This window comes from Barbus barbus, assembly GCF_936440315.1.
Source record: "Barbus barbus genome assembly, chromosome: 26".
NCBI lineage: Eukaryota > Metazoa > Chordata > Actinopteri > Cypriniformes > Cyprinidae > Barbus > Barbus barbus.
The window spans coordinates 20,218,026-20,362,204 of NC_136754.1; the positions used below are offsets into that span (position 1 = coordinate 20,218,026).

Sequence of the window (144,179 nt, forward strand, 5' to 3'; positions counted from 1 at the left end):
CCAGCAGGGGGAGCAGGTGGGGCCCCAGGCAGAGCTATGTCTGGGTCAGCCCTCCAAGGATTTGGGTTTGGTGTTGAAGCACTTTGGGCTTCTGCTAACTGGCAAGCTGGAGTGGCTCATTGCAGAGATGGCAAAGGGGTGCTAGACAGAAAAAGAGTGACTTCTAATCTTGGCTTTTCTTCAACCTTTTATAATGGGACTAGACAGGTCCAATCAATTTTAACAATGGTCCAACTTTAAGACAATGGAGGGCCATGCACTTTGCCAGAGACTTACAGAAGAGAAAGTACATGAAGCATAAACGACTACACTGTGCCATCTGCTGGATCTTAGCTGAACTGACTCACCTGTTGAGTTACATCCATTGAAGTTTTAAAACAGACAAACTGTTCTGAACTGAATACAGTTTCTGGTGAGTGCTATATGTTTATATATATATATATATATCACAGATTATATTTATTTATTTTATAGCCTGCATGAAGGTTGAATTGACTCTACATGGTGTGATAGCACATGGACGATAACTGCGACAGAATGTGTGACGATGCGTAGGTAGTGCAGTGCACACACTGGAAAGGTCACTTTATCTATACACTCCAAGTTACAATTATGAAATATTTGTGGTTATATTATATTTTGTGTAAAAAATAGTATTTACAATATTTTGCAAGAAAAAAAAGCCTTGTCATTAATTAATTGCATGAGTCAATGCATCAGTGACAAAAATATTTAAGAAAATATTTTAATATATAGGACTACTCTTTTGAATGTACCTTGTCCTCCTCTCTTGTAATGTTACCCCCATTTTGTAAAATGTATAATTTGTACAAGTTTTTTTTTTTAAATGTACATATAAATATTTAAATATATTTTCATTTCATTTGTTGTGTGGATAGTGTTATCATTTAAACACTGAACTCAACGTATCCTTAACGTATGGACTATACAGCCAGTCCTACTGCAGTGGTTTTAATAGTAGAAGACATGTACACTACTGCTCAAAAGTTTGGGAAGATAGTAAGAAGTAGAAATTAATACTTTCATTCAGCAAGGTCATATTAAATTGATCGAAAGTGGCAGCAAAGACATTTATAATATGACAAAAGATTTATTTTTCAAATAAATACTGTTCTTTTGAACTTTATTTATCGAAGAAAAATGCATCAAATTTTACACAAAAATATTAAGCAACTGTTTTCAGCATATCAGCATATTAGAATGTATTTCACTAAATGACACTAAAGACAGGCTGACAATTCAGCTTTACCTTTACAAGAAAAATTATATTTTAAACTATATTAAGTTGAACATAGTTATTTCAAATTGTAACAATATGTCACAATATTACTGTTTTTTCTGTGTATTTGATCATTTTGTTACTTTATTTTTGAACAAATTTGACCTCACCAATTCACAAGAAGCCACGTATCAGAGAGTCACGGGGAAAATCTCATCATCTGGCATCCCATATCTATAGAGAAAATAAATAAATCTCAGCATTATTTGAATTTTTGCCTGTTTATGATAGGTATCATGCTCTGCTTTTGCTGATTTGGCTGAATGGGAACTTAGCACTCCTGGTCAGGTTAAGATGGTTCAGGAAATGACATCGATTGTGGTTGAACCTAGTTTGTTGTTCTAGATAGGTACTTTATATTATTCCGTGAGATCTCAAATGATGAGCCAGAGAAATTTAAACCGAAGACCCTAATGTGTAAAATTTATGTTTCAAATTCCAGTCTCAGACAGAAAATGAGCTGTAGAGAGAACATCAGGGAGAGCTTGTGATTGATTGTGCAATACAATAGCTGACAGATTGCTAGGAACCTTGAATATGAATATAGACTCTGCTAAAAGACTCCTGATTTCTTTGGTGATTTAAAGAGACCCTTTTAAAATCAGATATTCAAATTTGGGGACAAAAGCACAACTCAATCATTTGGACCATGTATGAGATGAATAGCTATGCAAGTGAAGTATTTACTATGTAAAATGTCTTCATTATATCCAGTCAACATCACTAAGTATTGATTCTATAAGTCCGCACAAAAATAATTCAAACCTGGAGGACTTTGGTTGTATTATGTCATTTCTGTTTTTATGTTTATTTATAAAAAGCAGGGACATTTTTGTCATCCGAACCCTTTGACCTAAAATATTTACTTGAAATCCTGAGATTTTAAATTATTATTTCTATTATTTAACAATACATTGGAGTTGGTTAAAGGTCACATTGACGTTTTTTTTTTTTTTTTTAATCTTTTCATGTTTTATTTTGCTTATTTTTATTTTAAATTATTGTTTTTAATTTGACATTTTTATGATTTCATTAATTATCTTTTCAACTCTACAGTTCTTTCATTAGCCTAACCTGATGTAATGTACTGTTTAATGAACTTGATAATGTTGACAAGAAAGAATAGAATATATTTTCTTTCTCTTTTTTTTATCAATGTTGTAAACAACAATCACATTCAAATCTATGTTAGGTCCAAAGTAATTTAAAAGAAATGATGCATTTCCTAATATATGTAATCCAATAGGTTACATTATTAACTATAAATATTATGAATATTACAAATATTTTGAAGGTTTTATATTCTCTGTTCGCATAGGACAAGCAAACATTAGGTCCATGTAACATCACTTTGTATATCTATGTACTGAACATGTTACTGTGGTGGCGTTTCTGATTAATATCATCTCTGCATCTGTGAGTGTTGTGTTCATGCTGCTTTTCCTTCTGCTCATCTTCTTCTTCTGTCCCACTAACAGCTGGGGCTACATCTCTAAGGCTTTTTTCACAGAATATATAGAGGCATTTACCTCCAACAGCTGAATTAGAGTGTGGAACATAGCTCTTGAAAGCCTGCTTATATGAAGGCAAACCTTTCATTTTTATTAGTTGAAAAGGAACTGATCAAATATGTAGTTTAACAGCAGTCTGCCATCATTTTAGGCTTTTCTAATGTAGACATTCTGCCATCAAATTTTGCAACAAGAGACCAATTTCTTTAATAGTTTAATATTGAATGTCTTGTGAATCTCAGTTGATTCCCACCTGGCATCCAATTATTTAATTCATCTCTATGCAATTTTTTTTTTGGACACTATAAGTGTATTGAAAGAGCCTGTCACTTCCACCTTCCACTTTTACTACTTGCAGAGATTTAAGTTAACACCTTTATTAATTTGTTTATTTCAGGATATTCGGTAAGTTCAAAGGGTTTAAAGTTGAAAAAGGATTCAAAGAGGAACAAATACTGTGCATAAATATTTAAATCATTGTGTACTTGACGCAATGAACGCTTGGTGTCGCTCCAGAGTGAAGCTGGGGAAATAAAACGTTCATGAATATTAATCTTGGAAAAAAGTTGCTTGGTAACCTTCCTGGAGCGTCCAATCACTTAATCTAATTAATATCCATGAGCCAAGTCTTCCACAGCACAGTAGGTGAAGGCTATGGATGTACCACAGAGAAGCATTATTTTGACATTGCTGTCACATATTTGTATTTATTTAGTTTAATTCTTGTCTTGTATAAAGCAGATTGCACTGTTGACAATAAACCCTGCCAACTTTGTGCTATCCATTTTATTCATTAGGAATTTAAATAACTTTCAAACAGCTCTGAAAGTTTAACATGATATACAATGGAAGAAATGAAAACAAATGATCAATAACAAATGACAGTGCAACATTTGGAAATTAATTCGGATATTTGCAGCAACACTTCTTAAATGTATGCTTAAAATGTATAAAACTGAATCAAACAAATGTGTACTTAAATACTCGCAAGATCTGTTTATTTCTTATAGGTTCATTGCCAAATGTCAATGTGAATCCGAGCTCTGAAGACGATACATTGTTGCATTGTAATCACGTCACTAGGACTCGGGTGCCGCCCCGCGGTAATGTTTCCTTAGGATCCACAGTTGTGTCACCCGCCGTGAAACGCCTACCACACAAGGTTACGAAACAGACGCCATCTTGGCTCAAATGAAAGTCGCGAGCGTGAGAATCTCATGCCACTTCAGCGTAGCTTGAGCCAAAATGTCCCACCCATGCTGCAGTTCGTAGTAACCTTCTCCATTAAAGCTTTGGGGGAGGGATATAAGAGAGCTGTCGCACAAACTACTTCTTCCTCCACTTCTGTGGAACACTGGAAAATGGCCTAGCTGTGCCTGGAGATATCCTGTAGATGTTAACGGCATTGTCGCTGGCTTATATGACACGAAGTATGTTGGATTTTCCTGGCTGAATCGTGCGTGATGATGAAGATGATGATGATGATGGGGATTCCACCGGTGAGTAAACGATTAAACTGTTCTTCGCTCATCTGTGGTGTGTTTACTATAGAAGCCTAACGAATGCAGCATTTCACTAACTTACTCCGTACAGGCGAGATTAAAACGGATCATTCGCGAGCTACTATGACTCTTTAATGTGCGTTTTTTTTTTGCTAAAGATGAATTTAGACTCACGCGTTTTATCTCACGTCTTATGTTTTGTGAAGCGTGTAAAAATAGCTGGTGATCAGGTTAGTAAACACATGCAGTGAAGTTAATGACTGGAGCGGGTTATTTGACAGGCTAATGTTAGTTAAGACAACTGCAGAATGAACCCCAGTAAACCGTTAAACATATGACTTTTAATATAGGCTCCTAATACAGTTTGGTTAATATTATAGTATTATAATTAGACGCTTTCCAGTAATTATTGATGAGGTAACCGACATTAACATATCATTAATAACCATATACTGCTTAACACCTCAGGAATTTGTTTGCAAATAACGAATATAACTTATATGAATCAAAATGTCTAATGCTTTCTAACATACAATACCGTTAAAAATGTAAAAGTTTTCTTTTTTTTAAAATAGAGTGGTAACTTTTGTTAGTGATCAACCACAGGTTTCATAGAAAGCTTGTCAGTATTTTGGAAAGCAGTTGGGGATATGGTTTGCAAAGATCAACAATCAAGAAAACGTACGGACATATTAAACTTTGCTTGTATAGAGATTTGACTTTTTGGTAGGTTGGGAGTATATAGTCATCAAGGGTTTGGTACTTGTTTTGTCAGAGTGAATCAACATTTGCAATGCAGAAGTTAAAGTTACTCATTCAGCTTTCTAATGTGACTTACACACTTGTTTGAGATGCTTTAAGGAAGAGAGGAAATGATGCGGTGGAAGCTTCTGAAATCCAGAGACAGGTTGACAGATTTCAGCTTCCTTCAGCAACAGATAGCCCTGTGGCCCTAATGTCTTAAGACATCTGAGCTACTTCTAATGCTTTTTCTTTTAAATATGACACTGACACAGGAGCAAGAGCTAGTTCCTCAGATGCTATTTTCATTCTCTTTCTTTAAGGGTAGTTGAAAGTAAAATCCTGTAATAGAGATGCTTGCTGTGATGTGCAATTTGTGAGAGCCACTATGGCAGCCATGAGCTCTAGTAGTTTTTTTGTTTTGTTTTTTTTGTAGCATTTTTGTATTTTTCCTTAATTTATGCAGCAGTATGTTCTGGATGACCTTTTTGGATTTGGTGAAATGCCACAGCAGGCCATTAAGTTTATACAGGCAGTAGCAAGAAAGTGACCAGAAACCATTCCTGGAGTGCGGAAGCGATCAAACCGAGCTTCCCGCCAACAGTCTTAACGGCACGGTGTGCTGCAGAAAGATGCTTTGCAAAATGAACAATAGCAGGAAGTCTGTACTTGATTAAAAGTGAAACTACATTGAAATATCTCAACATTGCATAATCTACAAAAGATTATCAAGTTCAAACTTATCTAGTCATGTGACATTAATAATATATGGATGCTTGTGAGAATAGTTACTGGGAATTCAGGGAGTGCCGAAAATGATCGTAGGAAACGGTCATACGAATATGGCAATATATGTTTAACCCTGAGAAGCCTTTAGCATTATATTTGAAATGTGAAATTCTAAGACCTCTAAATCATCAACATTGATCAAAACTTTGCTAAAAAAACCTGTTGAAAGCAATCCTCTACATGCCTTCTGGTTTCTTATTGATAGTATTGTAAAAGGCCTTTTTCTAGTATTATTCTTAAAATATCCTCTGATTGTCCATACATGATTTCTAGTTAGAATGTATCAAACAGGATGCAACAGGCTTTTGAGGAAGGCTTTTTTGTCCCCAAAATATAATTGAAATTTGTGGTGTTTTTTCCTCCTTGTGTGAGCTCCATATTCTCACTGTATCATACTGGATGAGCCATACAAGCTTGTTGTATGAAAATGATATAAAACACAAAACATTTAAACGGATAGTTCATCCAAAAATGGAAATTCTGTCATGTTGTTCCAAACCTGTAAGACCATTGTTCATCTTCGGAACTCAAATTAAGGGTGTATTCACACCTGTCTTGTTTGGTTTGATTAAAACGAATTCTGGTTCGTTTCCCCCTTTGGTGCAGATCTTGTGGGCAGGTGTGAACACAGCAATCGCACTCTCGTGCGCACCAAACAACCGAACCGAGACCCAGCTGAAGAAGTGGTCTCAGTTCGGTTCCAAACGAACTCTGGTACGGTCCGTTTAAGGTGTGAATATGAACCGGCCTCGATCTGACCCAATTGACCTATAGGTAAACCCTGCCCCCCTTAGTTACTGTTGCTCCCTCGGACAAACAAACGGAGTAGCGCACTGTCTTACAATGACAGCTGCAGTGTGAAAACCTTGTGCCAACGATGTTTTTGCACAATTTTGGACACAGAAGGCCACCAAATGGGAATGAAATATTCCATGGCGATATGGGATTTATAAAATATTTAAAAATAAATATGATGGGTAACTCGAGGGTTTACAGATCACAATGCAAGCGGGAGAAACCTCATATTACGGTCGGTCATCACGATTGTGGATGACAACATGTATCTCATGTATCTCAGGGTACGATTAAATTAATGTACATTTAACCAGATTAATATGGAGAGGCACTGAAATGTAGACCTTCATTTATGTGTTTTTGACCTACACTGTACAAGACACAAGAACAGTCCGCTATTTAGGTTTGTACGTTAGCATGGACTCACTAACTTTAATGTTAGCTAGTTTTAGCCAGAGATACCTTAAGCACAAGATAACATTAACGTTCTGGTTGAGCAGATTAAATTTGTAATTTAATGGGCCTCATTTATCAATCTAACGTAGAAACGAGTGCAGATCCGTGCACACAAATTAACTTACGACAGAGCTCACGTGTGATTTATGAAACATTCGTATGCCGGCAATCCCATCGTACGAAAGATCGTACATTGATAAATGTGGCGGCTGAAAACAATCGTCATTTGAATATTACGCCCCTAAAAACACCCCGGTTTAGAAGCCTCACCCCTAGAGTTTACGACACGGAGAAACATAACCCGGCCAAAAAGAGGAAGTAATCTAATGAAAGAGAAATTGATCTTATTCCAAAAACACCCTTTAACCTTATAATTGCAAACAATGGCATTCATTTATATGTATATTAAATACCAGTAAATATAACGAAACATTTATAAACATTATGAACACTATATAGATTTAGTTCTCCTTAATCCACAACAAACCCTTTAAATTGAACGGTATTACAAAACAAGAATGAAAAAATTAGTAGCTATAAAATTTTATATTAAACTATGAAGTAAAGCACAAATTAGGCTATAGTGGCATTCATTATAAACAGAATAAAACGTCAAGCTAAAATGAATTTATTAAAGCGAAACTAAACGGCATTGGGCTCACAAGCCGCTCTCATTCTACATCCAAATGTTTCCATTTTTGCCATGTAACATTTGGTTGCTAAACTATTATCGATGATGTAAACCAATATGATATTTTCCAATATCCACGTAAAAATCACCCTTCACATGTGCAATAAATGTTTGTTTCGGCGCTGCACGCTGACTTTACAGTGGACCTTGTAAATTGTGCAGTGTAACTTTTTATGTTTGGTTGACTGCATTTTAGTTTGATTAATGGCTGAAATGCCAAGTTAGTAACGCTGAAATGTTGTGTGTTTGAGGCACCTGCGTGATCACAGAGCAGTTACATTTTTAAATATAAAGATATTAAAAAAACAAATAAAATGCATTAAGAGTGTCACAAAAACGAAAGTTTTTTTTTTTCTTTTGTTAATCTGTTAAAATAAATTTTTCGTGTAGCCCTATTTATTTTATTCCTTTTTATAATTTCTGTTTTTCTCCATTCACAGAAGCGCTGCAGGTGCGTGATACGATGATGTGTGATTCCTCATGGTCTGTTTATGCTGCTATTTGCGCATATAAAGCTAAAGCCCTGAAAGGAGAAAAAAAAAGAAAAGCTTTTTTTGTCGGTTTAGGAAAATAATCTAAATGAACAAAATGCTGTCATTCTATACCATTCTCCGAAATTCTCTATGCTGCACGCAACTCAAAAACTTGCATACACGAGCTCAGACCTGACGTGAGATTTGATAATAGCCACCGCTCATGTCCATATTGATAAATTCAAAGTTTTGCGTAGAAACGACCGTACGCCCAATTTTCGGTCGTACGTTCGTTTCGTAAATGAGGCCCAATGAGCGTATGACAACCAGAAAATGAAAGTTTTTGTCTTCATTTGTATTGGGGTTGAATACTTGGGGACATTTTGCTCTGTTTTGTTTGGATTCAGGAAATGTAATAAAATAAATGATATTGTCTATCCTCTCAGGATACCTGGAGTCAGTATTACAAGTACCCCAGGCACATCCATTTTTTAAGCATAAACCCCATAAAACCGATGCAAGCTTTGGATCTTCCAGGCTGCATCCGAAAACTTAGGCAGCTGATTTGCTGCCTCGCTTCCTTATGAGGCAATGACTTTGCAGGCAGCATTTTTGCACGAAGGCACCTCACGAAACTGATTTTGGACAGGCTTCTGAGGCAGTGTAACAGTTTAATGATCTACAACAAATGTTTTGGTGATAACTAAGCGAGAATTTAGTATTATAGTAACTAAATACTCGCTAGAAATAACATCAAAAGTGCAAAATGTTAATCAAAAATATTTACACACAAACTAACCACCCAATGCAACTTTCAGATGCCATCTTGATTTTTTTTTTTAGCTCAACCGTCACAGAATGGAAGGCACAGGATTGTGGGATATCAAAGGCAGCGAAGGATACATCTATGCTGCCTTCAAAAATTGATCAGATGAAGGGTATCTCATGAGACAGGAAGTGAAGCTAACTTTGGATTCGGACGTGCCTTGATGCCTTCCTGCCTTGGAATGCTGACTCCGAAGGCAACATTTTTTCAGTTTTCGGATGCAACACCAGTGTTTCTCTATGGCACTGAAATCTAAAGATGTCCGAGTTCTGCTCCCCGTGCAACTGATACTCGACTGCCATTGGCTAGTCTGCGTTCGAGGAGAGGGGCTTGTCCGATAGGTCAATTGCAGAAAGCACGCTCAGAAACACACAGCTCATGCATATAGTGCTGTTGTTTGCATTTCAATCGCTTAAATCACTTGTTTTTAAACCGCAATGCTTAAAAACGCGTGCAAAATGAGTTTTCGTGACCATAGCGCCCACAGCAACATGACATGTGCGCACTAAATAGGCTAAAGCTTGCCGCAAAGTCCCAGCAAAAGTTACAATGAATGTGTCTGGGGAAAATAGTAAGGAGATATTTGAATTATTTATTAATAAACTAGTGTGTTCTGAGTTTTCTGATGAAGTTAAAAATCCTGACTCGCCATCTCCTCATTGGACGCTTCTTTAGAAAGAAATGCATCTTTACGGATTATAATGAAAGAGTTGTTGTTTTGGATATTAATTTCGTTTTGTAGTAATTCAAAGCTTTCTATAGAGATATTCATCATGTCTGTAAGGAAAATATTCAACGAAGAGTTTCGGTTCATTTTTGTGAAGCGCTCCTGTGCAAGACCGGGACGGCAAGCGCATCCCATTAGTTTTCTTTATTTTAGAGAAGCACTACATGTCTTGATATTGTGAGTGCACACAAATAAAAATAGACCCTTTACAGTTCCGAATGATGTATTATTCTTACGTTTATGAGCAACAATTACGGAGTTTCCACTGATGTCCTGGAGCAGGCTTCAGCTTCCACTCTCCGCACAAACGATTGGATATGCGGCTAGCGCACATTTATCAAATCAGGGCTCCAGACTCACTCTTCCCGCTAGGGGTGTGCGATATGACGATTTTTGATCGTGGACCATAAAAATGTCTCCATGATCTGCTTTTGAAGAAATATCATAGTATCGTGTTACAGCGCACACTCTATCAATTACAGTTCTGGTGCCGCCATCTCTATGTACTGTACAACACCACATCCATTCAGTGTTAACTTGGTGGTAGAGTTACTCTCACGAGACACTGCACTTATTTGCAATCACAAAAGTACATTATTTGCACGTGTTATTAGCCTTGCCGGTTAAACTTTTGATTCACGCGCTGGTCTGACGTGCGCTTTTTCTGAAGCACGCGCACTAAAACGCCTGTCTAACAGTGCGTGATTACTCAACTAAGTTATCTTTTGAGCTAATACTGTCAAAACGCATAAGGTTTACATACAGACTCAGTTGGTTATGTCTAAAATAAAAGTAAACAGTTGAGAGCGAAACGGATGCGTGCCTGTATATTAGATACGTGCAGGTCTTAAACTTAAAGGGACAGTACTAAACATGCTGCTGACTGTCATTAAAGGTATAGTTCACCCTAAAATTTAATTTGTCATTATTTACTCACTCACGTTGTCCCAAACCTGTATTAATTTCTTTCTAATGCTAAACACAAAAGAAGATTTTTGAAGAATCTTGTTAACCAAACAGTTGTTGTCATTCAGGTTTAAAACTAATTTTGTGTAAATGATGGTATAAATTAGGGATGCACGATATTGGAATTCTGCCGATATTCGATATGCCGATATTTTTCAACTCATTTTGGCCGATATCGATGCCGATACCGATATATTTCCTTTTGTTTGGAAACAACACCAAGTCTCTCCTGTGCAGAAATTATAAGCAAAATATTATTAATTTTGGTTAGTTTTTAACAAGAACTTATTTATTAGAATTAAATAAAAAAACAATAAAGGTTTTTTAACAGTACATTGAAGCTTTGAAAATAAATATAAATCAACTATATCAATCGCTGCATCTTTTCCCCAAGAAAGATGCAGTGTTAACCCTAATATTTTATTTTAAGATTTAACATTTGTAGATGGTCTAAAACAAAAGAGTTGTAAAAATTCTGAAAATCTTTTAGAGCTCATGATTTGTTTAAAAAATAAAACGTTACACATTAATGAATAAATCAGTATATATAAAATTATTTGATTTACAAGTGTCATGTTTGTGAATTTTTTTTTTTCATGTAAGCTATAGCTTCTGACCATTAAATCAAAACATACTTATTTTATTACATCAATTACTGCTTTATTTAATCAGAAACACAGTCTAAATCTTATTTGTGTAGGCTATTTTACTTTTAACTTAATTAGAAGTAGGCCAACAGCGCCCCCTACAGATTAAAACTCCTTACCGAACGGGCATTAGGACCTGGGGGAGGCTGTCACTGCTGCCCCTGCTTGTGCTATAACTGTTTACTCTATCCCACACCGAACACGTCATTCTGTACATGCCTTCACACATTAAATGCAGCGATCCAAAACAGTCAATCTATTCATCATTCAGACAAAACTTTGCTTCACGAATGAGCCACATTGCTGACGTGATCTAATCGCTAGCACACCCTGAGCACATGCGAGTTAACCCCTTCCCCTTATCGGCAAGACATATCGGCATAATTTTGCATATCAGGCCGATGCCGATATTTACATTTAAAGTCATTATCGGCCGATTTCGATATCAGTCCGATAATATCGTGCATCCCTAGTATAAATATAAAACACTATGACAGAATCGACAAACGGATGACATAATTTTTATTCTTTAATGTTAAAACAACAAAACAGAGAAAAAAATAACTCCCTACTCTTGACTGAAAAAATAAGTTACTTTAATAGGAATCAATCTATATAGTGTTTTATTTGTGTTCATTCAATTTCTTTAATGCTCCTGTTAAATATGCCATTTGTACCTGAAAATCAAACTGTTTGTTTTATTTGTACATTATGTGTATTTGTAATGTGTATCTTTGTTCTTATTTTTTAATAACAAAGATAAAATGACAAAGATTTTCATCTTCGTCCACTTTGGCCGAAATATCCACCATTCTTTTTTTATATTTTGTTACCTTGAAAGGATTTGTCTTTATAATAGGGAAACTAGTTTGGCTGTACTGATCAGACAAAATAGTAAAACCAACATGACAAAGAATCGTGATAAAATCGTGAAATCGTGATATAAAAAAAAATAAATAAATCGTGATATGATATTTTTGCCATATCGCCCACCCCTACTTCCCACTGGTCGCTCTTTTGTGACTAACTTTTTCAGTTGGTCGCACGAGCACAATTTGGTCACAATTTTATTTAATACTTTTTTTGCGCTATAATATGGGATTACTGCATGCTGATGAACTTTTATCATAGTTTATAGTTATATGGAAATGAAAGTGGCTAACATTCAATCCGTTCTTTTTCATCCGTAGTATTATTTGTGATTTGAAATGTTATAATTTTGCTATGTTAGAAGTCGGGCTTCGGATGCTTTCACTTTTTAATTCACGATCTCGTTGTCACGTTTTACAAGAAAGTATAATTGTCTGTTTTGCTTGCATACATCTACACACCTTTTACTTTTTAAGACTAAAACAAAAGATGTATTCATTGTTATTCTTACTTAAAAAGCACAACAACAATAAAACGGTACAATGACAAACTAGCTTACAAAATGTAGTCATACAGGCAGAAAAAATATTTGGTCGCAGTCTGGAGCCCTGGTAAGGCTCAGAAACAGCAAGGAGATCGGTCAAATAATCCATGTGACTTCATTGGTTCAACTGTAATTTTACCAAGCTACGAGAATACTTTTTGTGCGCAAAGAAAACAAAAATAACGACTTTATTCAACAATTTTTCTCCTCCGTTTCACCCTATAGCACCATTTTGGAGAGTATCACATACGTAAACAACATATGTACGTGGATACGTTGTTTGCATAAACGGCGTATTCAGTTAAGAGAATGACGGCGCAGCTGACAAGGTGTGAATGCTCTATGAAGGAGCAATTAAATGTTAAATGTCTGGATGTAAAACCGTATTACTCATTCTAAGTTTACAGGTGTAAAACTTAAGTACAGCACCTAAGTTGACACTGACTATGCATGTATTATTCAGAGAATCTACAGAGTAATTAATCTTAATCGGGTATGGTTCCTGGTATTACGAGTCACAGCCAGATTCTCCAAAACCATTTTATGTTTATGATTGCTTTGAAAAACAGTTTAAACAAACTGAGGTGAAGCAAAGTTCGTCTGTAGTTGATTATGTGGTGCAACTTGAACTTCAGCAATTAGCTGTGAGTGTAAAAACAAAGCTCTTTGTATTTTAGCATGGGTGGAGTCACAGTGTGGTTTAATGGAAACTTTCTTGTTTTTAAAGGGTTTGTTGCCAGTCATCTATAGCAACGGTTGTGGATTGTAATTAAAGGGTTTCTTTATACAAGTACAATCCATTCAGTAGGTTGTACACACATTGGGTATTTTACTCCTTGAGTCTTTATGCAAAGAGTTTGGTTGGATGGCTTTAAATTATTGTATGATATTTTCTTATTATTCATGAGCTACTAAATGGCAAAGCAACTTCCAACTGACTAATTACAGGGAAAATCCCAGAAGAGATTGATGTTGATAATGAACTTGATTTTTTTTTTTTGGGTAAAGTGAAAACAGAACCTAACAGTAAACCCAGTAACCCTCTCTGTCCTTGTTCAACTACTTCGTGCAGCAGTAACTTCCATTGCCCCATAGCTGGACTTCTGGTATATTTTTGGAGAGATAATAGGTATTTTTCAGTTGTGGAATTTAGTTATGTCTTAATTCTAAATATGTGATAGTGATGTAAGATCTAGGTTAAACGTTGTCTTTTGTGATCAGAACCTTCTATTGTTCTGCATTTGTTCTGACCTCTTTGGCCATAATTAAGCATTATTTACATGTTCTATATGTTTCTTAAGAAATAAAATGTATTGTGTTCAGTGGGAAAAAAGCTGTTTATTTTTTTGTTTAAAGATTTCTTTTTTTGGCATTTTCGCCTAGGCATGGGACGATAACCGGTTTCAGGTATACCGCGGTTTGGAAAATTCATGGTTTCAAAACCACTAAAATTTCCCGTTATACCGTTTCTGCGGTATGCACAGTTTTTTTACGTGTCGTCAAAGACTGAAAGTGCAGGACTCCCTCAGTTGTGTGCAGCGAAGAGCGAGTCGCATGACCCCTCCTCCTCCGGTTGGTGCGAGCAGTCACCTGTGTGTATGACGATGGCCGAAGGAGATGAATCCCTGGAACTTTTTCCCCCGTCGAAAAAGACGAAGTCTGCCGAATGGGAATTTTTCGGGTAACGTAGACTAATCACAACGATGTTCTGTACAGATGACATTTTAGCACCGATCGCTAACAACCGATGCTTCAAAATCACGACATTTAAAAAACAAACTTTGTCACTGTTTGAGTGTTGTACGGAGAGAGACTGTGCGCGCATGCGTGCATGTGTGTGTTATGCTGCATTCACGTGCTATTGGAATTATCGTATATACGAGTTTCCTAGTCAGAAATTGGACATGAACGGCCTTAGAGAGACCTTATATGGCCAATTTCTGACTAGGAAACTGGTATTTACGATAATTCCAATAGCACGTGAATGCAGCATTCATCCGGGAAAGGTGAACATTCCTGCATCATAACTTGGACTGAAAGATGAATTTGTAGAAAGTGAGCGTGTCTCCAAAAACCTTGTTGAGCTGCAGGTTTAATGACTGCTGCTTTAGTTTTATTTATTTATTTACATTGTTTTGATTATTGAGCTGCATGTTTAGGATCACTTTAAGTGACTGCATTTGTTTTTTTTCATTTATAAGGACTTTTCCTTTTTTTTTTTTTTTTTTTTTTTTTTTACAGAAAATTATTTTCTGATTATTGTTGAGCTGCAGATTTAGGCTCACTTAACTGACTGTACTTAATTAAGAAGAATTAAAAAATTTATTTATTTAGCTTGACATGTTTACTTTTCCAAAATGTTCTATATGTTTCTTAAGAAATGAAATGTATTGTGTTCAGTGGGAAAAAAGTTGTTGTTTTTTACCCAGACATTTAAAAACAACATATTTTAGAGCTGTAATCGCAATACTGTGATACCGGGAAACCGTGATATTTGTTTTATCTAAGGTTATCATACAGTGAGAATTTCATACCGGCCCATGCCTATTTTCGCCTTTTATTACGATAGGACAGATGATAACTGACAGGAAACGAAGTGGGAGAGAGAGAGGGGGGAGGGATCAGGAAAGGTCCTCGAGTCGGGATTCGAACTCGGGACACCCATAGCGCAGTATGTCGCTGCCCACAAGGCTATCGGCACCATAATTAACATTTACATTTATACATCTAGCACACGCTTTTATCCAAAGCGACTTACAATTGGTGAATAGGAAAGAAAGGAAAGAAAAAAAAAATTTTTTTTATTTAAGCATTATTGTATGAGCAAGAATGCTGTTGTTCTAAATAGCAACACACCTATGACTACAACCATGCTGATAGCATTTTTTAATTATTTAAGTGAACAATTCAGTGACTGACTCGTAAAGACAGTCCTTTGTCGCCACCTACTGATATGACAATGTAACCTGAAGAAAGACCTGGAATGCCACTCAAGTTCAAGAACTTAATCTAACGGTTGTATAAGTAGAAGTACCTTGCAGAAATATGCAAGAGTGGTATTTGGGACAAAAGAATGAACCCTCCCACCCACATTCCTTTGCTTGTTTTCCTCAACACAAGACTCCTGATAAGTGTAATGGTGTATTGGTGTAATTTGACACAATAAGAGACTGTTCTGGTCTGCCATGCACAGATGCACACAAACTGACCTGCAACTTGCCACTTTGTCTGCACAGTTTAGCAGTGCCAGCCAGAGTAGGATGCTATTTGTGTTTTTTTCATATATAGAAAGGTGACTTCAGGTTACCAGATTCCATTAGCTGTTGAAGTAAGCTAGATCAAGTGAAAAACAATTGTTGTATTGTTAGTTTAAGGTTTTCATTTACAGTTACTTCCCTCTTTAATACCATTTTCTTGAATAATGTTTTCTGGTCAAAAGTGAGATCAGATGTTATTTTAAGACACCGCAGGAAAAAAATAGAGTATATGCAAATTCAGGAGTCCTATTCCTCCGCCTCACTTAAGTAGTTTGCATGACTGTGTTTCTTATTCCCCTCCTCCCGTGTCATCTTAGCTTTGTGCTGACAGTGTGGCAAAGCGTGCATCTTTAACTAAGCGTAAAATGTGTCTAGTCTGCTACTTACAGAACCCTTTGCTTGGTGGAATATCTCGTCTCTGGTGTAATCCTCGTTCTTATGTGTGACCGGCCTTCACCGTTACCCACTTTGTCAGTGACAGCCTATTGCATTGCAACAGAGTCAGCCACAACTTTGTGCACCTGATTTTGCCCATCTTCAAGACTCAGTGAAGTACTGGAAATGTTCTGATTTTTAAAATAACAGGTTAGCTGGAAGATTTTAGAACACAAGGCATCTATTTAGTGTTAGGCTGAATCAGGCATGACAGGAAGAATTAAACCCAGTAGAGTTTGTATGTCATTAGTGAGGTTTTATCATCCTGTTCTGTTTCAGATTTGGCTGTCCAATGTTAGTGAAACTGGATGAGACAAGGGCTCTGTCAGGGGCCTTTGTGCAGATATACCTGCAATTACTGAAGAGGACCTCTGGGCAGGTGAGAATAATGTTTCTTTTCAACTTAATTAGCTTAATTACAAATCAGATGGTGCAATTTATTAGGACCTGTCATACTTTATATTTGGGATGCAGTGATATTGCAATTATTTTTGATATGACAAGCTGATTATTATTTTATGTCATGACTGATACATGGCTATATACTATAATATGTACTACCGAAAGTTTGTTAAATTATTGGCAGCATTTGGATTCTGTGTTAATGGTTATATTAGTTATAAACTATTCCATGACATGTACACTTAAAGAGGAAAAGGCTCTGTGATAAATCACTTATGATGAATCACTAGTTAGGGCCCGAGCACCAGAAGTGGGTGTGGCAAAATGGCTCAATAGCGCCACCTGTAAAATAAAGTGCGCCTTGAGCTACATTTTACGTACATGTACGAAAATTGCTTCACACCTGTAAAACACCATTACCTACAAAAAAAAGTCTCTTTGTACAAAATCCAAAACCCAACAGGATGTACGTTATTTTGAATTTCCTGTATGATTTTTGTGCAGTTTTTGCTATTTCCAGGCCTCGTACTTTGACAAACTACTACAGGTTTAATTTGATCATCTTCAAATTTGGTGAGGGCTATCATAAGGCCTTTGTGACGTTAAATTGCGAAGATCTTGAGTTTTGGTCAAAGGGTGTGTCCCTGGCGGCCTGACAAATTTTGATGTTTCACCATGAAACAGGAAGTTGCTGTAACACAGGCAAGCAATGTCCGATCTGCCCCAAAGGTCACACGTTTGATAGGAGTTCAGTCCTGAACACATCTTCATATTGCCACCTGCTGGAAACAGGAAGTGTCATGGTTAACACTGTTATGGACTCCTGTGGACTGTTATGGACTCCTAGGAACATATTAAAAAGCGTCAGCAAGTGTTAAATAGGCTGGCAACATGCTAAAACATGCTAGCAACACTTAGCTAAATGTTAAAGCATGTTATTGCAGTGAAACGGGAAGTTGATGTAACTCTTGATCAAACCAGAAGACAATGTTACACCTGCAGCACTCTCCAATAATTTCTCCTTTTCCCACACCCCCCATTTGACTGGAAGAGGTGGAGGTACTGGTCTGCTCATCTCTAATAATTGGAAATTTACTCCTTTACCATCTCTGAGTATCAACAGCTCTTTTGAATCACATTCGGTTACTATTACCTACCCTCTAAAAATCCATTTTGTATTTGTTTATCGTCCTCCAGGATTACTAGGTAACTTTGTGGATGAATTAGATTTATTGCTCTCAACCTTTCCTGAGGATGGTACTCCCTTTGTCTTACTTGGAGACTTCAACATCCACCTAGATAAACCTCAAGCTGCAGACTTCCACACTCTGCTTGCGTCTTTTGATCTCAAGAGAGTGCTAACTACGGCTACTCACAAATCAGGCAACCAACTGGACCTTATTTACACACGACACTGCTCCACTGATCATGTGCTGGTTACTCCACTACACACCTCAGATCACTTCCTCCTCACTCTTAACCTCAACATGATTCCTGACACATCACATACCCCTCCACATGTCACTTTTCGACGTAACTTGCGTTCACTCTCACCCTCCCGGCTATCTGCTATGGTTTCATCTTCACTTCCTCCCCCTAAACCGTTATCCTCTCTTGATGCTAACAGTGCTACTGATACTTTCTGTTCCACTCTGATGTCTTGTTTAAATACTTTCTGCCCCTTATCTTCCAAGCCAACCCGTACCACCCCTTCTGCTCCTTGGCTATCTGATGTTCTCCGCGAACATCGTTCTAAACTCAGGGCCGCAGAAAGGGTATGGCGCAAATCACGAAATCCTTCTGACCTTAATTTATATTGATCACTCCTCTCTGACTTCTCTGCTGTTTCCACTGCTAAAAGGACATACTATCATGACAAAATTAACAATTTGCTCTCGCATGCTCTTTTAACATTTTCCTCCCTCCTTTGTCCTCCTCCTCCTTCATCATCTCTAACAGCTGACGACTTTGCCACATTCTTCATTAATAAAATTACAAACCTCACTGCACAATTTTCCACACCACAATCTATCAAACATATCTTACCAGCAAACATACACTCGTTCACTCATCCTTTCCAGTCATCCTACTACCTGTCCGCTTGATCCTATTCCATCTCACCTCCTTCAAGCCATTTCTCCTGCAGTTGTACCTGCACTCACATCGTTAATACATCCCTTCACACTGGAATTTTTCCCTCAGCATTTAAACAGGCTCATATAACTCCACTTCTTAAAAAACCCACTCTTAACCCAACTCTTTTAGGGAACTATAGACCGGTTTCCCTTCCTTTCATTGCAAAAACACTTGAACGAGTTGTGTTGAACCAAGTCTCTGTCTTTCTCACACAGAACAACCTCCTCCAGTGGTTTGAGTCTTGCCTCTCTGATAGGTCCTTCAAAGTATCTTGGAGAGGTGAGGTATCCAAGTCGGAACATCTAGCTACTGGGGTGCCTCAGGGCTCAGTTCTTGGACCAATTCTCTTTTCTGTCTACATGGCATCACTAGGTTCTGTCATTCAGAAACATGGCTTTTCATATCACTGCTATGCTGATGACACTCAACTCTACCTCTCATTCCATCCTGATGATCCGACGATAGCTGTTCGCATCTCAGCGTGTCTAACAGACATTTCTTGCTGGATGATGGACCATCACCATCACCTTCAACTCAACCTAGCTAAGACAGAACTGCTTGTAGTTTCAGCTAACCCATCGCTTCATCACAATCTCACCTTCCAGTTAGGCTCATCTACCATAACTCCTTCAAAAACAGCCAGAAACCTTGGAGTTGTGATTTGATGATAAGCTAAATTTCTCAGACCACATTGCTAAAACTGCCCGGTCCTGCAGATTTGCATTATACAATATTAAGAAGATCAGGCCATTTCTCTCGGAACATGCAACACAACTCCTTGTTCAGGCTCTTGTTCTGTCCAGACTTGACTATTGCAATGCTCTCTTGGCAGGTCTTCCAGCCAATTCTATTAAACCTCTACAATTAATCCAAAATGCCGCTGCAAGATTAATCTTTAATGAGCCGAAAAGAACGCACGTCACGCCTCTGTTCATCAATTTGCACTGGCTACCAATAGCTGTTCGCATTAAATTCAAGGCATTAATGTTTGCCTACAGAACCACCACTGGCTCTGCACCCCTTTACTTAAATTCATTAATTCAGACTTCTATGCCCTCTAGAAGCTTGTGTTCTTCAAGTGGACGACACATTATTGTACCATCCCAAAAACACACAAAAACACTTTCGTGGACTTTTTCATTAACTGTTCCCATCTGGTGGAATGACCTGCCCAATTCAATCCGAGTAGCCGAATCCTTACCCATCTTCAAGAAACGGCTAAAAACTCATCTGTTCCATCTTTACTTGACCCTCTAACTCTAGCACTCTCTATCCTAATTTTATTTTGTCTGTCTTTTTATAAAAAAAATAATAATAATTATCTGTACTGCGTTAGGCTAACCAAAACTTGTAATAGCACTTGCACGTTGTTGCTCTTGTTGGTTTTGATTGCTTCTTATGTCCTCATTTGTAAGTCGCTTTGGATAAAAGCGTCTGCTGAATGACTAAATAAATAAATAAATAAATAACTCAGGTATGCAGTGTCCAATCTGCCCGAAACCTAACATGTATGATGAGAGTGAATGCCTGAATACATCTACATGCCAAAATTTAGTTAGTCATAGCGCCACCTACTGTCAATAGGAAGTGACATGTGCAATACTGTGATGCACTATTAGCAAATACAGTAAAATATGCCATTGTGTGCTAAAAAAGTTAGAAACCTGTTCAAACATGCTAGCAACACTTAGCTAAGTGTTAAATCATGCTATGAAAACAGGAAGTTGTTGTAACTCATGCATACAATGCCCAATCTGCCTCAAACTTCACACGTTTTATAATAGTCCTGGCCTGAACACATCTAAAGGCCAATATTCAGTTAAATTATAGCGCCGCCTGCTGGCAACAGGAAATGACTTGTTTTAAACTAACTTAAACATGCAATCTGCCCCAAATACCACATGTTTGGTAAGAGTCCTGGCCTGAAGACTTCTACATGCCAATATTATAATCATAGCGCCACCTGTTGGCAGCAGGACATTTGGCACATATAAATTACTTTGACATATTCCTCCTATATTTACCACTTTAAAAGCATATTGCCGGCTGTTCGCTGTTTTCCTATGGCCACCGGGTGACGGTGAGACCGGGTGCGAGGCCCCTTTCATCGCTGGCATTGCTTTAATCGCTTTAATTGTAGTTTTTACATTTGTTAGCACTCTATATTACTGGTGCATGTGGAAAATATTGTATTTATGTGCTCATGAAAAAGGCAACTTCCCTTTCAGGTTCACACAGAACTTGGCAGGGTGGAGTGTCTTTACCCATGGAGAATTACTTTCAGGCTGAGGCCTTTAACTTGGACAAGGTGCTGGATGAGTTTGAACAGAACGAAGGTAAGAGAATGCTTAGAATGAAAAAAAAAGACAGTCTGAGGTGTTCTGAGGGCATACCTATGTAATGTTAGACAGAACAAAAGATACTCTGTCTCAGCACATATCTTCAGATAACCCACATAGTCAGGTAAACTAGAGCATAATGAACTGAACACAGGTGCCGACAGAAGTAGAACAAATGTTTGACGTTGCCGCTTGGGTTGAACTGCACGCAGCATGGCTAGCACAAGCAGGTAGCTGTGCTGGTGGCAGCAGTCTGTAGTGTAAATGGGGTCAGTTGAATTAGCACTTTCCCTCAGGACTGCTGCCTCTCCCTGATTTTCCTGAACACTGTTTAATTGGTGTCACGTAGTCAAGCACATGTAATTTACAAGGTTAAATTGCATGTGCATTTGAGTTATAGAAGGATATTGCAATTAGTGTTATTTTGTTCACAGTTCTGGGTTAAGCAGAGCAACAGCTCCTGGTGCACAACCATATAAATTTGACTGTTTGAAATTTATTGATTGCTTTGTCCTGTATGTCATAAAGAACATTAAAAGCCGCACAGACTTGCCTAACACACAGCCACCCTCTTAGTGTCGCCACTGAACGGTGGAACGAATGTATATCCCCTCTCCAAAACTAATCTTGACAGATTAACGGGGGTGAAAGGAGACTCGAAACCATTAAACCACCCCAGATGAAAGGCGAATAAGCAGGGAGAGCAGTGTGTGTGTGTGTGTGTATGCTTGGATGTATGTAAGAGAAAGGGAATGCATGCCCACATTCCAAAGCATTCATGTCAATTTGACAGATGGGTCCCAAGGCGATGACTAGATTGGCCCACTTCCTTAACATTTTCCGATCTATCCTGGCCTCATTTTTCAATTTATATTGTTTGTTTCAATTTTCTCAAGCTAATGAGCTCTCTTCTCATCCTTTCAGATGAAACGGACACGCCGACTCTCTCAGATGCCAAGTGGACCCAGATTCTCGCCCCGCCATCACACCTCCTTTCCCTGAATCCAGCACTGACCCACTCCGACCTCAGCCCAAGGGACAGCCCTATCAGCTTCAAGCCACTTCTAGATGCCCAGACGTCAGACGGCCCCTCTTTGGCTGAGATCACCAGGTTAGATGAGAAACAGGGGGTGGGGCAGCAGCCGGAGGGCAGGAATGAAGAGCGGCCAGCAGAGGTTCACAGTCCTCCTCTGCCCCAGCCCAACATTGGCAAGCTGGTGAGCACTGATGGGCAGTTGCCAGACTTGCCGTCCTCCAACAGAGTGGTGCTGGAAAACGGTTATCCATCTAGTCCTGATCTTAGTGACCGGACTGACTTCCTTCCAGTCAACGAAGATGAGAAATGTCAAACTGTTACGAATGAGCAAAGTGTTAAGGACACTGGTCCCCGAGAGTTTAAGACGGAGCAGAATGGTACTGACGAGGGAAGTGGTGGTAGTCTTCAAGATTTCACTGTTCTCGAGGAAAAATGTGGGAATGTGCCACCAGTTTTGAATAATGGTGTTAAGATGGAGGTAAGCCATTCTGACAGTGGTTCACCTGTTCCTGAGGTCGGAATGAGGGACTGTAATCTGGTATTTCCAGAAGGAAGTAATCCCCAGAAAGGGGAAGCAGTTTTGCACAAATCCGTGAATGGTGGCGGAGAACTGGATTGTGAGAGGGAGAATCATGAGGGTGCCTTTCAAAATGGTGGACTGGTTGAGAATGAAAGTGCAGGGAAAGACACCTGGGCATCAAATCAGGAAGAGAAAGAGAAAACGATAGAGAGTGACCACGAGGGAATGCACAGAGAGTCTGAATCATCAGGGGCGGAGAAGTCCATGTCCAATGGTCTGGTTGTGGATCATGGTGGAGATGTGCAAAGCCAGTCAGTGATCCCTTCAAAGGAGGACTCTGTGACGGAGGAAAAAGAAATGGAGGAAAGCAAACAAGAGTGTTGTGATTCAGTTCGAGGACTGGAATCTGGCAGAATGGGCAAACTCAACAACAGCCGGCTGCAGCCTGTGAGCGTTCCCTACGGTGGTGCCCGCCCGAAACAGCCTGTCAGTCTGAAGTTGCAGATTCCCCAGCCTTTCTCGAGCCAAGTCCAGAATGAATTTGGCTCCACCGGCAAGAACAAGAACCTGGAGCCACAGAGTAGGACAGGAGGCCTTGAGGCATCTTGTGGAGCAACTGAGTCTGGGGTCATTCGAATGAATGGAGAGCATGGAGAAAGCTCTTCAGGCTTACTCATCCCTTCTGAAAGTCCAGACAATGACCTTCAGGCAGGACAGCAATTGAAGAAACCCTTCAACTCTTTGGGGGAAGTGGCTCCTGTTTGGGTTCCTGACTCCCAAGCACCTATTTGCATGAAGTGCGAGGTCAAGTTCACCTTTACTAAAAGAAGGCATCATTGTCGGGCTTGTGGCAAGGTAAAGCCTATTGTTCATTATTGTGGTGTTTTTTAAGACAAGTTTATTCAGATCCCTTATCCAAGTATTTAACTAACAAGCTGTAACTCGTTTGTGGGAAGGTACATGATTTCTTAATTTGCACAAATTTTTGAGGTGTGATGTTACTTTTCTAAGCAATCAGGCTTAAGATAAGATTTGGCACTTTTACTTGGCTAAGTAACCACTAAAACTACTCAAGCAACATGCTTGAAAACCACCACACTGGCAACAGGCCACAACACCCTTTTGGCGGTGCATAGGTAAGCACCACTTACGTTTTATTCAGAAATTAAAAATCAATTTGATATTTGCTTCTGGCAAGTTGGAAGCTCAAGCAGAATACAAATTTGTCCGATCACCCGTTTCATTCCTTTTATCTGTTGCACCCCTCTTCCATTCTTAATAAGTAAATGTGACAGATCCTCGACAGAAAAGGGTGAAATTTCGGAAAGAGCAGTCAAAATCAAGCTGCTTTGAATCAGCTAGTGGGACGCTGACTTAGAATGAGAAGAAAGTATGGGTAATTGTCGGGCAGCTCCAAACCTGTGAAACTGTCAAAATCCTTCAGGGAGAAATGGTTGTCGATGCAGCACTTAAAATAACTGCAAGACTGCTGGAATAATGCCTTAATTTCCCTTGGTGATAAACTGCTGCATTGTTGATGACATTTTCACAGATATGGGCTGGAAAGAACAACTGGAAAGAATAGAGTGAAAATGAAATGTAGCTGTGGTGGAAAATGGTTTAATCTGACAGAAGTGTGATTGTTCAAGACCATTTCTTCTGTTCTGAGAACTGATTTATGACTGATTCATGTAGCTCTTTTCCAATGTATTGTTATGTCTCATTTTCTGGTGTTTTTTTGTATCAAAGCAAACGCATTTTGTTTGTGCTGTGTGTTTGGCCAGGTGTTCTGTGCTGCCTGTTGTAGTCTGAAAAGCAGGCTGATGTACATGGACAGGAAAGAAGTCAGGGTTTGTGTTACCTGCCACCGTGCACTTATGAATGGTGAGTGATATGAAACTCATAAGAATAGTTATAAATTTCCCTCTATATACTGGGAATTTTTGTGCCTCAGAATTTCCCAGATTGAATCACTTCACAGGAGTTATGTCTTTTTTTTTTATACAGAACTTAACCAGTTAACCTTTGAAATGAGTTTTACTATGTGAATAACCAGAGCCTTTGAACTCTCCATCTTTCTTATTAGCTCAAGCATGGGAGAACATGGGAGGAGGTTGCAACCAGAGCCCAAATCCCAACAACCCAGCTGAGTACTGCTCCACTATTCCCCCTCTGCAGCAAGCCCAGGCATCTGGAGCACTTAGCTCCCCACCCCCAACCGTCATGGTGCCTGTTGGTGTCCTGAAACAGCCAGGGTCTGAAGGTAAAGTCTGTAGGATATTGCCAAAATCGTTTTTCATTTGTGGATTGCTGATTTAGACTTTTCAGCAGTGTTCAAACTGTGTTAAGGCACTTTGAGTCCCCAACCACTAAACTTCATTATAGGTCTGTTTAGTCTGTTCGCCTTAATCATGCACTAACTTCTACTGTTGTCATTCCCTAAAATTCAGTCGTCATTTACTCACCCTCACGTCGATTCAAACCTGTATGAATTTCTTCTGTGCAACATAAAAGAAAATATTTTCAGAAATGTCACAGCATCTTTTGTCTGTACATTGGTACATGATTGCAGAGCAGCAGGTTGACCATTTTTTTTGGTTTGTTCTTATGTGACCGATCCCTAATAACTCTACACTGTACTTTAAACGATAAACAGCATGAAAAGCAGAGTTAGCTATTCATAAGCCTCACTGTGTGTGTGTGTGTGTGTGTGTTACTTCCAGGCTCTGTTCCTCGAGAGCAAAGAAGGGTTTGGTTTGCTGATGGTGTTTTACCCAATGGGGAAGCTACAGACTCTTCTAAAGGGCCGGCGGCAAACCCCAACCCCACACAGCCTGTGGCAGAGTCCCAGTACTCAAACAAATCCTCAGGAGCCAATGCTTCTGAGGTGACAATTTGCTTTATCACATTCAAACTCCGTAAACTCTTTTTGAATCATCTATAATATGGAGTTTTACAGGCATAAGCTTGTTTCTGAACGTGATTGTTATCCTGAGATGGCAGTGTTATGTTGCGGCATACGTTTCTGTCTCCTCCCCTGCCATAGGCGGCCCATGCCACTGGAGCCCTGACCACCAGCCCTGTGGGCAGCTCTCTCAGTCTGATCCCAGAGGACGGACTTCCTCCCATCCTCATCTCCACGGGCGTCAAAGGAGGTACGGGAGGCCACATCACAGGTGCTTGCCCATCCTCACCATTCAGCTGCCTCCACTCCTTTAAATATGAGTATTGGTGATTGTTTGTGCATGTCTGTGTGCATGGATCTGTGTTTCTGCTTATGTCTTCACAACTCATGCTAAGGGAGGACTTTCATTGGGTTGGTTCATCAATCGGGGTTGCACCATGAGAGGAAACAGAATAGATTCATCATGGATCAATTTGTCGATAGTTACAGTATTGATATTGTGTGCCTTGTCCGCAGACTATGCTGTGGAGGAAAGACCTTCTGAGATTGTGCTGATGCAGCAGCTTGAGGAGGGCGGCCCTGATCCTCTGGTGTTTGTCCTCAACGCCAACCTGCTGGCCATGGTCAAACTGGTCAATTGTGAGTAAAACACTCCTTGCTAAGATGTTCTCTAGGGTTTAATGTGCTAATGGCGTGACTTTGTGAAATATTTGTTCATTGAGTGTTTCTTTAACTGTGGGCATGTTTGGCCCTTTAGTTGAAGCTTATAAAGAAAAATAAATCTTAAAACCCAATTTTCAAATTCTTTTTAATTTAATTTGTCCTATAACAATGGATCTTCAATTTTTTTCATTGTTTTTAATGTTTTTGGAATAAAATGCCAAACAGCTACATTTTGCAAAGGTTAATAATAACAGATGGCTATAAATATTTAATTATTTTTCAGTTTTTGCATAATTTGACATTTAAAGCTTGATGACAATAAAATACAGAAATCATTTTAATTAAGAAATACTTCTTCTTATCCACGTTGAAAACACTTCAGGAAAAAGAACAGAATTTATTTTAAATAAAAATCTTTTGAAACATTATGAATCTAATGTTTGCTGTCACTGCTGATCGATTTAATGCATCCATTTTGAACAAGTATTAATTTTGTAAAAAAAAAAAAAAAAAGAAATCTTACTGACCCCAAATTTTGAACGGTAGTGTATATAAACCATTTACACAGAGTGCATATTTATGTACAGGGGGTAAATAAGTATTTGATACACTGCCGATTTTTCAAGTTTTCCCACTTACAAAGAATGGAGAGATGTAATTTTCATCGTAGGTACACCTCAACTGTGAGAGACAGAATATAAAAAAAAAATCTAGAAAATCGCATTGTATGATTTTTAAATAATTAACTTCCATTTTATTGCATGAAATAAGTATTTGATCACCTACCAACCAGCAAGAATTCTGGCTCTCACAGACCTGTTAGTTTGTCTTTTAAGAAGCCCTCCTATCCTCCACTCATTACCTGTGTTCATTGCACCTATTTGAACTCGTTACCTGTATAAAAGACACCTGTTCACACACTCAATCAATCAGACTCCAACCTCTCCACTATGGGCAAGACCAAAGAGCTGTTTAAGGACACTAGGGACAAAATTGTAGACCTGCACAAGGCTGGGATAGGCTACAGGACAATAGGCAAACAGCTTGGTGAGAAGGCAACAACTGTTGGCGCAATTATTAGAAAATGGATGAAATTCAAGATGACTGTCAATGGGGCTCCTTGCAAGATCTCGCCTCGTGGAGTATCAATGATCCTGAGAAAGATGAGGGATCAGCCTAGAACTACATGGGAGGACCTGGTCAATGACCTGAAGAGAGCTGGGACCACAGTCTCAACGATTACCATTAGTAACACACTATGCCGTCATGGATTAAAATCCTGTAGCGCGCACAAGGTCCCCCTGCTCAAGCCAGCACATGTCCAGGCCCGTGTGAAGTTTGCCAAAGACCATCTGGATAATCCAGAGGAGGCATGGGAGAAAGTCATGTGGTCAGATGAGACCAAAATGTAACTTTTTGGTATAAACTCCACTCGCCGTGTTTGGAGGAAGGAGGAGTACAATCCCAAGAACACCATCCCAACCGTGAAGCATGGGGGTAGAAACATCATGCTTTGGGGGTGCTTTTCTGCAAAGGGGACAGGACGACTTCACCGTATTGAGGGGAGGTGGGATAGGGCCATGTATCGCGAGATTTTGGGCAACAACCTCCTTCCCTCAGTAAGAGCATTGAAGATGGGTCGTGGCTGGGTCTTCCAGCGTGACAATGACCCCAAACACACAGCAAGGGCAACTAAGGAGTGGCTCCGTAAGAAGCATTTCAAGGTCCTGGAGTGGCCTAGCCAGTCTCCAGACCTGAACCCAATAGAAAGTCTATGGAGGGAGCTGAAACTCCGTGTTGCCCAGCGACCCAAAACCTGAAAGATCTGGAGAAGACCTGTGTGGAGGAGTGGGCCAAAATCCCTGCTGCAGTGTGTGCAAACCTGGTCAAGAACTACAGGAAACGTCTGACCTCTGTAATTGTAAACAAAGGTTTCTGTACCAAATATTAAGTTCTATTTTTCTATTGTATCAAATACTTATTTCATGCAATAAAATAGAAATTAATTATTCAAAAATCATACAATGTGATTTTCTGGATTTTTTTTTTTATATTCTGTCTCTCACAGTTGAGGTGTACCTACGATGAAAATGACAGATCTCTCCATTCTTTGTAAGTGGGAAAGCTTGAAAAATTGGCAGTGTATCAAATACTTATTTGCCCCACTCTAAATGTGCCCAAAGTTAAAGAAACACCAAATTTATTAGTTAAAATTCTTGCAATTAATTGAATGTAATGCACTTATTGCAGCATTTAGTTGAACATAACTAGTAGCTGTAGTCCTGGCTATTGTCATTCTTTTGTGGAATTGCAGACAATTAGCAACGTGAGCATATCCTTTACTATGCCAAGGAATGTCCTACAATTCCCATGAGTCATAACAGTCTTTTGTGTCATCTTTGTGTGAAGATGTAAATAGGAAGTGCTGGTATATGACAACAAAGGGTATGCATGCCGTGGGCCAGGCAGAGGTTGTAGTGCTTCTTCAGTGCCTCCCTGACGAGAAAACCATTCCCAAGGACGTCTTCAGCCACTTCGTCCAGCTGTACCGGGAGGCTCTCACAGGTAAACTGATACGCCTCTACCAGGGGGCCCGCTCTGGTAAACCGATCCAGACAAAATGAGAGCGAGGCCTACATAGATAAAAATAGACCGTTCTGCCAGGAGGCTCTTAAAGGTAAAATGAGGCTGCTGGCCCCGGTGGCATTGAGGATCCACTTCAGCAGAAATTGTTTTCCAGACACAATCCTCCTCTTGTCACCCAGCCTCTTTTTTAGGTCATTGGGTTCAGCCACAGAACAGTTCCCATGTCGTCTTATTCTGACAGCATTCCCTGTGAGCCTAATGTAGGATTTGTGCCAAAAGTGTGGAGGCCAATTCAGATGTGTTCAGTAAAATGTTTATTTGTCTGGCCAGGTTAAATGGCCATCAGGGTGCATAGTGGCTAATGCTCAGGAACGCTTGTGACTTTTTTTTTTTTTTTTTTGTTCTATTGGAGTGAAACATGAGCTGTTGCCATTTTAGTACTACAGTCTATGACAAGCTCGGTCAACAGTCAACATCCTAAATGAAATTGGACTTCATAAAGCAGCGGTCGCATTTAGCTCTGGTTCAGTAGGAATCCATGCAAATGGGAATTTCTAGATTTCAAAATTAGAATTTTCATTGGATGCAAGTTAGTCACTTGAATTTGACGTGTTGACCTTTTATGCCCACTAGAAATTCCACAGATGTTATTTCACAGATCTTTACATTCTATATAGGCAGCAACTTTTCACTAAATGCCAAAATGATCTAGAAAAATGTTGCAAAGCCAACAAAAATATACACTAATAACCATAAAAATTCTAAAGAAACATTGAAATAGGTAATTGGATGCAACCACCCTACTTGTGAATAAAATAGACCTAATTAACATTTAAGTCTGTCTATCATCTTGGATGTTTTTTATTGTAGATATTATTTGAGATTGTTTTCTATTGATACAGATTATTTGTCTTTTAAGTGATATACAAAGTAGATTTTTAATCCTATTTTATTGCTGCTTTTTGATGCAATAACTAAATACCCATTAGACTACAACAGTTTGGAACATATGCAATTTATTATTAATAACAACAACATTATTATTAGTATTTATGGCACTTATATGTCAGCAAAGTTGCTTAGACATTTAAATAGTTGCAAATTTATTTTCTTTTTATCTCATTTGAAATAACTTAAGCATGACCTTAAGCACAGTGGTAGAGATTGATCTAATCCCACACTTCCTTCTGTGCAGGAAATGTGTTAAGTCACCTGGGCCACTCCTTCTTCACTCAGAGCTTCCTGGGCAGCAAGGAGCATGGCGGTTTCCTCTACATTAGCCCCACCTTCCAGACCCTGCAGGACCTGCCGTTGCCTAACCCACCCTACCTCTTTGGCATCCTGGTGCAGAAGTGGGAGACCCCCTGGGCCAAGGTCTTTCCCATCCGTCTCATGCTCCGCCTAGGGGCGGAATACCGATGTGAGTTTGTGGTTTGATGTTGATTTTGAGGCCTTTGTAATGGTTTAGCTGTGTCGAACATTGGAAGATTTCTTGGTTCACATGGTGAGGTGTGCATTTGCAGAAAATAGAGAATGCAAGGCCTCTTTTTGATGCCTGTAGAAGAGCTTTTTAAGAAGAAACAATGCAGAAAATGTCGTTCTTACACAGTTTTTCTGCACTAATTCGTAAGCACGGCCTCCTGTGGAGATGGAATATATTAACAATGTATTTCCCGCTGAGCTTCTCAACTCATGAATCCTCTGCCATGACATGCAAGTGCACTGTGCACCATGTACATTCTAGTCTCATGTTTATGTGGGTGCATGAAAACTGGTTAGGCACACAGCCTCCCAATTTTTACATTACAGTCATTACAATTTATAATGGGGCCTTTCACTTATGTGGAGTGTGAAGGAGCTTATTGTGAGCTACTCATTTGAATAGCATGACTTGTTTTGGTGGCTTAGCATGTTCTTTTGCACTTGTTGCAGTCTACCCCTGCCCACTATTTAGCGTTCGCTTCAGAAAACCCCTTTTTGGAGAGACTGGTCATACCATTATGAACTTACTGGCAGTGAGTGTTTCACTTCTTCTTCTGCATTTAGTACATGCCTTAACCCATGTAAAGTCATTTATGGGCATCTGACTTTTCTCACATGTCTACAGGATTTCCGTAACTACCAGTACACCTTGCCAGTGGTGAAGGGGCTGGTGGTGGACATGGAAGTGAGGAAGACGTGCATCAAGATACCAAGCAACCGTTACAATGAGGTGAATAAAACTAGCACATGCCACAGAGAAGCTATTTGAATTTCTGTAGCATTAGTGTCAACACATTTCAAATAGAATGCATGTGAAGTGTATTTGAGATTTATATGGAACAGTGAGCATAGCAGATTGATGCCAATGGAACAAGTGAATTGGTCCCATGGAACAAGTGAAGCATTGACAACAGCTTGTGTATGGAGAGAGAATTGTGTCTTTATTACATGCGCGAAAATAAATTATCCGAGAGAAAAAAAAAAGTTTGAGAGAAAAGGTTTTCATACCAATAGCCTGAATATGAGTGCTATTTTTTAATGTTTAATCTTCAGTGATGCTGAACTTGCTAAGCCAGCTGTGTGTCATCATCTTACCCAAACATTGGAGTGTCCGTGCTCAACTAAACTAGCCATAAGGCAGAGGCAGTATCATGCAGGTGAACCGAGCAATGGTGTAATGATTCAGTTCGACTCCCAAGACAAGACGATGCTCACCCGACTGGCCAATAGGAACGTGGCCCCGCCCATGACACAATTCTCACAGTGAAAGCAAAATCTGACAAGAGAGCAAGAAATTGCATCGAGAGGAAAAAAAAACTTTTTTTTTTTTAGAGAAAATGATTTCACACTGATAGCAAAAAATATATATTTGAGAGTTTTTTCAAAGTATTTTGAGAGAGATTTTATTTCTCAGAAATAATGAAAAAAAATTCAAATGTATATTTTTTTATGTTCTATGAGAAAATACTTTCTCTCAAAACTTTTTTTAGTCTCAAATATTATTATTTTTTGCTATTGGTATGAAAACCTTTTCTCTCAAACTTTTTTTTTTCTCTCGGATAATTTATTTTCGCGCATGTAATAAAGACACAATTCTCTCTCCATACTTGTGTCCTTTTCTCACGTTGTTGAAGACTTTTGGTATTTAGCTTGTTTAAAAAGCATTTGACGGAGCAGAACTTGTTGTGGCAGACCTTTGACATAGACTGGATTATTTAAAGCCTTGAGTGTCTTTAGAAGCTGTCATTCACTCATCTAGGACTTATAAACCCTCAAAAACATAATTAAGTGTTAGGATTATGCATAACTTTGGAAAGTCATGACAAGCATTTCTTTCATCTTTCTTCTTTCTCAGCTCATGAAGGCAATGAATAAGTCCAACGAGCATGTGCTGGCAATGGGAGCGTGCTTCAATGAACGGGCAGATTCCCATCTTGTATGTGTTCAGAACGACGATGGGAACTATCAAACGCAGGCCATCAGTATTCATCACCAGCCTCGCAAAGGTGTGCCACCGATACTTGCATTTGCAAATCAAACCTTAAAGCCACACCCAAAGATTTGTACACTGTTGTTCAGATATTTTCAACATTGTATAATTGTGTATGTGACGAATAAAAAATCTTGAATCTTATCAGAGTATAATCAGCAGTGAAATGTAGGTCAGGTCCACTCCATGGACAGTGCAATTATATGGAATACAATTATATGGAATACAAACACAAAGAATATACATAAATATAAAAAATGAAGTAAAGAATAAAATACAAAATAAAATGTGCAAAAAAATAAATGTGCAGGACAGTATACTGTACACTTAATAAATAATAATATATGCAAGAAGAATGTGCAAACAGGTTATACAGGGTATTTACATAGCAGCAACACGAATTGTAGAAAATTATGAATAACCTGCTGCTTATTAGTGATTATTAAATGGAGTCATGTTGATGTTATGAGACATCTGGCCTGAGGGAAGAAGCTCCTCCTAAGTCTCTCAGTTTTTGCCATCAGGCTACGGAAGTGCTTACCAGATGGCAGCAAAATGAAGAGACTGTTACCAGGGTGATTGGAGTCCTTGATGATTTTAATAGCTCTGCTTTTGCAGCGTTTGAGGTAGATGTCCTGCAGAGAGGGGAGAGCAGACCCTGAGATGCGCTCAGCTAAGCACGCAACTCTCTGTAGTGCTTTGCAGTCCTGATTTGAGTTTCCATACCACACTGAGTCAATTGATTAAGAAATGTTTCTTGAGCATCTTGGAATGATTTCTAAAGGAAATCATGTGACACTGAAGACTGGAGTAATGGCTGATGAAAATTTAGCTTTAGCATCACAGGAATGAATTACAGTTTTAAAATATATTAAAATAGTCAACAGTTGTGTAAATTGTGAGAATATTTCACAATCATTCTGTTTTACTGTTTTTGTGATCAAATAAATGGTTAGCATAAGAGACTCAGTTCAAAACAATTACCTGCCTCCAAACTTTTGAATGATAATATATGAATTGTTTTTTTTTTTTTTTTCTGTGTATGTTATTTTTGGACTATCCCTTTAAAGACAAAATTTATCTTCCAGTCTTCTGTTTTATTCTATTGCACTCTAAAGATGTTTCAGCAAAATGCAATTCGGGGTAGTAAATGCCACTTATCCAAAAGTGAATGAGTAATTTGGCATGAGGAAAGTAAGTTTTTGATTGTATTATTTCATTTATCCCTCTTTTAGTGACTGGGTCCTCCTTCTTTGTGTTCAGCGGGGCTTTAAAGTCTTCATCGGGCTACTTGGCTAAGACCAGCATTGTGGAAGGTACAGCAGAAGACATTTGCAGCCTCTTTCTCTGTATGTAGGACATCTGATCCCTCTGGAACAATGACTAAACTGGACATAATCTCTCCGTTAATGTTTTTGACCAAAGTCACAGTCGGGCAGAATTGTACTTTTCTTTTCTTTTTTACCAAGTCATTCTAATTTAAAGTGCTTTCTTCTTACAACTGTAAAATATTCTGCAGATCTGAATATGTGTGGTAGTAATGCTGAATGCTTATGTCTCAGATGGCGTGATGGTGCAGATTACAGCTGAAACGATGGAGGCCTTACGGCAAGCCCTGAGAGAGATGAAAGATTTCAGTATTGCCTGTGGGAAAGCTGATCAGGAGGAGAACCAGGAGCACGTCCATATCCAGTGGGTTGATGATGACCACAATGTCAACAAGGGGTAAGTAGACTGCTAAAACTGACACTTTTACATGATGAGTTCACTGACACCTTTGCCAAAAAAAATTACGTTTTAGAGCATTCGCATCAAAAAATTATCCCGGCTGATTTAATAGTGTGCGCTGCTGAGGTCTTAATCAAATGCACATCATGTACAGCTGTTAGCAGTAAATACAGGCTGCAAACTCCAAAAGATTCATGTAGCTCCCATATTCCCTGTTATTTACTTTTAATGATATTATACTGTATACATACAAAGGTACATTTTAATTTACCAAAATGTAATTATTTACCATATTGTTATTTATGTTTTTGAATGCTGTATATCTTTGGTTCTGTCATGATTCTCTGTTATGCCTGATGAACCATTTGTTGGTTTAGAAAGACGTCATTCTAGCATTGACATGGATAGGCTACAGTGGTTAGAGTCAGGGTGTGTGTGTGTATATGTGTATATACATGCATACATGCATACATACATACATACATACATACATACATACATACATACATACATACATACACACACACACACACTTTTATATATATATATATATATATATGTGTATATATGATATGAAGAGTTCATATGCAAAACCCTCTAATTCCATCAGACTTCTTTTCTTTTAAATTAGCGTTTTTTTTTTTTTCAGGCTCTTATGATACGGTTCAGTATTTTCATTTTAAAGGTAATGATAAGGTAATTAGTTAGTTGGTGAATAAAATAACAAAAATGTCACTTTAGACAATCCATTGGTCTTTAACAAGTTAGATTTTCTTTTGCGTCAAAACCAGCTAAATCCACTTGTGCTTTTTTGGCAAAAACCTCTAAATCCACCTCTTTGGGACGCAACTAGAAACCCTGTCTGAATACAGGCAAAAATCCCCCCAAAATATAAAAATGAAAACCAAAAAAAAAAGATTCACACAGTATAACCACAATGGCACAAAATGGCAGCATATTTATTTTAACAACAATAAACAGATGTTACACAAACAACCCAATATTAAAAATGCATTAAAAATACATCTGGCATAACATCCATATGAGACAGAAGAATGGCATCTTGTTTGACTTTGTCGTTGGTGAAATAGAGCTGTTGTTTGATGTATAATAACTCCCCTTTTGATTCCTTCAAAGTAACGGTACTGCACGAAAAACTGTTATGAATGCATGTTACACTCGCGACCGAGCCATTTCCACTGTATCTACAGTTTTGAGGTAAATAACGTTTTCTTCTGCTATTCAATGTCAGACAGGCTCATCCATTTCATCGTACTCCATCTTTTATGTTAAAAATTTGAATCTGAATCTTTAAACGATCTCCACAGAAAAACCGGCTCCTCACTGTGCCGCTGTTGAAACCGCTCAAAATCATATGATTCGATTCGCGCCTTCTGATTGGTTCTCGGAACATATCTGCTTTTGCTGCCAAAGGGAAGTGGCGTCTAGAGGCTTTTGCCAACAAACCGATATTTCTGTATGGGCTGACGCTGGTATTTAGAGGATTTGAAGCAAAAATATTTGTTGAACGTGTACTATGCGAGTCCGTATCCAGATCAGATGGTGGATCAGCACCCAGAGATGACCTCTACAGCCCTGAACGTCAGCGGAGACCAGGACACCTAGATGAGCACCAGAGACAGATCCCCAGTGAGGACCCCGCCACTTAGACAGCCATCGGGAAAAGACCACTGGAACCAGTTGAGCCCTTACAATCTGACTTTGCTGCAGTTGGCATTGAACTGCTGGTTCGTTTGGCCAGAGGAGAACTGGCCCCCTGACTGAGCCTGGTTTCTCCCAAGGTTTTTTCCTCCATTCTGTCACCGATGGAGTTTTGGATTCCTTGCTTAGTTGGGGACACTTCATTTCCAGCGATATCGTCGACCTGATTGCAAAGACACTATTTAAACTGAACTGAGCTGGATGATGACATCACTGAATTAAATAATGAAATGCCTTTAACTGAAAATCTTTTTTTAATCTTTTCATTTTACATTATTGATGCACTATTTTCCTTTTTTGATATTGTGCAGTTGCTTTGACACAATTTACATTGTTAAAAGCGCTATATAAATAAAGGTGACTTGATTTGACACAGCACGCACAAAGGGGTTGGCGCGTGCTGTAGCCATATCAGATCGTGAAAGAAATGTTCATGTCGTGGTCAGTTAAGGCACGAAGTTTCCAAAAAGGCGATTAAAGCTCCCGTAAAACTGTACATGCATGCGTTGGTTATGCATGTCTCTGAAATGTTTTTTTTTCCTGGAGCAGCCCAGCACGGTCTCCCTCATCTAACACACCCGATTCAACTCGTCAGCTCATTAGTAGGGACTTTAAGACTTGAAATGGGTCAGAAAAGGTAAAGAAAGTTGAGAGAAAATGCAATGCGTGTCAGATTCCCGTCACGTTCAGCAGCGGCAGCTCTTGAAGAAATGGCAGCCAAAACAACCTAATAACCAGCTGCTGTGATGTCTGTTCATCAACGAAAAAAAGAAAAAGGAAATCAATAACTTTTATAGCTTTAGAGATTCATCTGTATTTAGATTAGCATTTAGTGTTTGATAACTATTCAATTGCTGTATATTTCTGCTGAGGGGCACAGCCTTGCTAAATATGACGTTGATTATGTGAATGTTGTGTTCACTTAAATTAGAAGTTATTTTTAAAGTCTAATAAATGTTAAAATTGATAGCTCTTAATTATAATGAAATGTTGAATGGCTATAGTCAATGGTTAAATATTAGGGGGGAATTTTTATAGGGAAATCCGTATTAATTGGTATCAGTGATACTAGACTTCAGTCATAAAAAAGATGCCATTAAACAAATATTAAAGATATAGTGTCTTTGTTGTTTGTACATTAATTTGAAGAGTGGATGCTAAATTATTGCAATATAAAAGTATATTTAAAAATTTGAATGCTAGGTGGGAATTTCAGAAAAAATGTGCGATTTAATTAGTAAATATTCTTAATCTCTCTCTCTCTATCTATATCTATGTATATATAAAATATATTTATGCAACTTCAGGTTTTCCTTTGTCTTTGGAGTGTTACAAGCTGTTCGTGCATTTATTAAATCCATAAAGTCGCAAAGATTAAAGTCTCAAACCGTTTTGATAATATCTGCTCAGGCCAGAGCCCTTGAGTTTGGCATTTTGACAGCCACAGTCTAATAGATTACCCCCTATATTCAATATGAAACAATAATAAAAAAAAAAATGGTGACCATAATCATGCTGAGGATGTGTAGTTTTAAAAGTGTTCAGATTATGTCGACTCGGTGCGATCGCATCTCTGGACCGGAGCCAAAGTCCGGATCAGACTGTGCGCGCTGCTGCGGTTCGTGTGACACAACGTGAAACCAGACCTCATTTACCCCAATCGAAAGCATATTTACACTCTCAATCACTCCCTATCGCCTACATTGTGCACTACGTGCCATTCACTGCACAGAAAATACTAACACTGTAACAAGTGACCGATCTCAGCCACAGCTTCTGCGTCTATTTATAGGGTAGGGGGCGGGCACTTCGGATTCTAGAGCGCATTCGATTGGTCAGAAACTTTGACGAGCAGCTGAAGTGCAGGGTGATGTCATAAAAATCGTTGATCCATTTTGCGGAAGTGAGGGACTAAGTTTTGAATGCTTATATTTTCTAAAAGAATTTTGTCATTGTTTTGGAGTAGACTAGCTTATAGGTAAACTTCAGGCTAACATAATCATACTAAAAAACAAAAAACTTCAATCTTGATTTCATGGGGACTTTAAAGGAGCACTCCACTTTTTTTGGAAATAGGCTCATGCAAATAACAAAGCACACCGCACTTTTTAGAACAATGAGCTTTGTAAAAATCGATGCATTTCAGAAAGGCGGGGCAGAGAGGAGCTACAATAATGTATGATATGTGGGAAATGTATTTTATGAATCTTGTGCAGACATCTGTTGATTTATCGTGACAAACATCATTCTTTTCATAATTCGTGCACTTTTCTTATTTTCAGTGTGATCAGCCCCATTGATGGAAAATCCATGGAGTCCGTCACCAGCGTTAAGATCTTCCATGGCTCGGAGTATAAAGCCAATGGGAAAGTCATCCGTTGGACAGAGGTATTCAACATTGATTCTTTATTCATCTTCATTTAACCTTATGAACTCTTATAATGACATTTAAATCTGTAGGACTTTCTTTCTTCTGTCGAACACAAAAGAAGATATTCAGAAAATTTTTTTTTTTTTTTTTTTTTGTCCATACAGTGAAATTCAGTGGGATCCAGTGTAGATTTGGACTAATATGAAGAACATCTTTGTCTCAAATAATATAATTCTACTTTTTACTCTATATATTAAATATTGTGTCGTTTCTTAGGTATTCTTCCTGCGGAGCGAGGACCAGACCAATGGCCTAAGCGATCCTGCGGACCACAGCCGACTCGCTGAGAATGTGTCAAGGGCTTTCTGCATGGCCCTGTGCCCTCACCTCAAACTTCTCAAAGAGGACGGCATGGCCAAACTGGGCTTGCGGGTGACGTTGGACTCGGATCAGGTGACAATGACAAGCTCCATTTCTCCATTTAAATGTTGCTTTTAGTCTGAAGGAGTCATCTTTCCTTGACTCAAAGCGGAATAGTTAAGAAATTAAAATTTGCTGAAAATGAACTCGTCAGGCTATCTAAGATGTGACTATTCTTCATCAGAACAGATATGGAGAAATGGACCAATTGATCCTCTATGGTGAACGGGTGCCGTCAGAATGAGAGAATTAACAAATGATAAAAAAAAAATCACAATTTTGTGAATTGTGGCATGGAAAGCTACATATAAATAAAAGCTACATTTAATGGATCTATCATTAACACATTAGTAACTTCAAACCATTGTTTCCGGCTAAAAAAACAGAGCCCTCTATCTATAATACTGCTTTCTCCAGTGACAAGGTTGTCTTGTCTGAATCAGAAGAGAAATATGCACACAAGCACTGTTTAGTAATGAAAACAGTTCAAAACTGTGCTAAAGAAATATGTCAGTGGATTTTGGTAAACTATGCCTGTAAGATCAGAATCCTACCGACTTTAAAGAACTTGAGCAGTTAACAAGTTAGCAGGCAGACAACAAAAATGCAGCACTTCATTTGAAGCATTAGTCGACTAATCGTACGTTTATTAATAATCCATTTAAATCATAATAGGCCTAATGAACCTTTAATTGCCTACATTGCCTAATAAGCGCTAATAGTTAAAGCTTATCACGACACACTGGCATATGAATGTGTCAGGGAAAAACAGTAAGGAGGCTGCATTCAAATTTTAATAATTCATTGATAAACTAGTGCTTTTTTGTTTTCGGTTTAAGAGATGAGGTGGGCGACACGGACTCATTATCTCCGCAGTAGTGGGGTTGGCCACCCCACTCACAACTGCAGTTTCTGTCACTTTTTCTCTTGACAAGAAGTAGGGATGCACCGATACCACTTTTTCCAGTACTCACCCGATACCGATACTTTTATTTTTGGTACTTGCCGATACCGAGTACCGATACTGATATTTTCATTGTATTTGTACATTTTTAAAATATTGGGTACAGAAACCATAAGAGTATGTATAATGTTAATTGGTTAACTTCATTTATCAAATAAATAGTCAAACCAAAATTTATTCAGACACCTTTAAAATTTCTCACATTATCACGGTTTATTCGCTATAGTTTAGAAAATGGTAATAAAATATGACAAGAACTCAAAGTAAAACTGTGTCTGAACAAATTCAGCTTGATAATGTCAGATAACTTTGATGGAAAGGTACATAATGGATTATAATCAACCAAAAATGATTCGGACAGCTGTTAGTATGACAATATTTACACAACTATCAATACTCTGTCGGGCCACCCTTAGCCTTAATGACAGCCTGTAGTCTCCTGGGCATGCTGTAAACCAGGTTCATGCAAACTTGAACTTCAGTTTTTTTTTTTTTTTTCCCAGACTTGTTCGGAATAATTTTTTTTCCCAAATTTGTATCAATTTTACTGGTAGTCCACTGTATGAAGAATTTTTGGTTATAATATGTCACAGTTTATTTTGATTTGACTATATCTCCGGTTATTTTCACACTTAATTATGCCCATTAAAATGTATTTTACAAGTTTTTGTTACTTTCACTGTTCATTTTTTTGCTCTATGGTACATCATCTTTAATTTAATAGCATTAGAGCTGCTCCATTGCAGCGGCTCAGTACTGTAATTACGCATTTTGCTGTAATAATGCAGGGAACCACTCGTTATAAATCTAACTGTGATATTTTCAGAAATAAAAGTTGCTTTTTTTCATCTGAAACATGCTGCAGTTTATATTCCAAAGCCACTCATATAATGCATAATCACTCATGAAGCAAGCTCAATCCACTCAGCGTGCTTTGCTTAGCCCATCAGCTCGCGCACATCAGCTATACAGGCGTCAATACTGAATGTTTAACATTAATTTCATTGCATGCATATACTTCATAGACATCCTTAATCTCTAATAACTCCATTCTGCTGTCTGTTGTTCTGTTGTCTGTATTTCTTTGTTTGAATATGGCACTTATCACATGCTGTGTGGTATCGGTGTTTGGTATCGGGGCATTTTAACGAGTACGAGTACAGGAGCTCCGTATCGGGCCCAGTACCAGTATCGGTATCGGTGCATCCCTAACAAGAAGTGCATTTATTCAGTCGCAGAACGTCTTTACAAGCACATCAAACAGGAGACATTTCAGACGCGCGCTCCCCTTCACTTTGCCGCAGGTGCGAGTCAAACGAGCGTGGAATAGGTAGTGTGCTTGCAGCGCGTGCTAAATTACACGGCGTGCGCTGTAGCCGGTATCGTTTCATACCAGAGCGTGAAATAAACTGTGCATGCAATGTTGTGGTCAAGTCTAATAAATGTTAAAATTGATATCTCTGTTATACTGTAATGTTGATTGGCTATAGTCAATAGGTAAATATGGGGGGGGGGCAGTTTTATAGAGAAATCAGTATTGTATCAGTGATACTGGCCTTCAGTCATTAAAAAAAAAAATGCCATAAAACAAATATTAAAAAATATACTGTCTTTATGTTGTTTGTACATTCATTTGAAGATTGAATGTGAAATTATTGCAATATAAAAGTATATTTAAAAACTTTAATGTTAGGTGGGATCAATCGCGATTAATTTCAGAAACGTGAGATTTAATTATTTTTTTAGACGGCACAAAAAAAAAAAAAAAAAAAAAAAAAAAAAAAAAAAAATATATATATATATTTTTTTTTTTTTTTTTTTTTTTTGTCTGTAAGCATACGCAGAGTTTCATGCTCAACTTCAGAGACTGAGACGGCAGAAAGCGCATCCTGTTTGCTTTACAAAGTGCAATGTTTTGTTGTTATTGTAAGTGCACACAAATAAACCTAGTCTTTACAGATTTGTATTAATCTTATTTATTCCATGGTCTGTCTGAATACTCGTTTCTGATTGGCTGGCAGGTGTTGATTTAAATTCGTTTAACTGCACAGGTAGTTCCAGGTCAGTTTAATCACCGTTCCATATTAATGCGCTGCTTTAATTGATGCACACTAACCAACACGCATCACTCGCGCGCGCGCACACACACACACACACACACAGAGAGAGAGAGAGGTCGGAGATCGCAGATTGTGCTGCACACACACAAACTTGTCAACGCTTCCCTGTGATTTTTATTACTAAAATAAAAGATAGATACTAGATCGCTACATTATATTCCCCAGCAACGAGGTGATAAAATCGCTGTTTTTGAAGTAATTGTTTGTAGAGAGAGACGCGCAGGTACACACAACTGTCATCTCTCTTAATCGACAATTAATTGAAATGCATGCTATAATTCATTCAAATAAATGTGGTCTTACAGCACTATTTTTATATTTAAATAATTAATATAATTAAACCATAATTAAAATTATTTCTATATTATATATATATTCAAAAGACTACAAAAGCGATCCCAGTTCTGCATAAACCGTAGTGCAGTGCAGACTAAAAATGTAGCGGGATATTTGTGTCTATGGTTTGCTGGGCAATGCCGTCTTTGATTGGCCATCAAGAGCAGACTGCAGCCAATGGAAATGCTTCTCTATTGCTGCACATGCTGCTCCTCACAGCACAGATCGTGAAAGCAGACTGCAGTTTGTCATTCATTGTAACAAACAAAGTGTAGAAATAATAGATTCAGTTTGCAGTGTAGAGAGCGTCATTCACTAAAATAGTAGTTCGCGATGAACTTAATGATTATAAAGAGTTTGCAAATGTGAAATTTAATTAATACAACAGACTTATACATTATTGATTTTATTCAAAAGTTAATATAAAGCGACTTACATTTTAGGAACACTTGTCTGATCTGTTCAGAACTATTTTGTTGATGAAATAAAGTCACAGCTGAGCCACTGCGCATCTCCAAGCAAACAGCGCTGTTTCAATTACGAATGAATCTTTGTTTTTGAACAAATCTAGTGAGTCGATGATTCTATGATCCATTCATAAAGAGAGTCACTTGCTTCATTCCTTAATGAATCAGCAGTTTGAACGAATCGATTAGATGAATGATTCAGTGACAGACAGTGACTTGCTGCCACCTACTGGGAGTTTCATTTTTAAAGTATAAATTTTAATTGTTTAATGTTTCTGTATTCAATCTCATAACATTGTTTTTCTTAAATGTATTAATGCCACCTCTGAGTCTTGTTAAAAAGTCTGTAAATATTCCACATTTGGGCTCTTCTGTTCCGTGCAAAGATTATTGTTGATGCTGATTTCAGGTCTTCCTGATTGTATCTTATTATTTTAAATTAATTTATTGTTTAATAATTTATTTATTTTTTACAAAAAGTTAATAAATCAAATTTTGGCACAACATATGACATACATATAATAAAGATAAAAATGGCATTACAAAGGTTAAAAAAATACTTTGAGTCAAACATCATCTTATGTTTAAGTTTAATTTCTGTCATTGATCAGAAGGTGTTCCTAATTTCTTTATTTATTTTTTTAAGTAGAAGCACTAGTGCTCCTGAAAAGAAACGTAAGTGTAGAGTTCTTAAGAATGTAATGTTACCTTTTAAAACTAATTGAAAAGGTTTTTGCAAAGTGTAAACTATTAAATATAATCTACAAATCATGCAATACTATACCGCTAAATAAGACGTGTTTTGAGGGCTTAGCTAATCAGGCCAATGAGAGACAATCATTCTAATATTTTATGAAATCATTAGTTCATTTCACTAATCAATGTTTTTTTGTTTGTTTTTTATTAAACACAAAAGGTCATTAATAATAATTATATTATAAGATGCACAAATTCAAACACAACGCATCTTTAATTTGGGCAGAATTGCAGGTGCCTGTCTTAATGTACAAGAAGGTTTAGAGAAAATATGACATAAGTTCTTAATAAATGTTTTCATAGATTATAAATGTTTTTATGATAAAATACATCCGAAAGGTAATCTAAAATTATCGTTTTTAACCCCCCTCCCTCCAAGTTAGAGTCCCCCCAGTAAATATCGGCCATTTCCACCACTGCCTGTATGACCAAAAGTGAGGGAGTATTTTAAGAGCAAGTGAGCGCACCGGCACCTCCATCTGTCCTGCAGTGAGCTACTGTTCAGCTTCCACACTCAGCACAGACACTTCAATAGCGCATATTTCTCTAGGTTCACATTAGATTAAGCGGCCTTATAAAGTTGCTAATACTTACATATTTCTGATGATAAGCCATATTTGAGGTCGATGAATGATAGACGAGCATGTGGATGTCCTACCCGATGTATATTACCACATAGACCAGTTGTTAACGATCTGTGTGACTTCGCCAATGTTGATTTTTATTAATTTATTTATTTTAACTGCGACTAAGTGACTAATAAAATTTTGGTCGACTAATGGTTAGTCCACTATTAGGGGGCAGCCCTAATTATAATAAACAATGTTATCTTAGCTTTGATGTGGATGCTAATGTTGTATCGTTATAGTTATCATTCTTAATATGAATGGAGCTGAAATGTCTTACAGGTGGGCTACCTAGCAGGCAGTAACGGTCAGCCGCTGCTCCCCCAGTACCTGAGCGATCTAGACAGCGCCCTCATCCCAGTGATCCACAGCGGGGCTTGCCAGCTAAGTGAAGGGCCTGTGGTGATGGAGCTCATCTTCTACATCCTGGAGATCATCTCCTAAAACAAGGGAATCCATCTAGTCTCAGACTCATGCCTCCCACCAGCTCGAGTCCCTCTTCGCTCTCTTTCTCTCATTTGCACTTCAAAGAGCCTGAAAGCTGTGCAGGAACAAGTCCTCCATACCACCTATGCACCATCTCCACTGGGACGCCCTCTGCCCAGCCCCGCTGAATGTGGTGCTCTTTCGTTTCTTCTCACTTCTCAACTCCACTGTGGAAACCATAGGCCCTGTTGAGTCAAAAGGGGTGGCGACCCTGAATTCGATCTCTTCAGAACTGTTGTAGCAACACTAAGCTCCTCAAACACAAGAGGGCGCTCTACACGCTCAGTCCTAATGGAGACAACTGACAGAAGGGAAGGTGTGCACCATGAAGTGGTTTCTGGTACACAGTGCTTCAATTAGAAACGAAGAACAAGCTTCAGTCTCGCCTCTAAGCTTTATGAATCACCAGATGCTTTATTTCATGAATATGGACCTCGTTTTGTTTGAAACTGCTCCAAAGCTAAAATGATGTAGCTTCCTCCGAGACTGGCTGCTTGGCATGGTAGCAGAAAGATTGTGGAACAGTATTAAGAACGTCGACGAGTGAGTTACAAATGTCAAGAAAAGACCTCTGTTATAGACTTTATTATTTTTACAAGACAATAAGATCCAACAATAATTTCAAGCGGCCTTCAGGAATTCAACTACGACTTCAAGATCCACATAATGGTAGGTTTTGACATGACTGAAGGTCTCAGTCCAAGAAAGCTTTTATAGTGGATTTGTTTGGACCGGGATAGAGGATGAAATGTTATCGTTTCTCTGGGCCACTGCATTTAGCATCCCATCCCCGTCCCATCTCTTCTCTCAACTTTTTGGTGGCCCATGTTTATGTAATGTTCTGCCATTTGTTTGTATGTATCATATAAAGGATTGTGTAAGGAATGGCAATGCAGTGCACGGGATATTAAGCCATCGTTAGGAAATGGAAGGAGGGAATAAAGAAGAATGGATTTACTAAAACGTTTATTTAAAGATGAATGTTATATTCATGGATGAAGAAAGTTTGGATTTTGGTAGGTGGTTCCAAAGCCCTTAATTCAGCTATCAGTTTAGAGTCCTTAATGCTGTTCGTTTCTCATAGTGCTAAGGTGAGTTTACAGGAGCGAAATTTTGTGGGCAAAAAAGTTAATTGTGTGTTGTCAGTAGTATTCTATGTGTGAAGCACAGCTCACATAGAAAGCACGTTTTGCAAAATTGATGATTGCGTTGATTTATTTAAATGTAGTGACTGGATTTTGCCTGTGAAAATTTGCTGAAGAACTATAGATGTGACTGTACCTTACATGTTTTATGTTCTTTTATAGATATTATTAATATGCTTTAGCAGGGCTTCAGACTACTTCTGGAATAGTTGCTAATGTGACAATACAATACCAATTTGTGGCAATTATTGATAATATTGTCAGGAAAGTGTTTTTGTGTGTCCGCTAATGGTTTCATATGGAGCCCTTTAATGTACATGGGGAAAATGAGATTTATATTTATTTTACGTTTACGTTACATTTAATTACACGGGTTAATGGTTCACCCCATTCATGGGTAAATGATTCTTAAGAAATGATTGATTTTGTCAAATTTGTGAGTTGGCATGTTTAATCAGATTCAGTCATTGAATCATTCAAGAGTGGTTACATAGTTTTGCAAAAATGATCGAACTGCTATGACTTGCTGTGTTTATTGATTGTCATTTTAAAACATTTCATTTTACGAGTCATGTTTGTTAGTCTGGAGCCCTGCTTTAGATTCCTGAATTCAGGTTGATGCATCTTTTACTGATGTGATATCAGATAAAAGAAACCTTGAGATCACTCACTTCATAAACGGTATTATTTTAATCATCTTTTTGCATAGATTTTTCTCTCACATGGAGAAAGTTTATTACTGCTACAGTTAGCCAGCTCATTTTGGAACTCTCACAAAACCGTAAACAACCAATATAAGGAGCTCTTGTAATTCAGGATGTCACTGTTGATCTCATTTTAAGAGGAAAGGGCATTTGCCTTAAACTCATAAGCTGACATGTTCATCATCAAGACATACTTCAAAGGTCTGGATTGTCAATCGCATCTAAACTGATAGAAAGACACCGTGACTGCAGTGTTTTTAACCAGCCCTCTTTTAACTAGCTAACTAGGTGTTATTCAAATGACTTCATCTGAAGTATCTTGACTATGACAATCAAATTATAGTTAATCTTTAGTCAGATAACAGGGTAAAGGTGGGATGATAACGTATTGTCCTGTTTTGCATAATGACAGATATGGTTGGTTTCATCAGATGGCCTACGCTTGATGAATGAGGACAGCAGCTGATATGAAGATCCACAGCAAGTGAACCCCACAGCCCTTTATTAACAGGTCAACAGTTGAGACACAAATCATGTTTCTGGCTTTTGGTGAAGAGCGCCGACAGCTTTGCAAGCAGACTGTTCATGAAAAATAAATGGCATTACATGAAGGCTGCATTGTCTTCCCACTAACACAGCTCAAAACAGCCTTTTGTTACTCCCTGTATCCACCTTTGTCATTGTTTTTCTAGATGTGCAGCATTGTATATCTTGACATTTATATATTTTGTTAACCATAGCCTTTTTCCATGTCATTTATTTTTTTTTTGGCCAGCCCAAACGTGATACAGCATGCATGCTGAAACCAACGAGAACGTGTAGTTCTCAGAAAATCTTTGCATTTCAGAGAACGATCTGCTTGAAAGAACAGTTTTACATACTATTGATTTGCTCTGTGATGAAACACTGTTAAAACCTGACATGGGTGGAATGGGAATAAATTTGCAATGTATGAAAAGCCAAAAAGAAAAGGGAAAATTACAACCTTTCTTTATTGTACACTACAAATGTCAATAAAAGCAGTCTTTATCAAACCTGTTGAATATACGAACTCATTTTTGTACATGAAACTGAGTCTCCATTAAAAGTAAAATGAAATCCATTTCAGTTAATCAAGAAAAGTCAGGAACTGCAGATCTTTGTTTTTCACGTTTAATAACAAAACAGTTTAAATAAACGGTGTAAAATGAAAATAAGTTACATGGCTGACTCTTGAGGGAAATCGAGTAGAAAGAAAAAAAACTGAAACATGCTATATGTAACATGAGACAATTGAGACCCACGTTGTTCAGGAGAAGCCTTGTGGTGGATTTAAAAACCATTTAAGTTAGAATCAACGCTGACAGTACAATTTAAACCAGGACAAAGCTCGATCCGAGACTGGAAAATGTGCCAAATCACATGAGATGGGAACAACTGTAACTGAAATGAATGGACCGAGTAAGAACTAGGCTGATGTATCTAGATTGTATATTGTCCATGCTTAAAGGCCAAATGTAAGTCAATTCTTCACAAGTTGCAATCCAACAGACCACAAAATATAAATGGGGCAAAACTGAGGTATTTTTAGACAAAGTAAAAGGAAGGGCTCACTCAAAAATAAAAAATTGCTGACAATTGCTTATTCCATCCAAGATCATTGGAGAAATTCACCATTACATCAATGGATTCCGTCAGAATGAGAGTCCAAACAGCTAATACAAACATCACAATAATCCACAAGTAATTCACATGACTCCAGTCCATCAATTAAAATCTTGAAAGAAAAAAAATCTTCAAATGTCCATCAAGACATTTTTAACTTCAAACCATTGCTTCCAGCTAAAAAAAAAAGAGTCCTCTATCCATAATATACTGCTTCACCCAGTGAAAAAGTTGCCTTGTCTGAATCAGGAGAGGAATATGCAAGGAACAAGTGAAAATAGTCCAAAACAGACTGGATTTTGATGTGACAGGACAACAGAGGATGGGCATTTTCACTGGAAGAAGCGTTATTATGGGTTATGGTGTCAAAGTTAAAATGACTTATTACAAACATGCAGCTTTTTAATTTTATAAGACTTTAACTGATGGACTGGAGTGGTGTGGATAACCACAATGTTTTTATCAGCTGTTTGAACTCTCATTCTGACGGCACCCATTCACTGCAGAGGATCCGTTGGTAGTAAGTGATGTAATGCTGAATCTGTTCTGATAAAGAAGCAAACCCATCTACATCTTGGATGGCCTGAGGGCGAGTAAATTTTCATTTTTGGGTGCGCTAATCCTTTAAGCTATTTCTGAGGTCACTGTTATGGCAAACATAATCAAAAGGTGTCATCTTATGTGTCTGAACTTAACTGCGCACTAGACCGCAATGTAAACATTGGCTATATGTTGCTAAAGTGCCTACTAGGAGCAACCCTAGTACAGAACAACCGTCAAGTGCAAAAAGAGTGATAAAAGACTTCTCTCATATATTAAGTTTAATATATATACAAAAAGCAGAATACCTCTAAAATATACTTTTGCTAACTTATAAGGTCAACTAAACTGGTACTTCTGAATATGACTATTGCAGCACCTGTTCTTGTCCTGATCGTCAGCAAATGCTGGGAAAGCTTACTAAAGCCCAAATTTACTGGAAAAATTACAAATTTTCAATCATTCCCAAACATGGCACGCACGCTCATTTACCTCCTGAAGCAAACATTAAAAAAAATAAACTATTCAGAACATTTAATGAATAATTCACATCTGGTTTTTGAAATGTCTGACAAAGTGTTTGGGATTCAAGCGCAAACCGTTTTGCATAGCTAATCGTGTATAACTCATTTGCATAGCAGTCATACATTAGTATTTGAGATATGGCAGGAACAGGTTCCTAGTTTGAGGGAGAATAGATTAAGTCATTCATCTTACTGCAGTAGCAGTGATTCCTTTGGCATCAGTGCGTAAGTGCATCCCAGAGCAGTAAAAAAACAAAACAACAAAAAAAACAAGGTTAGCTCTCATTGGCTTCAGCTCCAATGCATTAATGTAACAGTTGGGGTGAGCGTTATTATAAAATCAAGAGGCAATCTATCTCAAAAGGCCCGTTTAAAAGGCATATCAATCTCAAGCAAGTCTGTGCACATTTTCCCGCTCCTCTTATTAATATCTCCTGTATTTTTAATAACCACCCCAACTCTTACATCCTGGTCCAACCTCTTTTACCCTGATAAAGACAAAGCTAACTCCCTCCATCAGTGACTGTCTCTCTGCTGAGCAAGTTCCTCACGATCTCCTTCACGTGGTTCGTACCTGAGGCTAGCAGCACCACTGAGCTTCATCCACTCTGATAAAACCGCTGAGTCCTCAAAACCTGAAAGAAAATCTACTGTAAGGTGAAGTGTAACATGAATGTGAGCATATATCTGTCAGTATAAATGGATCAAACTTTCTTACATTGTGAAGATGAAATCAGTGTCAGTTACAGCAGTACCTAACACAGACAGCAGATGACAGTCAAAACCAAAATATAGCAATCACTCACACACACACACTCACACACACACACACACACACACAGTATTTTCAAAATCATAAAGTATATCATTCACCATAACTAGACATTGCTGCCGAACACTTTTGAAAGACTCACAGAGATAACGTTAAGCTCTCCCTCTCTTTCTCCTCTCATAATTTAGCAGACTAATGCAGTTAATATCAAGGCTCAAGCCTCCGTTATGGTTTTGGAATTAGCAAGGGAGGCGTTGAATGAGATGCAGAAGAAATAATCCTACTCACAATAGCGGTTTAAAATCGGCATGAAATCAAAATGGGCTTTATTTACTTTACTAGCGCACATTGCTAGTCTTGCTGTTAACAGTTAATCCGCTGACATTTTTTTTTGTTTTGGTAATCTTTAATCAAAATCTGAAAATGCTCCTCCCCTCTAAAATGACGGGCCTTCTCTGATGACATCAGTTTGACGGCTTGGGCATGAGTGTGACATCTTTAACCACGCCCCCTCCAACGGTCAGTTAATTTCTGAATGAAACGCCTACTTTACCACATCCAATCAATTCGCAGTAGAAAAAAACAAGCCATGCCCTCTATTTTCCTCATTCAATATTCTGTTTCTCTCGGAAGTACGTCACAATACGGAAGTAAAAACGGTCACAAACTTCCGGTTCATGCGGACTTTAAGTAGAAAAACCGGATGAATGGCTTGAAATATATCATCCGATCAATGTCTTGAGGTGCGGCAACCGTAGGATAAGCAGAATAATTGACTTCGGTCTGTTGAATTATTAGAAATGTCTATTTCCAATTATTCCTTACATATTGTACAGGTGTAGAATGACATTACTACAACCACTACTACTACTGCTACTACTATCAATTATTATTATTGTTTATTTGTCTGTGTTTACTTATAATTTTTTTTTATTATGTGGGTCATTTTCCATTCACACTGTATAGATTTTTGAAAGAGGAATATTATAAAATATTAATATATCAATAATAATAATAATAATAATTATTATTATCATTAAAATAAACTATTATTGTGTTTTTGGTCATTTTCACTGTAGATTTTTGAAACCTAGTCAAGAGGAATATTAACAACAACAACAATAATATAATAATTATATTCTAATAATTATAATTAGAAATCAATAAATTAATTTTTATTATTGTTGTTGTTTTTAGTCCACTTTTTATTTGCACTGTTGGGTTTTTAAACCCAGAAAAAGAATATTATATAATAGTAATTTATAATTTTTTATATTATTATTACTGTTAATAATAATAATAATAATGCATTAAATATCAGAATGTTAATATTTAATAACAATATATTTCTGTCCTATATTCTTCATGCTTCATGGTAAAATGGCCCGATTAAAGTCACAGGCTTCGTTTCACATGAAGAAAGAGCTTCGAGTTTGTTTTTGTAATCTGACAATGGTGTTTTAGTAGCACTTTAAGGTGTCCTTGTTACACGTTACATGTATTTACTATTATAATAACAATAAATTATGCATAATTACATTTAACCCATTTAACCCTAAGCCAAACCCTAACCCTATAGTAAGTACATGCAGTCAATTAATATTACTCAGTACTTAAATATTAATTACACTGTAACAAGGACACCTTCAAATAAAGTGTAACCGTGTTTTTAATATTTGTAATATTTCAATATAAATACATTAAGCAGGTAATCTCTTCATTTGTGTCATTAAATGAAATTTTCTAATGCACCTTTAATATTTACCATCATCTTAATGTTCAAATTTTGAGCGAGTGTGATGCCATTCACTTTTTAATATCAATAGACCAGGAACAAATATGACCATTCAGTCGTGTCTTCATTAGACACAGCCACAGTAACACTAACCTGTGGTTCCTCTAGCACTAGCCATCGTTCTGTGACAGTCTGGTGGTCCTGCGCACCCAGCGGTTCTCTGAGACGCACCCTCACCTCCAGACGACCACCTGTGGCCTTCCGCCCATCCATGAGCTGCATGCAGAAATGAAGCCAATGCATAAACATACATCTCCTACACAAATATAAACATAGTGATGTCTGGCTAACGGGTGTGAATGTCCCATTTTATCTCAAGTTCATGTGTTAAAAACATATATATGTTTGCTTTCACAGCTGATGTTTGCACTCTCGTCTCTGGCTCCTACGCACATACTGTTGAAAAATAGCCCCGCTCACCTCCACTATCTCTCTCACTTCGCTTTCAGTTTCAAGTTTCTCCAGTTTGAGCTGGGCTGTTCCTACCGGCTTGTCGCTTCTCAGGAAGCCACTGTCGCAAAACAAAGAAGTCAGTGTGAAGCTCAGATCCACCTACTCACACTGACCCTGCATGCACCACAACTGCCACAGAGTTCAATCAGGGCAGCACTGGTTGATATTTATCCTGACCTGTGTGTCTGCCTAATACAAATTAATCTTACACAAACTGTGTACTGTTAGGAGACAATGGAGTAAAAGTCCTAAAATGATGATAATTTGGGATCAGTGCTCGTGTCCACAGCAACACTCACCCTTTGTGCAGCACTTCCAGCTTCAGGCCTTTAGACTGTATAAGTCTCCTGAAGCCACGGTGGTTCCGGTTGATGTTCAGTTTGAAGTTCTGGTTATACTCTGCCAAAACACCAAATAAGTCAATCCCTTCAGCAGCAAATATTAACTTTTAATTACACTGCTTTCTTAGCAAGAAGGCATTAAATTGGTCAAAAGTGACATGTTAAAAATATTTTTATTTCAAATATATGCTGTTCTTTTTTACTTTTTATTCTTCAAAGAATCCTGAGAAAATGTATCATGATTTCCACCAAAATATTAAGCAGCACAACTGTTTTCAGCATTGATAATAATAATAAGACATAAGTCTTTCTTGTGCACCAGATCAGAATGATTTAAGAAGCATCATGTGACATCGAAAACTAGAGTAATGACTGCTGAAAAATTGTAATAATTTCTGCTTTCCTCTAGTAATAAAGGCAAGGTCATGGGTTCGATTCCCAGAGAATATATTAACTGATAACATTTATACCTTGAATGCAATGTAAGTGGTTTTGGATTAAAGCGTCTACTAAATGCATAAATGTAAATGTAATAATATTTCACAATATTATTGCTTTTACTTTCGATCAAATAGTCTTCCGAGTCTTCTTTAAAAAAACTAAAATCTTACTGACCCAAAACTTTGGAAGGGTAGTCTACAATTACAAAGTATTTGATAATACAGAAATGAATAGCTGAACATTTTTTACCTGGGTTGTTGGTATTTTTGATGACTGATGTTTTATGTTTCTGAGGTTGATCCTAACATGAACAGAGACAGTAGTAATTAATATCAAATGGATGACTGGGTAAAACGAAGCCTAGGTGACAGAAGAACTTGTACTCACTGTACTGGGGTACGGGAAATCAAACTTGACATAGGCATCCAAGTCATTCGTTGCAACACCTTTCAAAAGAAGCAGAGGGGAGATGTTTAAAAGCAAGATACTTCCCAACAGTGTTGCGTGTTTGTTTCAAGAAGAGTTTGAAACTTACCAGGGGGAGCAGGAAGGTTCATCCCTCTAACAATGACCACAACCATGTCTGTGCTACTGAGCTCTGGGAAAATCCTACAAGAACACGAGTCAAGAAAAAGAAATCATGTTATTCAATGAAATGTCATATATTTTCCCTTGACGGTGGTGTTGAACAGTAGTGAAGTAGGTGCTTCCTGTAGAAGACACTCAGATCAGGACACTGTATTGGGCTTTTCCTTGATGTAAGAACTGCAGTGAAAGTGTCAGACCTGACAGTGCGATATGTTCTCTCCTCAAAGTGATGTTTAGGAGGCTGGAGCCCCCTGTTCTGCGCCAGTTTAAGAATTTCCAGACTCTTCTTACATTGTTCTGCCATGTTCTCAAATCTACAAGAGGGAAAATGGGAATAAATTAAATGGCCAGTGAAATCACTTGAATTTCATTTATTGAAGTGGTGTACAGGTGATGCGATACATACTTGGTTGTTTCTGCGACATCCCCCATGTGCGTGAACTGCTTGGAGTACGTCACACATTTCTGAAGAAGAAAGGAAACATGTCCTACTTACATATTCCACATCCGCTTATAGGTTCTGTCTCAAAACCTAGTGATCTGTCTTTAAGCATTTGGGAGTTTTAATAAGCAAGATAAGCGGTCTTCTTGCCGAAATGTAAAACTGTTGTTACTGCCAGGTCTTGATTATTGAAAATCACCTTATATTTGATGCAAAGCTCTCTCAATTAAATCAAATGAAAAAAAAAAACCTTTTTAACTGTAAAGAGTCAAGAAATTGATTCCAGTGGCTCAGATGGATTCCAAAAACCTGCCATAGTGTTTCTTATTTATAGTCTATGATTTTGATCTGTCGTTGAGTGTGTCTTAAGCTAATGCACAGTACTGTTGTTAGCCCAACTACTCTGTTGGGTTACGTCATGGGAATAAATAAATGGTACTCAACATATCCAGTTAAAGATATGTCACTGCAACATCGCTATATACTCATCTACATTAAAAAAATGGACTATTTCAACCAATACACTGCCCTCCAAAAGTTTGGAAACACCCCTGGCAAAATGTGGTTTTGGACGATATCAGCATAAATCCTTATAATTTTCTGGTGCAAATACATTAAAGTAACTTGACATTATCATTGAAGACCAGCAATAAAACATAATAATGGCAATATATACAAGTCAAAGTCAGACATGCCCCTTTGCCAGCAGTGATGCCTGGTTACTGGTTTAAACTTGGCCCAGCACACCTTAATAGCTTCAACAACTGATTGCGAATTCAAAGTCAATGTTTGAATAAACTGACAGCTCGGATGCCCAGATTATGCAGAGCTGTAATAGCTGCTAATGGTGGATATTTTGATGAATCGAAAATGTAAGTTTTTTCTATGTATAAACTGTTTATGTAATAAAATATATGTTTTCGTAGTTTATTTTGCACTGATAAGGGACAACACAATCACAGATTAAAAAGGATTCATGCCAATATTGTCCAAACCCCCACTTTTCTAGGGCGTTTCCAAACTTTTGGAGGGCAGTGTATATATTTCATGCATGCTAGAGTATCACACTGTTAGCTTACCAACATGTTAACATCAAATTCTTATCTGAATAGCATGTGATTGTCATGAGCATGATCTGTGAATTATTGACTATAAAAACACTTATAGTGAATATAATTTACTATTTTGCCCAATGTTTATTTTACTCTTTATAAAAGGGATAGTTCACCCAAAAATTAAAATTCTGTCATTAATTACTCACCCTCATGTCGTTCCAAACCCATAAGACCTTTGTTCATCTTCAGAACACATATTAAGATATTTTTATGAAATCAGAGAGCTTTCTGACCCTCCATAGACAGCAATGTAACTGAAATGATCCCAGACCCAGAAATATAGCAAGGACATCGATAAAACAGTCCAGGTGGTTCAAATGTAATTTTACGAAGCTGCGAGAATACCGTTTATGTGCCGAGAAAACAAAAATAACAACTTTATTCAACAAAGGCCAAAAACTCACTGTGGAGAGGCAAAGGACTGACCACAGTTAAGGACTTCTATATAGACAGGAAATTTGCCACTTTCGAACACTTGTATAAACTCTTTGATCTTTCCCAGTCACAATTTTTCCGGTATCTACAGGTGCGTCACTTTATAAAACATTCTTTTATTGAGTTTCAGGAGTTACCACAAGATCATGATCTGTATAATTGTTTGGGTCAATCGCCTATGAGCAAACATTTGGTGACTCAGTTTGTTGCCTTGTTTGTCTCTCATTCTGCAGTGTCTTCAGATCATCTTAAAGTAGCATGGGAAAAGGACACTGGAATTAATGTTTCCAAAGAGATTTGGGAGGAGGGCCTGAAACGAATCCATACCTGCTCTATTAATGCACGATTACAACTTATACAGTTTAAAGTGCTGCATAGGTTACATTATACCAAAACTAAACTCAATAAAATTTACCCTTCAGTTTCCCCACTATGTGATAGATGCAGGAGCTCGGATGGGACGCATGCTCATACTTTTTGGTTTTGCCCTGAGATTTCTGAGTTTTGGAAAAATATTTTTCAGTGGTATTCAAATGTTTTTGGAGAAGACATCAGTCCAGATCTTGAATTAGCTTTGTTTGGATGTTCTGACCATACATTAGCATTTACACATTCTCAGCAATTGTCTCTTATGTTTGGTATGGTGGTGGCTAAAAGGGTGATATTGATGGATTGGAAGTCTACTTTACCACCCAGCTTTCATAAATGGCTGGCTGAGATGGTTGCTGCCCTCAAGCTTGAAAGAATCCGCTGTTCTAAGATTGACGCTTATAAAACATTTGATAAAATCTGGGGCCCCTTCCTCTCTTATCTTTTTAAGAGTTGAAATTTTATTTTTAATATAGTACTTCTTTCTATGTTTAATACTCTGTTTAAGTCTGATTAAGTAAGGTTTTAAGGTGTGTGTTTTTACTGTATCTGGTGCATGTTCAGGTATGTGTGTTCTTGTTTGTTTTGTTTGTTTTTACAGTTTGTGGGATTCTGTATTGTTTTGTATTTTCAGAAAAAATGTTAGAAAAGTGGCATAAATAAATAAAAAAAAAAAAAAAAAAAAAACAAAGGCCAAAAAAAGTGCATCCATCCATAATAAAAATAACTACTCTTGGCTCCGGGGGGTTAATAATGGCCTTCTGAAGTGAAGCGATGCATTTGTGTAAAAACAAATTCTTAAAAAAAAATAATAATAATAAAAAATCCATATTTAAACTTTACAGTTTACGCTACGCCTACGTTATACGTTTATGCAGTTTATTAAAGTTTATAAAAAGTTTACGGTTTATAAAGTTTTAAATATGGATATTTTTCTCACACAAATGCATCGATTATTCACCCCCCGCAGCTGTGTGGAGTATCTTTTATAATGAATTGACGTTTTGGGGCTTCACATTCTCAACACCTATTCACTACCATTATAAAGCTTGGAAGAGGAAGAGCCAGAACATTTTGTAATACAACTCTGATTGTATTCATCTGAAAGAAGAAAGTCATATACACCTAGGATGGCTTGAGGGGGAGTAAATCATGGGGTAAATTTAAACTTTTGGGTGAAATATCCCTTTAATGGCAAATTCTGCTGGAATCAAAAATGTAACATGCTCTTCTTTTGAGCAATATCTGTGAAATATTGACTATAAATACAGTGTTACTGATTATAAATTGCCAACCCAATATGTATTTTATGCTTTATGCTAGAGCAGGGGTGCCCAACCCTGTTCCTGGCGATCGACTGTCTAATTAAGGTCTTCAGCATCGCGCGTAAATTAAAGGCAGGTGTGTTTGATTAGTGTTGGAGCTAAACTTTGCAGGACAGTCGATCGCCAGGAACAGGGTTGGGCACCCCTGTGCTAGAGTATCACTCTGTTAGCTAAGCAACATGCTAATATCAAACAATTGCAATCAAAAATGTAGCATGTTATTTTGTGTAGTGTGCACATAGAGTTCCAATTCACTGATGTATGAGATTTCATAGTATGTAGGCACTATATTTTGCACAAATGATTACTTCATTAATTCACCACCTTCTTGTTACCTCGTATTGCTCTTTGAGTAGTTTGGTGAGTTGAGTGTAGACCTCCTCAGCCTTCTCTGAGATCTGAACATCACTGTGATGGACTAGGATGAAGTCCTCATCCTCATCTCCTGGCGGTGAAGGCACCTGAAAAAAGGGGGAGTTATTACTCATTTCATTATGGATTTGTTAAAGAAATTACTTTAAAAAAAAAAACAATCAGTGTTACCTTGCTTATGTCCACCATCTTGCCGCTGCGGACGGCTTCTATCATGGGGTCCAAACCCTTTGCTGCGCGCAGAAGGGTCTTGGCCTGCTCTAGGTCTTTCTTTTGCTTAGCCTGCAGCGCTGCTTTCATGTACTGTTTTTTGCGGCATTCCAGAAACTCCAGCTGCTGCTGAGCTGAGGAGACAATAACCCGTTTAACACAGATTTTTGTGTCCTTTGTACCAACTCAGTTACAAAATATTAAAGCATCCCAATTAATAGGCCATCTTAAAACAACTCTACCAGTGTCAGGCAGACTTCCTCTTTTAGACGTTCTGTCTGGGGAAGGTGAAGGGGTTCTCTTGGGCTTCTGTACTGTTGGCTGTACAGCAAGAGTGGGCTTCTTTTGGTCGCCTACTTTCGGAGCTTTAACCTAGAAAGCAAATAACAAAATAGTGATTTCTTTAAAAGAAAAGGCATATTTAAGAAATGCTACAAACTTCAAGAACTTACCTTCTCCTCTTCATCGTCCTCTTCACCATCATCAGCTTCATTAGATGTTAGTTTATTGGCTGTTTCCAGCGCTGCAGCCAATCCCTGCTCTGGTGAAGAAGCCTTCTGGCCTGGGATTGGAGGAAAGCCTATAGAGAACACTTTCAGTTAAACTCCTCATTTTCTTAGCAGCAATTCAAGCAAATCATTAAAGAAAAAATGAAATAAATTATCATTTAAAAGTTTGGAAGAAATAAATATTTTTATTTAGCAAAGATGTATTAAATTGATAGAAAGTGACATTTATAACTGTTACGGTCTTGATGCCTCTCCAGTACCAGTTTATGTGCATACTTTCATTTTCTTTTCTATATACTTTTGTGTTTATATTGTTTAATTCATGGTTCACTTTCATAAACATATATTTTTGGGCTTATTTAATTTGTATGTTGCCTCTCTTATTTATGTTATGCTGGCTTGAGCCTATTGACTATTTAAAATAATTATGGTTCTTTTAATTTTTATTAATGGAATTCTGGAAAAATTTGTAAAAAAAAATCATGTTTCCACAACAATATTAAGCAGCACAACTATTTTCAACGATAATAAGAAATGTTTCTTAAACACCAAAGTAGCATATTCAAATTTTCTGAAGCTTCATATGACACTGAAGATGGAGTAATGGCTCCTAAAAATTTTACTGTGCCTTTGCAAGAATAAATATGCAACAATATTGCAACCTTATATTGCAACCTTAACTGTTTTTTTTTTTTTTAATCAAACAAATGCAGCCTTGGAAAAGAACATCTAAAAATTTTACTAAACTTTTGAATAGTGGACATGTACACACAAATATATGTACAGGTCTTCTTTTTGACCACAGAAGAACCAACCTGGAGGGGCTGGAAGTTCGTCAAAATTGACAGGTCTGCCTGCTTTATGGGCACGGATGGCAGCTTGGTATTGCTGTGGGTCACACAAAGAACATAATCTGAAATCAACAAGTCTTTGGAAACACCCTGCTATGTGTAAACTGTGCTGTATTATGTTAACATGAACTTAAACGAAGTCCTTCTTCCACAATCAGATAAAATCTAAAAAGGAAACACTGCAAGAGAAACCGAAAGTTTGTGGACACTCAGTGGTGACAATGTGCCATTATTTGAGATTTAGGTCTCATTTTGATAGGTTTACTAACTTTAGCAATGCGGTCATGCATGCGGGCTTTGCGCTCATCTCCGCTGGCCTTAGCTTGTGTGAAGGCCTCTTTGTACTTGGTCATCCTCTGTTCCAGAGCTTCAAGAACAGTCTGGGGCTGACCTGGGCCAGAAACGCTCTCAGCTGGTACAACAACAACAAAACAATTAGACTATTAAAAGAGACACATGCTCAGTCTCTGAAAATATCTGACAAGAACTGGTGTACTAACCAGAAGCTGAACGTGAGGTAACAGCTTTTTGAGGTGCAGGGTGAGTACCTGTAGAGGCTGTGGAAATGAATCAAAGCTACAAGCCTTGAAAATATGCAACAAATATGCAAGGCATCATAGCTACTATAGTATCTTTCTGACCACAGACGATAATTCAGGTCTAACCTTGAGACAGAGGGGGCGGAAGGGAGCTCATGTCCACCGGCTGGCCTTTCTCCAAAGCCTCAATAGCTGCATCAAATCCCTGAGCCAAACAAACAAACAGCATAGAGCTATTCTTTGTCTAATTCCTACGAGTCTTGAATACCTCAAATAACATTTTTGCTGCAAGTGAGTTATTAGAAATCATGGTTTACGGGAACAAGACACTTCATTAAGAGAAATATCCGAACTTGCATGACAACATAGCTGAAGTGGTAGATGCCTTGAATTAAATGCAAAACCAACTGAAACACGAGGTAAAAACAGTAAGGGCTTTGAGATACTACGTCTTTGGCAAGTTTGAGTCAAAATTTCCATATTAGAGCAGAAGGCAAATGGAAAAAGATACATTAGCAGGGTGTGATGCATATATAAATCCTTGCCTGTTAACTGAGCACAGGCAACACAGTCAGAAGTTTGCTTTTGGTTTTAACTGAATTTAACTGAACATTTACAATTAAGAATCTATTCATATATAAACTGTATATAATTTATAGAATTTAATACCTGATAAAAACTGATAAAACATTTATTTTGAAGGCATGAAGATCTGAGAGGGAAACATTATTTATTTTATTTTTTAAATATTGCTATAATACATTAAATATTACTAGATTACCTTAAATGTTACATATTTAAATTACTTAAATATGCCACAGTTTGAAAATGAACAGTACAGAAACAGCAATACATAGCTATATACATTTGATTAGAAACCACATCTTACCTTGCTGGTCTTCATATGCATTTTGGCTTGGTCAGTATCTCCTGCTTGTTTGGCCTTGAGAGCTGCCATCCTGTATTCCTTCTGTCGCTCTAACAGAAAGTCTTTATTGGGCTGTCCTGCTGGTGAGTCTGCTTTAGGAGCTGAGGAAACCACAATGTACCCTTTACAAAAACAGCTCTGTAGAATGTCATACTTCTAGTTAAATTAGAAAGTCATGAACAACTTAAAGCGAAAGGGCCTCAATTTCAACACAGTTTGCTTTTCTACATCCAGCGTTGATGATCCATTGTATAAAAAAAATATATTTTTTTTGTGCAAATTCTGAATTATGACTACAATTATTATGGAAACTGACAAAAAAAAAAAAAAAGATTCCTATGAAATTATATTATCAGTATAAATGTAAGGGTTGTTGGACAACATGGAATAATTTTGCAAATACATACTCCACTCATAAATCAACACAACTGCTGTCAAATATTAATCAGAGAATGGGGATTAAGTCGGTTTTAAAATACTTACCAAAATACTAGCAAAAATGCTTCTATTTTGCATTATTTTCTAATTTAATATACACAAGTTACATTACAAATTCTAAGCATAATTTAAGTGAAAAGAAAACTGAACTTTCTACATGAATTGCTGAAGATTCAACTATTCAAAAGTTTGAGGGATTGCTTTGAGGTACGATTTTCAAAATACTTTTGAAAGAAGTATTTTATGTTAATCAATAATACTGAGAAATATTATTCCAATTTATAATAACTCTACAAGTTTGTGTGAATGAGCTTCGATAGAAGCAAGAAAATCTGATTTGTGCAAAGGAATTCCATGTCAGCCTAGAAACAGTGCTGAATTAAATTCTTCATTGCTTTTATATAACTTTTTCCTATTTTGAATATTTTCCTAAAATGTTTTCATTTTTTGGTTTAAATGAAAATAAATCCTATAAATTCAGACACTAGCTAGGCATTTTCTCTTTCAACCATTAACTTGTCACCCTTGAACTGTGGTATGCTGACACAAAAGCACTTAACTGACCTAAATGCCATTCAGTGCCACTTGCTGCATGTTCCTCTTCTGGAGATGACAGGGAAGCTGGAGACGTTACACCGGAAGACTCGTCTTTAGTGTTTGAAGCTGGATCCATGACAACAGGGGCGGCCTCTGCAGAGACAGGGGAGATCTCAACAGCGCTGTCACACTCCCCGAACTGATCAGGTGAAGCTGCAGGGACAGGGGGCTGACTGGGACCACCAGATGCTCCACATGCAACTGGAGGGGGAATCTCTGTTTCGTCAATCTTCCCTCCTTTCCGTACTGATGCCAGCATAGTCTGCAGTGTCTAAACAAAAATAAGAGAGTATCAATTGTTATAAATTGGCATAAAAAATTATGTATCCAAAGTTTGTTTGTTTGTTTGAGCTATATCTGCTCACCTTGAGGCCTCTCTCATATCTCCGAGCTTTAGAGGTTTCCCCTGCAGCTTTGGCATTGGTAACAGCCATCCTATACAGGCTTATTCTCTCCTCTAATGTGTGCTCGATGCTACCAGGAACTGAAGAAACCTTGGTGTCAGGTGAGAAAAAAATATTTTTGTGACTTCTAATGGGGCAGGATGTTCAGCATGTTGATTAGCTTTAATATTTTTAGCAGCACTATCTTTGTAGCTCTACCTAGCTGTTTTCTCAAAAGTATTTTCTACCAACATATCTTATGTAGGTTTAGCCTAGAGGAACCTACCAATTAGATATTTATGAAAATATGTAATTGTCTACAAGTTTAAATGATTGCTGCTAAAAGTAGTGTCATTTTATTAACACTACCATTCAAAAGTTTTGGAAATGGTACAGTTCTTTTATGTTTTTTTTTTAAATAAGTCTCTTATGCTCACCAATGCTGCATTTGTTTGATCAAAAATAAGCAAAAACAGCAGTTGCAGAAATTACAATTTAAAATAACTGTTTTCTAGTTTAATATATTTTAAAACTTAATTTGTTCCTGTGATGGCAAAGCTGAATTTTCAGTACCCATTGCTCAAGGTTTCAATGTCACATGATCGATCAGAAATCATTCTAAAATGCTGATTTGCTGCCTAAGAAACATTTATTATCAGTTAAAAACTGTTTTACAGGATTCTTTGATAGATCAAAATTAAAAAAGAACAACATTTTTGAAAAAATTAATATTTTGAAACATTACAAATTTGTTTGTCACTTCTAAACAATTTAATGCAGTGTTTAAAAAGAGAATAAAAAAATCTGAAATAATAAAAAAAGAAAAAAATATATATATTTTTGACCTGAAACTATTGAATGGTGATGTATGCAAGTTCAGTCTAGATAACGATAAATAGAGCCAAAATATCTTCACAGAAAGATTCAAATCTAACTTTGATATTACTAATAACACAATTGTACAAAGACAATATGTGTATGCCTTCCCAAATAAACCTTTAGATCATACCTGGCTGGCTGGCGTCAGTTCTGCTGAAGGGGTTTCCGCACTAACAGGGGACGCGGGGGTTGCGGTACCTGAGTCTTCTGTTTCCTCCTCATCAACCACTTCCTGCAGCTCAGCCTAACGAGAATCACAAGCACTATAAACTCACAATACCACATTTAAAAGAGATGTTAAATCACAGGTTTAATTTACCAAGAGCTCTTCATCATCCTCCAGACTGTCATCTTCATCATCATCAATGTCTTTCATGCAAGCCTCCGCCATTTTTGCAATATCCTCCATTGGTAATGGTGCTTGAACATAAAAAATTGAATGAAATTTATTTAGATGTTCACAAAATATTTTCAAGATCATAACTCATCAGACAGAGTACTGATAAGACAGATGATACCCAATGGGTCAAGGTTTGGCTGGTTAGCATAATCAAGTAACACAATTACACCATCTAGCTGCAAAAAACATCTCTCTCTACTGATGGTCATTCAAAATGTGCTATGTACTATGATACACCCCCCCCCCCCCCCAATTCACAAATGTTTGATTGCATTATAGCATAGTACAACATATATAATGTTTATAACATTATATAAACACTATAAATGTTACAATACTGACTGATTTTGGATTTGAATATATTTGATTAAAAATAAAATACTTTAAAATGATTTATTCCTGCGATGGCAAGGCTGAATTTTCAGCCGCCACTATCACTGTCATGATCCTTCAAAAATTATTCTCATAATATGCTCCAAAAAAGTGCACAAGATCAAAGAGGTCAAGTTTTTAAATCATGTACTTCTAAAGTGTTCCTCATCAACCGAGCAACTGCCCCGAAATGAATGGGAATGCTAAGAGAGACAGCTCTCTTCATGTAATACAGACCTTGGCACTAGCACAGCATACATTAAGAGTACATTAAAGAACACATTAGGTGATAGTATTTCAGATCCTACCTTTTAAGTTTGGCTGAAACAGATACGGTCCGCATTTAAAAAAAAAAAAAAGTCGTGACGTATTGTCAAGTATGGTGACCCATACTCGAAATTGGTGCTCTGCGTTTAACCCATCCAAGTGCACACACACAGCAGTGAGTAGTGAACAAATGCGCACACACACACACCGTGAACACACACCCGGAGCAGTGGGCAGCCATGCTGCAGCGCCCGGGGAGCAGTTGGGGGTTCGGTGCCTTGCTCAAGGGCACCTCAGTCGTGGTATTGAGGGTGGAGAGAGCGCTGGACATTCACTCCCCCCACCTACAATCCCTGCCGGCCGGGGACTCGAACCCGCAACCTTTGGATTACGAGTCCGACTCTCTAACCATTAGGCCACAACTTTCCCCAATTTACTATATGAATTTAAAAGATAAGAATAACGATAATCACGATGCCCACCTTTACCAGCCTTTTTCCCCCTGGGAGCCACATTGGGTTTCTTCCCAACAATGGCAGCAAATTCTGCTTCTAAAGCTGGATCATCCAGATCTTGCTCCATGTCCATCATATCATCTGGCTTGAAGTCAAGCAGCAATCCCATCTACAAAGAAACAAGAGCTTACATGTAAAGGTCCCATAGCAGCCTTATCTCTCAGTCACGAGATGGACAGATCATCAGTGGATTCTAACCCAGAGCCCCTGTCCAATACAAACAACAGACATAATCCTTAAAGGGACAGTTCACCCTAATTACTTTAGTAACTTCCTGACAGAATTTTAATTTTAACATGAACGGTACCTTTAAAATGTTTCGCTTACAACATTCACAGCTGACAAAGTCATATGCAAAACATTTCAACACTGACCTGTTTGGCTGCAGCTGCTCCTTGGCCTTTCGGAGCCGCTGCTCGCTTGTTTTTCCGGGCAAACATCCCGTCCAGCTCCCGCTCCTCCACCCTTTAGGACAGACAAACACCTGAATGAACGTGAAGTGTAAATAAGGAATAACCTGATTTGTACTGTTGAAGAGAAACAGGTTTCTGATCGCGGATGAGAGTTTAGCTTTAGAGGAAGTGTATTAAGGCACGTGGGCTCTGCTGACTCACCCGCGGATCCAGAAGAGCACTGTGGAGCAGTTTACTTTCTCTTCCTCGCCAACAGTAAATCCACACCACTTCCTCCTTCCTTCCTGCCGTACGAAAGGCTTCACAAACCTGACAGTTTATGTGATGCAAACACCCTGCGAGGTTTCCAAACAACATTATAACAACCCACTCGTTCAAAACAGAAAACTGTACATGATTGTCAACAGAAAAACTCGTAGTAGAGTTCCATTCGTTGGGCAAGACCTCTGGCATATTAAATGATAACCATCTGACGTTAAATAAAATGTTAATGTATTTACCTCAGTGAATTTTCTAATGAAAACGCAGGTTGAAACAGAGCTGCATGTAACATTGGCTCTGTTTTGCTACTGCAACCAATGCAACAAAAACATCAAAGACAAGCCACGCCCAGCACAACAGTGGCAACCCTTTACAACTTTCAAAATAAAAGTTTTAATCTCCAAATGACAGACCCGTTTTCAAAATAAGAGCATCTCTCACTGAAAATTACATAATTTCTAAACCATATGGATTCAGCCTCGGCCAAGAAACTGTCAGACACCATTCCATGTATTGTCAAAAAAATTATAATAAAATAAAAAGCAATAAAATATGTAGATATCTTCGATATCTTCAGGCCAGACCTTGTGAAATACATAAATACTTATATTTTCCATATGGAAACACACTTTCTTTACAAATCCATACGTGCAATATTAAAGTTAATTGTTTTTAGATTTTACTTATCTTTTTTTTACCTCTCTGCACATTCCTGTGTATAATAACTCTATGTACATTCACTATTTGTATTCCTATGTTCTTATATTTTGTAAATCTGTTATTCACCTGTAATTCTGTCTAGCTGGTGAATTTGTTGTATTTCTGTGAGCACATGAAACTCTTACCAATTCAAATTCCTTGTATATGCGAATCCAATCAACAAGTCAACTAGAATGCATCATTCAGAAACATTATCCTGTCATATCAACGTTTTTACTTGAAATATATAAAATATATAAGCAACAGACAAATGAGTAACAAATCAGTCAACATACACAGAAACGAGCCTAACAAAGGACTCTTAATATGTAATACTGTCAGGAAGTGCTCTGTGATTCGATTCACCAATCAGTGCGCAGCATTCTGCCCTGCTGCCTTGGTAACAGCGAAAACTTTATTTTTTTTAAATTCACCAATCACGACAGGCGTTTCAGACATTTAAACTCTGGCTATTATCTGTTAGCTATCTTCACCTGCTGTGCTCAGACGATAGTTGACTCTGCTTCGAAGAACGGATTTGTCGGATCTGCGGTAAATTAGTTATTTACAACTGCAGTAATCCACGGTTGCGTTTCGTGTTCTGTTCACAAATATAGTTAACGTTTGTACATTTTTATGTTTAAAGGTTATGGAAGGTATACATAATGTCTATTAACTTTACATCAAACGGCACTTCATCATGCTTCACGTGCTCTATGTGTCCAAACTCTGTAACCTTGCTGTTATCTTTGTTGTTTCTCCCACAGAGTGGTCGCAGCTGCTGTAATAATGTCCCATTTTGGGTTTGAGAATGACATCCACAACGTCCTCCGTCTGGACATGCCCATCACAAACGCCCCGATGGCGAGATGGCAAAGGAAAGCCAGTACATCCAGCTCCTCCAACACAAACTCCCTCTCACCCAACAAGAGTGTCAACAGATCCGTGAGCCTTTCCAAAACCCCCAGCAAAACACCAGGTAAGAGCCACAAGTGTCCAGCTCCTGCTTGCTGTAGAGTTGGAGTGTCTTCAGTGTTACATAATCGATGTCTCCAAACAGGAAAGAACGGCAAGACCCAGAACACCCCCTCTAAGGCAGGAGGAGATAGATTCATCCCAACAAGGAATAACAAACAGTTAGATGTAGCAAGTTTTCTTATTTCCAAAGAAAACGAGCCAGTGGAAGAAACCGCATCCTCTACAGCAGTAAGATACAAAAAAATCAATAAAATTGTAGTATTTTTTTTTTTCTTTTTCTTTTAAAAGAATAACTTTTCAAAACTTGTTTTTTATAATAAATAGAAGTATTAAGATTAACTTGAATATAATGCTGGTATAAGAATAAAGAATTTAATTCATAATGCAATACATCTTTTTATTATTGTTATCAATTCATATGTTGGCCTCTAGATGTTTTCTGACTTTATAAATCGATGTTCTGCCAGCCAAATCAAAAAGCTTGGTCTGTGACACTAAATGGATATGACATTGAGGAAGCAAAGGTCTTGCATTTAGGAGGAAAACCGCTGAATGCCCCTGAAGGTATAGTTTGTTTTTTAATTAAATTCAATAATTTTTTGGCTTATTGATTAACCAGTTTGATTTTGTATGGTAAAGTCCTTCCACAAATGGGTCTCTTCTATCTATTCTCGCAGGTTATCAGAATAATTTAAAGGTTCTCTACAGCCAGGTGCCCACACCGGTCTCTATTAAGAAGAGTCGGTACATCTCATCGGTTCCAGAGCGGATTCTAGATGCCCCTGATATCAAAAATGACTTCTGTGAGCTGTGAATAATTTTTCATAAAAGCCACCGTCTGATTTGAAGATTTATGAGACTAACTTGTCAATTTCTGTTCAGATTTGAACCTGATGGATTGGGGAAAGCAGAACTTGTTGGCAGTTGGCCTTGCAAACCATGTATATTTGTGGGATGCTGATGCAGGGGACATCGTTTTATTGAAGAAAATGGAGGATGATAGCGAGTATATCTGCTCTGTCTCTTGGAGCAAAGATGGCAATTTCTTGGCCATTGGGACAAGTGATTGTAAAGTTGAGGTAATTGGTTACTTTTTCTTAGGCTGTGGTTCAATATTGTACACTGGTTCTCACTCCTTTTGACACAAAAGATTCCCATTTTCCAAGACAATATTCAAAGCCATTGCAAACTATTTCTGGTACTTATGTAATTACAGATATTAAGATAAGCAAGATTTTTTAGAGTTTAAAGATCTCTTTAAATTGCCATTTTCTTGCAGTTATGGGATATTCAGTACCAAAAGCGTCTCCGCAGCATGGATGGCCATTCGGCAAGGGTTAGTTGCTTGTGTTGGAACGATCATGTTTTATCTAGGTAAGTCCAGCACCTCCTTGTGCTCTGCAGATTATATGCATTTGAGTCTTTTAATAACCTTTGTTTGTTCTCCTTAGTGGCTCCAGGTCTGGTTTGATTCATCAGCATGATGTCCGGGTAGCAGACCACCACATCTTCACCTTTGGAGGACACACTCAGGAAGTCTGTGGCCTTACCTGGTCCCCAGATGGGAAATATTTAGCTAGTGGTGGTAATGACAACATGGTGAACATTTGGCCAATGACCACCGGTTCGGAGTATCAAGCCATCCATGCTCTTAATGAACACCAGGGAGCGGTGAAGGTGATTTGAATTTCGCAAGAGAATAAATAAAAAAAAAAAAATTGTATTCTACTATTGGTCTTCCATTTGAGGTTTTAGTTAAACTTTTTGTCCTTTTTTTGCACCTTAAGGCTTTGGCATGGTGCCCTTGGCAGCCTAACATCCTTGCGTCGGGAGGGGGCACCAGTGACCGTCACATTCGCATCTGGAATGCAAACAGTGGCTCTTGTATCAGTGCCTTAGACACTTGTTCACAGGTAGGCTCACTCACTGTCTGCTTGCATGTCATAGTACATATAACATCAGTAATTTGACAAATTGTTTCTTTACAGGTATCATCTCTTGTTTTTGCACCAAATTACAAAGAGTTGGTGTCTGGTCACGGTTTTGCTCATGACAAGGTTATCATCTGGAAATACCCCTCGCTCAGTAAAGTTGCAGAGCTTGAAGGCAAGTTTGAAATTATATTTCATGAAGTAATTTTGTGTGGTCACCCTTCCTTCAGCTGAATATTACAACTACAATAAATTGAGAGATAATATTAATTCCTCTCCTTTTTCCAATCATCATCTGTTTTAGGACACGAAGACAGGGTCCTAAACTTGGCGCTCAGTCCAGATGGTTCAACTGTGGCTTCTGTTGCCGCAGACGAAACCATTCGACTTTGGAAGAGTTTTGAGAAGGATGCTGTCAAGAAACCCAAGCCTACTAGCAGCATCATTCAGCAACATATTCGATAATTATGAAATGGTATTTTTAATGCATCTAGCAAAGAGGGAGTTGTATAAGATTTGAAGATCCAAAGCAGTTTCTCAGTTGTTCATTAGAACCTCCCATTGGTTTTATTGTTTGGCTTTCAAAGGGCTGGGCAATTCCATTCCCAAACACTGGCTGTTACGTGCCATCAGTTAGGCACTCCCTTATTCTTGTGTTTTCAGAGGTACAATGGGTATTTAAAAATTTGACCATGGCTGGTAAATTGGATTCCCAGACCACAACCTCTGAAAGCTAAACCCATAAACTTTTGTTTTTATTGTTGTTATTATTCAAGTTCTTGCATATTTAACTTTAAAAGTGATCATTAAATTATGTGCAGAAATGTACATTTTTCAAATAAAGTTTTGTAAGGAAGCATTTGCTTCCCTTTTGACATGTTTCTTGTACTTTCCTTATAGCTGCTCTAATGCTGTGTTTAATCTTGTAATATTTTCAACGTGTTTTGTAAGTGGAATTGTGTATTGCCATGTTGGCAGAATGTTTGACTAAAAACCACTGAAATCCTCTAGGTGTCATGTTTTGACAAACATACTCCTATATGGAAGAGATGAGCTTTGAGACATGATTGCTTTGCCTGAACATGCATTCCAGCTCTGAAAAATTTGGTGATTTCCATTTCAGAAGGTATTTTCGAAATGGACGAAAGAAAGCTTGGAGACATAGTGTTATTGTGAATACATTGATATGAGAACTAAGCAGAAAAATGGCTAGAGATCAGTGATTTATAATAAAAATTAAACATCCAAGCATTAAAGACATTGCATGGAAAAAAGATTCACACTAGGTGGACCAGGTTTGATAATACATATGAGGCTGCTCCCATTTTAAGCAGTCTAAATGCTGTAACTTCTGGATTGCCTCATATCAAGGGAAAGCATTCAAAGTTCTTTCAAGACTTACTGGATATTAGCATGTTTAACAGTGTATGGAGAAGTGCCAATAATTTAATGTAAACGATGTTTCATTTCAGTTTTGAATAAAAATCCACTTCACAACAGCATAAAGCAAAAAATTGTTTATTATAAAAAGCGTTTAATAAGTTAGAAACAAACTAAAAAAAAAAAAAAAATGGACAACTCATACATTTCCAATAAACTGAGAAAATATTTATTTACAGTCAAGTGTGAGTTAGATTTGTGAAAACTGTACAGTGTGCAAACAACTGGGAGACTCGAAAAAAGCCAAGATCAAGTGGATTAAACCACAGACATGAAGTCAGGTATCAGAGTGATGTCAACGACTTTAGTGGACGAATTCTCTTCATGCATAGTGCTCCCCAGCCTCCAACATCCATAAATACTAAGAAAGGGGGACCCACCGCCAGATCCATTGTGCCGTTTCATCTCCCATGCAATCATAAAAAAACGTAAATTTGACAAATAATCTAACAACAATGTCTGATATTTTTGATTGGCCCATTTAGACCTCCTTCACTTTCCCATTGTGGGCAAATCCATTAGTGTGGTGCACAGTGCCATTTTCCAAGTGTTTGCCATTGGCCACTACCACAGGCTCAATCACAGTCGTGATGCCGTTCTGTTTGGGTTTGTCTTCTGTGGAAACAGGGAGTCGCTTTCCCTTTATGTAGGCCTGGATCCAGAAGTTGGAGAAGAGGATGAAGAAAAAGGTGCCGTAGAACAAGATGAGATGAATGAAGATGGGAACTTGGTATTCACACTTTTCCATAAAGTAATACTGAGAGATATGGCCAGTCACCATCACAAACTGAATCTGCGGAAAATACAATAGAAAAGAAATTATTAAAAATGTTATGCAGTATTTTTTAAGACAGAAAAATTGAATAGACTAAATAGAATGTAATGACAATTGCACTAAATTGGAAGAAAGTATAAATGATCATTTTACTTGATCTCAATTGTACCAATGTACCATTTAGATGAATCACTGATACAAATACAGTTTATATTAAACACAAAAATTTACCCAAAAATGAAAATTTGCTGAAAATGTACTCATCCTCAGGCCATCCAATATGTAGGTGAGTTTGTTTCTTCATCACAACAGATTTGGAAAAATGTAGCATTATATCACTTGCTCGCCAATGGATTCACAATAATTCCCAGGCAATCCACATGACTCCAGTTAGCGAATAAACGTTTTGTGAAGCAATAAGCTGCATGTGTGTAATACACAAATACATCATTTAAACAATCTAACTTTAAACTGTTGCTTCTGGCTATTATTTAAAATCACGCATCATCCAACCATTTTGACCTCTCGCATCAAAACCCATTGACACATTTGTTTAGAAATGTTTCGGACAGTTTTCACTTTAAATGATGCTTGATCTGTTTATATTTCTCTCTTGATTCAGACAAGATGACTTTTTCACTAGAGAAAGGAATATGGATATGAGCAGTCATATTTTAGGCAAAAGCAAATAGTTAATGGATTCGTTTATGACAAACACAGCTTTTTGCTTCATATGATGTTAATGATGGACTGGAGTCATGTGGATTACTTGTGAATTATTGTGATTGTTTAATCAGCTGTTTGAACTCCCATTCTGACGGCACCCATTCACTCCAGAAGATCCATTGGTGAGCAAATGATGTAATGCTAAATTTCTCCAAATGAGTCCGTTTTTCAGCAACTTTTCATTATTGGGTGAAATATTCCTTTAATTACAAAAGTTTTAGTTAACACTAACCAGTTGGATTGCAGTCATGTACTTTTTCCACCACAGATACTTCTGGAAGCGTGGCCCTGCAGCAGCCAGACCGTAGTAGGTGTACATGATGACATGGACACATGCGTTCACCATAGCATGAAAAGAACCCATGCCACCCGCTGTTATTTTAACATGAAAATAAATAGAGTGAATGAAACTGGACATCTTTACACTATTAAACACATTAACCTAGAAATATTTTATAGAAACAAATAAATCATCTAATTTCACAGGTTTCTAAAATCAGACTTTTTTTATTTTGTTTTTATATGATATACAGTTTTACTACTGTTTGGGTCACCACTTCATGGCCAATATACAATCAGGGTCTTGAAGCAAAACCAGTTAATAACTACTGAAACCAGTAGTTAATAAACTCACCAGGAGTAAGAGTGATGCCCCACCACCAGGTCCAGGGTAAGACAGAATGATGAATGATATGCAGGAACGTCACCTGACTGTGCTTTTTTCTCAACACAAAAAATGCCTGGATCACAGACGCAGTTCCTGTTAGCTCATGAAACAAATGTACCGTACTGTATATTGTGCCTATGCACTTGAAAAATGTACATTTTCCTATTCCTATACAGCAATGCAACACAAATTTCGAGCACTGATAATCATAGCATGAATACTAACAAGACAAGAATAAGAATAACATTATCCTTACCGTATCTAGGAGTTCAATATATTTGGAAAAATAGAACAACCAGGCTGCCCGAACCATCTGAGGATACAATGAGAAACACGATTCGTTACAAAAAAAACTACATTTTTCAAAAGTTCAGGGGCGGTAAGATTTTTTGCATGTCTCTGAAATGTCTTTTATGCTCACTAAAGCTGCATTTACCAGTAATACTGTGAAATAATCTTATAATTTAAAATATAATTTTTCTATTTTAATGTATTTTAAAATGTAATTTATTTCTGTGATAGCAAAGCTGATTTTCAGCATCATTACTCCAGTCTGCCATGTCACATGATTCTTCAGAAAACATTCTAATGTGTGACCCTGGACGACAAAACTAGTCATAAGTAGCACGGGTATATTTGTAGCAACAGCCAACATTACATTGTATGCGTCAAAATTATCGATTTTTCTTTTATGCCAAAAATCATTAAGATATTAAGGAAAGATCCATGAAGATATTTTGCAAATTTCCTACCGTATATCAAAACTTAATTTCTGATTAGTAATATGCATTGCTAAGGTCTTAATTTGGGCAAGGCGATTTTGCACCCTCAGATTCCAGATTTTGGAATAGTTGTATCTCAGCCAAATATTGTCATATCCTAACAAACCATAAATCAATGGAAAGCTTATTTATACAGAATTCAAATGAACCCTTATGACTGTTTTTGTAGTCTAGGGTCACATATGCTGATTTGGAGCTCAAGAAGCATGTCTTATGATTTATTATAAACTTACTCTGAGAGCTTCAGGACTGCTGGAGGGGTCACAGAGATCACATCTCCAAGTGTACGATGTTCCCCAGCCAGACATCAGGAACTGCATCAGGCAGATCAAAAATTACACAGACGTACAACAATACGGTAACATGGTCTTTTCAAATTGCCATTATTTACTCACCCTCATGTCATTCCAAACCTTTGACTTTCTTCTGTGGAACACAAAAGACGTTTATCAGAATGTTCACACTGGTCATCCTCATTTAATGAAAGTGAATAGTGACCATAGGCTGTCCAGCTTCAAAAATGACAAAAAGCACCATAAACGCATTATAAAAATGGTCTGTAACACTGTCAGTCTAGTTGTCACACAAAGTCACCACAAAAGTCCACTTTTACGGTGACTATTTGTAATTTTTAAAGCTTGGCAGCTATGGTGACATTCACTTTTATTATATGGAAGAAACCAGCATGAAGATTCGGTTAAACATCTCCTGTGATCTACAGAAGAATTACTATAAGGGTCTGTAATGAACGAGGGTGAGTAAAAATACATTTTTGGATCAACTGTATCTTTAATCTTCTATAGTGGTTCTCCTCAAATACATCAGTTCTGGTAAAGCTATGAGACGCAATACCTTAAATTACTCTCCCAAACATGCATTTAAATGAATGAAAGAGTATCCTACCTCATAAACAATGTAGGCGTTGAAGGCCACCATTGAGAAATTATAGACAATCATAGCTGTGTTGAGATGGAAAGGTTTCCGATTGGCCATGTATCGTGGTCCCACATATAAAACGAAGATCACGTATCCCAGCAAGATGAACGTCATCTGAATGGGACTCTGCATCAGCAGATAATCCCGCACCCTGGCATCTGCGCAAATTACACAGCAACTGATCAGCCACATCAAACAAGCCTGTATTACATCCTTCCACAATAGATTTTGCATTAGCAGTGGCCGAACTGTTGAGCTTTATACAACAAATGAGTGAAGCTACAACCAATCTTAAAGCTTTAGTGCATAACACATTAAATACGCCAGTGATATTGATTGTTTATGTTCATCTAAAAAGCATTATGCAATAAACTCTTACCAGTTCTTTTCAGAAGGTAGTCGTAGAACTTCAAGATGTTTGAAAGCACCTCTTGAAACATCTTGTCTTTATTTCTTCAGACAACCAATAAACTGGAGGACATAAATAAATGTGTTAAAACAAGCTGATCAGACAATAACAATCCAGCTAATAAAGGCTGGCCAGCCATTATCAGAAAGACAGTAGAGTCAGAGTCAACAATGACAGCCCAGCAAAAGCAAACAGGAAACAGCTGGCCAAGTGAACCTGTGTGGTACATGATGTTACCAAAGCTGAACTATTACACTCTCTCAAAAAAAAAAAAAAAAAAGGGTACAAAAGCTGTTACAAGGGTGACACCCTAAAAAAGTATAAAATGCTACATTTTGAAAGGATGCTGCCCCAGTTTTTCTACCAATTATTTTCTTAGTGTGCTACAATTTGTGTGATTGGCACATGATGGTTGATTTTAATCATAAATAGTAACCTAAACTCTTGATATGGATGTATAATAGAGAACTGGTCACCATTTTGCTTTTACCAGCTCATTTTAAATGGTCATGAAGTGATTTCTGAGTATTTAATAGTAAATGCCTGTGGAAAAATGTTGGGAAACTATATAAAACAAGACACTGTGCTGTTACAGTTACTGAAAACCAGACCATTCATCACCACATTTCTTGCTATGTATGTCAAGGTGGAGTAACACAAGATTGAATGAAATAAAAGTTACACAGCAATGAAGGTTTTCACAGCAATGCTCATTTTGGGTTCTCCATACATTTCAGTGATCAGTTCTTCAAAGAACCAACATAAAGAGCATTTTAATCATCTAAATAACTTTTTTTTCCCATTTTTGCAATTGAAAGGTTAATTGGATGTTAAAGGCTCGAAATGGAACCGTAGATGCCAGTAAAAAACCTTATATATATATATATATATACATATACTACTGAAAACGCACATGGGATCCAACCAGGCAAACAGAACAGGACTATAAAGACTTAATGTCAATCTCCACAGCTGTTTGTATGTGGGTTGATCGCCAGGAAAACAATGGACTATGATGACAAAGCACACTAAACAGACCCTTCACTGCTCTGCCTACGCATCACCACCACCTGCTTCATCAGAACATAACAGAACCACCGTAAAGGCACAAGAAAAAAAATATCTTAAAGTATGAGACAACTCTTAATGTTCTCTGAAAGTTCATGCTCATAGAATCATACAAAGTTGCTCATAGGGGTTTTTAAACTCTTCACTGTGGTATGAGCTCTGAATTCATATAAAATTATGCCTAAAAACTCAAGAAAATTAAACAAAACACTCTAAACTTATTCACGTGGTGATGATGAAGCTTGATGTAATCTGTACTACCTGGTCTCCAATGAATGACTAATAGTGCAACAGTGCAAAGCCAGTCAAACTGGTGAGGTGGAGAAACAGATATTTATCCTGTCATAGAATCAGATTAACTCAATAGACAGGAACTGCTAATCAAAACATACAAAATAAATCACAGCCAATCCTATTAAAAAAAAAAAAAAAAGAGAGACTCGTAAACAGAAGGGACACAAAAAACGAAACATTTCCCAGTCAGTCACCTACCCCACAGTCAAACTACCCCAACACAGTGAGGGATTCCAGTTCATAATACACCTTATTAAAAAATAAGTATATTTTGAGCTTACCTGTTGTCTTTTTGTTGATTCAGTCACTCCACCCAAAATAAATAAATAAATATATCAAAAACAAACGAAACTAATACTGCCCCACAGGGGCGAATAAATGGATGAGAGACCCAGGGAAGCGGTGGAAACAGTCTCTGAACTTTGATTCTTCCCAGTGTCCTTATCCTCTCTTTCAGTGGCCCTCAACCACAGCAGTTTTCACCAGTGAATTGAGTAATAGAGTAAGGAGGAATGTATTCCAGTGGGAGTTTTGCCAAGACAGTGAGAGGCCGTGCTCCCTGCCCAATATAAACCTGAGCAGCAGCTCATTCTTAAGAGACAACACCCGCCTGGTTTCGGGATGGCAGCTTGCATTCATCTGACAGGAACCGCCCTCTGAACTCAATAATTGGCTCTTGAGAGTGAGGCTGGTCTGTGATTGGCTCTGATACTGGTCAGGTTTTTATTATGCATTGGAAGTAGGCGAGAATGGAGCGGAGACTGTTCAACAATGAAAAGTCTTTTGTTTCACTTGGGTTACAAATACGGGCCTATCCAGTGAGAGTAAGACCAATACACAAAGACTGGAAATAATGGAACAATGGGAGAAAATTATAATAATAATGATGAAGACTATAAAAAAATAATAGAATATACATGTGTAGTGTAGGTTTTAATATTTTTATGTAGTATATATAGTATATATTTACTCATATTTATTATATTTAGTTTTCATTTAAATTTTAGTTCAAAAATTTGACTCATTTTATGTTTTTACAATTTTTTTTATATTTCTGTTTAGCTTAATTTTTATTTTAAATTAAAAAAGTAATTTTAGTACTTCAACTGAAACGTGTTTTTAGTTTTTCAAAAACTTTATTTCAGCTTTATTTCTATTAATGCATATATATATATATATATATTTGACATTTTAATTAACAACGACTACTTCAAAACATATTTATTTATTTTATTTTTTATATAATATAATGTGGCAAACTTACATTGTACACACTCTTTCCTAAGAGAAAGATAGATATCTAGTATAAAATTAAACCAGTTTACTTTCATATGTCAAGGTATAATGCTTATGGATAATCTGGGCCTTTATTGAAACTTATATCACAATGAAATGTGTTTTAAATCTAAACAGCAACAATGACATACATGTCTATATGTGTGGCACATGTTCTGCACAGGGACACTACCAGTCAGTTTCACTGGATTCCCGTAGCACTGGTCTGACCCGTTCCTCAGACGTTGAGGACAGGGTGTGGGATCCGTCAAACTGACTCACTCTTGTATCAGTCCGGGAGGAGGTGAAGAATGACAAAAATCCTGACATGAGTGGGGAGTCTCTGTGCTCAAGCCATTTTCTCACAAAAAGCAGTTTGATAACTGACACAACCCACTAAAATAAGTTAGATTTAATCGATCATACTTCACGTCTACAAAAATACGCATTCATACCCAGGTAATCTCATCCTTTATAATTTGTGACTAAAATACCCTGTTCTACAGCAAAAGCTCTCTATTGGTTATAGCAGGTCATTTCCAGTATGAAAATTCCACATAACCAACAAGTCCTGATATGGTTATGAAAAGTTTTGTGAACTTCCTGTGGTTGGGGACAGACACTGAGCTTTTCAGATCAAGAGATGAGAAAAGATAGCACAGATAAACAACCACTGACATACCTTCATATTTCTCTGGCCATGTGTAGAGACCTTTCCTGAACACCATTCAATTTATTTATAGCCTATTAATAATAATACTTACAATAATATATGTACTTAGTCTAAAAACATCAAAAGACAGGTATGTATATTTATTTTACTTTTATTAGTCTTAGCAACACCCATTGAGCTCAGTGTCCTGACTCACTGTGCATGTCTACAGGATACCGGAGGTACAAAAGGTTAGTTTTAGCCATAATAAAAAAAATAGCAAATAGACTTTAGATACATCACAACCATAAACATGGGGGAGGGAGTTTGATTAAATATTGAGTAAACAAAAATGAAGGAAGGAAGGAACCAATAAATCATCAATGCTGCTACAATATTGTTACAGTTCTTAAATTTTAAATATAAATGTCTGCTAAAAGTGACGTTTGTCACTTTTTTATGAGAACAAGGTATTAGCTTCAAAGCTTATAGACATGAACCAAAAGCCTCAATACTCCAATTCTGATTTAAAATAGACCAGGAAAGGGAGAGTGGGAGATGGACAGGGTTTTGAGTTGAAGGCATTGGAAAAATATCCCAATAAGTTCATTTACCCAGAAGTGGAGGTAAGGAGGAAAGGATGAATGGCAATATCTGAACCATCAAGGCTCATAGAAAAAGCATTTTACTAAGAGAACATACAACTACTGTAGCTGGAGGTGATGTGCCTCCAAAAAAAATAAATAAATAAATAAAATCAGCTAGCAGCCAGTTTGATTCAGTGATTGATAGCTGCAGAAGGGGAAATCTTTGTCAGAGGCAGCATCCTAGCATCCGGTGCTATTAGCATCCCTAATCATTTTTATATAATCCAATAACGATATTACTAATATAATATATGCAGCTTTACTTTATTTAACAGTTTGGGGTCAGTAAGATTTAGATTTAAATGTTTTCTGAGGCTCTTATGCTCAACAAGCCTGCATTTATTTGATTTAAAAATTGTGAAATGTTGTAATAACATTCCACTACAACATTTTAAAATGTAAAAAGCTGCATGTGATCATGAACAATTGTTAAGTTATCGACCTGTCCAAGTGTGATTATTTTTAGGACTCTTATTAGTCACACTCCCACGTGTTACATTCCATACTGTTATCATCACCTTATTCTGCACACCTTATACCTGAGGATCATATGTAAGCCTTTTCTTCACTGCACTACAACCCAACACCTGACTGACCGAGATAAACATGACTATAACATTTTGCTATCACCTGGTGACCTTTCACCTTAATTACCTTTTCCATCACTTCAGTTCCCAGTACTATTTATGTTTCAAGTGCAATAACTCAACCTCAACGGACCACATCGCATCAGAAGACCAGTCACAGTAGATATGGTTATACCTTTGACTCTGAGACACCAAATGTTTAAATAATTGATAAATGACTAGCATCCAAAGTAGGTCAAACTGGTTGTAGGACAAACTGAACAGCTAGTGACCTGCATGGGAGAGTCTGAGAGCACAACTGGTCAAATGTGATTTAATTTAAAGAATCAGCTGTCTCTCATTTCTCTCATTACTCTACTGAATAAACCTTTGCTTCTTGTTCCTGCCCTTGTGACCAAAAACTGAATTAATATAATTTTGAAATTTGCTTAAATGGACACATTTTTGGGACTCAGACTGATGACTGGACCGAATGGATGCTATCCATAACTGCTATGAATTGCTGGTGAGACTTTCAGAAACAGAAAGGTGCTGATCTTCTGAGGGTCTGCATTCATATGCTAATACAGACACATCAGCAGATTCTGAAAAGAAATGATGCTGGATTCCATTTAGTATCAGGCTGGCTCAAAAAGAAGAAAAAAGAGAGAGAGAGTAGAGTCTTTTAAATCGTTTTAGCTTATAGTCTGTTTAATGAAAGGGATCAAATATAGGGAAATTTGGACTGTCTCTTTTGACTGGTGATTTTAGGTTGTTGATAGTCATATATCAGCGCTACATCTTTTGATTATCTTTTGCACAACCAAAATGAAAAAGATCACTAATCGAAACTTCAGTAATACAACACCATGAATGAATAATGAATTTAGTCAGGCGAGCAAAAAGGATGTCTGACGACTACAGCCATAGAAAGCAGACAGATCTCGAGCCACACCTAACTCATTTATGCACCGTCATACTGTGGGTCCCAAAGTGATTATGTCAACTTCCCCATCACGGATGCCATTTAGGGCGGATGGTATGCGATTAGGACACAGAGAATGTCTTCTGCTTCTTAGAAAATCTAATCAAAACAACTAATTAAGACATTATTAAGATTTCTTATCATTATCAAATAAAGGTAGGCCTAGTTCTGTTTCTAGAACCAACACGTATATATTTTGCAGTCCAGATATTGTCCATTGAAATCACATAATCTTAGAGAAGGTTGAAAGTTTGGACACAGTGGTAGCTAAGCGAGTTTTGTTTGTTAACCAGTAGTTTGGGCAACTGCAAATACACATGTGCTGACAAACAGCTATAATGAAAGCTGGTAGACCATCTTGGAGCAGCAACAAACCGGCATTTTTAAGTGGTCAGGCCTGTTTGTGCAACATGGGTTGCTGCGTAGACCAGCTAGAAACCAGACGCTATGTTCCAGAACACAGACACCAGCCTGGATTTTCCAGAAGGGACGACATAAATCAAGTGTCAATTTCAACAGCAAATTTCTTCCTACTGCAAAAGACATAGTAACATTTGCTGTATCTGAGAAACACTGCAGCAACTGAACACTCAATGATTTATGCAGGTCTTCAAGTCTGTAACAAAGCATATTTAACACCTCTGTCAGCTCTTTAGTCACTTAAACCCAATTTAAATCCATTAGCAATGCCACAATATCCAAGGTTATACAATAAACCACACAAGATAAAACAATTAATGGTGCACCAAAAGTCACATGGTAATGTCAATTAGCCCGTTACTTATTTTGTAAAAATACTATTCTGAACTCAGAGAGAGATAACACGAACATTTTTTTTTTAAATTAATTAATAGACAAAAGAAAAAAAAACAATATGTGTAAAGTGCAACTTGGTGCAACGTACTTGCCATCTTCCATGGCAAAAGATTCAACCCATTAAAAATGTACTGCTTTGCTGATACAACTTTGTGAAGCCACCAATGTCATTTTACAGAATAAATCACGAATAAGTTTACACCAGATAAACTAAATTCCCACCAGATCAATCAATCGTGCGTCATGACGCAGGAAACGCTCTGGATCGACGTCCGGAAGGTCTGGATTTGTGTATTTACGTCACTTAGTTTGTATCAGGGCATCTATAAAGATAAGTTTCTGCAGAGAGCCACACAACATGATTTATATGCTCTCAAGTTGCGTTATTGAGAACAATGTCCATCTCATATGACTTTGATGAGCTTAATGGGATCCGTGTGCTCCTGCTTCTCCTGTATTGTGTAGTGATTGACCACCAGAAGGCGTCGCTGTACTACAGTAAAAATAAGATTTTCCATCACAGGAATAAATTACATTTTAAATGTAAAAATGATATTTCATAAATAAATTGGTGAGCATAAGAGTTAATTCAAAAATTACAATTTCTGTTCAGTGGTTTGATACTCTAGTCAGGTTTTTAATTTGATACATTTTTGCTAGTTACATTTGTTTATTGCTCATATGTAAGTTATAATTTTCATTATAAATCTATTTTATACCTCATATAGCTTATATACAATTTAGTATGACCTTATGAGATGGCTCATTTTTCTTTTGCCATTTACAAATAAAAACAAACAATCTTTTTATTTAATAATACTTTTTTTGTACACTATTGGTGAAAAAGCTGAATCATCAGCAGCCATTACTCCAGTCTTCAGTGCCACATGATCATGAACATTTCTAATTATTAAAAACAGTTGTGCTGCTTAATGTTTTTCTGCAAACCATTACACTTTTTCAGGATTCTTAGATAAAAAAATAAAAATAAAGAATAGCATTTATTTGAAATCATTTAATTATACTGTAAATGTCTTTACGGTCACTTTTCTTTCTCCATTTTAATGCGTCCTTGCTGAATAAAAAAAAAATCTAATCTTAATAATAAAAAGTATCCTTGTCCTTTGAACACAGATTAAACTTTCATTGTATAGTTGACTCTTACCTCATCCTCTTATGTTTTTTTTTCTTTCCCATAACAATAAACATAAGTTCCAAAATTGTCAATGTGTCAGCCTTATTTTGTTAATGACACTGAATATTCAAACCTGTTCTAACTCTAAAAATCATTGTTGCTACTTCACACAATCTCATTGTCTCTGGCAGTTTCTGCCTCCCAGAGAAACAGCCTTGCAGACCTGTGATATGGATATAGAGCAGGCAGCTCACCTCTCTGGTAATTGAGTTCACAGCTGGTAGCTTTGCCTCAGCAGACTTCTCACCCGGGAGGGAACAAAGGCCATCCTCTTCCCCGGCAGGTCAGAGTGGCTCATCAAAAGCACAGACTTAAATAGATGTCGCAATTACGTGCCTCAGGTCCAATGGGCTAATTATTGTCGGAGGCTGTAAGCTCTTTAGTGATGGCAGCCCACTGTTCATTTATCCTGCTGCATCCTCCTCAGATAGCAGAGTGTCTAAAGGGGCGGCTGCGATGTTCATTTAACACAGAGTATCATCTCATTTTCATTGAGAGCTTTCAATGCATGACTGTAATATTGTTTGCAGATGTGAGCTAACTATTTTCTTGCTATATTTTATGCTGCTGACAATTTATTTAGATAAATACAAACGCAAAAATATACCCTGCTCAAAAAATTAAGAGCACACTTAATCATCACAGTATAACACCAAGTAAATTAAACTTCAGGGATATCAATATACCAAGCATAAGTGATTGTTGACAACCCCCCAAAAAGAAAATGGTTTTGTAGATGGTGGCCACAGACGGTTGCTCTTTCCTTATCCTTCCTGACTGATTTGCATGTAGTTTTGTGTTTTTTTTGGGGTCTTTCTCACTACTTGCACAGTTGTCCAGCTCATCCAGGATGGCACATCCATACATGCCAACGCAAGGAGGAGGAGATACCAGGAGACAGGCTGTTACACGAGGAGAGCTGGACAGGGCCATAGAAGGACAAGAAAGAACAAGAGGAGTACTGCCAGAGCCCTAAAAAATGACCTCCAGTAGGCTACTGTCCTGTTGAAAAAACCAGCATATGCTGGTTAGGTATGTTTTGAAGAATGTCAGCTGGTTTGAGGTGGTCCTTAGTTGGTCATGAACTGGTTTAAGCTGGTTCTTAGTTGGTCATGAACTGGTTTAAGCTGATCATGTGCTGGTCCTAAGCTGGTCCTAAACAACTAGCTCCTGCTCAGGAACAGCTCATAACCAGCTTATAACTAGCTCAGGACCAGCTGCCATGCTTCAAAACATAACTAAAAAGCATATGCTGTGTTTTGATGTACATGTTTTTGACCAAACTGTCAGTAACAGACTCCATGTAGGTGGCATGAGGGCTAGATGTCCTGTAGTGGAACCTGTGTGCAGAGTCCCACGCTGTACAGCTTGATTGGCATTTGTCAGGGAACACCCAATTTGGCAGGTCCACCTTTGGTGCAAAGTTCTCGTCATGAATGAGAGCAGGTTCACATTGAGCCTGTGACAGATGTGAAAAAGTCTGGAGATGCCATGAGATCTGTTAAGCTGCCTGCAACATCATAAGGCATGACTGTTCTGGCAGTGGATCAGTGATGGTCTGGGGAGGAATAACTGTAGGTTTATTTGAACAGTGAGAGAGAGAATAACAACAAAAAAACGCATTTTAAAAAAAGCTGTAAATTGATTTGCATTTTAATGAGTCAAATAAGTATTTGACCCCTTTGCAAAACATGACTTGGTGGCAAAACCCTTGTTGGCAATCACAGAGGTCAGCTGTTTCTTGTAGTTGGCCAACAGGTTTGCACACATCTCAGGAGGGATTTTGTCCCACTCCTCTTTGCAGATCCTCTCCAAGTCATTAAGGTTTTGAGGCTGACGTTTGGCAACTCGAACCTTCAGCTCCCTCCACAGATTTTCTATGGGATTAAGGTCTGGAGACTGGCTAGGCCACTCCAGGACCTTAATGTGCTTCTTCTTGAGCCACTCCTTTGTTGCCTTGGCCATGTGTTTTGGGTCATTGTCATTCTGGAATACCCATCCACGACCCATTTTCAATGCCCTGGCCCTGTCGGTACATGGCCCTGTCCATCGTCTCTTTGATGTGATGCAGTTGTCCTGTTCCCTTAGCAGAAAAAAACCCCCAAAGCATAATGTTTCCACCTCCATGTTTGACGGTGGGGATGGTGTTCTTGGGGTCATAGACAGCATTCCTCCTCCTCCAAACACGGCGAGTTGAGTTAATGCCAAAGAGCTGGATTTTGGTCTCATCTGACCACAACACTTTCACCCAGTTCTCCTCTGAATCACTGGCAAACTTCAGACGGGCCTTCACATTTGCCATGTACATTTGCAAACTTCAGACGTGACCAATTCCTTTAATTTTTTTGTGGAAACAGTAATACACATTTTCAGGATTCTTTGATGAGTAGGAAGTTTTTTTTGTAAAACAAAAACTGCATTTATTTGTAACAATGTATAAATACATACAGAGAGACATGATCATAAAAAATCATCTTGGTATGACAATTAAAAAAATTATGCTTTTAGTATTTACAAAAATATCTTGGATATCATCAAACAAGCCATTTCAGAAAATTTGTCATTACAAGAAGTATGACAAGCAGTAGGTAGATCTCTTCAAAGCGGATTACTTCCTTGGCATGATTCAGGCTGAGGACCATGTTTCTGTGGAGGAGTCTGACTATTTGTGCAAAAAACATCCAGATAGTTCAGTCGGTGATAGCGGACTCCTGCATGCAGGTCTGACTGACAAGAATAATGATTTGATGAGATTGCTGGAGAGGATGAAGATGTCTGTGGTAGAGCAGGAAGGCACAACTCCCCATCTGAACAGAATAAAAACAAGCCAGTTCACATACAGGTTCAGGAAGCTAGAAGAAAAACTTGTATAAATAGCTAGACATCAGATTTGAAATGTTGATATTAAAACAGTATAGAGGTACATGCTACACAAACAGCATTTTGGTGGAATTGTTCATTAATCTAATCCCACTAATTAAGTCTGGCTACAGTTTTGTGTTAAAATTTCATGTTTACAAATTTACACTTGTTTTGGCCAAAACTGTGCATTAGTATTTTAGTTGTTGGCCACACACTTACACTTTGAACATGTTAATGTTTCGGCCTACTGTTATATTCAGCATTGGCAAGCTTTGCTTTGCACATTACTGACACGTTGTGTGAAATAATAGACTAGTAATGTGTGACAAATCAAATTACTGCTCTGAATTATTTAACAATTATTATCTCTATTCACAGCAATACTCCAAACAAAGGCCGCAATTTAGCAACATATAAAAATGATGATCACATAAACAAAACAAATCAGCCAAAATTAAAAGCTATTGATGTTATTTCTTTATTTATAGCAACTTTATATTTAGTTCTCACAAGGAATAGATAACTTTCCACCTTTCAAATCAGCATTATCATGGAGATTTATTCAAGATATAATTCAGCTTTACCATGCAGGAATAAATTACATTGTATTACTGTTTTGGTCAAATAAATGCAGCCTTGCTGAGACTTCTTTATACAGAACTGACCAAAGCAGCACCAAATAGATTTGTCTTTATTCTGTCAATTTTTTGCATCAATCCTGATGCTGCTGTAATATCTTTATATATTTATGTGACCCTGGAGCACAAAACCATTCTTAAGTCGCTGGGGTATATTAGCAATAGCCAAAAATACATTGCAATGGGTCAAAATTATAGATTTTTCTTTTATGCCAAAAATCATTAGGAAATTAAGTAAAGATCATGTTCCATGAAGATATTTAATAATTTTTTTACCTTAAATATATAAAAACTAAATTTTTGATTAGTAATATGCATTGCTAAGAACTTCATTTGGACAACTTTAAAGGCAATTTTCTCAATATTTAGATTTTTTTCCACCCTCAGATTCCAGATTTTCAAATAGTTGTATCTCAGCCAAATATGGCCCTATTCTAACAAACCATACATCAATTGAAAGCATATTTATTCAGCTTTCCGATGATGTTTAAATCTCAATTTTGGAAAAATTGACACTTAAGACTGGTTTTGTGGTCCAGGCACAGACGCACACAGACACAGACACAGACACACACACAGACACACACACACACACACACAGACACAGACACAGACACACACACACACACACACACACACACACACACACACACACACACACACACACACACACACACAGACACAGACAAACACAGACACACACACACACAGACATAGACAGACACACACACACACACACACACACACACACACACACACAGACAGACACACACACACACAGACAGACACACACACACACACACACACACACACACACACACAGACAGACACAGACAGACACAGACACACACACACACACACACACACACACACACACACACACACACACACACACACACACACACACAGACACAGACAGACACACACACACACACACACACACACACACACACACACATAGATATTTTGTTGAGTTACGTATGTTTTGTCTATGGCTCTTACTTAATTTTGCTCTTAGTAGTAGTGAAAAAGAATTGGCTTATTGTATGTGCGCCTAGTTTCGATGTTTATGTCTCAGGGATGAATTACCGGCTGTTGAATTCACAAAAATACGAACACTATCGATGTAATTCTTTTCAGTTACCTAACATAATTTAATTTTTGTTACATAAGTTCCTCTGTATTATTGTTTTCCAGGAAACATACATTTTCAAATTGAATTTTATGCTTAAAGACACTGTACAGTATTGAAGGGCCCAGAGAACAAACAGGAAATGTGTCACTTCTTCTTCTTCACCTGTTAACGTCATTTGTTACCCAACTCTGTGGTGTTAATCCCGCACACCCCCGGCTCCTTCTGTTGCCATGGATATGCCATCCCTATGGCAACTCGGGGTCTTTGTGGATGGTCTTGGGTCCTGACGGCAGAGGACTCATTACACATTCCCTTCCAGCTCCAAGTCAAAACGGACAAGCTCATCTGCCTGCCATATAGTACAGGAACCTTTGTGAAAATGTGCCACAGCATGGCTTCATAAACACATTAGTGGATCTGATCATCAGTCTTAAACGCATCCACATTAAAGAGACCAAATGAAGAAGATGACCTTTCCATTTCTAATATGGAAGAGATTAAAAACACTGTACTGAAGCAAACCCCTTTAATATCCCTGCTGAATTTTAATTAGCTGAATGACACAGTTGTTTACAAAGAGGAACAGCATTACTGTCTGTGCTCAAATGTTATTGTACCCTCACTTAGTAGTGACAATTTTAAAAGACAATTCATATTCAGTAATACCATTTTAATTGCACTCACAACAATAATAACAATTCTGTTACCTTCTGGAGCTTCTTAAAGCTGAACTGATGTTGTTTTGTAATTGATGAACTTTGCAACATTGACAGTTACTGAACAAACAACAGTGAACTAAATCCCAGCTAACAGGGAACATTCTCAGAACTTTAGCTGTCTCTTTGGCGTTCTGGCCAAGTTATGAACTAACATTCTTCTGGGTTACATTAATAGAATCTTTGGTTTCTGGTCTTTAATAAAGTTCTCAAAACATTAGCACAGAAATTTATGCATAGTTCATGAAACGTTTTTTTAAAAAGTTTCAGTTAGATGTTACTATACACTGTGTGTGTGTGTGTGTGTGTATGTATATATATATATATATATATATATATATATATATATATATATATATTAGTTCAAGGCATTGATGTTTGCCTTCAAAACCACCACTACCTAAATTAATTTCTTTAGACTTATGTGCACTCTAGAAGCTTACGTTCTGCAAGTGAACGCCGTTTATTGTGCCATGATCCAAAGAGGCACAAAAAATCACTTACACAGACTTTTAAATTAAATGTTCCCTCCTGGTGCAATGATCTGCCCAACTCATCCGAGCAGCTGAGTCCTTGGCCATCTTCAAGAATCGGCTAAAAACACATCTCTATTTCCATCTATATTTGACCCTCTAACTCTAGCACTCTCTATATTCTAATTCTATTCTTAAAAAACAAACAACAACAACAACTTTTTAGACTTGCTCTCTATTCATTTACTAACTGCTTGTTTTCTTAAAAAAAAAAAAAAGCACACTAGCTTCTCTATTCTTTTTTTATATCTATTCCATTTATTTTTATTTATTATACAATTAACAAAAGCAAAAAGGCCTCTAACACTAGCTTGCTCTATTCTTTTTCTATTATATCTGTTTTCTTTTTATTTATTATATAATAAAAAAAAAACCTTGCAACATGTACTATGTTAAGCTAACGGAGACTTGTTAGCACTTGCATATACAGATCCTTCTCAAAAAATTAGCATATTGTGACAAAGTTCATTATTTTCTGTAATGTACTGATAAACATTAGACTTTCATATATTTTCGATTCATTACAACACAACTGAAGTAGTTCAAGCCTTTTATTGTTTTACAGTTTTTTACAATTGCTATGACAGATTTTTCAATACTTTTAACAATTTTCCAAAACTCTTAACGCACCATCTCACCTAAAACACACAATTGGCAAAACTTATTTTTAAAATACAATAATACACTAACACAATACACTATGTCTAACAAAACACTGCAAACATGTTTCAAAATCAAATAATTATTCAAAACACTAACACATGTTCTCTTCCAACAGGAACATTTAGTCAATCATAACACAATGACAAAAAAAAACACTATCATCAGATGAAATTACAGAAACTGCATTATTTTATGTGTCAGGTCTGCCCTTATACAATAGACAGTATATTGTATTGATCATAGATTGTGTTTTGCACTGTAGTTTCTTTTGAAGCCTGTCTAAATTTTTGTTTTGTTGGGTTTAGTAAATGCATGCATTTTGTTTCTTTCGCTGCAGAAATTCAATACAAAAAATGAATGACCATCTCAGAGTAGCTTTATAGAATGTACAGTTTATGAAAAAAAAGACAGAGACAGAATTGCTGCAGTAAAGACTTTATTTGCAAAATGACATTACTGCAGATATACAAACAGAAAAAAAAACGGAATAATAATAAAAAAAACAAAGTAATCTTCTAATCTGCCCGGTCTTCTGCATTTGGCCACATGTTCTCATCCACATCACACCTGATAGCTTCTCTGGCAAGGCATCGTGGGAAGAATCTTTTTGCATGCCTTATCCACCCCTGGCAGTGTTCAGCTGTGATGTCTTGGCATGCAGCATCCATTGCATCCAGGAGGGACATTTGGTCATGTGGACGATGGTCAAAAACCTTCCATCTCCAGGCTGAGAAAAACTCCTCAATGGGGTTGAGGAAAGGGGAGTAAGGGGCAAGGAAATGGGACATCATCCTTGGATGGGTGTCAAACCAGGCTGTGACTGCACCGGAATGGTGGAATGCCACATTGTCCCATGTGATCACATATATTGACAAGTGGTCCCCCACCTGTCCCCTTTCTACCTCTGGCACCAGTCTTTCGTGCAGGTCTTCTAAAAACAGGAGAAGGCGGTCGGTGTTGTAGGGCCAATCTCACATTTATGCAGGAGTGCACCATTGTTGGAGATTGAGAAATGGATGTTATGCTGATTGCTGCAATGTTTCCAAAGACAAGGTTGTCCTCTACAACTCTGGACTGAATGTCCTTCAGTTTTATTTCATTGTCAGCAATCACCATGTTGACAATAGCCAACATGGTGATTGCTGTTCTTCATTCAGGAGCTTCCCTCTGCCCCCTGAGGGAGGTAGATGTTGAATCCTTAGAGGGACAAAATACAGTTACATATTAGAGACTGGAGGCATACAGTCACTCTAATACTGTAAATGGTAATATTACAGTAATTACACTTTGCTGTAGGAGAAGCAATATCCTACCTGTTGGTTTCTCTGAAAATACGGACAATGGATGCCACTGTGTCCCGGCTGAGATTTGTCTGTACTCGTTCACCAGCCTCTCTGTATGATAGCCCGTGGTTTATGACATGGTCAATGATAGTAGCTCTTATTTGATCAGTTACCCTAGCTCTGGTCCTTCTTTGAGCGCCACCACGCATTCTAACTCCTCTCCCTCTACCTTGCCCCACTCCTCTCCCTTGTCCTGGTACTCGTCTTCCTCTCCCTCATGCAGGCATTTCTTTCTTTGTGTTGCTCTATATTGTTCCTTTTCCACACAAGATCAGCCCAAAGAGTCCTCTTTTAGAACATATGATCATGTGATTGAAAGAACCTCAACAGTGTGCTTCCTAGATGGGAATCAGAATATATATATTACTGCTTGTTTCATAATGTTCAGAGAAAATTCAATAATGCAAATGTTTAATGTTCCCTTAATGTTTGTATAACCTTTACAAAAACTTAAAAAATAAAATAAATAAAAAAACAACAAATTTAATGTTTTGGACATTCAGAAATAATGTTTCATAACTTTCTGGTGTACTTGCAAAGTTATGAACAAATATTCTTCTGGTTACATTAATAGAACGTTTGTTCACAGGTTTCTGGTCTTTAACAACATTTTCAAAACATACTGTACGCACAGAAATTCAAACAGAGTTCATGAAATGCTTTCTGAAAAGTTTCAGTTAGATGTCAATTTAATTTATATCTAACTTATAGGTGCCTTGTGAAAGTATTCACACCCCTTCACCCCCCCCCCCCCATTTTGTTATGTTGCTGCCTTATGTTAAACTGCTATAAATTACTTTTTTTCCCACATCAGTCTACACCCCATACGCCATATTGACAAAGCAAAAACAGAATTGTCACAACTTTGTAAATTTATTAAAAATTAAAAAAACTAAAATAAGTACATTGCATAAGTATTCATACCCTTAACTAAATATTTCACTGAAGTACCTTTACAGTCTTAAGGCTTTTATGTTTAATGCGGCAAGCTTTGCTCATTATTTGGCAATTATCTGCCATTCTTCTCTTCAACTCTTCTCAAGCTTTGTTAGGTTGGATGGGGGCAGACACACATTTTCAGGTTTCTCCAGAAATATTTGATTGCATTCAAGCCCAGGCTGTGGCTGGGCCACTCAAGGACATTCACAGAATTGTCTATAAGCCACTCTTGCTGTGTGCTTAGTCATTGCCCAGTCTGAGGTTCTGAATGCTCTGGGTTTTCATTAAGGCTATCTCAATAGTTTGGTGCATTGAGCTTTTCTTCTGCTCTGACGAGTCCCTTAGTCCCTGCTGCTGATAAACAGCTCCACAGCATGAGGCTCCTACCAGCACACTTTACTTTTGGGATGGGACTCTGCAGGTGATGAGCAGAGCTGGTTTCCTTCAAACATGATGCTTAGAATTGAGGTTCATCAGACAAGAGAATCTTGTTTCTCAGATTCTGATGGCCCTTTAGGTGCTTTTTTTGCAAATTCCAAGTGTGTTTTCATGTGTCTTTATAGGTTTGGCCAACATTATAGGTTTGGTTACATGAACACAAGCTAAATTTGCAAAATATTTAAGTTAAATTTTGCTCTCACGTGAAACTCCTATTAATATAAATTCAGCATTCCAGTTGCTATTGGAATGGCTGGATTTCACCTACGAAATTTCACAGTGCTCCAGTAAATGTGAAAAAACTGTTCCTGTTTGTTAATGTGAAGCTGCTTTGAACAATCTGTATTATATAAAATGTGACTTGATTTGACTTGACTGACAGTAATTGGTTTCATAGCCCCTACGATACCTTGCTACGGTCACGGTGGGTGCACACAGCAAGGATGATACAGGAACACGCAGACAAGGAGTAAACTCAAAATAACAATCAAATTTAATCAATTTAATCAAATCCAAACAAGCCAGGGCAAGGCAGGGAGTAACAAGTAGACAAGAGGACACAAAACTGAACAGGCAGGAACTTAAATACACATGTTAATTACACAAACACAGCTGGAACAGAATTAACTAATAATCACATTAAACAAGGACAAACCAAATAAGTAAACATGAGGCGGGAACACATGACACACGACAGAGGACTGACAGCTACAAGGTAGATCTATTCTGAATGAAAAAACCTAGCTTCATTCATAAAGCATATGGCTGCACACAATGACCTCAACCCATGTTATGCAATGTGTTTTTATTTTTATTATATCCTTTGTCCCCAGCGTTGACACTCTGACTCTTGCGTAGGCAGCACTTGAAAACATCCTCTGCGGGAGATTGGGAACATCAGGTAATTTAATCCTTTATGCAGATGAGTATTTTAAAATAAGCGCACAATGTTTGACACAGTGGATTCAAAAAAAGTGAGGAAAAACATGTATTTCAGATGAACTAAATGGATGAATAAAAAGTGTTTGCCTACAATTTGCTTTGTTCATGTTTATTAGGTTAGAATTAGCAGTGGAGATGAGATGTTCTGGGTCATGTTGTTACTAATACATCTCACGATTATGCATGGATGCAACAATGGATTTTTAGGGATCAAACACACACTTTTGTTCAACAGAGTTCATTTGCCTACAAATGCATGACCCTGTTGGCCATAAAAACTCATAAAAAAACAAAGCATAAAAACTCAAGTGCCATGTATCTGTTAGGCCTGGCCTGGTCTTCCTACTCAAATGATTAGTCGCCTTCAATCAGACCCAAATTAGTTCGAAGGGAACAAGCATGAATCCGACAAGGTAACCAGAGCCCACTGTTTAAAGATGTATGAAGAGCCTTGAGGAGAAAGTAGAGTCTCTGTTAACCCATCTCACTAACAGTGAAACTTTCATATAGCAATCTGCCTTCGTGAGTGCTTTGCGTTTATGCGGGTTTTGAACGGGCGCGTGTGGATCAGCCAGACGGGGCAGGTGGGGAGTTCCACCTGCTGAATGAACGCGGTCAGTATTGGGGAGTACCATGGGCTGCGGGTGGGCTCGGCCCTGCTCAGCATTGTAGCAGGGTGTATCATTATTGGTGTGTCAAAGGACTGTGATGCAGATGCTGTGGGGGGCATCTTCCTCGGGGCAGGGGGGCTTGGTAAGTACTAGCATTTCTCTCCGTCTGATAGGCCAAAACTACCATAGATATCTAAAGAGTAACATCTGCAGCAAAATTTAGAGTAGTGGTGGCCTGATACAGGTCTTACAATGGTTGATTCCAACATTGAATACTGTACATTCTTACCTTTTATGTAGTGCAATAGTCTTTAACACACAGTACATTCAATCAGTAAAATACAAACCATAAATCTGTTCATTAAAGGGATTTCTAAAAACATTTATTCACCCCGATGCCATTCCAAACCTGTACAACTTACCTTCTTCTGTGGAACATAAAAGAAAATGTTTACTATAATGTCCAAGCTGCTCTTTTTCATACAATGGGAGTGAATGGTGTAGATTTTTAGTGAATAATGGCTTCCATTTTAATAAAGCTACTGTAAGACTCAAAATATAACACTGGAGTTGTCTGGAGCTCCAAAAAGGACAAAAAGCACCTTAAAAGCACTTTTTAGAGCTTGACAACTCCTTGTCCCCATCCACTTGTATGGTATGGCAAGGAGCAGCTTAGATGCTTTGCTAAACTTCAAAGGTTTGGAATGACTTGAGGTAGTGTGAATAACAGAATTGTCATTTTAGGTAAACTATTCATTGACTTTACTGTATGAATCTGCAGGGCTTTCCAGGTTTTGCTCTGCTGCTTCACTGACTATTCCACAGTGCATGTCTCTTTTGCATATCATACATTTTTAACACTATATCTAATCTCTGCTCATATCAGCACACCTCCATTTCATACCATTATCCTTTGCCTTTTTCAACAATGAACCCATATAAAGAGGGATGTTGGAAATGCTTACATGCTTTCCATACGATATAGAGGTATACTGAAGTATCCCCCTGCAGGCATTCACTGTTGAGGTTCATCAAAAAAGGGCCATCCATCATTTGATCCAGGTCTGTAATCCAAGCCACCTGCTTACGATGGTGGGTATGTAATCTACACAGGACCCTGTCACAATAGAGCTGCACAAGACACAAGTAGCCTTTGATCTATTGTTTACTGTTGGAGAAATGTCAGCATTACCTGTATAGGCCCTTGCAGAAGATGCGTTATACATTATTTTGCATCCATATTTAGTGGGATGCAAATGAAACAGGCTTTGAGGCAGTGTTATTTTTTTTCAGTCACACCTTATTGTAAGGTCCAACTCTCGCTATTAACAACCATTAAGTATGACTTTTGCCTCAAACTTCTAATTTGCTGCTTATTGATATTTCGTAAAGTAGTTGTTTAAGTATTGGGTAGGATTATTAAGGATGTAGAATATGGTCATGCAGAATATGTTCTTTAAACATCCAATATGTTAATAATAGGCATGCTAATAAGAAACTTGTTAATAGTGAGAATTGGTCCCTATAATAAAGTGTTACCTTTTTTATATTAGTATTATTTATATATTTTTGCATCATTTATAGTTATAATTATTTATATACTATTGTAGTATTTATTAATATAAAATATTATTTAAAACATTTTATTTTCATTTTTTTTCACAAATGTTTGTAAATGCAGACTCCATGGCTAGGTGCTTGTTTTTAAACACCTGTGGCAATTAGTCTGACTGAATTCAGGTTTAATGATTAAGAGGTGTGTCCCAATAGTAGTGTATATTCAGTATTCACTTACTAACTATTAAATTCTTGTTTACTGAACTGATGTTAATATCACACTTGCAATCATACTGTCGGTTTGACTATTCAAACATGGCATAGCAACAGCCTTTATGCCAGTACAATCACAGCCTCACCTTAATTTGCGTCAAATTAAATACCCTCTCTACCCAGACTAAAGTCCACTTCTTGATATTGTCTCATCGAGATATCGCTGTCATGAATGCACACATGAGCTAGGAGGTCTTTACTTGTCCAAATAGGGCAGATCGACTGTAGTGCCACACTCTAAAGCATCAACCATGGATTTGTAAGTCAGAGGTGAGTTAGGAAAGAAAGAATGGAGGCGATTAGAGGACAAAAATGACAAAAAGGAGCTAGAAAGGGAAAATTATAGGAGGGAGGAAACACAAGCAAGACACGTGGAGAAGGAGCCCTCAGCATGCTGCAATCATGCCTTCCTGTGGCCTCTTATAACAGAAATTGGCCAAAACACAAAGCCAGCAGAGGTGCCTCGTCCTTTTCAAACAGGAATTGATTCACAGCTTGAATAGTAGGTGCATAATCAAAATCCAGCACAGCCCCTGCAGTATACGGCTGTCTCGTCAGCAGCCTCAGACCTCTGGAAACACAAGGAGACAAACAGGAGAGAATGAGCTCAGCTGCACACCTTCATTAGCCACGAGGATATAAAATATGTTTTTGGGAACTGAGTGATTTAATTTAAGTCTTATGTACACCGTATAAATACAAATTTTTTAAGATCGAATGGTTTGAAATTCGATTGGTTTCTCAAATGAAATAAGTTACATGGTATTATAATGGTTACATACTGTAATAAAAAGGACAGCTGTGAATTTACAGTAAAATGCTGGCAACCACAGCTGTCAGTATTTTACCGTTATTTTCAGGGGCGCCGTAAGGGTGGGAAGGTTAGGACAATTCTAAGGGCCTAGTGATGGAGGAGGGGCCCCCCGAGGAGGAAACCAAAGGGGATGCGATCTGTACGGAAGGGAACACCTTCTGAGCACCTTCCTTCTGAAAACCTTCCAAGGAGGACCCCCCAGAAAGTGAGGCCCAAGTGAATATGCTGTCCAGGGGGCCCAGAAACCATAGCGGCGCCCCTGATTATTTTACAGCACAATTTTTTACAGTGAGAGACTTTAATTATATGATTAACAGATTTAATTTAGGTTTTTATTCACATACAAACACATAGATAAAGTGCATTGTATTTGGTAAACATGGAAGCGTGTGTGTGTCACATTCTTGCGGCACATGCCAGAAAAAATTTGATTGGTTCTTGTGCATCACAAACAAACGTTTGAGCTTCCGTGTTTACCATATGTGATGTGCTCTATGTATGTGTGATGAACATATGTCTAAATTAAATCTGTTCATAATATAAAGCAATCGTTTCTCTTCAGAAAACTTTGAGGGCTCAATTCATATGGTTACCTGGACTTTCAGTTGAGAGACAAACACCTCTCAGGTTTCATAAAAATATCTTAAAGGCATAGTTCACACAAGAATGAAAATTCTGTCATTAATAATTCACCCTAATGTCGTTCTAAACTAATTAGACCTTCTTTCATTTTCAGTTGCGTTGCTGTCTATGCAGGGTCAGAAAGCTCTCAGATTTAATCCAAAATATCTAAATTTGTGTTCTGATCTGAAGATGTACGACGGTGGTTTGGAATGACATGAGGGTGAGAAATTGATGACAGAATTTTCATTTTGGGTGAACTATCCCTTTAACTAAAGTCTTAAGGGAATTATCTCTTTTAAACTTTGCATGAAACATTAGCAGAACCAAAAGCAAGCCTTTTGTGTCAATTCACCGCTCAGAATTGCTCTGTTTCTTTCTGCTTTCTTAATAATGCTTAAATTGCTGTTCATCAATTTGCTGTGTAATGCAATATGCATGGGGCCTGTCTTTAGTGTGCAGCTCTAGTTCAGGGAGCCATTTAGCAGAGAGAAATGCAATAATACTCGAGCTAAATATTTCTTTACTCTACAAAGACCAGTTTGAAGGTTTCATGCAGGTTAGTGCTGGTTTGCATGTCCACGCTGTCTGATCTGGTTAAGCCTGGTGGGAACATGGCGGCCTTGTCAGCATGAAGATGAAGGACGTTGACAATATGGAGTGAATGATTCAGTCCACATCTGTTGTGCTCTACAGGTCTCCTTATTTCAATCTACCCGTTCATAAGAGCATGGTTCAACTTCCATCACATACTGCCCAATATAGGTGAGACCACATATTATATTTTATAGCGTCCATAACATTTTGAAGTGCATGTCAAGGTTGTGAAAATTTCAGAATTTAGGAATTAAATTTAAAAAACCTAAATTATATATATACACTACTTTTCACAGGTTCAGGGTTGGTAAGGCTGTAATTATTTGATCAAAAATACAGTAAAACAGTAATATTGAGAAATATTATTACAATTTAAATGTACTGTTTTCTATTTTTATATATTTCTGCATCACATGGTCCTTCAGAAATCTTTCAAATGTTGAAAACAGTTGTGCTGCAATAATTTTGTTTAAACTATAATACTTTTCAAGATTCTTTTATGAAAAGAAACTTCAAAAGAACGTAATTGATTTGAAATAGAAATCTTTTGTAACAATGACATTTTATGTTACTTTTGATAAATTTAATGCATTCTTCCTGAATAAAAATAATAATTATAAGAATATTACTGACCCCAAGCTTTTGAACTATAATATAATGTAACATTAAAACGTAATTTAATTACGTTATATAATGTATATAACATAAAAATATATATAATGTAATGCATTATAATGTAATATAACGTAATGTAAATTGTAAAGATTTGTAAGATATTTAAACTAACATTTAGTTTTTTAGCTATTATTATTATTATTATTATTATTAAACTCATTGCAGTTACATGAACTTCCTTGAGTTTCAGTTAATTTTAATTGTACCTCCTTATTGTCACGAATCTGGGTTTCACTGCCGAGTATTGTTTAGCCCAGTTACGAAGCGATCCCAGTTTATCTTGTTTGATTCAGTTTATCTTGTTTGATTTCCTGTGTTTTGATTCCTGCCCGTGTTCCTGGATTATTCTCTCTGCCTTGCCCTGTTTGGATAGTTTGCCGATCGCCGACCACGCCTGTTAATTGACTACGCTTCTGTCTTGCCCTCTACATACCTGTTTGCTGGTTATTTGACCCTGCCTGTGTTGACCATGCCTAAGAATAAAAGCTTGCATATGGATCCGCACGTCTCCTGTCTCTTCAACCCCGTAACAGAATACTTGGCCTCAAAAGGATCCAGCAGCTTTTCCGGTAGATGTTGGCCCAGTATGGACCTGGCAGGTATGTTGCTAACCCTCAAGCAGGGAACGCGACCCCTTGAGGATTATATAAATGACTATATAATTTTGGCAAATGGCTCTGATTTGCCGGACTGTCTACTGATAGACTTTTTTTGTGAAGGCATTAACCAGCCGTTTAAGTCACACTTAATCCGTGAAGGTCCCCGATCGTCACTAGGCGATTTTATGGATTATGCCCTGCTGACTGTTGGTTCAGCGTTCACCGTGGGTGTTGCGGAGGAACGCGACACCGGCCCCAGTCGTGTCATCACAGTCTATCGCATCGTGTCATCGCCGTCTATGAATTCTCGTCCTGCCCTGTCACGGCTATGGAGGCCGCCTACGAATCCTCGTCATGCCCCGTCACGGCCATGGAGGCTGTCTGTGAACCCTTGTCCTGCCCTGTCACGGCTATGGAGGCCGTCTGTGAATCCTTGTCCTGCCCAGTCACGGCTATGGAGGCCATCTGTGAATCCACATCCTGCCCAATCACGGCTATGGAGACCGTCTGTGAATCCTTGTCCTGCCCAGTTATGGCTATGGAGGCCGTCTGTGAATCCACGTCTTGCCCAATCACGGCTATGGAGGCCGTCTGTGAATCCACGTCCTGCCCAATCACGGCTATGGAGGCCGTCTGTGAATCCACGTCCTGCCCAATCACGGCTATGGAGGCCGTCTGTGAATCCACGTCCTCCCAATCACGGCTATGGAGACCGTCTGTGAATCCTTGTCCTGCCCAGTCACGGCTATGGAGGCCGTCTGTGAATCCACGTCCTGCCCAATCACGGCTATGGAGGCCGTCTGTGAATCCACGTCCTGCCCAGTCATGGCTATGGAGGCCGTCTGTGAATCCTCGTCCTGCCCTGCCACAGCTACGGAGGCCGCCTATGAATCCCCGTCCTGCCCTGCCACGGCTTTGAGATCATGGATGCTCTCCCTGTGGTGCCTGTCTCTGTTCTCCCCAGATCTCTGATCCTGCCATGGTTTCCTGATCAGTCTGCTCTACTGTGGAGATCCTCCGCCCTGGGGGGCTCCGGTCTCGCCTGCTCCGCCCTGGGGAGCTCCGGTCTCGCCTGCTCCGCCCTGGTGGGCTCTGGTCCCGTCTGCTCCGCCCTGGTGGGCTCCAGTCCCACCGCCTCTGCCCTGGCTTCCCGCTCTGCCTCAGTTCCCAGTCCCTCCCTTTTCACATTAACCTGTCCCTCCGTCCCTCCCCCTGTTCCGCCTCCGCTCCACCGCCCTCCTGGATTGCATTGGAGTGTCTGGAAGCCACTCCTTAGGGGGGGGGGGGGCTATGTCACGAATCTGGGTCATGAATTTCCATTTGTTCACCACCAGAGGTCACCCGCTCATCACATGGACTTTCACACTACACAGCACATTGGACTCCATTTCCCACCATCCATTGCACTCACTAATCACTCACAGCTGTGAACTATCACCCAATCACACACACACTTTATAAGCCTTGGACTTTCTCTGTTTCACTGCTGAGTATTGTTTAGCCCAGCTACCTTACGAAGCGTTCCCAGTTTATCTTGTTTGATTTCCTGTGTTTTGATTCCTGCCTGTGTTCCTGGATTATTCTCTCTGCCTTGCCCTGTTTGGATACTGTTTGCCGATCGTCGACCACGCCTGTTAATTGACTACGCTTCTGTCTTGCCCTCTACATACCTGTTTGCTGGTTATTCGACCCTGCCTGTGTTGACCTAAGAATAAAAAATGCCTAAGAATAAAAGCTTGCATATGGATCCGCACGTCTCCTGTCTCTTCAACCCCATAACACTTATAAATTTAAATGGGTCATGTTTGATACCTTAATCCAATTCAAATTCAGGAATTGAATTCAATTCTAAATGGCACACATCCCTGGTTCCTATCAATTATATTTAAACGCTGTATAACATTTCACTAAAGAGGCAATCTCGATTATGTTGTGTAACATGAGATTTGTTTGCTTTTGTGATGAGAGACCATGTTGCACCACTCAGGCTAATATGACAACATCTAATTTTCTCAGGCAACTTCAGAGTGCACCCAATGGCTACAAATTCAAATCCAGCCCCTGAACAGCTTGCAGCTACACTCACACGAGAGGGTAAGTGGCTGTTTCACATGGATATGCACACACAAACACGTTCACACACATACACCCCCCAGCTTCCAGTCTGACAATTGAAGATTGCTTTCCTATGACACAATGTCCTATGTCAATGTAGAGTCATCCGCTGCTTCTCATTTACACTCTCTCTGCCTGCTAGATCTGAGGTCTGAAGTCCCAAGCTAAAATAGAGCCTTTCTATTAGCTAATTTCATGGGAAATGGCATTATGGATTTAATGGGTAATAATTAAAACTCTATTTCCAATAAAAACTAATTTTTACATACTAATTGTTTAAAACCTGAATTCTGGAAATGTTGGGACGTTTTTTAAATTTGAATAAAATGAAAACTAAAAGACTTTCAAATCACATGAGCCAATATTTTATTCACAATAGAATATAGAGCACATACAAATTTTTACAGTTTTATCCACTAAATTAGCTCATTTAAAATTTGATGCCTGCTACAGGTCTCAAAAAAGTTGGCACAGGGGCAACAAAGGGCTGAAAAAGCAAGACATTTTGAAAAGATTCAGCTGGGAGAACATCTAGCAACTAATACTAATACTCATCATCTACAGTGCATAACATCATCAAAAGATTCTGAGAAACTGGAGAAATCTCTGTGCGTAAGGGACAAGGCCGAAGAACTTTGTTGGATGCCTGTGGTCTTCAGGCCCTCAGATGACACTGCATCACTCATCGGCATGATTCTGTCATTGACATTACTAAATGGGCCCAGGAATACTTCCAGAAACCACTGTTGGTAAACAATCCACCGTTCCATTTGCAGATCCCAATTAAAGCTCTATCATGCAAAAAGGAAGCCAAATGTGAACATGGTCCAGAAGCGCAGTCGTGTCCTGTGTGCCAAGGCTCATTTAAAATGGACTATTTCAAAGTGGAAAAGTGTTCTATGGTCAGACGAGTCCAAATTTGACATTCTTGTTGGAAATCACGGACGCTGTGTCCTCCGGGATAAAGAGGAGAGAGACCTTCCAGCATAAAATTAGCGTTCAATTCAAAAGCCAGCATCTCTGATGGAAGGCCTTGTGTATTTCAGCAGGACAATGCAAAACCACATACTGCAGCTATTACAACAGCATGGCTTCGTAGTAGAAGAGTCCGGGTGCTGAACTGGTCTGCCTGCAGTCCAGACCTTTCACCTATAGAGAACATTTGGTGCATCATTAAACAAAAAATACGTCAAAGACGACCACAAACTCTTCAGCAGCTGGAAACCTGTATCAGGCAAGAATGGGACCAAATTCCAACACCAAAACTCCAGAAACTCATAAACTCGATGCCCAGACATCTTCAAACTGTTTTGAAAAGAAGAGGAGATGCTACACAATGGTCAACATGCCCCCGTCCCAACTATTTTGAGACCTGTAGCAGGCATCAAATTTGAAATGAGCTCATTTTGTGCATAAGATTGTAATATTTCTCGGTTTAAACATTTGTTATCTATGTTCTATTGTGAATAAAATATTGACTCATGCGATTTTTAAATTTTTTTTGTTTTCATTTTATTCAAATTTAAAAAAGGTCCCAACATTTCTGGAATTCGGGTTGTAGTTTGATAGTTGCTACAACTCTTGTTGAACTTAAAAACTGCAATTTTGATTTTCCCTAATGGAAACACATCCATAAAATATAATGCACTAAACACAGTGTTCCTGTAAATATACTGTTCCCCACTTCATCCATGGTAGCTTCAAAATATTGTGCCTGATCTTCCACTCATCCCTCTCAATGAACATTAATGATGTTCTAGCAAGTAACTACTTCAGAGCTTCCTGTACTATGCCAGTCCCACTTCTTGTTCTATCAGTCTGTACATGAGTCACCTGCATGAGGCCCACAACACAGGTCAGGTTATTAAAATCATAAAATAAACACAATGAAATTCGCCCTGCAACTTTACTGGAATTACTTGATTTATCTGCCTTTTTAAATATGATTAAATTGTCACTTTTATTTTAATTTTAGTCTTAGAATTATTCATAGTAGTAATAATAATAATAACACTAGTTGGCTAAAACTACAAAAAAAAAGATTTTTTAAGACTTCTTGACCCCTCTCAACATCTGTTTGTTTCGAGGGTTCCCACAGTCTTGTAAAACCTGTATATATGAGTTAGTATAATTTTAAAAGTGTGATTTCTTGACCTGGAAAAATCTTAAAATGCCTTAGTCATTTTCATAAATACATTATTAAATTTCATGACTATACGTTTTACTGGTAATGCAAAGCTCAAATAATTATATATATATATTTTTTTAGGCAGAGATTGTGAGTAAAAAAAAAAAAAAATCATTCTCATCCTAAATGACAAACGGCTGAAAGAGTCAGGGAAATCCATTGATTAAAAAGAATGGGAACCCTCAAGAACATTCAGCTCCTAAAAGTTTCAAAGGGATAGTTCACCCAAAGCATACTGTACATTATTGTTGCTCCTCTCTGCCCTGCCTTTTTGCAATGCTTCGATTTTTACAAATCTCATCGTTCTGAAAAGTGTGGTATGCTCTGATTGGCCAGCTATCCAGTGCATTGTGATTGGCCGAATACTTCAAGCATGTGACTGAAATGTTACGTCCCTTACCTTATTTGGAATATCATGGCGGCAACAATACTACAGCGAGAATAAAAGTTACCCCTTCTTTCTTTTAGTAAACATTTGGGCGGTGTTATTGTGGGGGTGTGTTTGAATGAGGCTTTTTAGGAAGGTGTGGATAAGTCTTAATTTTTATAAAGAATATCTCTTTGGGTTTGAGACTTTAATCTTTGCGATTTTACGGATCTTATATATGCATGGACAGCTTGTAACACACCAAAGACAAAGGAAGCCATGATGGTTTTAGTCCATCCCTGAGACTATACTAACTATTTTGCCTGTCACTTTAATAAACAAACTTATAATAAAATGAAATTTATAATAAATTCAAACAATTTATTAGTATTTAGTACCCCAACATTAATATTAGCTGTGAGCCATTACCAACAATCTGCAGACAGTGCTGGTGATTTCTAGGTAGAAGGAATTAGATAATGAGCAATATGATTTAACAGTCCTTTGCAACATGGTTTTAGGCTGATACCTGACATGGGCACTTTTAGTTATGAAATGACTGCAGTAATGAGATGGGCTACCAGGAAACCATATTTAGTTAATCAGAAAGCTCACTCTCTGCCCTGCTGTGGAAATGACATTGACACGTGTCAATCCCTGCTGATCTGGCATTGTCAGCCGAGCAGCCCAGTGTGCCTCACGCAGCTACTGTGTCCTTGCTGCCTCCTCCCTGGCCATTTCCTGCTTCAGTCCGCACATCTGTTTCTGCCCCATACATAATGCACAGTCGTTATGAGATCTGTGTTCAGATAAGTAGATTGATAATCTAAAGAAAAAAACTCTAATTTGATAGGATGGCTCATTTCCTGCAATAGATTTTCTTGTTTTTTTTCAGAGAAGATACATTTATGTTACCAGACTGTCAGGCTTTATATGAATCCAAGGTGTTCTTTGAAAAGGCACGCATGTGGCTTTGCAGTGAAAGGCTGTAAAAAGCATGATTATGCACTAAATTTTCACTGCCTGTATTATGTCCTAAGAGCACACAGTAGTCATGCACTGAATCATGTAAACAGACAACAGAGACGCACTGAGCGAATGAACAGCAGTCTCATAATTTGGTCTCTGTCTGTGTCTGTGGCCTTTTCTCAGGCATGTGATCAAAAGAAGGAAAACCGGTTTGTTCCCTCATTCAATATAACTATGCAATAATAATGATGATGCTAATAATAATAATAATAGTAATATTAATAATAATAATATATTAATATATTAAATTAATACAGTTAAGCAAATCAATAAGGAATGAATAAAAATAGTTTTTAATATTATTATAATTATTCTAAATTGTATTTAATTTATTTATTTATTTACTATTTAATAATAATTTATTTAATTTAATTTATTTTTTATTATTTACTATTTAATAATATTAATAATAATAACTTTTATTTTAAAGAATAACATACAATTACAATACTTATTAATACTAATAAATATTTAGTAAATTCGTAAAATTATACAATTCAGATATATTGCAATATTTTATTTTACTACTATACTGTAAAATTAAAAGATGAACGTTAGATTATACTTCAGATCGGAAAATACTGAAATTTGTATAAATACAGAAAAATTGCATTCCTGCTTTCATTGTCTCATTCTTAGGGACTCAAAGCCAGCTAAATGTAGAGCGTTCGAAAAGCCGAATGGGGACATTTGTGGAGACAGCAGCTCCTACAGCAGCCGAGGGCTCACAGGATGATGGGTGAGACATGCATTCACAGCCTAAATATATTACAAAAAAACACTGATGTTAAACAACAGCACAAGAGCTTGAAAAAGCAAAATGTTATGGAACAAATTCATCTCTACAGATTTTGACCTGCGCAAATCATTTTGTCATTTTCACATATTTATTACTTTATATTAACACTGAGGTATACCAGACACAAATTACATACTCCCCTCATTACATTTTCAACACAATGAATTCCCTTTCTCAATATGGCAGTCTCTCTCTCTAGGGCCCGAGAGTAATTTGATTCTTCTAGCAGGCAGCGGTGCCAAACAGCCCACGTCTTTGTGGCTCACTAGAGGACCGGAGTGATTGGGATTTCCACTTGCTTTTAGAGAGGCTTTTTGTTCCCCATTGGGCTCACATTATAGTCTATGCCAGGAGCCAATCACTTCCAGGACGTTATTTTGATTGACCCTCTCTGTGGCATTTTACACTCATATAAGAACCACTACAGAGTAGCGAGATTGTCCATTTTCTGCCATCTTTCACCTGCATGAGTTGGCGTCAGAGTTTAATGTGCATCTTACAATCTGGGTATAGATTTGAGAAGCCTTTTCTGATCGAATACGGCTCTTTTAAAAAATGGAAAAAGAAAGGTGTCGACCGTTCCCCATTATGAGCTTATTGGTCTCCAACCAACAAAGAAGTTGCTGTGGAAGTGGTTGTCATGGTGACTTACACCACTGTCTTCACTCATAATGTCATTTATGTTGCACGAGGACCTGACTTGGCGCTGCCTATTCAATTTAGAGAAATAAGCATACACACTTATGCGTGTATAGATGAGTGTATTTTTTCTTCTAGCCCTTCTGCAGATGTTCCAGATATCTTGGGCAGGCGGAAGTTTAAGTCACCATCTTCTGATCAAGACACTTCATAATGGCTGGATCCAACAGAGTCTCATTAAAGAACAAACCGTATTCATTTCACAATAAGCAAGGCTGATCTCTGCTTACAGCTCATTATGGTATCCTATCTGATTTCACGCGCTCAAACAAGGTGTCTGCTCTAATACTGAAATAATGTTTAATGAAAGCAATGAGCACGATGAAAACCATACTGAATAACAATGAAATCAGATGCAACCATGTGCTTAAAAGGAGTGTTCACCCAAGAAATGAAAACTGTGTTATCATGTACTCACTCTCATGCCATTCCAAAGCTGTATGACTTTCTGCCTTCTGTGGAAAATAAAAGAAGTTCTGTTGTGACAACTCTCGGAGGGTTTAGCATGGTATTATGTATATGTTAATGGGCCTCATTTATCAATCTATCGTAGAAACGGCCACAGATTTGAGTGCACAAATCAACTTAAGACAGAGTTCACATGTGATTCATGAAACATTAGTATTCCGCCAATCCCAATCGTACGAAAGATTGTACGTTAAATGATAAATGTGGCGGCAGAAATCAATCGTCATTTAAATATCACAAGACACAATTTGCATTGTTAAAAGCGCTATACAAATAATAGTGACTATATAGTGACTAGAGTTTACGACATGGAGAAATGTAACCCGGCCAAAAAGAGGAAGTAATCTTAGTCTAAAAACATCCTTTGACCTTATAATTGCAAAAAATGGCATTAATTTATATGTATATTAAATACCAGTAAATATACCAAAACATTTACAAACATTATAAACTCTAGCCTATTTAGTTCTCCGTAATCCACAAAAAACCCTTTAAATTTAACGGTATTACAGAACAAGAATAAAAAATTAGTAGCTATAAAATTTTATATTAAATTATAAAGTGAAACACAAATTAGGCTACAGTGTCATTCATTATAAACAGAATAAAAACGTCAAGCTAAAATTAATTTATTAAGGTAAAACTAAACGTCATTGGGCTCACAAACCTCTCTCATTTGACATCCAAATGTTTCCATTTTTTGCGTTTTGGCTTTACTTCACACTTCTGTTCCAATATTCACGTAAAACATGCGCCAAATTTTTTGTTTGGGTGCTGCACCCTGATTTACAGCAGACCTTCTAAATTGAGCAGTGTAACTTTTCTGTTTGGTAGACTGAATTTTAGTTTGATTAATGGCTGAAATCCAGTTAGTAATGCTGAAATGTGTGTGTGTGTGTGTGCGTGGGACGTGCCTGTGCAATCAGTTAAATTTAATAAAATAACGAAAAGTGGCCTATTTTTCGCAGTTTTTTTTTTTTGTTTTGTTAATTTGTTAATTATTTAAGAGATATAGTTTTGTGCAGCTGTATTTATTTTGTTAGTTTCACAGAAGCGCAGCAGGTGGGTGATGCAATGTTTCAACTTACTCAAAAACTTGCATACACGAGCTGAGACCTGACGTGACATTTGATTGTAGCCACTGCTCACGTCCATATTGCGAAATTGCGTCGAAATCAACGTACGCCGATTTTCTCTTGTATGTTTGTTTTGTAAATAAGGCCAAATGTGTTTGGTCTTGGCGGACTCGATCTGCTGTGCTGCTGCTACCAAGGCTTGCTATTACCAATACATCCACAACATGCTGCTGTGAGCATGTAAGAAATACTGCTGCTGCACATATAACATACATGAATCACCCCATAGCAGATCTATATAGGTGGAGCTGGGGAAGGTGGAGAGTTTCTGAAGAGCGATGCAACTGCTATAGCAAGCCCTAGCCATGTATTTGAATGTTGAGCAGCAAGCTCATTGGCTGTTGATGCAGAAAGAACCAATCAGCTGCTCCAATCAGCTGTTATTATGTCAGATTGAGTTAGACCTATCAGACTGCATCTCTAGTTTCATGACAGAACTTTGGATATATTGGAAAGATTTTTTGAGCTGTCCAAACAATGAAAGTCAATGGATTCCAAAATAATACTGGGTCCAAACATCATCTTTCAGAACATAATCTGTTATCATTTACCCTCACATCGCTGCTGAATTTATTTCTTCTGTAGAACCCAAATAATCTGAAGAAAGTTGAAAATCAAACAAGACCGGAGCCTATTGACTTCACCCTTTTAAAAATAAAGGTTCTCAAAGAGTGTTTTTCCTCAGATGCCATTGAATTCCTTTCAGTGAACTATTTTTTATTATTTTTTTTGTGCACTTTACTCGAAGCCTTTATGTATTATGCATTTTAAAGGTATTCATAATGAATGTTGTAATGCATTATATATTGTCATTAATAATTTTAACCAAAGTTAAAATGCATTATAATGTTTGGAGGTTCCTTGTTAATCTCCAAATCTGAAATTGGTCGTTTGTCATGTGTTTTAATGCATTATATTATCTCAAGGTGTAACAATGAATTTATAAGTATTATAATGTATTACTTGTTACAATTATTAATGAGATCATACAATGCATTTTAAGGGGCATTCCAAGGCATAAATAATGCATTAAAATATTGAATAAAGACACTTTTTGTGAATTGGAAAGTTTCCATAAATATTAAAGGTTCTTCACGGAAACATACATTCCAATAAAGACCCTTTATTTTTGAGAGTGAATCACATGTTTGGAGCAATATGAAAGAATTTTCATTTTTGGACTGCAATCACTATAAGATTTTTCACACCATGTGCTCATGATGGTTTGCATTTGTGGTTATCTGTTAGTTTTGAATTGATTTCTGAATTCCTGATAGCACACATACATCTCAGAATCATTTTGATTAGCCTTTTTATTTTAGGCGATTTAAGAGATGTTTTTAAGTATTTACTCATCTGCAATGTGTCTCTAAAATGTTTCCTGTCATGTTAAATACTTACTTAGAAAATTTCAGTCTTAGTCTTTAAGATTTGAATAATTTAGAATACATGTAAAACTTAAGAGTCATTAGCAGATGCTTTTATCCAAAGCAACAGTTGAGGGATACAACAAGTGATTCATCTTAAGGAGGCAACAACACGAGAAGTGCTAGCAATTCAAAGTTTCAAACATCATCTAGACTAGTACAAACTGGAACATGGAGGGATTTAAGAAATAGCAAAAGCCCAGGAGAAGAGATTTTTGCAAAGAGTCATCAGGATACAGTTAAGTGCTCAGTCACTTAACTGAACGCAACAGATGCTTTCCAGATGAATGCTCTTTAACGGGCATCTTGGAGATGTGCTATATGTGAGCTATCTGGAATTGCTCAAACTGTAATCCTTTTCCACTGGGAATAAGTAATCCTTTTCCACCCAGTGAATAAAATGTAAGAAACTGTAATTATTACATAAAAAGTCTTATTTCCAACAGTTTTAGTGTCATGTCATGCCACACACAAATAAAGTCTTGTTTTCCTGATTAGCCTACCCTACTCTCTGATAGGCTTAGAAATTTACCGTAGTCCTTTTGCAGCACTACTAATGACTCATGTATGAACACGTAACGTGCACGGCACAGAATCATTGTGCATCCTACGCAGACCATCAGTGACACACTAAGGCTGAATATGCAGTATCTGTCCTTGCATGGCGACAACGAAGAGAGACACTGCCTGCTGTTGCCAAGAGCTCTGACGTACACTAATGACTGAATTATACACTATTGTACTGGGTGTCTCGCACAACAGCAGTAGAGAGAAGTTTCAAACAACCAGGAAAAATAACTTCACGAAGAAAGCGATTCACCCAAAAATGTACAGTAAAAAATTATTAATATAAATGACACGCTTATACAGAGGTGATACTGTGATATAGTGAACTGCTGATGGCCTGCACAACTGTTGTGAGTACACTATATACAGTACATGTATATTTCAATAAAAACAGTAGTATCTACTATATATATTTCTATTATTTTATTAAACCTGTCATTAAAATATATGTCTGTTATATGATTGCTTGTATGAGGCTCCTTTTGCAAACTACCTACAGTACCTGACTTTCATATAACATTTACCATGGAAACCATAGTCACTGCCTAAACACTGCAGTTATTGTTTCTAAAATAATATATATATATATATATATATATATATAGACAGAGCTGGGTAGTAATTGATTACATGTAATCTGGATTATATAATCAGATTTCAAAAATTAAGGACTTGTAGTCAGATTAAATTACATTTTATAAATACTCATAATCAGAAAGTCTTCCAGTTTTCATACATTCACACAGAAATCAGTTATTCCTCGGGTGGCTACACAACATTTGACCAACGTATTTATAGAAATCCTTTCAGGTTTAAGAAGTGTTTCAACATTGCATCAACTATGAACACATTATTTTTTATTTGAATTATTACATTTGATTGAGGTTATTTCAAAATGATTTATTGTAATTTGACATTTTTATGATTTACTTAATTATTAGCTTTACATTAAACTCATGAACCCCCTGAAGTATTTACAACAAATGGAATACATTTTCCTACTATATCAGCATGGTACAATATTATCCTATTTAAATCAATATGATAAATCAGTTAGGTCAAAAGTAATCTAAGTAAACTATTAGTCCGATTGTATTACCTAAATGTAATGGATTATGTTACTACCTACAATTTTTGTCATGTAATTTGGAATCAGTAATGGACTACAATTTGTAATCTACCTAGTCTGTACATGGATGCTTTATCAGCGGCTGTTTCTATAGGAAGCTATAGGTACGCCATTCGCAGTATTGGACAAAAAGCTGTTCCGTGAACACTCGAGAGGAAGTTGACTGTGCATTTGCATAGTTATTCATATGTGAATAGCCTATCTATATCTGCACTATACTTCAGTAGGTTATATGATTTTGCTAAACTAACAAAATATATGAGGTTGAAAGTGGCTACCTCAAAAAGTTACCATAGCCTAGTTTAAAAATCTGTAATATTACATATAAAATCACAAACCTTTCACATTTTCACTTGTAAAAGGTTATCCCATTTCTTCAGGAATTTAAGTCTTGGCTGCACAATGTTTTGGCATCTCAGAAAAGTCATTGATGTTTACTGTGAGTGACGACACGTTTAAATGTTCCTTTGCAAACATTTACATGTGAGCCTGGACCACAAAACCAGTCATAAGGGTAATTTAAAAAATGAGATTTATACAACATCTGAAAGCTGAATAAAAAGACTTTCCATTGATGTATGGTTTGTTAGGATAGGACAATACAAGGCTGAGATACAACTATTTAAAACAACTGGAATCTGAGGTGAAAATATTTTTTTTTGTTGAGAAAATCGCCTTTAAAGTTTTCTAAATTAAATTCTTAGCAATGCATATTACTAATCAAAAATTAAGTTTTGATATACTTATGGTATGAAATTTATAAAATATCTTCATGGAACATGATCTTTACTTAATATTCTAATGATTTTTGGTAAAAAAGAAAATAGATAATTTTGACTCATACTCATGACTGATCTTGTGGTCCAGGGTTACATATACTAATTACATTGTAATATTTACAGTATAATAATTTATAGTACTGTATAATAGTTTACACAGTTTACAGAAAACTAATTTCTGGCAAAATACAATAGGCCTAAAACATTTATTATTACTATTGTAAAATAATAATAAATGCACATCTAAGGTAAGTTATAACAATTTTATTGCAGTACTTATGGTATTTTGGCAGTGATGTTTGTAAAGGTTTAACTATGTGCTGGGTGTTTTGGAGTGGTAGTTTGGCCTGCTATCATGAAGAGGTGTTGAGCACTGGGAGCAGTGCACATAGCTGAAGATGAGAGAGAGGGTCCCTCCTCCCTACACCCAATGAACACATGCCCACCCGTTCATTCACACCACTGCACTGATCAACACAGGGCTTCTGTGCAACCTGTTACTGCCAACACGAAAGGGAAATATTACAACAAATAATGCTTAGTATCATTTGCTTTTGTAAGAGAAAATGGTTGTTTATTGAGAGAAATCCTCACTCAGAATCAGAGACTCGAATCCAGCGCGTGGAGCGCGACTGATGTGTATTGAGTGACAGCAGTATTGATGTTGATATGAGTCGAGCAGCGGAACTCGCGTGAAACACATCGTATTTTTTTAAGGACGGCGTTTTCGACTTAAAGGAAACGACGGGTTTCGCACATACCCGGAGACCTCCATCATCAAGCAAGCCTGTGTAATTCCTCTGGACGTCGACTAAGCGGTAAGACCTTTTCTTGTTCATAAAGAGACAATATTTCTAAATCACTTCATGTGTTCATATGTCTCAAAGCACCACATTTATATATTTGTTTAAGCGGTCGTCTTTAAGCACATTTAAGCGTCTCACGGGCTATCACATCCGGTAGGGGTGAAACCAGCATTGATGCTCATTGCTCCCATTAGTACCTACGCATTTTTACTGATTCATTTACACAGTTGATGACACAATATGATTGAAACCGGTATTGTGTGAAATGATTAGCTTCTTAAGTTTGCATCAGAAAGTAGACAAAAATGTGACCTTGGTGTTGTGAAGTAGGCTACAGTTGCATATAAGAGCAAATGGTGCCTGTGAAAACACCTGAGTGTCATGACTTTTGAGTAATTTACAGTTTTTTCCCTTTTATTCTAATGGTAAAAATATACAGTAAAACCTGTTACCTGACTAAGTTATTTTGTTACAAGATACTGTAACAAATTAAAAAAAAATTATGGAAAAAATAAATGATGTTATATTTTATTATTGATTGCTCTGTGTATAAAATAAAATAAAAACAGTAATATTGTGAAATATTATTATAATTAAAAATAACTTTTTTTTTTATTTTTATTTTAATCTATCTAATTTTTATTTTAATCTATCTATCTATCTATCTATCTATCTATCTATCTATCTATCTATCTATCTATCTATCTATCTATCTATCTATCTATCTATCTATCTATTCACACATACATACACACACACACAAAATATTATTATATAGGCTAATATTTTTTTATAAGTAAAAAGTATGGGGCATTCCCAGAATTCCCTGTGGAAGCAATCACATTTGTTTAGATTTTATTTAATAGATTTGTTTTCTCATATCCTATTATCAGTGGAGAATTTATGTTGCAATTTATGTGATTAAGTTAATGTTTATTAAAATAATTTATTGTTAAATGTGTTACCCTGATGGTGTTTTGGCTTCATGTGCTCTGTTATTATTGACCCCAGTTGCTGGAGAGAGCTCAACGCGCTGCAAATAGAAAAAACACCTGCAAATTAAGAAAACAACTTCGTCAATTTTACAATGCACACGCTGGCCGAGAGAGCTCAACGCGCTGCAAATAGAAAAAACACCTGCAAATTAAGAAAACAACTTCGTCAATTTTACAATGCACACGCTGCAAATGCTCATAACACAACAAAATAAAGAAACGCACTGCAAATAGAAAAAAACACCTGCAAATTAAGAAAACAACTTCGTCAATTTGACAACACACGTGCTACAAATGCTCACAACCAAATAAAGAAACGCACTGCAAATAAAATTCTTTATTTGGTTGTGTTGTGAGCATTTGCAGTGTGTTTCTTTATCTGTTTGTGTTGTGAGCATTTGCAGCACCTGCTGTCAAATTGACGAAGATGTTTTTTTGATTTGCTGGTGCCTTTTCTATTTGCGTGTGTTTTCTGAAGTTGCAGTGCGTTGAGCTCTCTCGGCCACCATAGGAGAGGACAATATTAATAATAACTCAACAAATGGCAACTTGTAATGCTTGTTATGGTAAATTCCAATAATACCTGCAGTTTACTATAAAGTATAACACTCACTCTTTGTTTCTGCACTGCAGGTAGCATCCTCAGTGAGTGAAGCAAGCACTAATGAAGAAGCAATGGTCATTTTCTACAATTTGCTGATAAGGACACGGCAGGTGTGAGTGGGGCTGTGGCAGCTGTAACCGTGACCCTCGCCAATATGGTTTGCAGTGAACAGAGTTCTGGCACATCAGTGCCCAAAAAGGAAACGCAGACCCGCAAGAAGCGGAAAGCCCGTCCTCAGGGTCTGCCTTCTCCAGCCCTCTGCTGTGCATGTGGATTGTGCATTATGTTGGCAGGCATCAACATCACCTTAGTAGGCGCCTTCGCCTTCAGTACGCTTGTGCCCTCTAGCAATCCCCCAATCATCATCGGACCTATACTCCTGCTGGTGGCGTTCTCCTTCTTCGGGGCTTGCTGCATCTGCAGTCGCTTGCCTCCGCCTCAGAGCTCTCGACGGTCCAAAGGAGGTGGCGGTTTGGGATTCATGGGTCGGGGCGGAGGGGGGTTGAGTGGAGGGGCGGCGTTTGAGATTGAGACCAGCGAACACACAATGCAGGACACCACAGCCGTGCAGCTCAGCCCCACCAACTCGCCCTGCTCCTCTCACGCCTCCAGCCCCGAAAGAGAGGCTCCTGCCACCGCTGCCAACGCCACCGTTCCCGCCCCAGAGTACGTCCCTCCACGAGCTTGCAAGCTCTTCACAATGGAGACCAATGGACCCAACTCAGCAGCCTTTTCTGCTTCTACAGGGGGTGGAGGGGCGGTCCGGCTCACTTTGCCGTCAGACTGTGCCGCCACTTAAAGCTGCCAGTTTAGGTCGCTCTCCGGAGAAGGGCTGGTATTACGTTATGTAAATAGTTTTTCAGAGAGGAAGACAAGCACTTAGTGTGAAGAATTATCACAGCTGGCTTGTGCCACGAGGTGCAATAACATTTGAAATGTTCGCATGAATTCAGCGGGTTGATTTTTGGAGTCTGCGAGGCCTATATGCTCCTAATAGAAATGATAAAGGTATGTCGGATGCATATGAAGAGCTTTTGCGTTCTCTTATCCAAAGAGAGAGAGCCTTGAAGGGTGAATCACTGTGGCGTGCTTCACATATTCATACTGTGCCACTGTTACTCAGAGCATTCACAGTTACTGCACTCAAAAGAGACAGAATCAGCTGTTGTGTAAAGATGGCTTTGGAGACGAGCCTGAGAAACAGAACGGAGAAAGACAATACACTTCATGTTGTCATATGTCAGTGCACAGACCAAAAAACAGAGATGTTGTATATTTTCTTTTAAATATTTTCTCGTCGTCATTTTAAATGCTAAAATACACTTGAACAGTAAATTTTTTTGATGACTCTCCCTGGCCAACCTTTTTGGATTTTGTCTTCACTGGATGCTTAAATAAGCCGCGACACTGTGCGAGAGCACTGCCGTTTTTACACGTGATTTAGAAAACGAGGTTGCTAAACAGTGCCATTGTTTGGGTTCAATTCGGACAAATAATTCAAAAGTACTGAAGGGCGGAATAAAAACTTTTTCCATAATCATAGTGCAATTCACCTGACGCAGTGTGGCCAAAATGCACATTTGATGACTGAGCTGTACTCTGTTGATGAATTTAGTTTTTTGTTATTGAGAGTTGTGACATTATTTAACGAACCAACAGCCCATCCTTCTGTGAAGAAAAAGAAAAAAGAGATTAGCCGCAAGCCTTTATTTTACACTGTGGTTTATAATGCTGCCAAGTAAAACGATATTTCTTTCCCTTATGGTTGCCTTATGGTTTTCTCCTTCAAGTATTCCTCTTCTTGTACTTGTTGTCAATACTTGTTGTCTTACGTCAACAATATGGTAATATTCGAGTATACAGGTCATTCTCAAAAAATTTGCATATTGTGATAAAGTTCATTATTTTCTGCAATGTACTGATAAACATTAGACTTTCATATATTTTAGATTCATTACAACACAACTGAAGTAGTTCAAGCCTTTTATTGTTTTAATATTGATGATTTTGGCATACAGATCATGAAAACCCAAAATTCCTATCTCAAAAAATTAGCATATCATGAAAAGGTTCTCTAAACGACCTATTAACCTAATCATCTGAATCAACTAATTAACTCTAAACACCTGCAAAAGATTCCTGAGGCTTTTAAAAACTCCCAGCCTGGTTCATTACTCAAAACCGCAATCATGGGTAAGACTGCCGACCTGACTGCTGTCCAGAAGGCCATCATTGACACCCTCAAGCAAGAGGGTAAGACACAGAAAGAAATTTCTGAACGAATAGGCTGTTCCCAGAGTGCTGTATCAAGGCACCTCAGTGGGAAGTCTGTGGGAAGGAAAAAGTGTGGCAGAAAACACAGCACAACGAGAAGAGGTGACCGGACCCTGAGGAAGATTGTGGAGAAGGACCGATTCCAGACCTTGGGGGACCTGCGGAAGCAGTGGACTGAGTCTGGAGTAGAAACATCCAGAGCCACCGTGTACAGGCGTGTGCAGGAAATGGGCTACAGGTGCCGCATTCCCCAGGTCAAGCCACTTTTGAACCAGAAACAGCGGCAGAAGCGCCTGACCTGGGCTACAGAGAAGCAGCACTGGACTGTTGCTCAGTGGTCCAAAGTACTTTTTTCGGATGAAAGCAAATTTTGCATGTCATTCGGAAATCAAGGTGCCAGAGTCTGGAGGAAGACTGGGGAGAGGGAGATGCCAAAATGCCTGAAGTCCAGTGTCAAGTACCCACAGTCAGTGATGGTCTGGGGTGCCATGTCAGCTGCTGGTGTTGGTCCACTTTATCAAGGGCAGGGTCAATGCAGCTAGCTATCAGGAGATTTTGGAGCACTTCATGCTTCCATCTGCTGAAAAGCTTTATGGAGATGAAGATTTAATTTTTCAGCACGACCTGGCACGTGCTCACAGTGCCAAAACCACTGGTAAATGGTTTACTGACCATGGTATTACTGTGCTCAATTGGCCTGCCAACTCTCCTGACCTGAACCCCATAGAGAATCTGTGGGATATTGTGAAGAGAAAGTTGAGAGACGCAAGACCCAACACTCTGGATGAGCTTAAGGCCGCTATCGAAGCATCCTGGGCCTCCATAACACCTCAGCAGTGCCACAGGCTGATTGCCTCCATGCCACGCCGCATTGAAGCAGTCATTTCTGCAAAAGGATTCCCGACCAAGTATTGAGTGCATAAATGAACATAATGGCCATTCTTTTATTGGTCGGATGAAATATGCTAATTTTTTGAGATAGGAATTTTGGGTTTTCATCTGTATGCCAAAATCATCAATATTAAAACAATAAAAGGCTTGAACTACTTCAGTTGTGTTGTAATGAATCTAAAATATATGAAAGTCTAATGTTTATCAGTACATTACAGAAAATAATGAACTTTATCACAATATGCAAATTTTTTGAGAAGGACCTGTACTACCTACATCTGCTCACAGTGTTCCTTCCTAAAATGTCTTTTTTCTTATCTTACCCTTTCTGTGCCCCCTGTTTTTTTTTGCCCTTTGAAAGCAAGAGCCAGAATTGTTCTCAAACATGCCCTCCATCACTGACCCACACTGATGGTTCAAGCCAAACAGTGAAACAATTTCCTCATGTTAATTCTATACTAGAGAGGTTAGCTAAAAGCAGCTTTTGGTGGCTGAACACACTGAAAAAGCAGAAGACAATGTCCTCTTATACCTTTTTAAGAAGGAAATGATCAAATAATGTTGTTAGAAGTAGCTACGGTTTTTAGATTGTCCCTTTGTTATCATATTCATCAGTTCCAACCAGCAGAAAGGGCTGATTTTTAAGAAAATAATCACGTACTAGTGTTTTCTTTCATTTTCTGAGTGCCAATGCATCTGTTAATATATACGTTTAGCTGTGTAATATAGTGCAGTATATTTATATTATTAGTATATGGGTCAGTATGTGATGAATACTGAAGAAAGTGCAACATGAACTGCATGCTTACAAACAGTGCACTGTTGCCACGGAAAAAAAAAAAAAAGATAATCTTGATAATTTAAAGAGAAAAGTTAAAACACATCGGTCCACTTGTTCGTTTGAGTCAATATGAGAAGTTTCAGTAAAAGAAGTGAAGTTGAAGGGGGGCTGTGGAAACATTGGCATCTTTAGACTCTATGAACTATGACCACCTCTGTTTGTAAGCTGCTATTTGCCATCTACACATCTGCTGTAGTCTGAATGAAATGAATGTTGCCTTAATGACAGTGATCTCAGGATCAAACCAGTGAGGGCTACTCAAATGTCCAATGAGAACATTTGGTCATGTGGTACTAATGTACTTATGGAAATGTGGTATTGTTAATTCTTTTCTACCATGTGTGTTTTTAAAAATGTATTTAAATGGAGGGAAATGCAATGCAATGCAGGTTAAAAAGGTTTGATAATGTCGATTTGCATTACTGTTATTATTTTGGCGAATGTTGTGTAAAATGATGTATGAATGGTGACATGTTTTAAGTATTGTTGGCATTGAAAATTTGAATTGTGTCTTTTGTAAGTTGGTCACATCATAATTATACAACATTTAACTCCCACTCGCATAATTCAATTAGAATTGTGTCCACGCCTGTTTTTTTCTCTCCAATCTTTACATTTCTGAACTCTTCTCTTTGTTTTTTATGTATATATGTGGTAAATATTACATTAGATTCTGAAAAAATAAACTCTTGGCATGTCAGAATATATGTTAAAAGCAACATTCTTAACTGCTGTCGGACATTTCATCATTTCACACTAAAAGAAATGTGTGATGTGATTTGTGATTTGATGTAATGATTCGCTACAATGGCTGCAAAATGAAATCTGAAATGAGAGAAGAGGCTGATCCTATTTACCACATTGGACTGACATAAACATACTATAGACAGTGCTCTCAAAAGAGAGGTTCACTTACTTTTCACAAATGCTTACCTGTTAAGAAAGCTCATAAGCTCGTAGCTGAAACTACTAAGGTATTTACTTTCTATTCATAAAACATTTTTATGAGCTGTTAAATTCAGCCCCTATAATTAAAAGAAAATATGAGAATAATGATTTTTTGAGGAGGTGATTTTGTTTTAATTTGTACAATATGATTAATACAGAAACATACAAAAACATCTAACTAAGTGAGGCAAATTCTCTAAAAATGTAAAATAGTTATGAATTGCCATGAGAGTGTGTTGGCTTCATAAAAGGTTGACAAGGTAGTTATTTTTCAAATTTAAAGACTAGCCTGAGTTTAAGTTGTAAATATCGAACAAAAATATGTTTTTGTTTACACCTACTTTGCACCATTAGAGTAGGCTAAATATTATTAATTCTATGCTACAAACTAATTTTGAATTTTTAAATTGAATTATTCTTAACTACAATAAAACTACACTGGCATATATTTAGTCAACCATATTATATTAAACTATAAAACTATCAAATATTTATAATACGTTTATAAACAGTGATGTGAGGTTTTGTTTGTAATCATAGCTGTTTTATGAATTCAATTTTTCCTGATTAAAACACACCCATACCAAACTAGGTCAACTTGTGTTCAGTCTATGCATTTTTAATGCTTTATAAGTTATATATAGAGACTTTAAATACACACATACCTTGAGAAATATTCACTATTATACTGATAACATTAGGTTATAGCCTTTATGGAAAAATCCCACTGCTCATATGGTCGCTCGTGAACCTGGGAAAATTCGCTTCAGCTCACGAGTGTAAAGTTTCAGTTAGTTCACCCCCAAAAGTTAAAGGTAAATTTAAAAAAGTGTTACTTGTAGAAGTATATGGTGTGTGCTGAACCACTTCATCGGACGCGACTGAGGTCTCCAGCTCTCCAGAATGAAATTACAGGTCAGAAGCTTCATCTAATATTACAGTTTTTCTCGATTGCTAACCAGTGTTGGGGAAAGTTACTTTTAAAAGTAATGCATTACAATATTGTGTTACTCCCGAAAAAGTAACTAATTACGTTACTTAGCTACTTTTTATGGAAAGTAATGCGTTACATTACTTTTGCATTACTTTCGCGTTACTTTATAAATATGAGCAGGGCTTGATTGTTTGTTTAATACAAGAAGCTCTATTTATAGCAAATCTAAAAGCCTAGATATAGCTGACTAAACCTCAGACTGAAGGAAAAGTAAATTCATGTCTGTACAGTAGAACGCAGGAGAAGAAGGTTCAACATTCTTCAGCAATAAAAAAAACAATGAAGCAAAATTGTTAGTTTATCTAAAGTCATTTTTGGCTTATTAGTATGGTTGAACTGGATCATCAAAGGTCAGCAGCAAAGACATTGGTTAATAAAATGGGATTAGATACATTTTAATTCATTTTCATGAATACTAAATCTGTTTTTTGTGAGTGGGATGAATTAATGCACATTCACATTTAGTCTAGAACTACAGTAACAGCATGTTCACACAGCGCACTGTAAATGGGAAAAAGTAACTGGAGTCACTTTTTTGAAAAAGTTATTTTTGCGTTACTTGTAATGCAGTACCCCCAACACCGTTGCTAACACACTATAACTGATTTATTTGGCCCAATTTCCCAAAACATATTCATATAGTTCTCGAAAACAAAGACACGTTTCTCAAAACTTTTCAGGATGATATGAACAAGAGCACAAGTAATTATGTGTTTTGAAAAATGAATCCTGGTAGTGGGAGACAAAGAGGAATTGGAGGGGAAAATACAAAGCACTATTGACCATGTTCTTCTGCATGGACTGACCATGAGGGAAGTTGGTTTACAGGCTCGTCTACAAGGTTGCACAGACAGTATAATTACAGTAGCCTACATAGCAGCAGTACTTCAGATGAGAGAACTTTCATTATTCTATGTACAGAAAATACTGTAGCACATGTTGTACACCCTCAAACTCATTGCTGTTGAATTGATTTGTAGCCAAGTAATCCTTACATGTACTCTCTTTTTGTAGAACTGAGAGGGGAGGCAGATAAGTCTTTTGTCAGAAGACTACATAAGAAACTGCTATAACAAATAAGGATACTACCAATAGTGTAAAGCAATTTGACAGATGATGCTGAATGAATTTATTTACAGTACTTATTTATTTATTCATTCATTCATTATTTATTTCTGTAAAGTAACTGACAGTCTATTCCAATGTGTGTTTACTGTATATTCAGTTGTTTGGTCTTTGCACTGTTCTCTTGTAGTGTTTTTCATTTACTGTAAGATATCTTTACAGTAAAGTTTATTGCTGATTGTTACTGTATCTGCAATAGTATACTGTAACAGACATTGACTAGCAAAATGATTCCTATTTCCCAAAAGGAGGTTTTTGTAACAGTGTTTTGAATTGATCTCACTAGTGTTCTCTAGGCAGGGGAAGTAGTGTGTGTATTTGTCAGGTTTGAGGTCAAAGTTTGAGTCTGATAAAAGAGAACATGTTTTTGACTAAAGTATATGATTTTGACCTGGAAGTTTGAAGTTTGCACAAGTTAGTGTGTAGTTTTGAGATTGTGTTTATAGTTGTGAGAAAATGGTGAATTGTTTCATGAATTGTGTGTTAGCAATCGAGAAAAACTGTAACACATAAATCTGGCTCATGACTGTTTGGTTGTTGAATACATTTGCTTATACAGACTCTTTCTAGGGACCTCATCTCGACTGCTTTAGTTCAAAAATTCTTAGTTTGTTGTCGCCGTTTGACCACCAGAGGGTGCTAGACCCAAATTTATCATAACAGTAGATTCCAAATTTTTTTTTGTTTACACAATGCTTGGTCTGACTGGTTCCTATGAGTATTTTCCCAATAGTAAAATATTGTAGGCTACTGTCTGTTAGAATAGATAAAGTAAGGTTATTTCCTAATCTATGCACTGTCTGAGGTTCAAATAAATATGAAGTACAACAAATTCACAGCAGTCTAAATGATATTTTACAGCAAATTCCACATATAGTTGGGTTCATAACTATATTAAACCATGTTAAGCTTTTCTATGCTCAATTTCCATTGGCACAAATGCAAATTTCATGTGCATTACACCTACAGTTTGCGTATTTATAAATGAATCTGAATAATCTTCCAGTTTAAACGGGAAAATAATTCTGCCCATCTACTGCTAATAATGACAAACCTGTCTTCATCCGTACACTAAGAGTTTTTTCTAACATTTGTCCCAGGACAATAGCAAAGAAAATTCATAAAGACACTCCTTTATCTCTTTGCCAGTATTACGCAGGTAGATGTAAATATCTCTTGGGAAAACTCCCATATATTTTTCCAGAGATATCAGAACATTGTCGTATACTAGAGATGTCACTCAAATTCATCGCTATCTCTGTTTACCTGACCCATTGTATTACCTTGTGATGCAATAAACTACTCACATTGATTACCCACAACTGTTTCTAATGTCAGATGATCTGATCAAAGAGCAAACAGTGGTTTCTCTTGAAGTTAAACTGCACATACTTGTGTGGAAGAGTTTATCTGTCCATGTTCTAGTTTATGACTGGATTAAATTCCTGTGTTTATCAGTAGCGCTTCAAAGACCGTCTCTTATTTCAGCTGTCCTGTCTGAAACCAGTCTTAGTTAATCAAGGTCAGTTAAATACACTAGGACTGATTGCATCTCTGAAACTCAGCATGAGCTCTCCTGAGAATGTGTTCATGTGATGATCCGGATGTTTGCAACAAGTTGGAGGTAATGTTTTAATGGCGAAAGGGTTTATAAGTGTAACTATGATTAGTCACATGTCAGTCCTGATCTTCATACATGACCCACCCTGGCTGTAGATAAAGATTGACTGTCTGAGGACATCAGGTGTGGTGGCAAACTGCGTTGGTGAAGCGCTATGTAATGTAGTTAAGTTGTGTAATGCAGAGGTCACAGTGAAGGTCATCCTCCTGATCTACAATGACTAAGCAACTTACATGAGAAAAAGACAAGACTGCAAAAATGGCAAAAACTACAATAAACAAACAAACAAAAAAAACATCTTAGAACAATGTTTAATGGCAATGATTTTTCTCATTTTCATTCATTTGAAAAGAAAAGAAAAGATTAAAATAAATATTAGACGGAAAACTTAAACTTCAATGAAAATTAGAAATGTTGCCATCACAATACCTGAAATAAAATAAGTATTCAATTACTCAAACTGAGTAATGAATAGCTATAAATTAATTAAAGTCAAAGTAAAAATGATAAACACATAACAAAATCTAAAATTCTAAATCTAAAATTAAAAAAAAAAAAAAAAAAATTCAGAATATCAATAAATACGATAATAATATTTAAATAAGTTGAATAAGTTTTGTGTTTTGTTAGTTCCTCTTCAGGAACTCGAGCTGCATCCAGAGACGCTTTGGGGAATGCCTTCAGCGTGACCGGCTCTGAATACAAATGAAATCTGTCCAATGGATGGAGGGACGTCACGGGCGAGGTGACGAAATGACCAGCTGGTATAAAAGCATGTGCGGTGAAACCGGCGTCACCTTTTTTCTTTCAGCTAGCGCTCTGTATCTCCGTGAGTATTTAGTGTTATCTGTCTGTTACTAACATGGGAGCAAAGCACAATACGGGCGGTGTGTTCCTCCCTACAAACGATTTTTGTGTGCGGGGGATACACATGGCTTGTGTGTGCTTTGCTTGGGAGCAAGACATGCGGAGGCGGCTCTCGAGGGGGCTGATTGCCCACGCTGCGGGAGCCTACCTCTGCGCGTGCTTTGCTCCCGAAAGGCCCTCCTCTCCGGAGGAGGGTTCTTTCTTTGGCGTTCCCCGTGCCGCTGGCCCCGCTTCCGCTGAGGCGACGCTCGTGGGGTTCGCGGCGGGATCTGATGGAGGGATCGGAGGCGAGCGAGTCTCTATCTTCATCCTCACCTGTCGGTGTCGAGGTCGTAGGGAAAACATTTCTCGGCCCGCCTCTTCATCTCCTCATTCGATTACTACGGTAATGTGATGGGGACGAGTGAGCGCGGTTACAGAGTGATGCCGCGTGTGGAACAGACGCTTGCGAGCTATCAGTCCCCTGACGCTGCATCGTCTCTGAAGGCAAGGGGACCGCCCGTGCCTTCGGGCGATCTATGGCAGCCCTGGTGGCGGCGGAGAGGCATGTTTGGTTGACCCTGTCGGATTTAAAGCCCACGACAGGGTCTTCCTTCTGGACGCCCCACTTTGCCTTCTGGCCTTTTCAGTGACGGGAGGCAGGCGGCGGCGTTCCAGCGGTTTCTCCTTCGCCGCTCTCTAGCTCACGGGGCTGCTGGGCTAGAGCAGCCACTGCCGCGTGCTGGCTCCTCGTATAGGCAAGCTCGCCCCCGCAGGAGCGGGGTCAAGGCGGTAAGAAGGGTGTGCGGTCAAAGACCTCCCAGCCAAGCAAGCGAAGAGGTCTTCGGCCAAGAAGCCCTGATGTGAGTGGATCAGTGCTTATGAGGGTAGCCCCGCTGGGGTAGAGCAATGATCACAGCAGCGTACGGTGCTCGTCTTCCCCCAGTGCCCTCAGGAGATCGATCTGCTAACCCTGCCACATATGGCGTTCCAGGGCGCAGCGGTCTCCAGTGAGCACATATCTCAGTCTCTTCCGCCCGGAACCGTAGCGGAGCTGAGATGCTCGCCACCCCTTCGGGGGTCTCTGGAGCAGCTAGCCGCTCTGATTACACCAGAGGCCAGTCTCGAGAGACTGGCTCCCTTAGTAGACTATTTTGCAGCGTGGAACTACTGCCAAATGTGTCTCAGTGGGTCTTGCGCACTGTAGAGAGAGGCTACAGAATCCAGTTCGGTTCTTGTCCGCCTCAATTCAATGGGGTGAATTCCACATTAACCCCAAGAAAAGTGTGCTTTCTCCATTACAGAGAACCACTTATCTGGGGGTGGTGTGGGATTCGAACATGGTGCAGGCACGTATGTCTCCTGCTCGGCTCGAGTCAATCCTCACGAAAGTCAGGAGGGTGAAAGAAGGCCAGTCACTCACTGTCAAGCAGTTTCAGACACTGCTGGGTCTGGTGGCAGCTGCGTCCAACGTGATACCTATTGGCCTGCTGTACATGAGATCCCTACAGTGGTGGCTCAAGACCAAGGGGTTCTCCCCGAGGGGAGACCCGCTTCGCATGATCAAGGTTACGCGGCGATGCCTACGTGCCTTAGACATGTGGAGACAACCTTGGCTCTTGTCCCTGGGCCTATTAGTAATATTAGCTATTAGTAGCCCCGTTCTGGCCGGGCCGAGTATGTTTCTCGGACCTGATTTCCAGTGCACCCCCGCCCGGAGTTGTGGAGGCTGTGGGTGTGGCCCCTGAGGGGGCACGGCTCATAGCTTCCGGTCTCTCAACCGAGGTTTTTGAGACCATCCTCCAATCCAGAGCTCCCTCAACGAGGAGACTGTACGCCCTGAAGTGGAGACTCTTCACTTCATGGTGCGGAGATCGCCAGCTTGACCCAGTTAACTGCCCGATTGGTACAGTGCTGGACTTCCTGCAGGCACGACTCTCCGCAGGGTTAACCCACTCCACCTTGAAGGTGTATGTGGCGGCGATTTCGGCCTACCACACCTCTCTTGGTGGACAGTCAGTGGGCAGACACCCCCTAGTTACACGTTTCCTCCGTGGTGCACTGAGGCTAAGGCCTCCAGTACGGTCCCGGGTCCCCCCTTGGGACTTGGCTGTGGTATTGAATGCTCTCTTTTAGGCCTCCATTCAAACCTATTGAGGAGATCTCAGATTGCCCTGAAGACTGTGTTTCTTCTGGCGATTTCATCTCTGAAGAGAGTTGGGGATTTGTGGCCCTGTCAGTGGCCCCTTCTCACTTGGACTTTGCGAAGTTCCTTCGGTCACGCCACAGCCTGTCGTACTGTAGGCCTTTAGTCCTCCTCCCTTTCGGGAGCCTGACCAGCTAAAGCTTAACCGTATGTGTCCAGTGCGAAATAATTCATATTTTCATGACAATTCTCATATTTTAAGATTGAAAGTCAGAATCTGTGGGAATTTACAGTGTAAATTTACATTTACATTTACATTTATTCATTTAGCTGACGCTTTTATCCAAAGCGACTTACAATTGCTATATATGTCAGAGGTCGCACGCCTCTGGAGCAACTAGGGGTTAAGTGTCTTGCTCAGGGACACATTGGTGTCTCACAGTGGATTCGAACCCGGGTCTCTCACACCAAAGGCATGTGTCTTATCCACTGCGCCATCACCACCACCCAAGTAAATGGCACTTGAAACTCTCTCACACACACACACGCACACACACATGTTGGTTTTTGTGGTTTATGGGGACTCTCCATAGGCGTAATGGTTTTTATACTGAACAAACTGTGTGTGCTATTGCCCTTGTAGCCTACTCGCGCCCCCCCCCCGCGAGGTTGAGAACCACTGCCCTACACCAACCCTACACCTAAACTTAGCCCTCACAGGAGACTTTGTGCATTTTTAGATTTTCAAAAAAACACCATTTAGTATGTTTTTTAAGCCTTTTGAATTACGGGGACATAGGCAGTGTCCTCATAAACCACCTTCGTATTGTAATACCTCTGTCATGCCCATGTCATTATACAAATTTGTGTCCTCATAAACCACATAAACACACACACACACACACACACACACACATAAAAGAAAAATTCTGAAAATATGAGTCATTTTAATGTGACCTAAATATAACAAAAAGGAAAACAAGCACAAATCGCACAATGTGTTTCATGTATTTTATTTGACTGCTTCAGCCATGTGTATTCTCTATGGATAGTACCTCAAGAACTGGCAAATTTTTGTGTGGTATTTGGGATGCAGCAGGTGCAGAATGCTAATGAGCAGTGGACTGAATGAGTCCAAATATGTTTGGACAGTATGTCACTAATTACCACTACATAGTACATAATACATTAGCATTTGTTTGCAGAAGCACATTTTCATACCCCATTCCCAAATATAATACCAACTGGGACCCAGTCTTGGACAGTTCTTTCATGCAATCATCTCCAAATGACTGTGTGCAATGGTAACTGACAGACTGTGTCGTGTACACTGTTAGAGATGTTTTTTTAAAACGTGAATACACCCTAAAACACCAATTCTAATAAGATATTGCTTAGTCATAATTCCCATGAAGAGATACTTTATTCAATAACTAACCCAGATTTGACTGAAATGTATCAACCTGGTAAATGAAGTAGAATAGGTGTTTGTGTGACAGTATGGCGTGATTCTCTTGTCTCAAATCCCCTTCGCTCCCCTGAGGGACAGACGGGGTTCCTCAGCCTTCCCGATCTGCTCAGAACTGGACCGTGGCGGTTGCTCGGGAGCGTGTGTGTGTGTGTGAGTAAGAAACCTCGTCTGTGTCCCCAGCTTGAGTGCGTCAGGGAGGAGTTTAGAAAGAGAGAGAAAGAGAATAATCAAGCAGAAGAGATTAAGGAAAGACGAGCTGTAAGAGTTCAATGCAAGCAGACAGCAGTTATGTAACAGGGTTATGGTCAAATTAACCCGGCTCTATAATGCAGAGCATATACTGGGAAAGACCAGTGAAGACTGGAGAACAGATCATTCATTGGCTTTGGAAAATATCAGTGCTGTTTCATGTCAAATATCAGTTTACCATTATATGATGAAAAGTGCATCCTGGTTTGTCAGCAGTGTTGGGTGTAACGCGTAACTAAGTAACTTGTTACTTACTTATCCACTGTTCATTTTTCGGTAATTTAATTACAGTTACTTATAAAGTACTTGCGTTACATACAGTAAATAATTTCAAAAGTTCTAAAATCAATATTGAACTTGAAATCAAACTTTACTATGGGATGATATTAGACTCAAAATGATTAATAGATGCACGCACAATTATCCATGTACTGCATAAATTGTATGCATGTATCTTACTAATCACAATGTCTTTCAATTTGAGTCTGTGGAATTCAGGATTAAATGATTGTGCAGCGATTTTAACAAATAAAGGCATGTTTACGTATAAAAATGTTGTGATCTGCATTAATATATCATAAATTGCTCATGCAAAAAGGAATCCGTGCATTTGTGGATCAGGTGACACACGTGCATTTATTGACACAATTTTTCAAATCGTGTACAGGTTAATGAATTGCACTGGGCCTTGTTCATTGGTAGTTGTGTGTGTGGGCGTCGTGAAATGCTGCAAACTGCGAAAATGAAGTCTCAAAATCCAAATCAGCCTAACAAGATTAATGCAAACAAGATGCCAATAAATGCATGTGTCACCTGTCAACTTGTCAATGTGTCAACTTGTATCTGAATTGTGAATTATCCTTTTTACAGTCATTTTACAGTTTAATATGGTACTATAGACATTGCCCTACCCCGCTCATATAGTATTCTTAAAAAAGTTTTACATTTGAGCTTAAAAATCCTGCAGAAACCCTGTTTTAGTTAACATGTTATTTTGACATAAACCTGTACGGATTTTACTAGTTGGGCTTTTCCTGAACATCTTGCCAACTGAAATGTATTGTTTAACTTTTAAGCTTTTTTGTTATTCAGATATTTTGCAGAGTATTTCTATTTGTTAACCAAAGAAGGTTACATTTTTCATAAAAAAAAACACTGTTTGTTAGTCTTGCATCTTATAACATTTTCTATGCAAAAAAAAACAAAACAATATGTAATCCTACCTGTCTGAATCAATGTGTGTCTGCTCTGTGTGAACATTAATATATAGTCTTATTATGACTTATTATGCAAATTATTCATAGTTATCATATAATTGTTGTGCAAATTTGGGTCACAACTTGCAACTGAAGAGAACACGCACACATGCACGCGCGCGCACACACACACACCTATAGCAACACTAGTGCACTAATGCCATGCAGTTTGCACATAATATATAAATGTTCAACTATTCCAACACTTAATGAATGAATGAATAAATAAATAAAATTAATCAGTTTTCACATTCCCACTAGTTTTATAATATGTATTTTTGGTTGTGCTTTAATTAGCTTTCTATGCAGCAATGTTCTAAGTGTTATTTATATACTATTATAGTTTTTAATCCATTTATTCAAATAATTAAGTTAAATATTACAGTTTTTGCCCATTGCTTGAACACTTTTTGCAAAACTTCGGCTCATTGTGTCAAAACTTTACACACAAGCACACAAGACACAACACTGGGAAATAAACTATTCACATCTATGTTGAATTGAAACTCTGCCATCAAAACCTAACAATCCTTTGTACAGTACAGTACAGTAAATGCAGTAATGCAAAAATACAAAAATAAAACACAAAATACACTACTGTAAATACAGAAAAAGAGGCCAATTGTGCGTGGGTGGGATTACAGATCCTGCCGTCTGTTTGGGTCTGGCCACAGGATCTCATCAACGTCACAAGCGATATTTTCTCCTGCTAAGCAACGGGGAAAATAACGCCTTGTGTGCCGAATCCATCCATGGATTGACGTTACCTCAATGTCTCCGCATGCCTCTTCCATTGCCTTGAGAAGAGGCATGCGGGCATGTGGTTGGCGGTCATATACGCGCCATCTCCAAGCGGAACAAATTATTCGATAGGGTTTAGAAATGGCGAGTAAGGGGGCAAGTATACAACTTCAAATTGATCATGGTTGGTGAACCAGTCCCGGACCAGAGCAGCCCGGTGGAAACTAACATTATCCCAGACAACAACAAACCTGGGCTGCTCTGATCTGTCCTGTACAACTGCATCATGAAGTGCATCGAGAAATGTTAGTATATGTTGCGTATTGTAGGGACCTAGTTTGGCATGATGGTGTAGTAGCCCTAGAGGGCTTATGGCGGCACACATTGTGATGTTTCCCCCACGCTGCCCCCGGATGTGCACAATTGCCCTTTGGCCAATTATATTACGACTCCGTCGTCTAGTTTTGCTGAAGTTGAAACCAGCCTCATCAATGTAAATAAATTCATGAGGCTGTGCAGCTCCATCCATGTCCAAGATTTTCTGCAACAAAAAAATACATAGCATGGATGGCTGGCATTACTCAAAATACACAACTACAGTACTACACATACAGAACCCCCCCACACACCCCCACCCCAACACACAGGTACCTTTGTCCCTCTCTGCATGTATCTATGTGGTACTGATACAATGGTACATATTCAGCTATTACTGTACTGGATTACATAAATACTGTATTGCAAATGCAAAGGACTGCAACTCTTACCTGTACATATGCTTGTCGAAGTCCTTTGACCCTGATACAGTTCCTCTCAAATGGGACCTTGTACAATTGCTTCAATGTGATTTTGTGCTTTACCAAGACACGTCTGATCGTGGTAATGCCTAATTGATTGATGTTGATGAATACTTGCCTATCTGCAAGTCTTTGTTCCCGTAGCTAGTGGAGACGGATTGCATTGTTTGCTCTGACCATTTCCACAATGGCAAGTTCCTGCTGTTGGGTGAATAGGCGTTGCTGACCACCCCCAGAAGGTCGTCTAGTCATTCTGTAGAAAAATGCAACCACAAATTGTTACTGTATACTGTACACAGTTCTGTAACATCTCAATGGTACACTGCCATGTACTATACTGTACTGTATGTTCCACAAAACTACCATTTTTTGTTACAAAAGGAGCACTAGCCAACTTGCAATACAGTAAATGTGATACAGTAATGTGATATGGTACAGTACTGTAAATACTGTAGATACAGTCTGGAGTGGAGAGTTGAGGACATACCTGTTTTCCAGTCTGAATGTCTTTATTATGAATGCAACTGTGAACCGGCTTAGATGTGGGTGGACTCTCCGTCATTGTCAGGCCATGATTTATCACATGATCCACCAACGTTGCTCTAATATCATCTGAAATATTGTTCCGTGCATAGCCTCTTCGACCATGTCCTACTCCTCTCTGTCTCTGTCTTCGTCTTCGTCTTCCTCTTCCTCTTCCTCTTCCTCTTCCTCTTCCTCTCCCTGCCTCCATGCTTGCAAAAGTTCTCAAAATGGCTAAACTGAGGCCTATTTGTGGTTGGCTGATTGGTGATCAGTTTTGTAAGTAAGTGTTTTCAGGTGTGTGTCTAAGCGTTTTGAATCATCCAATGTGTTTTGTATTTTGAATAGATGTATTTTCCCAATGGTTCCCATGAGATTTCATTTATGAACGAAGTGTCTTATGTATGAAATAGCGTGTAGTGTGCAGGAGCAAGTGTGAGCAAGCAGCGCTTTTGTTTAAGGTATAGTTACACTATGTTTAAGGTGTGGTAACAAAAGCTTCAAGTTTTGTTCCTTTGGTCTAAGCATGTGTCTATAGTGTTCAAGCAATAGGCAAAAACAGTAATATCTTAAAAAAATATTTGGTTGTATTTTAATTAACTTTCTATGCAGACACGTTTTTAGTGTTATGTATATACTATTATAGTTTTTAATCAATTTATTCAAATATGTATGCTAAATATTAATATTTTTTAAATATATTTTCAGATTTCATTGATATTTTATGTTTTTTTTTGTACTTCAGCTTTAGTTTTTCAGCTCAGGTTTAGTTTTTATTTATCTTCAGTTAGTACATTCACTGCTTCATCTTAAATGCATTTAGGTAGTTGTCAACATTTTTTTAAATCTAATATTTATATATTTAATTGTATTTAATGATAATAACCCTGCTATGAAGGAGTCACACAATACAATAATTCACACAATAATATTTTTATTGGTTATGTTTGTTTAGATTGCAACAGGGTTATTACTATTAAGTAAAACTAAAAGCATTAAGAACATATAAAAAATCTAAATATTAATAAAACTATAGTAGTATACCTCAGTGACACTCAAATCAATGATATTTAAGTTTAGGTGCAGTTATTTGCACAGCATTTTCCAGGAATGACAGTACACAGGCTTCTGTTGCTGGGAAACAATATGATGAAAATTAACGAGGTCACCCCAGTACAAAAACATTTTGTAGAAAGTCTGGGATTTTTATATAAACTGTTTAATAGGCCTTTTTTTTTTGGCTCAACCAAGCCATTAGGAATACCAATGGCCCTAGACAAAGAGCAGCCAGCAACTCTGACCTCCCTACAGCCTATAATAAGCACAAGTTATACAAATTATCCACTGCTGTTGCATAAGCTTCTTTTCAAACCCCTCAATGCAAATCATCACAAACACATTCTGAGAAATCCCACTGCACTCTTTTTACTGCTTTACTACGAGATGCTTGGCAGTGATTCTCTTCTGCTCTGGCCATTCCTTTCAGTCAGGCTTTCCTCTACTGAGACATCAAAGAGAACTGAGCAATGATGTTTCATTTTTTTTCTATATGTTGAGGTAATGGTTCTTCCGTGCATGCGTGGGATTGATTTTATGTCTTTTTGGCTCGACGAACTGTCACACTTTGACACTATATGTTATTCAAATAGATCAATAGAGCGTGCAGCCAAAAATAGATGTGGTAAAGGCAAAGTACAGTTGTCATATGCCAAGTTAAGTCCACATTTGCAGAACATGCTTATTTGTACTCAGTTCAATGATCCAATATTAACTTACAGAACTGTTCCAGATTTTAAATGGAAACAGAATGACAGCATGAATTTAATTATCGATCATTTCGTTTAATATTTAGCTCACCAAATGTGACGCACTGGCATTTCATTCACTAGGAAAGCTTTGGCAGTCTTTTAAATTGGATGGGGTTGGTAAACAAGTTGCATTACTAACTGCTCCCCAGTAGAGGCCTCCACCACAGCACAGATATGATATGATGCATAATAATCTGAGAATCAAACTGCATCAAACTGGTTCACAGCTGGATTTTGAAAAGGTGCCTCTTCTCTTCTCATAAATATGCTTTCAGAATATTTTGACTGAATGCGCAATCATTTGACTCAGCAATCAAATCCAAACACATTTAGATGATAATATTATGTGAATTGATGCATAACTTGATTTATTGAAATTTATTAAATGAATGTATGTAAGACATTGTATTGTATATCAGTATAGTACAAGTTGTGTTTAGCAGTGTTTAATACAAACTTTGGGTAAAACGGGTGACTTGTCAGACTTCCAAAAAGGGCAAATCGTAGGAGGCTGTTTTTCAGGAGCTTTTGTAACCAGTTGTTTGTTTGGTAACAGTTTTTACAATCATGACTGTGTACATGAAGCATGGCAAGACTTCATCAGTGTAGGAGAATAGCAGGCAATAACTGAACATGATGACTGACACAGTCACTAAGAAGGATTGTGTCCAAACACAGAACAACTGCAGCAAAGTGACAGCAAATCTTAACATTCATCTTGAAGACCCTGGTTCCTCAAAAACCAAGTACAGATAACTTCACAAAGGCCACATCCAAGAAAGAGCAGCGATTGATAAAAAATTGGGGCAATTTGAAATCGGGACAATTGTGATGTCACAATTTCCCTTGTCACGCCCCTTACCTTGGGTCATTATCAAATGTGACCCTGGAGCACAAAACCTGTCATAAGTAGCATGGGTATATTTGTAGCAATAGCCAAAAATACATTGTATGGGTCAAAATTATAGATTTTTCTTTTATGCCAAAAATCTTTAGGATATTAAGTAATGATCATGTACTATAAATATATCAAAATGCAATTTTTGATTAGTAATATGCATTACTAAGAACTTTATTTGGACAAATTTAAAGGCGATTTTCTCCGAGGTTTTTTTTTTTTTTTTGCACCCTCAGATTCCAGATTTTTAAATAGTTGTATCTCGGCCAAATATTCTCCAATGGTGACGCTTTATAATAACGTTCAGTTGTAAGTCATTTTTAAGTGATTAGTTAATGATGAACTACTCATTTACAAAACATGACTATACATTCACAAATTATTAAGTAATATGATAACGATTTACAAATCTGTCATAAGTTATCTTTAAAAAATAGCATCATAAAGTCAAATCAAACAGATCCTTAATGGTTAATAGTTTAGTTAGGTTACTAGTTAATATATTATTATGACTTATAAATCATTGAAATGTCAACATTGTACTATTATCTCAATAAACATTATAAATCATAATCATATAAACAAACCTCAAGAAACAGCAATCTGAAACTGCATTTCATGATCATCATGATCTATATGAGTTCCTGTTAATAGTGTGAAAACCATCTGTTCTCTATAGTGTGATTATTTTATATACAGAAAGATCAAGGTCAAAGATCGTTCACTTTTATAATTGCTGGAGCAGTCAATTTAAGATCAGTGCAAGTCTATCTGTGATTTCATTTCTGCATTTTTGAAAAAACAAAACAAAACAAAAACCCCTCACATTATAATCAACGAAACAGTTTAAAATGCGAAAGGAGTCTCTTATTTACATTGTTTTCATCTTGTTTGTTATGATGAATGTATTCATGATATTGCTTTGCATTAAAGGGTTAGTTCACCCCAAAATGAAAATTCTTTAATTAATAACTCACCTTCATGTTTTTTGAAACCCGCAAGTCCTTCGTTCATCTTCAGAACACAAATTAAGATATTTTTGATAAAATCTTAGTACTGTCGTGAATGCACGTCAAAGTCTGATGTGGAATAGAAGAAATTGTTGAATAAAGTTATTTTTGTTTTCTTTGCACACAAAAAGTATTCTCATAGCTTCATAAAATTAAGGTTGAACTATGTCACATGGACTATTTTAACATTGTTCTTACTACCTTTCTGGGTCTTGAACTTGTCAGTTGCATTGCTGTCTATGCAGGGTCAGAAAGCTCTCGGATTTCATGAAAAATATCTTTGTGTTCCAAAGATGAACGAAGGTCTTATGGGTTTGGAACGACATGAGGCTGAGTAATTAATGACAGAATTTTCATTTTTGGGTGAGCTATCCCTTTAAGGAGATCATTGCCCTCTGTGTCCAGTAGATATAACCGTGTTTGGCTACAGTGCAGCGCTGCAACCTTTGATGCAACAGGAATATTTCTAAATGAAATGCTGCATCAACCCCTTTTTGCATGATTAGTTATTCTTGGTGGCTGTTAGTAAAAATGTGCAGTAAATGTTTTCGGGAGAGTTCCACATGTAATGGTCATTTCATATTCAAAGATTTAGCATTGAAGTACATTGAAAAAATACCATTTATATCTAAATATGGCCATTTTTGATTAAACCCATACCTCAGGAAACAATTTCATGCCCCCTTTAAATATTACCAACCACTTTTGGAGAGAAGAGTGAGAAGCTGGTTCCTTTCTTCAACACCTGTGAAACAGTTTTGTCCAGCTCCCGTATAACCTCCACAACTGATGGGGCCAAAGTTCCTGAATTCACCTGCTTGACACTTGAAAAGCACTCCGTTCTCAATTGCTGAGCAGAAAAGGGGCTAAATAGCTATCAACAAGCCTTTAACAGCCTCCATTAGCTCATCAAGATGGGTTATGCAACAGGTGTGTAGGGGAGCCACTTAAATAAATGATGATTTGATGGGCTCTGTTGGAAGGAAGCAGCGCTGTAATAAAATATCAGTGAAAGCTGGTCTTTAAGAGAGGATGAGGAGCACAGATCAAATAGTGTAGTGTGTCTATTCTTCCCAGTGGAGATGGACTGAATGGATGCCACATTGATGGAAAACAGCGTCGGTTGGCTGGTGCGGCCACGTCTCCACTCATTAACAGCAGGATCTCATCATCTCGCTCTCTCGTTTCCCTCAGAAAGAAATAAAAGGGGGATGCTTTACACTTTAATGACTTTCCCACAGTTCTCCCCAAAAAACAAACAAGCTCGATGCTGTGACCAGGAGGGGAGAGGACCTCATCTAATAAGACTGAAGAATACTGAGTCCAGTGTCTGACCAGTCTTGCCATCAGCCACTCTTGCCAAGAGAGGGAATAATCATGCCTTTATGTGGACAGGGACCTCCGGGAACAGCTTTCTCAATACCCCACCAACCCCTCCCCCCAGTCACCCCACGAGCCGCAATAGTCACACTGCTCCACCAATCTTTGGTTCCGATCTGGATCCCCCCTGAAAGCAGATTGTTCAAGTGAATGTACTGGGGGGAAGCAAACAGCACAAACACCCCCTTTTCACTTGCCACATAATTCTTAGCTAAGCGTCTTTTAACAAGACCACTAGTTTCTGAGGCCTTGGGGACGGTCCGGCCTGTTCCGGCCTTCCCAGAGAGAGAGAGAAGACCCTGCTTTTAAGAGCTGTGATTTATGTGTGTAGTTGCTGAGAGTTGCACTCTTGACGCCTCCTTGTGACTCGGTCACAGGAGGGATGCTGGCATGTAAAATGCTTCATTCAGATAATTCAAAGCACAAAGTTTCAGTGAGGCAAGAAGAAAATTCACACTATTTAAACTGTTCCATGAAAACTGGATCATTTTACCAAATAGATATGTGGTACATAAACCATATGGTTTATACGAAAGGTGTTAAAATATAATAATAATAATTTATACACCACTATTTATATGTTTGTGGTCAGTGATTTTATTTTTGAAAAGAAGTAAATATTTTCATTTGAATGCATTAATTGGTTTAAAGGTACAGTAAATACATTTATGCTACAAAATATAAAAAAAACAACCAACAGTTTTCAACCAACAGTTGGGTTAAATGTTTAACCCAACCTTCTGGGCAGTAACTCAACCGCTGGGTCAAAACAACCCATTCGCTGAGTTTGTCCATATTTGACCTAGCACTGGGTTGGGTTTAGCCCAGCATTTTTTAGAGTGCACTTTATTTTTGATCAAATAAATGCAGTCTTTGGTGAGCATAACAGACTTCTTTAAAAAAAGAATGTATATATATATATATATATATACATATATATGTGTGTGTGTTTGTATATATGCATATGTTTGTAGCCTATGTATGTATGTATACTGCTATACTGCTGAATATGTGGCTATTATTGAATATTAAAATTTTTAGTTTGAATAAAATTAATATTCTTTGTTTGTTCCAATAAAGATTTCTTTGATAAGGATGTGGCTTAAGACTGATAGAATTCCTACCAAAATGGGATATTATTAATGCATTATCATTCATATTTTTGGTGGCATATGCATGTTCTGTGAACGGAGTCTGTCTACAGACATGAAAGAAGAACCGAATGTGTTTCTGAAACTCTCAGTGTCTAGATCATAACAGCAAGAGACAGCCAGCAAAACCGCCACAAGGATAACCTCACTGTTGCTAAGCAACAGAGAATGTCCCACTTTACCGCAGAATGTGGCATTGTTCTACAGATTTTTTTTTTTGTATTTTTTTTTTTTAAAGTGTAAACATAATATTTTCAAAAGATCATCCCAGTGACCCCCTGTGGTATAGGCTGTCTTTTCGGTATGTAGCTGGATTAGCTGCAAACTCCTGCAAGCACATGAAAGAGTGCAACGATCAGTGACTGGTCAATTTTTAAATGGCCTTGTTTCTGGAAGTATTTTCCTGCTCATTTTATTCTGTAAGTATTTTCCTGTTCAGGAATTATTCAATAGGGTTCAAAATTATGAACCAAACCAACCAGCTCGGAGATTAATAACAACAATATGAACTTTCATTTATTTTCTCTTTATTTTTATTCCAAAGACAAATGCTATTGTTTGTACTGAAACTGTATACAGTTAAACACTTAAACCCTCCCCAACCAACCCAGCACAAACTGTTGTTGTGCTGCGGAGAAGCAAAAGCAGTCAAATATGATAATTCACCCATTGACAGCCGCGGATGTGGTTATTCTCTCCAATCAAATGAGCTTTAATGTTTTGTAGCAGCCCCACTTGACCCCGCCCTTCATCAGTAATGATTGTTAATCACTGTTAACACCTGATATAAACCATATTGACACCATATGATAGAAATAAGATAGAAATCAAACACATATTCAAAAAATAACAACAACAACAATAAAAATGCTATAAAAAATGTAAATCAGCTTACAAAATAATTATATTCAATGACATGCAATAAACTCTGAGCAGAAACTGACTGGTCCTTGTGTTGTTGTCTTGATTTAAACACTTCAACCTCATGATGCAAAATCTGCAAGATGATCTAGCATCCAAAGACTTGAGTCTGCATATTGGATCCTCAAAATGAACTGCTTTGGACTGTAGGCCAGTGATGGTCTTATAAATGGTATGGAAATAAAATAATATATTGACTATATAACGCTTCATTTGTGTTTTCTTCTCAGGAAAAATATTGATAGATACAGTGAGTTGCAGTGGTGTGAAAAAGTGTTGGCCCCTTCCAGATTTTTTATTTTTTTGCATGTTTGTCACACTTTAATATTTCAGATCAACTAACCCCCCCCCCGTTAAAACATAACTGTGGTTCATCACACCTGAGTTCAGTTTCTCTAGCCACACCAAGGCCTGACTACTGCCACACCTGTTCGCAATCAAGAAATCACTTCAATAGGACCTGCCTGACAAAGTGAAGTAGACCAAGAGATCCTCAAAAGCTACAAGAAATTCAGGAACAAATGAGAAAGAAAGTAATTGAGATCTATCAGTCTGGAAAAGGTTATAAAGCCATTTCTAAAGCTTTGAGACTCCAGCGAACCACAGTGAGATCCATTATCCACAAATGGCGAAAACATGGAACAGTGCCAAGATGAGTGGGCCAAAATTCCTCCACAGCGCTGTAACAGACTCATTGCAAGTTATCGCAAACGCTTGATTTCAGTTTTTGCTACTAAGGGTGGCCCAACCAGTTATTAGGTTTAGGGGGCAAGCACTTTTTCACACAGGGCCATGTGGGTTTGGATTTTGTTTTCCCTTCATAATAAAAAACTTCATTCAAAAACTGAATGTTGTGTTTACTTGTGTTATCTTTAATTAATATTTAAATTAGTTTGATGATCTGAAACATTAAAGTGTGACAAACATGCAAAAAAAAAAAAAAAAAAATCAGGAAGGGGGCAAACACTTTTTCACACCACTGTATGTGTAAGTGCTATTACAGAACCGAATGTACAAGAATTGGAATTATTTATTTTTGTCAATGATTTAGGCATGTAGACAGAATATCAACAAAAAAATCTAGAAAAACGCATTTGCTTTCTTGAGCAGGGGGACCTTGCGGGCCCTGCAGGATTTCAGTCCTTCACGGCGTAGTCTGTTACCACCTGTTTTCTTGGTGACTATGGTCCCAGAGATCATTGACAAGATCCTCCCGTGTAGTTCTGGGCTGATTCCTCATGTTCTCATGATCGTTGTTGTCACCTTCTCACCAGAAGGTGCTGCTTGGCGATGGTCTTGTAGCCCATTCCAGCCTTGTGTAAATCTTGTCCCTGACATCCTTGGACAGCTCTTTGGTCTTGGCCATGGTGGAGAGTTTGGAATCTTATTGATTGATTGCTTCTGTGGACAGGTTGTCCTTTATACAGGTAACAAACTGAGATTAGGAGCACTCCCTTTAAAGCCCGGTTTCATAGACATGGTTTAGCCTAAACCAGGATTAAGCCATAATTCAATTAGGACATTTAAGTAAATTTTTATAAACGTGCCTTACAAAAAAGCATTACTGGTGTTTATCTTAAGAAAAAATAACTGACATGTTTTAAGATCAGTCAGTGCAAGTTTCTTTCAGTTGAAACAGCTCAGATTACATTTTAGTCTAGGACTAGGCTTAAACCTTGTCTGTGAAACCGGGGGTAGGAGAGTACTCCTAATCTCAGATCCTTACCTGTATATAAGACACCTGGGAGCCAGAAATATTGCTGATTGATAAGGGATCAAATACTTATTTGACTCAATAAAAGGCAAATCAATTTCTAACTTTTTTTTAAATGCGTTTTTCTCTCACTGTTCAACTAAACCTACCATTAAAATTATAGACTGATCATTTCTTTGTCAGTTGGCAAATGTACAAAATCAGCAGGGGATCAAATAATTTTTTTCCCCACTGTGTATGAAAAAATGAACTCCCTTTCACATCAGCCTTTGGAAAACAGTTAAGCTCTGCTGACGTTGACCAAGTTTCCACAATAGAAACTAAAATATAAAATAAACCACAGATAAAAACACATCAGAGAGGCTCTCTCACACACTGTAAGATGTGACAGACAATGAAAGACAGCAAAAAATGCCACACATTTTACAAGGTTAGTTTATTTATTTATTTGAATTTTTAGAGAAAAAAAGCAAGATGCAAGAAACCTAACCATCAGTGGTTAGCCACCACTTTGTAAATTTGTCAAATAGTTACAAACTCCCATGAGATTGTGTTGAAAATGAGTCCTGGAAATGTACGGGTGTCAGTTCAGTTATAGAATGCGTAAATGTGAATGTAAATGACTAACACTTGTTTATATTGTTTTGCTGTGTGAACGTGACTATTGTGTTTTTAGCAGTCAATCCCCAAGTCACTGAAAATGCCTCGCAGGTGTCAGGTGTATACAGACTTGTAACACTACATGGACAGAACATCCAGGATGGCGCATTTTGTAGAGCTCACATAACACAGACATACTGCCATGAAATCTTTCCTTCTGTAAGTATGGTTGAGAGGTATGGACCGCAAGAGAAATTTATTGTAACACAGCACCTGTCTGCTGCATAACAATTGTTAATGCATACTGGCTCTCATTAGGTTTGATATTTAATGAACAGACTTTTGTCAAGATCATAATACAGTGTACCCAGCCATACACTTGAATTGTGTTTACTGAACGTCAGGTCAGACAGGAGGGTTGTCCCTTTTCAATGACTTTCTATAGATAACTAAAACTCCAGGTTCTACACTGCAGAAAAACACAATACTTTGACTTTGTTGACTGAGCCAGCACTGCATACATAATAGCCTACAAGGGTCTGGTTCACTCTTTCCTGTGAGATTTCTAGCACTCATAGAACAGTCTCTTGTACAACTAAACAACAGTCCACTGAGAGTTTACAGGTTCAGTTCCATAAAGCTGCAGTGTTTTGCTCACACAATAGCCTTTCATACAACGTTTCCTCGGTGATGGCCTGGGCTGTTACGGCCCACTCTGTCCTGTCTCTTTCAGCCCTCACTAGGACTTCCTAATCCGTTCACCGATCCGCTTTATTTGAACTTCCTGTTGGGCTGAGAAAAGAGAGAAAGTTGTGAAACTTAAATCTGAACATATTAAAATGTGTTGTAGGGCTCATTAAAGGAACAAATTGCAGTTGGATTTGTTTTTTTCTATGTCACAAACTCGGTTATGGGATTTGTCAAATACCATACCAGGACTAGGTCATGCTGATTATTATTCACACATAAACAAGTGTGTTATCAACATCAAAAGTTTATGCTGAATACATAGTAATTTTATAAGCAGCCCAGCAAGTATCACTGTCTAGTTCTGGGTGCCCATTAGGGGCAATCTGTCACAGTTATGTTTAGTTCAGTCTATTTTGGTTGCAGTTTTATGGACTTTTAGTTTGTTCATTGCCAGTTTCCTTTTTCCTTTGTCTTAGTTTCCTGCCACGAATTTCCATGCACACCAAGTCAATTATCACAGCTGTTCATTATTAGTTCTTCATCAATGTGTATTGAAGGTTCTCCTTGTGCACTCTTCATTTGTCTAGTACTTGTGCAAGCCACACTGTTTTGCTGGCTTTTTGGATCTATTTGCGAGATTTAATAAAGACTTTTGTTATTTTGGACTGATTTCATTGTCTTCATCTGACCCAAAGCGTGACACCCTCAACATCACTAAAAAGTATTTAAATTATTATTAAAAATATAAAGACCAAAGCGTAGTTCTAAATTAAAATGCTAAAAAAACAAAATCAAGAGAAAATCAAACCGCTAACTGATTTTTTTTCTTATTTTATTAAAAAAACATATCTTTTTCTCCTCAATAAGCATTGTTATAACATTCTAAAAAACAAATCAAGATTTATTTTGCGTAGTATTATTTATTTTATAACTAATATTATAATGCATTAAAAACAATACAACAAAATAATATTTTAATATTCAACAACTATTGTTTTTAATTAAAGAACATATCATTCTTAAAAGTTCGGAAAAGATAAAAAGATTGTTTCTATGCCCTCAAGTCATAGTTTGTCTGAAATAATTTGTAAAAACAGGGGCCACAATTCAAAAATCAGCCATTTTTCTTCACTGGTAAAGATTATTAAAGAAGAGAATTAAAGATTTGCCAAGCTTTGAAACATGTTACCTGTTTCTGATATGACCTCTAGACTGGACTATTGTAATGCAATGTTAGGTGGTTGTCCTGCATCTTCAATAAACAAGCTACAGATGATGTCCAAAATGCAGCGGCTAGAGTTCTTACCAAGTCAAGAAAATATGATCATATTACCCCAAATTTACGGTCTCTGCACTGGCTACCTATATTATTACTTACCTATAAGGCCCTTAATGGTTTAGCTCCTGCATACCTTAACTAGTCTTCTATCTCACTACAATCCATCATGCTCCCTAAGGTCTCAAAACTCTGGACATTTGGTAGTACCGAGGATAGCAAAGTCCACTAAAGGAGGTAGAGCTTTTTCGCATTTGGCTCCCAAACTCTGGAATAGCCTTCCTGATAACGTTTGGGGTTCAGATGCACTCTCTCTGTTTAAATCTAGATTAAAGACACATCTCTTTAGCCAAGCATTCATATAATGCATCTCATAATCTTGTACTGCAGTTATATCTGATCAAATGTACATTATTGTTCTTTAGCTTGGGTTGAACAAATCATTTTTGCTTGGCTAATTGTGCCTCTATTTGTTTCTCTGTTTCTGCCACAGGATTGGCATCCCGTGGTAACTAGGCATTACACCAGCTTCAGTCTGGATCCAACCCTTAAAAAAATCTGAGATGACCGAACATCTGAGAAGAGATGATGCCAAACCCTCAGAGGACCTCAGGCTCTCTGAAGCACAGAATCACTTACAAGCCACTCATAGATGCAAGATTAATGTTAAACAGAGATATTCTTAGTCTCACAAAAATATGATTTTTATTTATAGAATATCTATTATGAAAATCAATCCTAAAATAGCTTACATTAAAATGAAATGGCATATTGTACTGTGTAATAAACCAACACTCTTCTCTTAATATTAATCAAGAATTTTTAATATATGAATTTAAAATATTCATACAAAAAATGTAAAAGACTGTTTATTATTTAAACAACACAAACATTATTTGTTCATGTAACTTCAATGTGACTGAATTAAATTGTTTTGAAGTAACCAAATTAAGTAGTCTGACACTTATTTTATAGTATCCTGACAGGCTTTAATTCACTTTATATCATATTACTGAATTAGAAGACACTGTAATGGTTTCTAGCTAACAAGCTGTTAGCGAACAATAGCTCATGCTAAATGCTAAGTGTGCTACTTAAAGTGCTAAAGTTTGAGAACTAATATAATATCAGAAAATTGAAATCTGAAGTCCTATTATGTTTTGACCCTGTTTTTTTACTGGAAAATAAGACAAAAACTAGGATCATAATCAGTTATTCTTGATCTAATTACTGAACATTACAGACCTAATCCACACATTGATGTAGAGATATTTTAACAAAGAAATAACAATATTTCTAAACGTGTATATGTAATCTGAAAGTAGTTCATTCAAAAGTTATATAACATTCTAAAAATAAACATGACATTTTGGTTGCAAAGAAAGAAAAAAAAAACCACCCTAAACGTAACCATTTCTGAAGCTTACATTGTTTTCAGCACATCCACCAGATTAACACCAGTCCTAACAAACAATTGCACTGTTTTTCAAAGCTATATTATGTCTTAATATACATCAGTTTAACTGAAGTATTGCCTTATATAAAACAATAAAAAGCGGAGAACCAAACAGAGATTCTGGCTCTGCCATTCACAGCTGTTCTTCAGTGATTATGAAGTCCAAAGTAATCTTTATTTTTAACCCCCTCCCTTTTTTTTAAAGGGTCTTACAGATGCTGAATATATCCTTTCTTAAGCTGAACTCTGCAACACTGAAACACAAAGTTTGGCTTGTTTCTTCTGCTCTGACTGCCAATTTTCTGCAGTGCCAACTGTATACCTTGATACACATTGAAACATTTCTTAACTGGGTTGGCTCAATGTAAGAGGCTTACCATTCACACTACTGCCTTTCACCAATAAGTCTGCCTGTATAAATGAATAGTTCACCCACAAATGAAATCTGTCAGCATTACTTAACCTCATGTCTTTCCCAACCGGTATGATTTCTTAATTGAACACAACTTCAGAAATTAAATGAAATTCAGTTATTCAATGCTGATCAAGTTCACAAAAAAGTGGTGGTTTATATGTGAATAAATTGTCATTTTGAGTCATATCTTTGATTTGATTCACAAAACTATTCTAAATGATTTGTTCACTAATCAAACAGATCTGTTTTTAGTAAAATGTGTATTCATTATTAAAATGTCCATGGTGTTTTAAGATTTGATTAATATACAAGATTTTTCCAGGTTTAGAAATCACACTTTTAAAATTAGACCTGCTACCTCATATGTCCAGGAACCAAAGGTAACAAAAATATGAAATATCTAGTTAGTCTGATAATTAACATTTTTGAAGTCATTTTGAGGCTGCCTTAGAAGCTTACTCCTGGTGAGAACCACTGCAGAGTCTGTTTGAACAGCAGTAGAAATGTGTAGAGTATTGTGTAAATTGTGTGTGTTAACAAAAAATCCACTGGTGCTTCTAAAGGCATTCATGCCATGAAATACACACTTATATAACTAAGCGCACACATCTTTATTTTCAGCACATTAATGCAAGAACATCATGATTTGATTTTACACTTGCCTTCTTGGCCCGCTAGCACATGTGAATCAGCAGGACGTCCACTGTTTCAAGTTTCAAAGAGGCTTTAGCGTGTCCCCCATAATACAGCCTTTGAAATTCAAGGGGCCTTGCACAAACTGAGCCCTGTATGAATAAACAAGCACCGTCTTACGTAACACAGCCAATTTTGGAAGGACTAATTATCACAGCACCTCACAATAGGCATCTGAATGGCATTTCATGGTGTCACACTCAGTTTGGAAATCTCACTCATTATTATTTAAGGCCTTTAGATTTCCCAGCGCTCATGCACCATGCCCATACAGTCCATTGATGGAGAGTAAATCCAGGTCATGTTCTTTAGTAGAGCTTAGGTTAGAGATGCTGGAATTCAGACCAGATATTAGGAGACCACAACTTAGGGCTATGGGTCTTTGAGG

The 144,179-nt window shown here is 37.8% G+C and overlaps 7 protein-coding genes across 15 annotated transcripts in view; 5 read left to right on the top strand and 2 right to left on the bottom strand.

Moving 5' to 3' along the window:
- Positions 1-798, top strand: part of LOC306845860 (uncharacterized protein) — a 9,868-nt gene extending 9,070 nt beyond the window's left edge. Inside the window, exon 5 of the mRNA XM_079378850.1 lies at positions 8-798. Coding sequence (XP_079234976.1) covers positions 8-145 — 138 coding nt within the window. The 3' untranslated portion in view covers positions 146-798. The remainder of the gene's footprint in view (positions 1-7) is intronic.
- Positions 799-4,105: 3,307 nt separating this feature from the next.
- On the top strand, positions 4,106-47,465 carry LOC306846368 (zinc finger FYVE domain-containing protein 9-like). Of its 4 annotated transcripts, none has more exons than XR_013782061.1 (20): positions 4,106-4,310; positions 16,810-16,909; positions 21,297-21,404; positions 22,332-23,818; positions 24,748-24,847; positions 25,050-25,226; positions 25,687-25,850; positions 26,010-26,139; positions 26,385-26,507; positions 28,941-29,096; positions 30,313-30,537; positions 31,050-31,132; positions 31,225-31,329; positions 32,455-32,605; positions 33,825-33,905; positions 34,152-34,314; positions 38,322-38,427; positions 38,687-38,863; positions 44,382-45,254; positions 46,847-47,465. XR_013782061.1 is itself a non-coding variant. In XM_079379695.1 (19 exons), the coding sequence occupies exons 3-19, from the start codon at positions 21,335-21,337 to the stop codon at positions 44,541-44,543; spliced, it is 3,660 nt and encodes a 1,219-aa protein (XP_079235821.1). In that variant the 5' UTR covers positions 4,106-4,310; positions 16,810-16,909; positions 21,297-21,334; the 3' UTR covers positions 44,544-47,465. The 4 variants fall into 4 exon arrangements, 2 of the variants coding, with proteins under 2 accessions (XP_079235821.1, XP_079235822.1); XR_013782062.1 differs by having other exon boundaries at positions 46,866-47,465; XM_079379695.1 differs by having other exon boundaries at positions 44,382-47,465.
- Positions 47,408-65,491, bottom strand: LOC306846371 (coiled-coil and C2 domain-containing protein 1B-like). Of its 4 annotated transcripts, XM_079379701.1 has the most exons (27): positions 65,392-65,491; positions 65,093-65,226; positions 64,853-64,943; positions 64,446-64,587; positions 63,244-63,344; positions 63,055-63,168; positions 62,028-62,156; positions 61,630-61,933; positions 60,589-60,728; positions 59,826-59,904; positions 59,661-59,717; positions 59,430-59,572; positions 59,125-59,197; positions 58,253-58,380; positions 58,043-58,172; positions 57,762-57,934; positions 57,554-57,679; positions 53,939-53,997; positions 53,730-53,846; positions 53,480-53,553; positions 53,332-53,390; positions 53,194-53,245; positions 52,462-52,561; positions 52,130-52,220; positions 51,803-51,925; positions 49,861-49,897; positions 47,408-49,777 (listed from the first exon to the last, which is right to left on the bottom strand). In XM_079379701.1, exons 3-26 carry the CDS (start codon positions 64,916-64,918, stop codon positions 49,886-49,888), a joined length of 2,592 nt encoding a protein of 863 aa, XP_079235827.1. In that variant the 5' UTR covers positions 64,919-64,943; positions 65,093-65,226; positions 65,392-65,491; the 3' UTR covers positions 47,408-49,777; positions 49,861-49,885. The 4 variants fall into 4 exon arrangements, 3 of the variants coding, with proteins under 3 accessions (XP_079235827.1, XP_079235826.1, XP_079235828.1); XR_013782063.1 differs by lacking the exon at positions 52,130-52,220 and having other exon boundaries at positions 49,644-49,777; XM_079379700.1 differs by lacking the exons at positions 47,408-49,777; positions 49,861-49,897 and having other exon boundaries at positions 51,719-51,925.
- A 712-nt stretch (positions 65,492-66,203) lies between these two features.
- LOC306846372 (cell division cycle protein 20 homolog) lies at positions 66,204-70,261 on the top strand. Of its 3 annotated transcripts, none has more exons than XM_079379704.1 (11): positions 66,204-66,403; positions 66,619-66,830; positions 66,912-67,057; positions 67,297-67,393; positions 67,507-67,632; positions 67,712-67,908; positions 68,109-68,203; positions 68,281-68,506; positions 68,617-68,742; positions 68,818-68,935; positions 69,065-70,261. In XM_079379704.1, the coding sequence occupies exons 2-11, from the start codon at positions 66,641-66,643 to the stop codon at positions 69,223-69,225; spliced, it is 1,482 nt and encodes a 493-aa protein (XP_079235830.1). In that variant the 5' UTR covers positions 66,204-66,403; positions 66,619-66,640; the 3' UTR covers positions 69,226-70,261. The 3 variants fall into 3 exon arrangements, with proteins under 3 accessions (XP_079235830.1, XP_079235829.1, XP_079235831.1); XM_079379703.1 differs by having other exon boundaries at positions 66,357-66,507; XM_079379705.1 differs by having other exon boundaries at positions 66,357-66,411.
- Positions 70,262-70,263: 2 nt separating this feature from the next.
- LOC306846375 (very long chain fatty acid elongase 1-like) lies at positions 70,264-76,494 on the bottom strand. Its single transcript, XM_079379709.1, has 8 exons — positions 76,139-76,494; positions 74,466-74,557; positions 74,054-74,244; positions 73,384-73,464; positions 72,625-72,681; positions 72,336-72,441; positions 71,934-72,073; positions 70,264-70,993 (listed from the first exon to the last, which is right to left on the bottom strand). The coding sequence occupies exons 2-8, from the start codon at positions 74,524-74,526 to the stop codon at positions 70,682-70,684; spliced, it is 948 nt and encodes a 315-aa protein (XP_079235835.1). The 5' UTR covers positions 74,527-74,557; positions 76,139-76,494; the 3' UTR covers positions 70,264-70,681.
- A 16,313-nt stretch (positions 76,495-92,807) lies between these two features.
- Positions 92,808-105,300, top strand: LOC306846497 (kinocilin-like; the record flags this gene model as incomplete). The annotated part of the gene is made up of 5 exons (XM_079379931.1): positions 92,808-92,955; positions 96,775-96,843; positions 99,966-100,043; positions 104,288-104,387; positions 105,225-105,300. 5 exons carry the CDS (start codon positions 92,808-92,810, stop codon positions 105,298-105,300), a joined length of 471 nt encoding a protein of 156 aa, XP_079236057.1.
- Positions 105,301-113,211: 7,911 nt separating this feature from the next.
- Positions 113,212-113,856, top strand: LOC306846376 (transmembrane protein 275-like; the record flags this gene model as incomplete). The annotated part of the gene is made up of 1 exon (XM_079379710.1): positions 113,212-113,856. One exon carries the CDS (start codon positions 113,212-113,214, stop codon positions 113,854-113,856), a length of 645 nt encoding a protein of 214 aa, XP_079235836.1.
- Positions 113,857-144,179: the final 30,323 nt, after the last annotated feature.

What these genes read in the sequence shown, in the direction of transcription:
- LOC306846368 (XM_079379695.1), top strand. Translation starts at nt 21,335, where the DNA reads ATGGAGAATTACTTTCAGGCTGAGGCCTTTAACTTGGACAAGGTGCTG. An exon ending in ATTGTCGGGCTTGTGGCAAG is followed by an intron (nt 23,819 to 24,747) that starts GTAAAGCCTATT and finishes GTGTTTGGCCAG; the next exon opens with GTGTTCTGTGCTGCCTGTTG. An exon ending in CCATTATGAACTTACTGGCA is followed by an intron (nt 31,133 to 31,224) that starts GTGAGTGTTTCA and finishes ACATGTCTACAG; the next exon opens with GATTTCCGTAACTACCAGTA.
- LOC306846371 (XM_079379700.1), bottom strand. Translation starts at nt 64,918, where the DNA reads ATGTTTGCCCGGAAAAACAAGCGAGCAGCGGCTCCGAAAGGCCAAGGA. An exon ending in AACTGACGCCAGCCAGCCAG is followed by an intron (nt 62,157 to 63,054) that starts GTATGATCTAAA and finishes CCTGACACCAAG; the next exon opens with GTTTCTTCAGTTCCTGGTAG. An exon ending in TGCATGACCGCATTGCTAAA is followed by an intron (nt 59,198 to 59,429) that starts GTTAGTAAACCT and finishes TGTGACCCACAG; the next exon opens with CAATACCAAGCTGCCATCCG.
- LOC306846375 (XM_079379709.1), bottom strand. Translation starts at nt 74,526, where the DNA reads ATGTTTCAAGAGGTGCTTTCAAACATCTTGAAGTTCTACGACTACCTT. An exon ending in ACGCCTACATTGTTTATGAG is followed by an intron (nt 73,465 to 74,053) that starts GTAGGATACTCT and finishes TGCCTGATGCAG; the next exon opens with TTCCTGATGTCTGGCTGGGG. An exon ending in GGGCATCACTCTTACTCCTG is followed by an intron (nt 72,074 to 72,335) that starts GTGAGTTTATTA and finishes TTAAAATAACAG; the next exon opens with CGGGTGGCATGGGTTCTTTT.
- LOC306846372 (XM_079379703.1), top strand. Translation starts at nt 66,488, where the DNA reads ATGTTTAAAGGTTATGGAAG. An exon ending in AAACCGCATCCTCTACAGCA is followed by an intron (nt 67,058 to 67,296) that starts GTAAGATACAAA and finishes ATGTTCTGCCAG; the next exon opens with CCAAATCAAAAAGCTTGGTC. An exon ending in TAAAGTTGCAGAGCTTGAAG is followed by an intron (nt 68,936 to 69,064) that starts GCAAGTTTGAAA and finishes CATCTGTTTTAG; the next exon opens with GACACGAAGACAGGGTCCTA.